The 104,706-nt window shown below is 36.9% G+C and overlaps 8 protein-coding genes across 16 annotated transcripts; 2 read left to right on the forward strand and 6 right to left on the reverse strand.

Annotated features, from left to right (window-relative positions):
• Nucleotides 1-7,426: 7,426 nt before the first annotated feature.
• LOC108665318 lies at nucleotides 7,427-9,554 on the reverse strand. The gene is made up of 3 exons (XM_018152062.2): nucleotides 9,340-9,554; nucleotides 8,419-8,988; nucleotides 7,427-7,457 (listed from the first exon to the last, which is right to left on the reverse strand). Exons 1-2 carry the CDS (start codon nucleotides 9,524-9,526, stop codon nucleotides 8,429-8,431), a joined length of 747 nt encoding a protein of 248 aa, XP_018007551.1. The 5' UTR covers nucleotides 9,527-9,554; the 3' UTR covers nucleotides 7,427-7,457; nucleotides 8,419-8,428.
• Nucleotides 9,555-19,560: 10,006 nt separating this feature from the next.
• On the reverse strand, nucleotides 19,561-25,889 carry LOC108665316. Of its 7 annotated transcripts, none has more exons than XM_018152060.2 (10): nucleotides 25,474-25,889; nucleotides 24,683-24,759; nucleotides 23,559-23,618; nucleotides 23,118-23,228; nucleotides 22,452-22,563; nucleotides 22,048-22,161; nucleotides 21,391-21,501; nucleotides 20,975-21,142; nucleotides 20,500-20,756; nucleotides 19,561-19,992 (listed from the first exon to the last, which is right to left on the reverse strand). In XM_018152060.2, exons 2-10 carry the CDS (start codon nucleotides 24,725-24,727, stop codon nucleotides 19,870-19,872), a joined length of 1,101 nt encoding a protein of 366 aa, XP_018007549.1. In that variant the 5' UTR covers nucleotides 24,728-24,759; nucleotides 25,474-25,889; the 3' UTR covers nucleotides 19,561-19,869. The 7 variants fall into 7 exon arrangements, with proteins under 7 accessions (XP_018007549.1, XP_018007548.1, XP_018007545.1 ...); XM_018152059.2 differs by having other exon boundaries at nucleotides 22,042-22,161; nucleotides 24,683-24,756; nucleotides 25,510-25,888; XM_018152056.2 differs by having other exon boundaries at nucleotides 22,042-22,161; nucleotides 25,510-25,888.
• A 3,025-nt stretch (nucleotides 25,890-28,914) lies between these two features.
• LOC108665317 lies at nucleotides 28,915-40,134 on the reverse strand. The gene is made up of 10 exons (XM_047885184.1): nucleotides 39,778-40,134; nucleotides 34,167-34,243; nucleotides 33,056-33,115; nucleotides 32,617-32,727; nucleotides 31,899-32,010; nucleotides 31,494-31,607; nucleotides 30,733-30,834; nucleotides 30,301-30,468; nucleotides 29,838-30,094; nucleotides 28,915-29,325 (listed from the first exon to the last, which is right to left on the reverse strand). Exons 2-10 carry the CDS (start codon nucleotides 34,209-34,211, stop codon nucleotides 29,203-29,205), a joined length of 1,092 nt encoding a protein of 363 aa, XP_047741140.1. The 5' UTR covers nucleotides 34,212-34,243; nucleotides 39,778-40,134; the 3' UTR covers nucleotides 28,915-29,202.
• A 1,001-nt stretch (nucleotides 40,135-41,135) lies between these two features.
• LOC108665313 (innexin inx2) lies at nucleotides 41,136-62,884 on the reverse strand. 2 transcript variants are annotated; one of them, XM_018152051.2, is made up of 3 exons: nucleotides 62,816-62,884; nucleotides 48,491-48,573; nucleotides 41,136-46,133 (listed from the first exon to the last, which is right to left on the reverse strand). In XM_018152051.2, exon 3 carries the CDS (start codon nucleotides 46,115-46,117, stop codon nucleotides 44,891-44,893), a length of 1,227 nt encoding a protein of 408 aa, XP_018007540.1. In that variant the 5' UTR covers nucleotides 46,118-46,133; nucleotides 48,491-48,573; nucleotides 62,816-62,884; the 3' UTR covers nucleotides 41,136-44,890. The 2 variants fall into 2 exon arrangements, with proteins under 2 accessions (XP_018007540.1, XP_047741144.1); XM_047885188.1 differs by lacking the exon at nucleotides 62,816-62,884 and adding an exon at nucleotides 62,592-62,742.
• LOC108665311 lies at nucleotides 46,124-53,886 on the reverse strand. Its single transcript, XM_047885161.1, has 5 exons — nucleotides 53,629-53,886; nucleotides 52,249-53,472; nucleotides 49,969-50,144; nucleotides 48,524-48,573; nucleotides 46,124-47,576 (listed from the first exon to the last, which is right to left on the reverse strand). The coding sequence occupies exons 2-5, from the start codon at nucleotides 53,462-53,464 to the stop codon at nucleotides 46,355-46,357; spliced, it is 2,664 nt and encodes an 887-aa protein (XP_047741117.1). The 5' UTR covers nucleotides 53,465-53,472; nucleotides 53,629-53,886; the 3' UTR covers nucleotides 46,124-46,354.
• LOC108665314 (innexin inx2) lies at nucleotides 54,506-59,319 on the reverse strand. Its single transcript, XM_018152052.2, has 2 exons — nucleotides 58,759-59,319; nucleotides 54,506-56,174 (listed from the first exon to the last, which is right to left on the reverse strand). The coding sequence occupies exon 2, from the start codon at nucleotides 56,164-56,166 to the stop codon at nucleotides 54,973-54,975; it is 1,194 nt and encodes a 397-aa protein (XP_018007541.1). The 5' UTR covers nucleotides 56,167-56,174; nucleotides 58,759-59,319; the 3' UTR covers nucleotides 54,506-54,972.
• Nucleotides 62,885-80,780: 17,896 nt separating the features above from the next.
• LOC108665312 lies at nucleotides 80,781-84,296 on the forward strand. Of its 2 annotated transcripts, none has more exons than XM_018152050.2 (4): nucleotides 80,781-80,873; nucleotides 81,378-81,533; nucleotides 82,077-82,256; nucleotides 82,520-84,296. In XM_018152050.2, exons 1-4 carry the CDS (start codon nucleotides 80,816-80,818, stop codon nucleotides 82,657-82,659), a joined length of 534 nt encoding a protein of 177 aa, XP_018007539.2. In that variant the 5' UTR covers nucleotides 80,781-80,815; the 3' UTR covers nucleotides 82,660-84,296. The 2 variants fall into 2 exon arrangements, 1 of the variants encoding a protein (XP_018007539.2); XR_007157253.1 differs by lacking the exon at nucleotides 80,781-80,873 and adding an exon at nucleotides 80,988-81,026.
• A 5,421-nt stretch (nucleotides 84,297-89,717) lies between these two features.
• On the forward strand, nucleotides 89,718-92,920 carry LOC125179386. The gene is made up of 4 exons (XM_047885164.1): nucleotides 89,718-89,865; nucleotides 90,124-90,279; nucleotides 90,900-91,079; nucleotides 92,084-92,920. Exons 1-4 carry the CDS (start codon nucleotides 89,718-89,720, stop codon nucleotides 92,323-92,325), a joined length of 726 nt encoding a protein of 241 aa, XP_047741120.1. The 3' UTR covers nucleotides 92,326-92,920.
• Nucleotides 92,921-104,706: the final 11,786 nt, after the last annotated feature.

Genomic DNA, 104,706 nt, shown 5'->3' on the forward strand with positions numbered 1-104,706 from the left:
TAGTGAAATTATTTATCACGCGCAGCTTTGTTATCCATCGTCAGTGCCGTGAGGCTGTCTCAACGTAAGCACTCAAATATACGCACTCTGAGCCATCAGAACTGCATGCTACAGCACATAGTTCAGGCGCCTGACAGGCTGACAGTGCTCAACTATATGTGGTCACCAACCACAGCCATCAAAACCATGCACAATGACTTGTAGTTCCAATCAAATTGTGTGGATCAAGGTATATTGAGTATAAAGAGTTTTTAGTCTGTTATTTCTTGCCAAACTGTATCTGCATGGACTGCTGCAATGCTGCATGTCATGGAATTTATGGCCATGATTTGCGGACATCTGCACAAAGGGGAAAGATTTAGATTGTTTTGCACATACTGCACAGACCAATGGCTTAAATAACTCCTTATGTGCTTGAATATTCCCCAAAAGCATACATCAGCCTGTGCATGGACTGTATGCAACATGAAGCATTGTCAGATTGTTTCATTTAAAAATTAAAATAAAACAACAAAATGTAAATGTGAAGCATAAATTTATGAACGATTGAACAATGAACATGTCAGAACATTAGCAAGGCAAAAAAATTAGTTTGCCACACCCACAATGGCCATAAATGATAGAAACTTTATGCAGTATGCACTATCCTAGAATTCCAGCCAAGGCAGAAGCCACCCATGCACTGCAGGCATGGAATATATCTTCTTGGCAAGCCAAGACTGGATTTTTTTTTTTGAGCTGTGGTTTTATGGGTTTGCCAGCCATGATGATTCCATTTCTTCGAGATGTGAAATCCACATTTCAGCCATGAAAAGCCATTTACAAGCCGCAACCTTATTTTCAGTCTAATCACTCTCATGCATGTGTTACCCCCAAATCTCTAATTTTGCCCTAAAAATAGTCATCAAACCAACACTAACATTTGTCTTCACTTAAGTGGCAACTGAACACAATCACATGATATTGCAATCTGATTGCTCTGAGTCTGACATGGCCGCAGCGCAACTCTATGCAAACTTCAAGCAAGGGAACATTTTGGATGTAGAAACAACATGTTTGCAAAGTGCAAACCGTGATTATTTCAATCAAACAAAAATACATGACATTAGAGCCTTGAGCTTTCATACCTACTGAAATTATATGATATTAGAGCTGCAATATTTCAGAAAAAAATAGGACTGTTCCAGCCCTGATGCACTGTGAATTGGACAAAGACACCCTTAAATCTGGTCAATACCAATTTCATACATTCCTACCGTCAACTGGGGCTACTCGGGACAGATTTGATCGTTTTTTTTTTTTTGGTAATAACTGTTAATAACTTCTAACGATGAAACATTTCATAAAAAAATTTAGACTCATTTTATAGCTCTTTGCAAGGGCTATCAAATGGCATTGTCAAAAAAATTCCATATGCTATTTGTAAGGTGCCAGACGCAAAATAAAGANCTACATAGATAGGAAAAATGTTGACATTTATGCCACTATTTTTAGTTTTGCAATATTCCAATTAGTTTCGCTACTACAACAGTTTTACGCAGTGTCTGAGGCCTGTCCCGAGGAGTCCCGCTTGTCCTGAGTAGCCCCGGTTGACGGTATATTATTATTATGCTATATATCCTATGGAGTATGGAGGCTATGGCCTTAAGGCCTTTACGGCTTTATATACCTGCTTTTCTAATTAATAAGGAAAATGGCACAATATCATCTTCATCTGCAATTTTTTAGAACTTCCCAAAAAATATTTTGATCCGTGATTTTAGAAAGCTTGTGCGCCATGCACGGCAGCACGGTGATGGTGCTGCGCCACCGCCGCGGTGCAGGAGGCCACGCCATGGTGTCATTCTAAATGCCCTTTTTAATGGTCATGTAGGTGTAGCTAGCTACCTATGGAATTTAGAGGAGAGTGTGCCACAGCCACAGCCCACGCCAGCCAAAATTGGAGCACATACCCTGGAAAAGGAGCAGACGTCCTGGTTGAGCTTGAGCAGGTTGACCATTGACTCATTTGACTGAAGAGTCATGACTGATGACTGCAGGACAGTGCTTTTGCACTAAAATCAATGTCACTCCACTCACCACTGACTCCAGCAAGCAAGTCCAGGCATCCAGCTGTCCAAGCAAGTCTTAGCAAGACAGTCAAGCCCCAAGGACTAAAGAGTAAAGACAGCAGTCACACTGTCACAGTAGGCCTACCACTGTTGGCACTGTACCAGTACCAGCAGTACGTACCTACTAGTCTACTACAGAGTACAGATTACAGAATACCTCAAAATATAGCACTGTTTGGCGTTTGCACTATAGCTGCAGTATAGCACATAACCTGATAACCATAAACCACTGGCTCGCCAGTCGCCAGTCGCCACTGTACCGTCAATATCTCAATCAGCCAATGTACATATTGGTTACAAACTTACCTCTCAGTAGCAAAAAATGTAACTCAGTCTCACTGCAGAGTGCAGAAGCAGTGGCCAGTGACAGACTAGTATGGAATATATCTACTTGGCGAGCCGCGACTGAATTTTTTGAGCCATGGTTTTATGGATTTGCCAGCCGTGATTCCATTTCTACAAGCCGTGATTCTATTTCACCGAGCCGTGAATTCCATATCTCGGCCATGAAAAGCCATTTACGAGGTGCGAATGCGAATTTATTTACAAAGTTTATGCACATGTTACCCCAAATCTCTAATTTTACCCTTAAACCTGTCTCTTATACACATCTAATTTGTCTCTACTGTAAGTTCAGCACGTGTTAATATACAGTCTGACCGCTTTGACATGACCGCAACTATGCGCGATCTTCAACAAACGTTTTGNCTTCTTTGTATATGAAATTAATTGCTGCCGTCTTGTGAGGTTGGCTGATGTAAGCTCAGTACAGGATTGGGTAGAAGTTTACAGGGAACATATATTAGTAAATGAAATGAGTTACTGCTAATGTAATTTAGGTAAGTAAGGGCTGCTAATTTAACAACCTTCATTAAACAAAAAACAATAATAATAACAATAATAATAGAAATATATACATAATTATAATAATATTGAAAAAAAAACTAGATGATCTACTTGCGAAATCAAAACATATATCAGCAGTAGCCATGCATTAACAATTCTATCATGCTTCCACATATACAGCTTTGCAAGGCGCTCATCTAAAGTGACTCTCTCCGATTTCAGTTTCCAAGTTCCAACTGTCACACGCTTTCCATATAACTTGCGCTGTCCGCAGTACGTTTTCGCAACCCTGAAATACTCGCACCTCTCGTCCGGATAGTCATGCCTTTTAGAGTCAGACATAATAAAGATTGCTGGCTTTGATTCACACAATCTGCCAGCTCTTCTCACAGAGCTTGCAGGAGGAATAGTCAGGAGCTAGTATACAACGCACAATTTCGATCGAGCCTCTCTAATGATTTTGGTTAATTTACCAACAATATCTAATTAATTTGTTCTATTTGTTGAAGGAGTGTATTTTCTTCTAAAAGTTGGACATGAAACTCTATTTAAAGGGCATGGCTAATTCCTAACAAAAAATTGCGCAAGATAATCAAGCCTTTTCGGCTTGCTGCAAGCTGATAACATGGACAATTTGAGGAATGAGGCCACTAAATTGATTTGGACGCAAAAAAAAATCACGAATCAAGTGTGTTTTAAAGTATTTTTATTGAAATAAAATAAAATAAAAATATTCCCATAATGCTATAGACCCTCAAGTTTGCTATGAAGGATCTTATACGCTAGTTCGTTGTGTAAGACAAACGACGGTATTTCTGTTATGAAAGTAGATCGACAAAAGATATCCTCTCATGAGGGCAAGACAAACGTTTTTAGTATTGTGTTCACAGATGAGGACTTGAACAGCACTCCTGCTATTGACGAGCGACCAGTCGGCTCGAAGTTGACAGGTTATGAAATACACGAAGTGGTTCTCAAGAGCCTGGTCGCTCTGAATCGTAACATAACAACTTAAACAAGTCATGTGGACCAGAAGGCTTCCACCCTAGATTGCTCAAAGAATTAGCAACAGTCCCAGACGGTCCTTTGACCGTATTTTTAACATTGAACGAAGGGACTTTGCCGGCCGATTGGAAAGAAGCTCAAGTGACACCATTGTTCAAAAAGGTGACTAGAATAGCCCCGGTAACTATCGCCCTGTCAGTCTGATAGAGTCAGTGTTGTTTGGAAAGTAATAAAATCTTTATGATGGATAGGATTATCGATCACTTGACTATAAATCTTCTGTCTGACTGTTATTGCCGGTAGATCCTGCACAACTAATCTCTTGTCTACGTTGAACGATTGGACTCGCTTTCTGGTCGAAAGGGAGCCAGTGGATGCAGTGTACCTCGCTTTTGCCAAAGCATTTGACAGTGTTTCACATGAGCGGCTGTTGCGTGAAGTGCAGTCTAACTGACTACACTGACTTACACTTCTTCCAGCTTCGAATCACCGACATGTGGAACAGCCTTCCTGCTTACATAGTTGACGCTCAGAGTATGAACGCGTTATACAGTACAGACTACAGTATATAAAGCTATAGATAAATATACGTTCAGACGCGAAATGCCTAGCACCAGATTGAACTTGGTGTAAGTCTAGTAGCTATTTCAAATTAACGTCAGTTTTGAGAATATCCGGTCAATGGACCTGTTTTAAGATCTCCTGTGAACAAGTCACGAAAAGTACAAGAATCGGCGACAGGCCACATCAGGCCTACTCTTCAGCGCCGACAACACCACGTTATGATATCTGATCATCGCTTGCTCCATGCCTGCGAAGCTTGAGTGACGTACCTCAACTTCAAGTTTACTAAGAATAATTCTTCGATGAATGTCGGTGCATGGCTGATCTACACCCGCACAGATGTTGCCGGGACCACAGTCTAGCCTTCTACGTTGTTGCTCCAGTATTTTAACCATTGGTGCCAGAGAAGAGCCGCGTTCATCGAGTAAACACCTATAGTGTCTTACGTCCTTGATTGTGTAAAAGCTAACTTGCAAGTAATCGTTTAGAATTAATTACAAACAGTTTGCTCACGTCCGAAATCTCGAGCATATTAGGATAGACATGCAATTAAGGATTTATTCCATAAGCTTCATGAATAAACAAGGAGCCGAACATCTTCACAGTGGCATCGCTCCATGCATTTATTCTCCTAGTGAAGAAAGATGGTGAATTGGGGTAGGGCAAGTCGCTATAGAATCAGGCAACGAACAGGCAGAAATTTTTTAAAAGGGGGGTAAAGTGAAATACCAGAGGTGAGGTTAGTCTCGCGTTAATTAAGGGTTCAACGTGTAGCTATTTCAGACGTCAACAAAGATCAAATGAGGCACAGAGCAAGTTAATAATCGAAATCTATGATCCAAAATTGATCAGATATTGAAAATTAAATCTTTGTTTTTTATTTATTTAATAATGACTTGAATACCTATAGATGGACATAAGGTTTACAGGTACGTACATCAAGGCTAGCGCCAGTCGTTCACATTGATATCAACATACGAGAAGGTGTCGAACGTCACGCTAAAGCTAATAAGAAATTGAGCATTACCCACAGGGATAACAAGAGCCCAATGAAGATGGCGAGCAAGGAATGACGGAACAAAACTTGCAAATAGTGATTTGCCGATTCTTTATGGGCATAATAAAACATTTAAGATTACCTCGGCACCACAAACACCTAGTGTAAATTGGCCAACATAATTCTCGAGCTGTTCAAGCTTCTAAAATTCATTGGAAAACTGAAATTAAAACTGAATGAAATAAACATTTATCTTTCAATAATTGATCAGCCTTACCGGCTGAAAGTCAATGAACATTAAAATCATTAATGTAAACTGCAGTATGTGATCGTCGCTAGTGTACACGAGGGAAGACCTCAACAGAAAGCAGAACCCCAGGAGAGTTCACCACTCGATAGTGCGAGCAGGTGCTACTTATCTCAGGCAAAGGTGCATCTAGCTACCTTGTGGCTGGTGACGAGCACTGCATCTAACAATGATTTGTGCTTTCTGATCATGAGGGAATGCCGACGACCTGGAGAGCTAACGCCTGCAGAGCGAATGATGAAACTGAACAAAATACGATGGAAATACATAATCATTGCAGAGTCCATGTGTTACAATCGGTCAACACGTGACTTCTTCCCCTTCAGCCTGTCACCAACCAAGCAAGTAATGTCGGGGGGCCACGCATAGCACCGAGTTGACCGCAGAGCAGCTAACGAAAAAGTGAACCGAACAATCGCAGAGCCCAGAAATGTTCACGTTGTTACCTTGATGCTTATCACGTGATCACAGTTCACATTTGAAGACTTTTTTTTTTTTTGCTTGGGTTATAAGATGTAATATCTTGACAAAAGCACGAGAGCTTGTGAAAATTTAAGTGTGTTTATTTCAGTGTGATCTTTGAGAAAGGATTAAATTCACACTACAAAATGTAGAAAGTAAAAACACCGTAGGTAATTACAAATGTTCTTAGGAAAAAAGTGACGGAATCATAAAATTAACGTGCAATACATTACTTTTTATCAAGTTCTGAAGGCTTGGATAATTGCAGTATAATGGGTCCTGCAGTGATGTGTACAAGCCAACACAACAAAAGGCTGTGGAAATAGTCTCAAAAATTCCTTTTCAGAGATAATAACTTATATACCAGTTAGTCCGCTTACTTGGAAGATCTACGTGGAGAACTACTACTACGTGGAGAACTAATCAGAGTGATTCAAATAAACTATTATAACGCAGTCTCAGAGCACATTCTTAGATAAAAAAAAATTAATTGATTGAAAATACTCTCATATTTCTTCACAGGAGCCTAAAGTAAATGCTTTAAAATGAAAAAATCCTGAGTTAGACACTGGAAATAAATGTAGTGCTCTAGTACCACTAACCTCGCCGCTCACTCATACAAAATAACTTGAAATAGAACTTAGAAAATTAATACATGAATGTTATAAAGAGGAACATGAGATTCAATCTAGCACACAATTATGAGGGTAGCTTCGTCAAAATAACATTTTACAGTAAAATGAAAATACCAATTTCATGACTAATAACAAGAGATTACATGCTAATGCATGTCAATGAATTGCCAATCCCACAAAGCAATCTATGAACTTTAGTTTTGTTCACAGGCAATCAACAGCCATCAAGACTTTCTGTGAATATTTAATTAATAGTATTAAACTGTGTAGTAAACAGGAACAATTATCCATTATATAAAGACTATTGTAGAAGTTTAGGGTATCCTTGGTATTTGTTTGGGACGTAGCAGTCCCAGGCCACGATGGATCGCCGCCTCTGATTATAGTTCATCCGCCCTCATTTGGGCCACCTGATGCACGATGCTGTTGCTTGCTTCTCGCCGCTGGTAGTGTTACAGGGGAGGTTGATCTGGGATTGTGCCCATTGATATGTATGCATATCAATATCAATTATAGTTCCGGGACATGACCTGTAAATAAAATTTTGTGGTAAAATTAGGAGACATTGAAGAAAAGCAAAGGGGAGGAAATTAGACTTTAAAAATTAAATCTGATTTCAAGTTTGCAAGGAATTAAAAGATGGGACTTTAATGGGAGTTCCAAGCTAAATGTAAGTTTTACTTGATCTTTCATCTACCAGGTGTCAATTAGGCGTCTCATTCTAATTATGTAAAATTATTAATCTAGTAAATTCACTAGGCATGAAAGAGATTGATGGAGAGCTAGACAATGAGTCAGAAAGTCTAGACAACATCACGTGAGCATTTGTGGGCGGAAGTATACCAAGTTTATAAAAGTGCAGGGTTTATAAGCTCCTCTAGTAGCCTGCACGACCGCAGCGATGTAGCACTTATTGCTAGTTACTCCGACCTGACGTACGTGGCTATTAGCTGTTTACCTGCCTGTACCTCTGTAATGACTCTCATATATAACCACCCTATATCAAGACAAGTTTAATATAGAACGAGACTTCACTTTTCCCTTATTTTTGTGACCCTTCTTTACATAGGTTTTCTTCAAAAATTAGCCAGAAATTCATTATTTGCAGTAGAGGGTTGCCACAAACACTGAAATGACAGGCAATGTTTGCTCCAACATATTCTTTTGTCAAATTGAATTCAGTGCAATTAGAATGCACGCCATGGGCTGGTCCTTTCTTACCCCATGAAGGCTGCAATCCTGTCTTATCCCATTTGACTATATACTTATTTAACGGTACCCTGTCCTCAAGTTGAGCTTATATATAAATATATATGCTGGATGTTCATCATATATTCACATATGGATACATCAATTGAAGTAATTTAGTTCAAGAATGTTAGTTTGGATGCAGGATTTCAAAATTCAGAATAGCAAGATTCTCAAAATGCAGGTACCTATCATGGATAATGCCAGGTAAACTTACTAGTTTTTAATACAAACACAACTTACTAAACAAAATTTAGAGCTGTAAATGTGCTTTGTGTGTGTCTCGCAGCGACGATGCAGCAACTTGTTCCAGCTTTGCAAGACTTAGCTGCCAATTCGCAGTGCAGTCCAAGTCTTGGGCTGTCCTTGCTGATCCAGCAGAATATATACAATCACCAAAAACCCTTAGCTTCTTCCTATAGAAGTTGTCATTCCTGTTCACCAGCTGATTGAGGAAAGTGTCATATCCTGAGCCAACTTTATTTTCATCAAAGTGATCAGTGATGGCTTTGGGATACATTGAATTGATACGTGCGGCAATGATTCTCAGTTCTTTTTTTTGAGGTCTTTTTGTCACTGTATGTATTTGTGACAACACATGGCGCACTAATGCTCGTCGTTTTCTACCAATAACTCGGTTCTGTGAATCCAAGTCATGAATGATTTCAGTGTCTAAGGACTCCATCTTCAGGTCCAGGATGAATGGCCAGGCTAGATCATTTTCCTGTACCTGCGGACACCTCAGAACTGTTTCAGCCTTGCTCACTGTTGCTGCGGTGCTCACTCTCACAGGCGGCTGGCAATCTTGTTCAGCTGGAATACAAGTTTTAAATTATTGATAATTGATAGTTAAATCAATTTGACCTATCACAAATAATATGTAAATATATTCCAAGTAATCATCAATAAGACTCAAAAATCAATCATTCATATTTCAGGAGAAAATTGAAGGTTTATATACCATCACAATAAACATTAGTTTGTGAGGAGTGATATTTAATTCAAATTAGAATTTAAATATTAACTTTAAACTTGAATTTAAAAATTAAATTTTAATTTCATTATTCCTTAGAAGACAATTTAAAATTTTCAAAGATCCAAGACAGTTAAATTTATAGCGCCTAATCTCCTGAAAGCTTCATCTATACAAGAAATGGTACTCACACCATCGTTTCAAAAGCTTTCGGATCTGTATGGGCTTAAGAACGCCAGCAAGATCTTTCTCCTGAATAAATTCAATGGCTTCACTGAGATTTTCAGCTCCAGCATCTTGGATGGTTTTAACAACTTCTGACAAAACCTCATCACTGAGGTTTAAATATTTCTGAATCACATTTCTTATTTCATCCATTGAAGAAAACAGCCATACTATTTTACCTGGAAAATACATTAAATTTGAATATTTAATTACAAATTAAATACTAAATTTTTTCAACATTGCACCACTAAATAATTATCAACAATAAAATTGTACAATGGATTACTTGGATTGACACTAAAAGAACATTAATTAAACATAATAAGTTTTAGTGCAGTTACACAATGAATGAAAATGAATGTATTTGTTTCATTTTCATGCCATGGCATAAGTTGAAAAGGTGCCATGACTGAGTAGGTAGCACATATGCACTAATGCCCATTAAGTCATTAACAATAACAAATAGCCTAATATGTCTTAATCATTTAAATCCTGCATTAAATAAGTCAGGAGGAACCATTAGGTGCCACCTGACTGATAATGATTATACATGAGAATCAGATTACAGAAACAGAAATAGATAGTAGATCATAGATGGCTACAAGTACAACTGAACTGTCAACTTGTTACTTGTCTATTCAGGTCACTCAGGTCAGACCGTCAGAATGGGAGGTTTTAAGTACGGCCTATGCTTATAATGCTTAGAGCGATTGTATTGCTATTGGTGGCTTCCTTCTCATTAACTCACTGGAGTCTGGACTCTGGGTCATTTCAATGCATAGTGGCAAAGCAGAGAGTTTTTTAGACTCTCCCTCAAGTTCATTTTTGAGTCCTATAAGTAGACCAGTAAAGTATCATGCATAGTGGCAAAGCAGAGAGTTTTTTAGACTCTCCCTCAAGTTCATTTTTGAGTCCTATAAGTAGACCAGTAAAGTATCATGAATCCCAGCATTATCTTACATAAGAAATTGGTTTAAGTCTTGAATAAATAAGGAAATTAGAAATGAACTGATTTTAAAAAATTTCTGGTTTGTCACTATGTTTCAATGCAAGGAATTTGTACCTATGGCTTTTAGCAAATAATCACTTAGGCGGGAGCGCAGCCGTGCACCACCAATTTTTTGCACCAATAAGCCCTGAATCGAATGCCTTGGATCTCTCCGGGCATCCGCCAATCAGCCGTGAACCACTCGGCTTTGTCCTCCAGCCTTGCATAATGCATAGACCCTATCAACACTATTGTGCACCGCCAGGCCGCGGATCGAATATGACTTCCTGGCAACGTTAAATTACGTAATTTTACGTTCACCGCATCTGAGTATGCAGCTGTTCTTACTTGCCTCATCTCGCCACACCAGCTTGAAACAAGCAATGCCTCAGCCCACAAGCTGATACTCCAAACAGATTACGCCCAACAGCCCCTAACAACACCAATGATTTAAGCCTATACCATCACTTCTTACAAATGCCGTAAGCCACAGGGTCTGCACTCTGCAGACCGCACCATACTACCGTAAATGGGAACTGCGCCGCACTGGACTGTCGCATCACCTTACCCACTTCGCAGGTATAAGCCCAGCCCTGACGCTCACCAGCATCTTCTTCCTCCACACTTACCCCCTTCTCTCCACCTTTCCGCGAATGGGTTAGGTTAGGTTAGGCATTGCATGGAATATTGCGAGGCAGGAAGGGTGCGACTGCAGGAGCCAGGCATGAGATGTGGTGGTAACCGTTAGGTTAGGTTTGGTTAGAATTCTCCTGCAAGCTGGTACCGAAAGGAGGGGGAGCAGGAGGTAAGCGTCACAGCGTGGAGGTTTAGCTTCCAGAAGAACGGACAGGCTGGAGAGGTAGCAGTGTACTGATAGCACTGTGGCGCAGGGCGTTCTTTATCAAAAGTGGGGAAGGGGCTAGGCTGCATGGAATAGAAATATTTTGGGGTTTAGCGTGTGGGCTACGACCATTGTTTTGGCGGCTTCAACTTGCAGGTCATTGGCTCGCTGGTTTACATCCATTAAGGGATTTAGTCCCTGTGGCTTTCNTGATAATGATTATACATGAGAATCAGATTACAGAAACAGAAATACCTAGGTAGTAGATGGCTAACAGCTACAAGTACAAGTACAACTGAACTGTCAACTTGTCTAGGTATTCAGGTCAGACCGTCAGAATGGGAGGTTTTAAGTACGGCCTATGCTTAAGTTATAATGCTTAGACGTTAGAGCGATTGTATTGGTGGCTTCCTTCTCTTTAACTCACTGGAGTTTGGACTCTGGGTCATTTCAATGCAAGGAATTTGTACCTATGGGCCATGGCTTTTAGCGAATAATCACTTAGGCGGGAGCGCAGCCGTGCACCACCAATTTTGTGCACCAATAAGCCCTGAATGGCTGAATCGAACGCCTTGGATCTCTCCGGGCATCCACCAATCAGCCGTGAACCACTCGGCTTTGTCCTCCGGCCTTGCATAATGCATAGAACCTATCAGGCTATCGACGCTATCGTGCACCACCAGGCCGCGGATCGAATGACTTCCTGGCATCGTTAAATTACGTAATTTTACGTTCACCGCATCTGCAGCATGTCATTGATAGATACGCTACGCTTGTTACCATTTTCTTGGCTGGGGTGTATAATTGTGTTTCAGATAGCATAGTTCTGTTCCAAAATTTATCGTCCTTCGACAAGTGGCCGTTCGACCGAGGGCAGGTTCGACACAGGGCCTAGATACAGACGGCTTGAAGTGTTGAAGGCTACGTTCCGGAAGGCAGGAATCATGATGGTCCATTACATCCAGGGCAGTGGTGGTCTTCGGATTATGTAAATTATTACAAAAATATTAGAATATGTAAATCAGACACATGCATTTGGAAGATTTAAAGTTCACCTCTTCGTCAGGACATATTAGGTAATTGAAAACTCTGCTACATTGTCCCAAGTTTTTCACACAGATAAGAATGCATGTCCAGATAATGGAAGAAATTGCACTTCTTTCGATGAGATACGAAACAAAATTTCCATGATTGTACGACACAGCATAACAATAAAAATTTTTAAGGGCAATTCCAGGAAATCCATCGGGACAATAAATTATAAACGACTAAAAATGAACCATATTTTTAAAATTCTGCTGTTGATATAAATAAATTTGCCAGGAACACGAGAAAAAAGGCAGATTTAATTTATCCATACTGGAGATGCAAAATAAAATACCAAATCGTTGTTTTTCGTTCAATACCATATTAATCTCAAGTCAGCGTAAGTGTACATGTTTTAGGAACAATTCTCTTTAACTTCACTTCTTGTTGTTTGTTTGTTAGTTTGTTTGTTTGTTCGCTACAAATCTTATATAATCGATATTATAAGATTACAACTTAAGATCGTGCAATAAATTTGAAATTTTTTATTTTTGCGTAAAGTTGGAGACAATGCACGTATCAATTGACAGAATAAATAATTAAAAAAAAAAAATTGAAAAACCAATTTTGCCTGCTACAAATATTATGATCGATATTTAACACACGTCTACCTGTCCAATCGATCTGAAATTTTGCACACTTGCATAAAGTCAGAGACAATGCATGAATAAATTGACAGAATAATCAATTTTGATAATTTAAATTTTTTATATAATAAAAAAAATTAAAATTTATTTGTTTTAATATGAAAATAAAATTAGAAATTCATTGCACATGTGTAACATCGACGACACAGGATTCTTTAGAAATAGGTAATGTCTTTAAAAATTTAATTTTTAAAAATTTAATTAAATTAAATTTAATTAAATTAAAATTTAATTTTTAAACGCATATATTATTTAGCTTACCGTAAGCACAGAGTGCCAGGCTAGAGGAAGCGGGATTAACTTCATCTTGACAGTCTTTTGCTGGTTGAAGACGGCTACTGAAAGAAAAAAATGGTGCTAAAAAACGGCCGGTTATTAAATGTAAGAAGATTGTTACTACTGAATGGAAAAATGGAATTTCATGCACAAGCTGTCAGTGTTTTAATCTTGACCATTGATTAAATGGAAGAAATTTTTGTTATTAATAATGGGGCTCGGGAAGACTAGTTAGCTCACAATAGCATTACGCGAATCGTGACATAAAAAATGGAAAATAACATTATTGTAAAAATAAATACACTTTATTTGTGAATAAATATTTTACTTGTAAAAATAAAAAAAGCCTAAATAATGCACCAGGAATAATTGACATACAAGCTTAAAAAATCTAATTATCCATGAAGAAAACCGAACTTTTTTAACTATTAATTAAAATTTAGTAATAATAGTTAAAACAAAACAAAATATATACATTGTTTTAACATTGAGTATTATCATGTAGTATAACTACTGACATAAAAGTGCCTTATTAATTTAAAAATTAAATTTCGGGCCGATATTTTTATATCTTTATTAATCCTCGACACCAACAACAGCGGATACTGTAAAAAAAAGTAACTGACACTACTTAAGAATATTTTTAAAATAGTAACTAAATAAGGCTTGAAAATAACTGTCCATATCGAAATGCATAACATAGAACAATATTAAAATTTCACCAAAATGACTGATAAGTTCGTTTGAATTGCAGTATGTTCACGTACAATGAGTCTCTACACCAGAGTTACTCGACACCTCGCTTCGTAATCAAGTGTGGCCGGGAATGCGCGTTGCTTTCAGTACGAGGTCTGAGGGACGAGTGAAATCCAGCTGACAGGCAACTGGCCACTCAAGCGTACTGTCAAAAATGTTTATGCCTTTTCCAGCAATCCGCCAATCACTGACGGGTTTTTCACTGACGCCAATCACTGACGCCAGCAGTTACAGACGAGTAATCAGTCGCCATGCAATCAGCCGTCACTGCCATGCGACCTATCAGTAGCGTTTTTTAGCAATACCAAGGTTTGCTATTTCTTACAAAAAACTTTTATTTATTTAACAAGAGAATTGATCAGTAATTTATCAAACATGTTGAGTTAACGAGGGAAACCTATACGACATTTTCATTTATGCTAAGCCCATGCAATTTGTCTTTTGCTGGGTTGCAGCACATTGAAAATTTATCAACCTGTCAGTATGTGGAGGCTCTTGGATTCGGAATGAGCATCCAATGAAAAAATCGTATCCCGATATTATATAGATACGATATTTTAAATTATATGGCTCAGTCACCGCCCACAACGGAACGGAATTATGATTCAAATATTTCGAAATAATTCTAAGTTTGTTCTTTATATTTTAATTTCTTTCTAATTTATTCTTATAGGAGCACTGGAAGCTAGTCCATAAAGCCCCTTGCCTAAACTGGGTTTAATTGGTACCTAACAGTCTAACAGCTCTGAAAGTTAAAATCTGAAACAAAGAGAGAACACACACGGAAAAAGAAAAAACAAGAAAAATAAAAATAAAAAAAAAATAAAAAAATAAAATAAATAAACTAAAAATAACAGAAAAAAAAAATAAATAATAATAAATAAATATAAATAATACATTTTTAATGCAAAATTAAACATAGATAAATAATAAGGATAAAGTATTGAATGAAATAAATATTAAGGAAAAACAAACAACAAAACAGCAAACAACAAAATAACAAAACAACAAAGAAAATACAAAAATTATAAATTAATAAGAAATCAATAGCTCTAAAAATTGCAACGATTTCAATCCGACTTAAAACTGCGCAGACAAATCGTTGTGAAAACTGAGCGTGTGGACCGGGCTTAAGGCGGATGCGTCAACACGAACGGTGACGGACTCGGACTGCTCCTTCAAATGCGAGTGTGCGGACGGTTACGTGATGCGAATGTGCGGACGGTTGCGTGCTAGACGTGACGGGCCGGCGCTGCTTGAGTGAGTAATCTATTATGTCGGGGCATTATAATCTTATTTCTTGATAATAACTACGATGTATTTGAGAGCATAGTTCTTTATATACCACCTAACTAATACATTGTTATGTGCTAGCCTAGTTCTTGACAAGAACTGGATGAAACTCGCGAAAAATATTTTTCTTGACATTGCCCTGTCAGTCTGACAAGTGTTGTTTGTAAGGTAATGGAATCTGTTGTGAGGGATAGGATTATCGATCACTTGACTGTTCACCATCTCCTATCAGTTTGTCAACATGGTTTTATTTCCGGTAGATCCCGATTCCTGCACCACTAACTTATTGTCTACGTTGAACTATTGGACTCGCCTGCTGGACGAAAGGAAGCCAGTGGATGCATTGTACCTCGATTTTGCCAAAGTATTTGACAGTGTTCCACATGAGCGGCTGTTGCGTAAAGTGAAGTCTTTGGGAATTGAGAGAAACGTACTCCAATGGATAAGAGATATTCTACTAGGTAGACGACAACGTGTCAGTATTAACGGAACCGTGTCTGATTGGACATCAGTGCGCAGTGACGTGCCACAAAGAAGCTTTCTTGGGCCTATTTTGTTCGTTGCTTCTGGAAACGATCTGCCAGAAGTAGTGTCCAGCGTGTGCTCTATGTATGCCGACGACACAAAAGTTTATAATGCAGTGAAGGATGCGTCAAATAAAGCGCAATTGCATGATGATCTTGACAGTTTAGTTAACTGGGCTGATACGTGGCAGATGCGGTTTAATGCTGACAAGTGTAAAGTACTCCACCTCGGAAAGAACAAAGAACAGCAAGATTACGGTATGAGAAGACATGGTTGCTACGAGAGAGTAATGATTGAAAAGTCTAGTTGAAAAAATATCTCGGAGTTTATGTCGACAAGGAGCTGAAATTTTCTAAGCATGTTGAAACGCAAGCTAACACATCCAACAAACTTCTTGGACTAATCAGACGCTCTTACGAATTCCTAGATGGAGAAGCGATGAAGCAGTTGTTTGTTGCTGTCGTGCGCCCGATAGTTTAGAAACGTTGTGTGGTCACCGAGATTTGAAAAAGACAAAAATTTAATAGTTAATGTTCAAAGACGTGCAACAAGGATAATTCCGGGCTTGGAGGGCAACTCCTATGAAGAAAGATTAAAGATTATAATATAATAATAATAATAATAATAATAATAATAATAATAATAATAATAATAATAATAATAATAATAATAATAGCGGTTTCAGCGTTTATAAGACGTTGGCCTGTCGCCGATTCTTAACATCGCAGAACATTCACAGCATTTTGCGGTCTCGAACTTGCAACTCGCTGCTACAATTCTGTTGTGCTTAATTAACCGCCCGGCCTCCTTGCCGCATATGACCAGAAACTGGCGCACAGAGCTGGGATCGAACCCGAGCCTCTCTGCGCCAATCTTGGTACTCTGAACTTTAACCGCTGTGTCACCCTGCCGTGGCCCAGCCTCTGTTATGAAGCTTCCAGCCTCTGTTCTGTTATCGACGTCTACGTGGGGACCTCATTGAAGTATACAAGTATGCTCATGGTTTATACAAGGTCATCGAAGGATTACTAGAATTTGAAACAAGAACCAACACCAGGGGCCACGGCTATAAATTAAAAAAACTGCGATGCAACTTATCCACGCGACAACATTTTTTCTCGCTTCGAATCACCGACATGTGAAACAGCCTCCCCGATTACATTGTTGGCGCTCCGAGTATGAACGCGTTTAAGAACAGACCAGATAAAGCTATGGGGAAAATATATGTTCAGACTTGAAATGTCTAGCACCATATCTAACCCGGTGGAAGTCTAGTAGCTATTTCAAACTGTCGTCAGTCGTGAAAAGATCCGGTCAAATGACACGATTTTAGATCTTCTGTGAACGAGGCACGAAAAGGAAAAGAATCGGCGACAGGCCACATCAGGCCTACTCTTCAGCGCCGACATCACTATATATTATGTTATGTTATACTTCAAAGTGAAAGTAGCAATACTAGTGATGGTTTCTAAATATAGTTCATATTTGTCTCACTCAACGAACTACAGGCTTTGATGGTTCGATCGTGTTATGTGAGATTGAATTTTGTGAGTTAGGATGTATGGATCATTAATCGGTTCTTATGGTTCAGTGATTCCAGTTTCCTCGGCTCTATCATCTTGCGTGCGTGTCGAGCGCTCGCAGTGCAGCTCCTGCTGGTTTAATCTCAAGACTGATTTTCTCATTCTTCGTTAAATGGGAAGATAAAGTGAAGAAAATTTAATTTAAGCTCCTGAAGCTCCTTCCATGATGACATTCATAACTGCCAATGAAAATATTCATTAATTGCTAAATGTTAGGGATTTGCAGGGCGAGGAATATTAAATGGACGAGATGAAAGTCGATATTTGTTCCTCTTGCTCACCATAACGTAAAGATTCTGTGCAAAAACACGAAGTTGTATAAATATAGGACTTTTTCAGGCCCTTACGTCGCTTCTTAGTAAATTTTCGTATCTTAGATTCTAAAGTTAGTTATTATAAGCGCTGGGAGGGTGGATTATTAATAAGTTCAGCAGCTATCTCAATCAATCGTCAGCTATGGAAAGATCGGGTTCCAAAGGCTGGATCCCTTGTGAATCATGTCACGAAAAGTTCAAGAATCGGCAACAGGCCATGGGCCTATTTCTTCTATTCTATCCTATAAAGATACGATAAATGGTAGCCACTATACGGGTGCATCAAATCTCACACAAGCTAAAAATTTTTTTACAATGCTTGTTGGCTCGCTGAGTGCGTTAGCAAGTTATACTACGTAGAGGGCATGGGGATAAGAGAAGTTTGTTTTTGGTATAAATATATTTGAAGGTTACGTAAGATTTTCGTTCGTTTCTGGTGTCCTCATAAGCATTCCTCGCGTTCTACTACCTTTTTTGTTGTCTCGGTTGTTATTTTATTTCGGAATGTGAAGCTACAAAAGTTTGTTTCTATGATTATTATATAAGTAGGGTTTTCGTGTTCATTTCTGAACAGAGAAACTCAGTTAGCTATATAGACGTTTTCTTCTATTGGATATCACGTTCCTGAAGGATGTTTTTAATTAAGTGTAACGCCCCCACCGCTGCATTTCTCCTTTGCCTGATTTTATTTCTTTCATAAAAGGCACCAAAAGGAGTGAAAATAACGTTTAAACTCAATGGAACGCACTGTGGATTAGTTGCACGAAGTGTTCAGGCTTCTAAAATTAGTTCGGTTTAATTTTGCAATCGTTATAGCTTATCAATCAAGATTCGCGCAAAAAGAAATTGATTAAACTGTTTCGGAAGCGCGGGACGTTCAACGCTGTTTTCTGAAGGAAGCAACTGAATGTGATTCGTGAATTGGTAGGAAATTGTTTGGGTAAGAAGAGAAGGACTTCAGATTAAATTGTAAATTCAGATTTTAGCATTGTAGTTTTTTTTACAAAATCTACAGTTTATATTGTTATTAAAATTCATCTCAGTATTAGCTACAACCGTTCTGCTTCAGGTTTAATTGTAGACTCTATAAATTTTTACATAGTATTATTTTTCACGAGTCTCATTTTTAACGGTTGGATGCAGAGCAGGAACAACTTCTCTTCAATCTTACCCATATTTTGGGTTCACGGTTGTTCACTTTAACGCGAGGAAAAAATAAGTATCCTTCAAGATTAAAGTTCGTGCAAATCTTCCATTTAATTTTTCTTAACACGTTTTAATTTTAACATCCATATTAGGTGCTCTGAGAGAAGCATTTTGTTCGGAGCATACACTGCGCTTCATTGTACATTTGCGGTGCAACTTATCCACGCGACAACATTTCTTCTCGCTTCGAGTCACCGACATGTGGAACAGCTTCCCTGAAGATATTGTTGACGCTCAGAGTATGAACGCGTTCAAGAACAGACTAGACAAGGCCATGCAAGAGCATATGTTTAGTCTTAAAATGCCTTGTACCCTACGGAACAACTGATATCTAGAATCGATTTTAAATCTACCGTCCGTTGAGAAGATCTGATCAAAAAGCCAGTCTAGTCAAGAAAAGCACAAGAATCGGCGTCAGGCCTATTCTTTAATGCCGAAGATACTATACTATACTATTATACTAACACTGCACACATAATACCTTGTAAACCAACACGCAAAAACTGTGCAATGAAACTATGTTCAGATAAATCTGGCAAACACATGACTATGGTCCTGGACCTCAAACAAACACAAAGATATTGGGCTGTAGAAGGAAAAGATTTTTCTTATCAGATCATATGAGTTCTTCTATGATTGTACCTCCATACGGTAACTGACCTATTATTTTTAGTGGGATACCTTTTTTTCAATACCTGCTGCGGTATTTCTATTCACGTTTCACATTCAAGCCTTTGATTAGTGATTACTGCAGATGGACATTGGTGCTTTTCAACAAATCAATTTACTTAATTACTTATAAATTTGCCTAAACTACTTCCGTGGAATCAACTTGTTCAAGGAAACTGGTCTTCTGGACAGTTTGCGGTGGTGAATATTCAAATTTCTATCTCATGTCATCTAGATTTATTTTAACCTTGGCTTTAGAATGATCCTGCATGATGGCACATCCGATCCTCTGATGTTGCAGTTGGAGCTTTTTTAACCACTGGTCTCGACGGTTTTTATGGCAAATCCTGTTCTCTGTCGATCTGATGTGGCCCTTCCAGAGATCCTAAGTTCTGACGGTGCAATTCGGCCGGAGTAGAAGTGTACGCTCAGTCCCTGGAATAAACGATGTCACATCTCATTCTGGTGCACATTCACTTCAGAAACGGCCATTTTAGAAAATGAATCTCTTGATGGAAAATGTATTTTTCAACTGCCGCTAGATGAAAAGTGTTGATATAATCGAGAAGAATTACACTTCGAATCTTCGTTATTCAATGTAAGTATATCGTCTTGTCAGTTCACATTTTTTGTCCTTTCCTTTTTGAAACTATCATGCAACAAATTTTCAGAGGAAAGTTTTTCAGTGGAAAGAGTCACATGGTGAGAGGGTACGAACTCTTCATCGCACTGCGGCCAATGTCGGCAGCAGCAGGCATTTAACTTATGTATATTGTACGATTTCAACTTTTCATTCCATAAGTTGAGAATTTTAGCCCTTGACAAGACAAGCGTCGAAATAAATTCAATATCCTCAGTTAAAATGGTTTTTTAAATATTAAGGCAGAAATGAATTCGTGCACCTAAGCGATATGACTAAAAGTAAAACTTTCGGTTACCCACCGTTTCAGTGCACATGCCATATGTATAATTTCCTCCATCCGTATACTGGGTGACAGTTACACTGAGGCCGCCACAATCGCCCGTCTCACTAACGAAGTCATACGGCACACCATCCAACCCAACATCGAGAGGAACCTCAAATGTCACGACGCATTCCGACGTCATTGCCGGGAACGGCGTGCATCCGAACCCTTCATGCGACAACAAGACGTCGCCCAGTGCGATGAAAACGTTGGTCATTCCGCACATGCTGTTTACTATCGTAAATTAAATCATTAACGTCAATAAAATTAGAGTTTAAATACCAAAACTAGGAAATAAAAAATATATATTAGCATCTATGTTCGTAGGCTGCTTCAATGGAATTTAGTTATAGAAGTTTTACTGTGAATCAACTTTTGGCATCATTTTCCTTGCCAGTTCTCGCTTATGGTCATTTACAATAACTAGGAAAATAACATGAACTTTAACTCACTGAAAAAGAATTTATCTTTAGTTTCATATGAACTCTGAAGCATGATAGCCTTCATCCCACGCGGGTCGTTGGACTTGCATCGCTCCAAGTCCAGATGTGAGGTCGCCCCGGTTTTAACTGTTCCGTCCGTTAAATAGAGAGCAATGTCTTCTCCAGTTGGATATAAACCTGCAATGGAGATCTAATTATCACGTGAATACATAACTGTTTCTTAGATTTTTCCAAGAAAGTCAATGTTTTGAAAAAAAAACAATTCGCAAACTATACGCATATTTCTAAAAACAATTTTCAGACTTATTGACACAAACATAATGTAAATTTGCCGTAAAATAATAGAACGAAATACCTAGCTAATATCTCATGAATTTACTGGTTTATTCTGGAGAAAAAAAAACAAACCTTGACGGCATTTTTACCTTCCAATATGGTTGTCTCGTCGTCTATCCATGCCTGATATATTGGCTTCAGATACATCACTTTGTAAGTCAAGCCGTTGGCCTCCAGCGTGATATTTTCAGGTAGCATAACTGTTGAAAGAACATTTGTCATTATATGAAGGAATTTACATATCCTTAGTGTTTTAGCCGAAACCATTTGATTGCTTAGAACTGTGGTGTATACGCAGTTTACAAATATATTTGTTCCTAATAAATCACAAAAATTACTGCTTTAAATTTGAAACGGAAAATTACTGATCGAGAGGCTATAAGATTAACGGTTTCCCATGATAACATCCTCATAATTTTTGCTATATTAGACTAGTTGTTGGCATCCGATAAACCCAAAAGACTACAAAAATGTCCCTTTCTTGAAATCTATTTATTGAGCGATAGTTTGATTTGTAAATAAATGTATTCAACTTTATGTATTGTCTTTACTGGTAGGCGATAAAATTATCATTATTTAAAAAAATTTTTCTTAATTCTTATGATACGCAGAATTTCCCAGACAACATCCCCAATAACGTCGCAACGCTGAAGAATCACTGAACTAATACCCCAGCTAATTCTGTCCCCCGTGAATATCCCCAGCTAATTCTATCCCTTATCATCCCTATGTCCCCCAACCAATACCGTCCCCGACGAAGCCCTCCCTGACGTAGACGTAGTTGTCCCCGGCGACCGTACAGCTAAGCGGCCTCAATTTGAGCAATGAACAAGTCCCGTCTGCATATTCGAACGCATCACCTGGGCGAAATAAACGGAGGGCTGAGTAAAATATCACGTCAATTCGTTATGATAGTCAAAGAAATAATATCAATAATTTAGTTGAATATGAAGAATTTGAAAACTTGCTCAGACAAACATTTATGTAAGAAAACCCATTATTCACTGATTCAAAACACATTTCGTCAATAAAAGTTTAACTGAATCGATTTCACAATTGGAAAGTTTAGTAAAAATGGAGAATGTTATATAAAGAAAATAAAATTCAAAACCTGGGCACATCACATATATAATTTAGCGTCAGTTCTCACTTGTGGCAGTCGCTGCTCGGGCGCAGTCGGCAATGCTTGAAGCCTTCACGCCTTCGCTTTTAACGACTGCCAGCGACTTTTGATCGCTGGTCAAACGATGCAGTTTAAATGCCTGCAAAATAGATCAATTGAAACCAGCATGTGAGCCCAAACTAATGCAACGAATAAATGTTTATCATTACATTCAAGAAAACAGTGAAAGAATGTAACATGGAACACGGAAACAATGGATTTCATTAAGTGTATAATAAATTCATAAATTCAGAAAATAATTATTATGGGACTGAAAATAAATTAAATTAGAATTTTTACGGAGGAATTGTCGATGAACAATGATAAAGAAAATCGGTAATTACAGACGTGATTAGCGTAGAAATTATTCACCTTCAGCGAGTGCTGAAATATCTAAATGAAAAACCGCTATGGGTACCGGTTGACATCGTGATTTTTCACTTTCTGCTTCATTCGACATTGAAAAATAATGTATAAACACACGAGCAGCTAAATGCGTTCCTATCAATACTAAGAAATATTTTATAAACACACGAGCATAAAAATGTGTTGTTATCGATATTAACGAATATTTTATAGACACGTACAAGCAGCAAGATACATTGCTAAAATACTATAAATAAATGACAACGTAAGAACACACGTCACGCGCACCACTGCTGAGCCGTTGGCTGCGCGGCTCACGATGCTATTGAAGACAACAGAGACAGGCTTCGCACGACACCCAGAGATGCTCTTGACTCCGGAAGGTATGATTTTCACTTTCTGGAAACAAATATTATTTAATACTATCATTTACTATCACAAGCGAACTATCATTTAATATAAATATATTAAATGCTTTATTTGACACTTATTCATGTACGTGACTAGCGATCAATGAAAGAATCGATTGATATCGCAATTAATGAGAACGTCTAACCCCATAAGACCGAATGACTTTCATAATCGCTATGCATTCAAGCACATGAACAATTTAGCAAGTATATCATGTAGTTTGATGTTCCTTATATCGAAATAAGCTTTAATTCGAGTTCAATGTGTTTCTTGCTCATGCGCAAGTATAACTCGATATTCAGATGTATACCTACTCACCGGGGCTGCGGCGGAGACGGTGAGAGCGAGCAGCGGTGACAGCGCCATGAACAGTACGAGCTGCACGCAGGTAATGGTTTTCAATTTAATTTTTTGATTTAAATTATTACAAAATATTAGAATATGTAAATCAGAGACATGCATTTGGAAGATTTAAAGTTCACCCCTTCGTCAGAACACATTAGGTACTTGAAAACTCTGCTACATTTTCCCAAGTTTTTCACACAGATAAGAATGCATGTCCAGAGAATGGAAAAAATTGCACTTCTTTCGATGAGGTACGAAACAAAATTTTCATGATTGTACGACACAGCATAACAATAAAAAATTTTTAAGTGTAATTCTAGGGGGTCTATCGGCACAATAAATTATAAACGACTAAAAATGAACCATATTTTAAAAATTGTGTTGTTGATATAAATAAATTTGCCAGGAACACGAGAAAAAAGGCAAATTGAATTTATCCATACTGGAGATGCAAAATAAAATACCAAATCGTTGTGTTTCGTTAAATACCATATTAATCAAAAATAAATACATGTTAATAAAAATCTCAAGTCAGCGTAGGTATACATGTTTTAGCAACACTTCTCTTTAACTTCACTTCTTGTTGTTTGTATGTTAGTTTGTTTGTTTGTTCGCTACAAATCTTATAATCGATATTTAAAACACTTTTACCTCTCCAATGAATTTGAAATTTTTATATTTGCGTAAGTTGGAGACAATGCACGTATCAATTGACAGAATAACTAATTAAAAAAATTAAAAAAAAATTGAAAAACTAATTTTGCCTGCTACAAATATTATGATCGATATTTAACACACGTCTACCTGTCCAATCGATCTGAAATTTTGCACACTTGCATAAAGTTGGAGACAATGCATGAATCAATTGACAGAATAATCAATTTTGAGAATTTAAATTTTTATATATTAAAAAAATTAAAATTTATTTTTTTTAATATGAAAATAAAATTAGAAATTCATTGCACATGTGTAACATCGGAGACACAGGATTCTTTAGAAATAGGTAATGTCTTTAAAAATTTAATTTTTAAAAATTTAATTAAATTAAATTTAATTAAATTAAAATTTAATTTTTAAACGTATATTATTTAGCTTACCGTAAGCACAGCGTGCCAGGCTAGAGGAAGCGGGATTAACTTCATCTTGACAGTCTTTTGCTGGTTGAAAACGGCTACTGAAAAAAAATGGTGCTAAAAACGGCCGGTTATTAAATGTAAGAAGATGGTTACTACTGAATGGAAAAATAGAATTTCATGAACAAGCTGTCAGTGTTTTAATCTTGACCATTGATTAAATGGAGAAAATTTTTAGTTACAAATAATGGGCTCGGGAGACTAGTTAGCTCACAATAACATTACGTGAATCACGACTTATGTGATGGAAAATGATATCATTGTGAAGTTAAATAAACGTTTCTTTGTATTTAATAAATATTTTACTTCTAAAAATAAAATAAAAGCCTAAATAATGCACCAGGAATAATTGACAGACAAACTTAAAAAATCAAATTATCCATGAAGAAAACCAAACTTTTCGAACTATTCACTAAAATTTAGTAATAATAGTCAACAAAAAATAAAATATGGACATTGTTTTAACATTGAGTATTATCATGTATAACTACTAACATAAAAGTGCTTTTTTAATTTAAAAATTAAATGTCTGGCCAATATTTTTATATATTTATTAATTTTCGAGAACAACAACTGCGGATACTGTTACAAGAAAAATAACTGCACTACTTAAGAATATTTTTAAAATAGTAACTAAATGAGGCTAGAGAATAACTGTCCATATATATATATATCGAAATGCATAACATAGAACAATATTAAAATTTCACCAAAATTACTGACAAGTTCGTTTGAATTGCAGTATTTTCACGTACAATGAGTTTCTACACCAGAGTTACTCGACACCTCACTTCGTAATCAAGTGTGGCCTGGAATGCGCGTTGCCCTCAGTACGAGGTCTGAGGGACGAATGAAATCCAGCCGATAGGCAACTGGCCACTCAAGCGTACTGTCAAAAATGTTTATACCTTTTCCAGCAATCCGCCAATCACTGACGGGTTTTTCTCTGACGCCAATCACTGACGGGAATTTCACCGAAGCCAATCACTGACGCCAGTAGTTACAGACGAGTAATCAGCCGACACGTTTACTTGTACGAGTTAATACGGCCCCATAGCACCACACTGTCGACTGCCATGCGACCAATCAGCAGCGTTTTTAGCAATAGCATGGTTCGCTATTTCTTACAAAAACTTTTATTTATTTAACAAGAGAATTGATCAGTAATTTATCAAACATGTTGAGTTAACAAGGGAAACCTATACGACATTTTCATTTATGCTAAGCCCATGCAATTTGTCTTTTGCTGGGTTGCAGCACATTGAAAATTTATCAACCTGTCAGTATGTGGAGGCTCTTGGATTCGGAATGAGTATCCAATGAAAAAATCGTATCCCGATATTATATAAATACGATATTTCAAATTATATGGCTCAGTCACCGCCCACAACGGAACGGAATTATGATTCAAATATTTCGAAATAATTTTAGGTTTGTTCTATATCTTTTAACCTATTTTATATACTGTACTCTTTTTATTTTACCCAATTTTATAAACTTTACATGTTACCTGATTTTATAAACTCGTTATATTTTACCTGATTTTAAACTCTTTATTTTTTACAAGATTTTACAAACTCTTTATTTTTTACTTGATTGTAAACTCTTTATATTTTACACGATTTTATAAACTCTTTATATTTTACTTGAGTATAAACTCTTTATATTATACACGATTTTATAAACTCTTTATATTTTACCTGATTATAAACTCTTTATATTTTACCTGATTATAAACTCTTTATATTTTACCTGATTATAAACTCTTTATATTTTACCTGATTATAAAATCTTTATATTTTACCTGATTATAAACTCTTTATATTTTACCTGATTATAAACTCTTTNGCAACTGTCTCTTATACACATCTAGATGTGTATAAGAGACAGATGTTCATGTGTCCGTAACTGCAGTGAACATGCCTGTGTTTTGTGTAGATGTTCATGTGTCCGTAGCTGCAGTGAACATGCCTGTGTTTTGTGTAGATGTTGATGTGACCGTAACTGCAGTGAACATGCCTGTGTTTTGTGTAGATGTTGATGTGTCCGTAACTGCAGTGAACATGCCTGTGCTTTGTGTAGATGTTGATGTGACCGTAGCTGCAGTGAACATGCCTGTGTTTTGTGTAGATGTTGATGTGACCGTAACTGCAGTGAACATGTCTGTGTTTTGTGTAGATGTTCATGTGACCGTAACTGCAGTGAACATGCCTGTGTTTTGTGTAGATGTTCATGTGTCCGTAACTGCAGTGAACATGCCTGTGTTTTGTGTAGATGTTCATGTGACCGTAACTGCAGTGAACAGCTTGCTGTTCTATGGTACATTATTTTTATAATGCAATTACTGAACATGTCGCGTTCATTTGGATGGCTATTCTGGCCCTATTTTTTAATTCGGAATCTTATAATCATAATTCATTGATTATACTCATTATTTTCAGCCTACACACTACTAGATTATTTATTGAATTTGCTTTCATTTATATTTTTTAATAAGCAGAAATTAAATTTTAAATAGATATGATCAATAATTTGCAAGCTTACATTGTTCACGTTGGTATTTATGTTATTAATGTATATTAAAGTGCCGGCTCAATTTGGGCTTATTGGCCCAAAAAGAATAGCAAGCAATGCGTAGATTCATTTAGCTCATGGTTAAGCATGGCCATGAATTTGGCTTAAGAAAATTCTAATTTCAGCTAAGCCCGAAAATTATTGATATCATCTCCACAGTCTTGATGCTATAATTAACAAAGATTTCAAACAGATTTTGTACTGTCGGTCAGAATTACCTGCACGTAGTATATCATGTATATGAAAATGTATGTAGTAATGTAGTAAATGAAAATGCGTTGTATCGACGAAAATATATATAATTTATGATAAATCTTTCCATCTAAGAAACGGTTAACAAATAGAGTTCAATCTTAAAAGGGGCCTACCATCAGATAATAATACTTTACTGTATTATTAACTGATAGTACGTGCATTACACAACATTACTTGCACTTAGAATAACGGGATTGTGTTATTTCAGGTATTATATCTAACACGTTCATTTTCTAATGCATTCCTCAACACGTTAAGTGCGGTACGACCCACCGGTGGGATGCATGGTCATTTTTTCTTGACAAATTCAGTTACTTAATTTTTTGTTATTGAATTGGCCGGAAAAAGTATGATGGCTCACTTCCTTATAAAATTTTAAAAAGTACCTACGAAACAATGAAAATTCAATTTTTCCACCGGACCCTACAAATTGAAATTTACTGGTGAATATTGAATAATAGGCCTTTTTTGTCCGCGGACTTGGCCGCTTTAAAGGCAATCTGGTAACCGTTTACCGTTATAGTGTACTGACTAAAACCCACTGTTTTAGCATAGACGTCATCTGTTTTTATCCTCTCGTGTCTTTTTTAGCCACTTATAACGTGTTCTCGAAGTTCGATCTGAACGAGACGCCACAATAATATCTTCGTGTAAGAAATAATAATAATAATAATTATAATAATAATTATAATAATAATAATAATTATAATAATAATAAAGAGAAGTCCAGGTTCTGAAGCGTGCTGGCGAGACTGAAACTACATGGTTTATATAGGAATTGAAACAAGATGCAGGTTGGGCAAAAGTCTTCAGTGGAATAAGCGGCATGCAAGTGTAAGTTATAACGTAGAATTCAGTCTACATTTTAAGAACGTCGGATTATTGAACTTAGTATTTTAAGTACGGTCGCTCCACATATTTCTACATGAAGGTTTAATTTCACCAACAACCATCAATACATATATTTAGTGCAGTACAACAAACACAGGAATTACTGTATGTTTACAGCAATAAAAACACATTCAGGCTGCATTATATTGAACATGTCATAATTTTTTTCAAATAAATAGAAAAAAAAACTAAAAAATAGCGCACGTATTATAAAGGGAGCTCGAAAATATTTTAGGAAAGTTTCAACCCCTCCAAAATTAGATTAGTGAAGCCTGGTCGGAACCCCACAGCACAAAACGTGAATATAAGTCTAAAGGCAAAACGATAATTATGTATAAAATATTGCACACATAATCCCTAATACCCCTGTAAACCAACACGCCAAAAAGGTGCAAGACAACTATTCGAACTGAAATGAAATTCTGAAACACTATACACATAATCCCTAATACCCCTGTAAACCAACAACNTTTTTTCAATACCTGCTGCGGTATTTCCATTCACGTTTCACATTCAAGCCTTTGATTACTGCAGATGGACATTTGTGCTTTTCAACAAATCAATTTACTTAATTACTTATAAATTCGCCTAAACTACTTCCGTGGAATCAACATGTTCAAGGAAACTGGTCTTCTGAACAGTTTGTCGTATGCGGTGGTGAATGTTTAAATTTTTACCTCATTGCAGCTGGATTTATTTTAAACTTGGCGTTAGAATGATCATGATGGCACATCCGATCCTCTGATGTTGCAGTTGGAGTCTTTTTAACCGTCGCCTTCGACGATTCTTATGGCAAATCCTGTTCGCTGTCGATCTGATGTGGCCCTTCCAGAGATCTGAAGTTCTGACAGTGCAGTAGGTGTGAAGTTGTATGGTGCGTACAGTCCCTGTAATGAACGATGTCACATCTCATTCTGGTGCACATTCACTTCAGAAACGGCCATTTTAGAAAATGGATCTCTTGATAGGAATGTATTTTTCAACGACCGCTAGATGAAAAATGGTGATAATAATCGAGAGGAATTACAGTTCAAATCTACGTTATTCAATGTCATTGATTCGTTATATGTGTTTCATCAGGTCAATTCAATATTTTTAGTCATTTCCATTTTGCCACTATAATGCAACAAATTTTCAGAGGACAATTTTTCAGTGGAAAGAGTCGTATGGTGATAGGAAACAAACTCATCATTGCACAGCCGCCGATGTCGGCAGAGCAGGCATTGAACTTAGTACGATTTAAACTTTTAATTTCATAAGTTGAGAATTTTAGCCCTTGATAAAGCAAGTGTCTAAATAAATTCAAAATTCTCAGTTAAAATGGCTTTTTAAATATTAAGGCAAAAATAAATTCGTGCGCCTAAGCGATATAACTAAATTAAAACTTTAGATTACCCACCGTTTCAGTGCACATGCTATATGTATAATTTTGTAGATAGCGATGGTGGGTGACAGTTACACTGAGGCCGCCACAATCGCCCGTCTCACTAACAAAGTCGTACGGCACTCCCTGCATTTCAACATCGTTCTGAACGTCCAATGTCACGACGCATTCCGACGTCATTGCCGGGAACGGCGTGCATCCGAGTCCTTCATGCGACAAGAAGACGTCGTCCAGTGCGACGGAAACGTTGATCATTCCGCACATGCTCTTTACTATCATAAGAAAAATGATTATCGTCAATAAAATTTGAGTTTAAATGCCAAAACTAGTAAATAATAGAAAATATATATTATCACCTACGTTATTATCAGCTATGTCCGATTTTATGAACTAATTCAACTTTTGAATAATTTTCCTTGCCAGTTCTCGTTTATGCCCATTTACAAGAACTATGAAAATAACATGAACTTTAACTCACTGAAATAGAATTTATCTTTAGTTTCATATGAACTCTGAAGCATGACAGCCATTATCCCTTTTGGGTCGTTAGATATGCATCGCTCCAAGTCCAGATGTGAGGTGGCGCCAGTTCTAACTGTTCCGTCCGGTAAATGGAGAGCAATATCTTCTTCAGTTGGATAGAAACCTGCAATTGAGATCTAATTACAACATCAATACATTACTGTTTCTTAGATTTTTCAACAAAGTCAATATTTTGAAAGAAAAGAAACAATTCGCCAACAACGCATATTTCTAAACATAACTTTCAAGCTTATTGACATAAATATAATGTAAATGTGCATGCCGTAAAATAAATAAACGAAATACCTACCTACCTAATCTTTCATTATTTGCCGGCTTATTCAGGAGAAAAACAAACATTAATTTGAAGTCTTGACGGCATTCTTACCGCTCGAAATGGTTGTCTCGTCGTCTATCCATGCCTGATATATTGGCTTAAGATACATCACTTTGTAGGTCAAGCCGTTGACCTGTAGTGTGTTATTTCCAACTGTTGAAAGAACATTTTGTCATCATTTAAAGGAACATATAACTCAAGTGTTTTAGAATAGAATAGAATAGTGATAAACTCGAAAGACAACAGACATGTCACATTCTCGAAATCTACTTATTTATCGATAGTTTGATTTATTAAAAAAGTTTGTATTAAACTTCATGTATTGTCTTTCCTTGTAGGCGAAAAAATTAGCATTAAATAAAAAATTTTCTCTTTATTCTCATGATACGCAAAATTTCCCAGACACAACATCCCCAATACCGTCACCAACGCCGAAGAATCAGTGAACTAATATCGTCCACACAATGTCTCCAGTCAATACCGTCACCAACGCTGAGGAATCTGTGAACTAATACCATCCAAACAATGTCCCCAGTCAATACCGTCACCAACGCTGAGGAATCAGTGAACTAATACCGTCCACACAATGTCCGCAGTCAATACCGTCACCAACGCTGATGAATCAGTGAACTAATACCATCCAAACAATGTCCCCAGTCAATACCGTCACCAACGCTGAGGAATCAATGAACTAATACCGTCCACACAATGTCTCCAGTCAATACCGTCACCAGCGCTGAAGAATCAGTGAACTAATATCGTCCACACAATGTCCCCAGCTAATACTGCTCCCTATGCCCCCCAACCAATACCGTCCCCGACGAAGCCCTCCCTGACGTAGACATAGTTGTCCCCGGCGACCGTACAGCTAAGCGGCCTCAATTTGAGCAATGAACAAGTCCCGTCGGCGTATTCGAACGCATCACCTGGGCGAAATAAACGGAGGGCTGAGTAAAATATCACATCAATTCGTTATGATAGTCAAAGAAATAATATCAATAATTTTGTTGAATATGAAGAATTTGAAAACTTGCTCAGGCAAACATTTGTGTGAGAAAACGCATTATTCACTGTTTCAAAGCTCATTTCATCAATATAAAAGTTAACGACATCGATTACACAATTGAAAAGTTTAGCAAAAATTGAGAATGTTATACATAGAAAATAAAATTCAAAACCTGGGTACATTACAAATATAATTTAGCGTCAGTTCTCACTTGTGGCAGCCGCTGCTCGGGCGCAGTCGCCAATGCTTGAAGCCTTCACGCCTTCGCTGCTAACGACTGCCAGCGATTTTTGATCGCTGGTCAAACGATGCAGCTTAAATGCCTGCAAAATAGATCAATTGAAACCAGCATGTGAGCCCAAACTAACGCAACTAATAAATGTTTATCATTGCATTCAAGAAAACAGTGAAAGAATGTAACATGGAACACGGAAACAATGGATTTCATCAAGTGTATAATAAATTCATAAATTCAGAAAATAATTATTATGGGACTGAAAATAAATTAAATTAGAATTTTTACGGAAGAATTGTCGATGAACAATGATGAAGAAAAAGCGGTTATCACAGACGTGATTAGCGTAGTAATTATTCGCCCTCACCGAGTGCTGAAATATCTAAATGAAAAACCGCTATGGGTACCGGATGACATCGTGATTTTTCACTTTCTGCTTCATTAAATTTTAATACATAATGTATAAACACACGAGCAGCTAAATGCGTTCCTATCAATACTAAGAAATATTTTATAAACACACGAGCAGAAAAATGTGTTGTTATTTATATTGATATTAATGGGTATTTTATACACACGAGCTGAAAAATATGTTGCTATCAATATTAACGAATATTTTATACACCTAAGCAGCAAGATGCACTGCTAAAATACGACAAATAAATGGCAACGTAAGAACACACGTCACGCGTACCACTGTTGAGCCGTTGGCTGCGCGGCTCACGATGCTATTGAAGACAACAGAGACAGGCCTCGCACGACACCCAGAGATGCTCTTGGCTCCGGAAGGTATGATTTTCACTTTCTGGAAACAAATATTATTTAATACTATCATTTACAATCACAAGCGAACTATCATTTGATATAAATATATTAAATGCTTTATTTGACACTTATTCATGTACGTGACTAGCGATCAATGAAAGAATCGATTGATATCGCAATTAAAATGAGAACGTCTAACCACATAAGACAGAATGCCTTTCATAATCGCTATGCATTCAAGCACCTGAATAATTTAGCAAGTATATCATGTAGTTTAATGTTCCTTATATCGAAATAAGCTTTAATTCGAGTTCAATGTGTTTCTTGCTCAGGCGCAAATATAACTCGATATTCAGATGTGTACTCACCGGGGCTGCGGCGGAGACGGTGAGAGCGAGCAGCGGTGACAGCGCCATGAACAGTACGAGCTGCACGCAGGTAATGGGTTTCAATTTAATTTTTTTATTTAAATTATTACAAAAAATATTAGAATATGTAAATCAGAGACATGCATTTGGAAGATTTAAAGTTCACCTCTTCGTCAGGACATATTAGGTACCTGAAAACTCTGCTACATTGTCCCAAGTTTTCCACACAGATAAGAATGCATGTCCAGAGAATGGAAGAAATTGCACTTCTTGCGATGAGGTACGAAACAAAATTTTCATGATTGTACGACACAGCATAACAATAAAAAATTTTTAAGTGTAATTATAGGAAATCTATCGGGACAATAAATTATAAACGACTAAAAATGAATCATATTTTAAAAATTCTGTTGTTGATATAAATAAATTTGCCAGGAACACGCGAAAAAAAGGCAAATTGAATTTATCCATACAGGAGATGCAAATAAAATATCAAATCGGTGTGTTTCGTTCAATACCATATTAATTAAAAATAAATACATGTCAATAATAATCTCACGTCAGCGTAAGTGTACATGTTTTAGCAACACTTCTCTTTATCTTCACTTCTTGTTGTTTGTTTGTTTGTTTGTTCGCTACAAATCTTATAATCGATATTTAACACACTTCTACCTCTCAAATAAATTTGAAATTTTTTATATATGCGTAAAGTTGGAGACAATGCGCGTATCAATTGACATAATAAACAATAAAAAAAAATTAAAAACCAATTTTGTCTGCTACAAATATTATGATCGATATTTAACACACGTCTACCTGTCCAATCGATCTGAAATTTTGCACACTTGCATAAAGTCAGAGACAATCCATGAATCAATTGACAGAATAATCAATTTTGAGAATTTAAATTTTTATATATTAAAAAAATTAAAATTTATTTGTTTTAATATGAAAATAAAATTAGAAATTCATTGCACATGTGTAACATCGACGACACAGGATTCTTTAGAAATAGGTAATGTCTTTAAAAATTTAATTTTTAAAAATTTAATTAAATTAAATTTAATTAAATTAAAATTTAATTTTTAAACGCATATATTATTTAGCTTACCGTAAGCACAGAGTGCCAGGCTAGAGGAAGCGGGATTAACTTCATCTTGACAGTCTTTTGCTGGTTGAAGACGGCTACTGAAAGAGAAAAATGGTGCTAAAAAACGGCCGGTTATTAAATGTAAGAAGATTGTTACTACTGAATGGAAAAATGGAATTTCATGCACATGCTGTCAGTGTTTTAATCTTGACCATTGATTGAATGGAGAAAATTTTTTGTTATAAATAATGGGCTCGGGAGACTAGCTAGATCACAATAGCATTGCGCGAATCGAGACATATAGAATGGAATATGGCATTATTGTAAAAATAAATACACTTTATTTGTGAATAAATATTTAACTTCTAAAAATAAAATAAGTTTAAATAATGCACCAGGAATAATTGACAGACAATCTTAAAAAATCTAATTATCCATGAAGAAAACCGAACTTTTTTAACTAATAATTAAAATTTAGTAATAATAGTTAAAACAAAACAAAATATATACAAAAAAACTTTTATTTATTTAACAAGAGAATTGATCAGTAATTTATCAAACATGTTGAGTTAACAAGGGAAACCTATACGACATTTTCATTTATGCTAAGCCCCTGCAATTTGTCTCTTGCTGGGTTGCAGCACATTGAAAATTTATCAACCTGTCAGTATGTGGAGGCTCTTGGATTCGGAATGAGTATCCAATGAAAAAATCGTATCCCGATATTATATAAATACGATATTTCAAATTATATGGCTCAGTCACCGCCCACAACGGAACGGAATTATGATTCAAATATTTCGAAATAATTTTAGGTTTGTTCTATATCTTTTAACCTATTTTATATACTGTACTCTTTTTATTTTACCCAATTTTATAAACTTTACATGTTACCTGATTTTATAAACTCGTTATATTTTACCTGATTTTAAACTCTTTATTTTTTACAAGATTTTACAAACTCTTTATTTTTTACTTGATTGTAAACTCTTTATATTTTACACGATTTTATAAACTCTTTATATTTTACTTGAGTATAAACTCTTTATATTATACACGATTTTATAAACTCTTTATATTTTACCTGATTATAAACTCTTTATATTTTACCTGATTATAAACTCTTTATATTTTACCTGATTATAAACTCTTTATATTTTACCTGATTATAAAATCTTTATATTTTACCTGATTATAAAATCTTTATATTTTACCTGATTATAAGCTCTTCATATTTTACCTGATTATTACTCTAAATTTAACCTGATTATAAATTATTTATATTTTACCCGATTACAAACTCTTTTCTTCCGTCCAAGCTTCTAGACGAAAGGTAAATGAGAATTAATTTTTAAGGGGAATTTTAGAGGTTCTATTTAATTTATTATAATCAATTTATAACAAATTATTTATAATTATATTATTTATTATAATTTAACCTGGAAAGATGTTTCTCGATCTTTGGTAATCACAGCTCATACAATTTTTTACACAGAGTGAACTTAAATAAAAAGTTAGAGTCTGTTAGATTCATAAAAAATTGTTAAACATGATTTAAATAGGATATCTTCTTAGATATGAAATTTGAGATACTTGACACGGAAGAAGCATGTCAGATTCGGCTTTAAATTTACAGTCACCGAGCACGAAATAATGCTCATCATATACGAAAAATATTCATGTCGATAATTGTGGCCAGACTGAAGGTTCGGATTGCGTTTATCTCATGCTGCACGAGTTCACTGAATTTTTATTCGATGCATTAGAATTTATGCGCAAAATAAACATAAAATATTAAAAAATTTACAGGTAAAATAATACGTAATAAGCGATAATAAATAAAGCTATACATAATCGAGTTGTACAGAATTTATACCCCTATTTTATGTAAATGCTTTGATTTTCGTTTTGCGTTAGTATAGAAATAATTTTTATTCCATGATGATGAAACAAGAATCATCATCCAACTACTATCATATTTCGTTGAAGCGATGATATCCTAATGTCGTTCACCTGCATCAGCACACATGTTATGAGCTCTAATATGCACCACTATACGAAGCTGCAATTATAAAATTGGTCGCGTTCACGGTCACTGGCAAATTCACCAGCTCAGAAAATAAAATTGTGCGCTAGTAATAAGTTCCATCAGCAATTTGGTCTGAAAAAATATAAGTATGTTTCATGTTTTGTTTATTAAAGATGAGATGCATCTAAATATTAGGAATTGAATTTCATTCGTTTAAATACATTTCCCTGCATGGAATGGAACGCACGATGAACAGATCACAAAGCGTCAGTACTCAGACACAGAACTAAAACCCATAAGTTTTCTGATATTTTAGATATATTTTAGAGACCGCTTTATTCACGTGATTTATGAGAGTATCTGGGATATGAGAACTGAGCATGAAATTTTATCTGAATATTAGTATAGTTTAGCAGAAGTTGTTATTTCAAATAAGTTTTTAGTAAAGACCAAGAAGAATTTTTCTTGGGATCAGTTTAGCTTATCGATGACTAGGAATCTCGTTATTCCGAATCCTTTTAATATGAATTATAATAATGAAGGCAAATCAAAGAACAATCTTTTCAAGCACACATTTTACATGTTACGGGGAACAAAATTTACATTCGACTCCCGTAGCGAAGTACCAAAAAATTGTAAACAGGTCTTCAAATGTTCATCAGTTAGTTTATCACCTTTCCGAGATATGAAGGTTTTGGGCAAACTTGAGTGACATAAAAGTATAAGTGACGTATAAATTTTAAAAATATTAGTGATATACACCAGTATATCGAGGAAAAGTAGAACGTGGGATTTGAATCGAATGAATTATAATGTTTTTCAAACCGGAATCATATTCTCATCTAAAGACACTCGCAGCATCATATTGCATTAAATTGTATTTAAAAATATCAATTACAAAAAAGATGTCTACTGGAAACTTCATATTCTAATTTCCAAATAAGAATAAATGTTCTATTCATACAACTAAAAAAGAACTCGCTTACTCGCTTGAAAAAAATTTCCATCATATATCACGTGAATTTATACACACAAATGTCTGTTTGGTTTCATGTTCGCTTTTTTTCAACAGGTGTGTCCCAAAAAAGAATTCCACATCTGTGCACTTACGAAATGTTCTCGAACAGTCAGACAACTTCGATCATTTGGTATTTAAGTGGTGCTTATTACTAAGACTAAAATGATGTAGGAATAGATTAATAAAAGTTTAATATACGTCATATTAAATGATGATATAATTCCTCGTACAGGTAAACAAAGAATTTCCATTGAATGAGATGATTTCTAATGATCTATTATTGCTACAATTTTAACGCATATGTAGCCTTTGAACGGATAGAAATTTTCTACCCTGGCGAATTACAGGTTTTCCACTAACTTAATTTTGCAATATTGATATTATGTTCATGGCTTCATGTGTTCGTCATTGCAGCGAACATGCCTGTGTTTTGTGTAGATGTTCATGTCTCCGTAACTGCAGTGAACATGCCTGTGTTTTGTGTAGATGTTCATGTGTCCGTAACTGCAGTGAACATGTCTGTGCTTTGTGTAGATGTTGATGTGATCGTCATTTCAGTGAGCAGCTTGCTGTTACTAGATAGATTATTTATTGAATTTGCTTCTATTTATATTTTTATTAAGCAGAAATAAAATTTCAAATAGGTATGATCAATAATTTGCAAGCTTACATTGTTCACGTTGGTATTTATGTTATTAATGTAAATTAAAGTGCCGGCTCAATTTGGGCTTATTGGCCCAAAAAGAATAGCAAGCAACGCGTAGTTCATTTGGCTCATGGTTAAACATGGCCATGAATTTGGCTGAAGAAAATTCTAATTTCAGCTAAAGTCCGAAAATTATTGATATCGTCTCCACAGTCTTGATGCTTTAATTAACAAAGATTTCAAACAGATTTTGTACTGTCGGTCAGAATTACCTGTACGTAGTATATCCTGTATATGAAAATGTATGTAGTAATGTAGTAAATGAAAATGCGTTGTATCAACGAAAATATATATAATTTATAATAAATCTTTCCATCTAAGAAACGGTTAACAAATAGAGTTCAACCTTAAAACGGGCCTACCATCAGATAATAATACTTTACTGTATTATTGACTGATAGTACGTGCATTACACAACATTACTTGCACTTAGAATAACGGGATTGTGTTATTTCAGGTATTATATCTAATACGTTCTGCCGTTCATTTTCTAATGCATTCCTCAACACGTTAAGTGCGGTACGACCCACCGTTGGGATAAATAGTAATTTTTTCTTGACAAATTCCGCTATTTAGTTTTTTTTAATTGAATTGGCCGGAAAAAATTATGATGGCTCACTTCCTTATAAAATTTTAGAAAGTACCTACGAAACAATGAAAATTTAATTTTTCCATCGGACCCTACAAATTGAAATTTACTGGCGAATATTGAATAATAAGCTTTTTTTGTCCGCGGACTTGTCCGCTCTAAGGCAATCTGGCAACCGGCAATCTGGCAACTAAAACCCAGACCCGGACTGGTCCAACAGACCCGGACCAAGTGACTAAAACCCGGACCCGGACTGGTCCGCCGGTCCGGGGCTGGATCTGGGTTTTAGTCACTTGGTCCGGGTTCGGCGGACCGGTCCGGGTTTTAGTCAGTACCTCGTTATAGCACTCTTTCAGCAGCAGAACCCGATGAGGCGCCACTATGTGAGGCGGCGGCCGCTGTCGATGTAATAGAATAGAAGTGTCGGCGCTGAAGAAATAGGCCCATGGCCTGTTGCCGATTCTTGAACTTTTCGTGACTTGATTCACAAGGGATCCGGCCGATGATCTTTCCATAGCAGCATAGCTGACGATTGATTGAGATAGCTGCTGGGCCTGGACTTATTGCCTGGTCCGTAATTTGCTAGGCATTTTAAGACTGAACATTAGGTATGCTCCTGCATAGCTTCGTGATGTGTCAATTGCTAGCTATATAACTTGCTCTGTGTGGCTTGTGCCTTGGCCTTGCTCTGTGTGTGTGTCAGTGGACAGTGTGTGAAATGTGAATTGCTCTGTGCAACTGGGGTGGGGCTTGGTTTGCTGTGACTGTTTAAGTCTGTTTTAGAATAGCTGTTGCATAGCGATAGGAATAAAACATTTTCATTCCTTGAAGTGCTTTGCCGCTTTAACAGGGTCTAGCAATAAGTTAAAATAATATTTGTAACAAATATTATAGCCAAATTTTTAGAAGATGCAGTCATTTATCTTTTGTAATAATTATGTAAATAGCCTATTTATTATCTGCTTTTTCATTAAATTTAAGATACACTCTTATGTAGTTTCTCATGAAGCATTAGAAACAACATTCATTTTGCTGTTAGCCTAATTATCACAATTCAACTTGACACTCAGTTGACAGCACAGCAAGTTGTGATCACATTTTAGAAAGCTGTACGTACTGTCTCATGAGTGAGATCCCAACTGAGCATTGGTTTTTGGTGAGGCAGCCACAGAGGTAGGTAGGTATATCAACATCAATATGGCCTTCCATTGTGGGATGAAAGCCCTCACATGTATCACCAAGTCCAATATCAAGGACTTCAATGTCATCATTAACCAAGTGGTCTCTTACCTCATTGCTTGTATTAGTACTAGGAGTAGGTGGTACAATGTCATCAAGGCTGAGTGAGAGGTGGCATTTGTGACCAGGTGGGTATTGCAGAGGGATTAGTAATGCTGACACCGGAAGCAGAATAGGTTTCTGAGCAGTCGGATGATTATTATCGATGATATTGATGCTCCATCTCCTTATTCTTTTTTCTTACGTTTAGCTTTGGGCTTGGGCATTCTGCTGGTTTTTTGTACAAACAAGGTACTCCAAATAGGTGCCCGTCTCAAAATTAAGACTCTTTTCTATTTATTCACCGATTCAAAAATGTACTCACTCTATCACATACACACGTCCGTAGTCGACCGAAGCTCGAACCGTAATCTATATTCCCTTTTATGAAGGGCCGCAAACAGCGGCCGCATTCTAAAACTCGGAAAATAATTGGTAAACAAAAGCGCGTGCCATCTGATTAGTTAGTAGCGAACTGACTATTTCAACCTGAAATGGATGTCATAACTGAACAGACACATAATATTTACCGGTTTGCCAGGTTTACATGGAATTAAAAGAAAAATAACACGTCTGGAAAAATGACATAAATGCAAATTACTTGATGTCGTCAGTGGTTACATACAGTTCTGTGGAGTACTAAGACTGGAACAGTGAGTTGTGGGTTCGATCTAAGCTACCTGCTGCAGTAAAATCGGCGAGGAGGACGGGAGGTTAAACACATCAAAATTGGAGCAGTGAGTTGCGTGTTCGAGACTGCAACACGCTTTGAATATTCGGTGACGTTAAGAATTGGCGACAGGCCGAACGGCCTAATTAACACTGACGCCGCTATACTAACGTGATCATCAAAAACCAGTATAGTGGATATTATAAATCAACACAGTTTTGAGTATGGTTTACTGTATATAAATCATTTTGGTTTGGCTACCTGTTACACTCGTTCGCTCAGCCGAGTATGACAACAAATTTAAAAACCTGTGGGCTAAGTCCTGAAGGCCCTCAGGCGTATTGAACACTTGGTTAAATTCCTGATTTACTACCGATGACAAGTCTTGAGCAGGGCTGAAATATCGAGGTAACCTGTACACGAACCTAACTGTTTTTCTATAATCATTTATCAAAGTAAAATCGTATTTCTTAGTCTTCAATGAAAGATGAGCATTCTCTTCATATGAAATTTATGAGCAGTTCCTCGATTTCCACTTATTAAATTGAAAAAAAAAATAAAGTTAGCATCTTGATGATTTTCGCAAACCTGAAAAAAGGACCCATCTAGCGTCATTTCCTCAGTTGTAGCTCCATTAACTCCATCAAAGCTTAAAGAAGCGACGTAAAAATATATTAAACAGGAAAATAAATCAGACAAATTCAACCATAATTTTATTACAAATCCGTTCGTTTATTTTAAAAAAAACTGGACGAAAGCTTGTCAAAAGTAAATCTACCTAAACGAGACTTGGTGACACCGGATCATAAAATAAGTCAACGCGCTAAAAGAAGCTTGGTTTCAACTCATGCGTGGCATCATCTTCACGAATTTAGGCTCAGATGCATGAAATAAAAGAAGGTAAACAGATCGAATGCCCAAGCGACAGAGAAAATATGGTTTTAATTAGGAAGACAGCCAAGAGTTTAGATGTTGACGGTAATAGAGAGGTGAAGTTTTATCATCAAATACGAGGCTAACAAAAATAAAACTTGCAAAAGCTTTCGAATTCTATTCTAGTGAAACACTAGTAGAAGTTACGCTAACACACCAGGACAATTGCTACAATGACGGTACAAAAGGTATAAAAATAGTCAATTAGCTCGAGTAAAACCTCTTAGGAATGTATTATTGCCGATGCCGGGTGTGCAGGGCAAGTCTCCTGCTGCTGGCTGCAAGGCATATTGGTCCCTCATGTCCAGCATTACAGCCAGCACCTCCGTCATGACGCAAGGCGCAATGCAGCAATAAATCTAGCGCTAGTTAACACTAAAAAACACTAAATCTCACTAAACTAATTATGAACCATGGGCAAATGTACTGTCACCGGAGGAGACACGACGAAGTTAGAAGAGCTAGAGTGCAATGCATAAAGTTAGAGGAGCGCGCTAGAGTGCAATGCATAAATGCGAGTCAGCCGCACACTGCCCAGCTGAGGCCATCTGTCATAGATACGAGCATCATGATGGCATATATATTGAGGCCAACTGTCATAGATACGAGCATCATGATGGCATATATATTGAGGCCAACTGTCATAGATACGAGCATCATGATGGCATATATATTCGCCACAGAAATACATCCTCATCTGGGTCGTATTTATGCGGACCAAATGCATTGCTATAAGGGATGGTTGCACTGTCTGACCTCTAACATCAGCTAGCTCACACAACTAAAGAAATAGGATTATATTTTTTTCTCCTTTGCACGCGGAAAACGAGTGTCAACATTTGTTCCCGTTTAGCGACAATTTTTTAGTGCTAAGAAAAATGGGAATGAAAGATAGACTTAGTTAATGAATATGATGTTGCAGATGAAATGACGGATGAAACATGATGGTTGTGATGACAATGGAGTAGGAGGTGATGATCAGTGCTGAATCTGAAATTTAAACGGAGCATATAGCTACAAGTAACTGTGGGAGTTGGATGTATTACTCGTAATACTGTACAGCACTAAGAATTTTACTACAACAAACTCAGTCGCAGGTGACTGCCAACATTGAGCTGCATTGCAAGTCGCGATGACAGAAAAGTATCACAAGATTCTGATAGAGATTCGAGACTGAATAAATAAAACAAAATTATCACAAAAGCATTCAACGAAATTTTCGCGATGAATAGAAAATAGTGGCAATGAGTGAAGTTTTTGAATGTTGCTAAGCGAGAAGATTACTGTTTTTCGTTTTATCTGAAATTTCATTATGAAGACCTTAAACGAAGGGATATTATCATGGGCTTTTACAGCTTGGACAAACGTCTACGAAAGTGCTAAAAAACCTGCGGTTGGAACAATAGAAGACCGTAGCCCGGACACAAAACATTGGCACAATTCGGCGTCAGGAAAAATGATCAATTCCTAGTTTTTCTGACGAACGCCATGGACATTAACTTTGAAAAATAATTAACACAACTCTTGTACTAGTTTAATCCGTTGAATAATAGAGGAACACACTGGCTCACGTCAGACGCAGGAGCAAGGAAAAAGGTGCTGTATTGTGATAAAGAAGCAGGGACTCACGAGAAGGCCCAACTGTCGAGGCAGTTGACGGACGGTAAAGTACTTAAAAAAATGAGTATTTGAAAAATGTAACGCATTCGCCTAAAATAACTCGGTCTTACTGCATCAAGATTCGAAATACCGACTGAACTATATCCTATCCAAGACATTAACTTGCGACAGTGGTATTCTGCTATCAGTTCCGATGAAGCCTTTTCACAAAAATCTCAAAACGCTCGGAGGTATTGGTTTGAAAAGGTACGGAAATCGTTCAACATTGGGAGCCCTGACTAATTAATTAGAAACATATTGACCGGTGACATATAGTTGAAATTTCTCACAAAACACTCGTCCGTTGTTAGACATACATAATAATATTATTATGTACGACTTTTATTAAATATATATAACAAACGTAAGTAGTTATAATGTCTAATAAAAGAAATTTGTTCGATGGTGACTCTAATTTGAATAGTAGCTTGAATACGTTTTTCCTTATACGAACTCCAATATAATGGAACGATAACGTTAAAAACTTCATGCAAAACCTGATGAATCAACAAATAATTTCAACGATTATCTCGAACTGAGTGCACAACTCATTTCCAAGTCACAACAAAAACAATTGTAACGTCACAAACAGTAGGTATCTTTCCGAAACAATAAATAAAATGGAAACCCATTCATGTCAGAATCGAAATCAATAAAAAATTGGACTGTAGAGTCTTCCATTGCTTTTTAGACGTGTACAGCAAAACAGAAAAATAAAATCTCAGAATATCAGTTCTCCATTATGAGTAACTTGTAAGTTATGCCATTAAAGAACGAAAGTTTCATGAATTTCTAGGCCATGTTCTAGTTGGCATATTGATTTTGACTGAAAAAGTAAAAAAAAAACAGATTGCTAAAGAAGACATCGAGTTCACGATTTCAAGAACATCATAGCGCCTCACAAAATAATATTAGTGACGTGGCATTTCGTTCTGTGAGCTGAATGTAAGAATGAATATTTAGGTATAAATTTGAACGCGGTGGCACAAGAATAACAAGTCAGAACGGGACGCGTCAAAGATCAAACATCAGGAGAGTTTATTTATCACAGACTACTTAATTACGATCAAACAAATGCCAAACAATGGTTACACATTAACATGAGATGGGAGGCTTAAATACCCTCAATTGGCGCGTAGAATTTCAAAAGACACGTGTAACCAAAGAGTCTTAGACATTAAAAAGGTAAGATAATCTTGAGAATAATTTTAAACTAGGGAAATAATAAGTTAGAAAATATCCATAAGAGTTACTTAGATTTAGCAATCAGCAAACGCACTAAATGTTATTTAATCTTTACATTGTAGCGAATTCGTAATCTTATATCATATTATAAGCTCGCTTGGAATATATTGTCAGGTTTAACTGCCTTCTGATATTTGCAAAATTTAGCAACTAGAGGCTTTAAATTTAAACATGAAATAAAATATTTCTCAACAAGGTATCATATGACATTTTTTAGCATTTTACAAACACAAGCATTAATAAACGGTAGGTTCAGCAGAAATTAGATAGTACTTCACATTCCATGTTGTTTGAATGATAGGAAATAAATTTCCATTGATTTAGTTTTAAATAAAAAATGGACTAACCTGAGCATTCCGTTCAAAAGCTCGTATCAAAATATACGAGGCTAGCTAAGCTAATGAGACAAGATATGGCAGGAGGCCAAACCACCAACGTGTGTGAAGAGCGTTGAACACTTCAAGTAATTCATGTAAGAGCTCCATGCACACAACAACAGCACTTTAAACACTGAGTTATTATTATTTTTTGTATCCTTTTTACTCTTTGTTTCCAGATAAAAAATTGACATGCAAAATCACAATTTCGGTCTCACAACTACACAATACTCATATGACTTTACTCCACTAGATAACCATTGGTTCCAGGTATGAATATTTCTGCTGGGTTTGCAAACTTCCCTTTGGGTGTGGCGGCAGTCATCTTAGGCTGCCGGTGCCGTAAGTTGTCTTGATTCTTGGCCTGCACGACTCGGTCGGCGGGATCTTCGGTCATCATTTGGACCATCTCTGGATCATCGAGTCTCGTGAGCAGCTCATAGAACCTGGCGTGGCTGAGATGCTGCTTGAGGCGATACAAGAGGTACACGTCGCCGATCTTGCAGCAGTTCAGCACGCTCATGATGGTGTTTGAGACCGTCTCCTTGGCATTTGGGGGCTTGGCGACCTTCAGTATCATCAGACGGAAATACGGCAGCCACATGAATCCGAGGAAAATGAGATACGCGCACGTTACAGTCGTTAGAATAATCAACCAAACCCAGATGATGAGGAAGACTTTTTCATAAAGTTCCATGACGGTCAAGTGGCAACCTAAAGTCTCGGTACGCCGGGCAACAAGTTTGTTGTGGGGGTCCAGCTCGCACTTAGCGAAGGGAGGGAATGTCCTTGACATGTAATCTGAGAAGTTGACAGGATCTCGTTCATACGGGTAGGCCATCCATCCGTAGTTAATAAAACGTCCTTGGAACACGAAATCCAATGCTTGAAAACAGAATATGTCGACAAGCAGAGCAATAACATTACAGCCAAGGAATTTGAAGTAGATGCCATTGTGGGTATTGTGGTTGAGGACAATGTAGCGGGCAGCTCGCTCGACGAGCTCCCTCTCGGCGTGGTCGTAGCGAGCACTGTGCAGCGCCAGATCTTCAATAAGTTTTTTCACTTTAGGATTCTCAGAGTTCTTGGAAAACTTTCTAGGGATGTAATAGAATGCAGCAAGAACTAACAAGGTCCAATGAATCCACCTATAAAAAAGAAGGTATCTCCTTTCCTGGCCCGGCTCTTCAACGAATGTATACGAAAGACAAATGTTTATATAATCCAGTCTTACTTGAGTCTCAGCATTGAAATGATTCACACATGTGATAACGTCTCTGTGATACCACGAATACCAAACAAACGAGAAGCCGGCTAGCAATAACCAGAAGGTCCACTGATAATGCATTTTAAGAACAAAACCATCACACGGAGATGTACAAGGCGCTCGTTTCTTCTTGAAGATGTTCACCACATTGCCGACCAACTGTCGAACGATATCCGTCCCTCCGTGGCCTACGATAGCCATTTTTGAATGACACGCCCTGAAAAATACATCACAGTCATTACATTCAGAGCCAAACAAAGTGAACTTCCCCCTCAGCCTGAACGGAAAAAACGGGACTCGAGTGACAGTGGTACCAGTAATTTAGAACTTCTTTCGTTATTGCCAGCCAGTTCTCGCAACATGAATACGCGTAACATAAACGACAAATGCAACGAGATAATACCTGCGAATATCCTCTCGCGTCATGTGCACCATATACTACTCCACAAGAATGCCCTTGTTGGGCTTCGTGTACAGGTCGTATTTGCCAGGACTCTTTATCATAGGAGCCTTGTTTCGGTGTCTTAGGTCTTGTTGTCCACCACCTTTGTGATCTATGCTCACGTTATCCAAGAACATTCTTAAGAAATCAGGATCTGAAAGTTTCGTCAAGAGATCATAATAGCGAGCGTGACTGAAGTGCTGCCTCAGTCTGTAGAGCAGGTAAATATCGCCAATTTTGCAGTTTTGAAGGACGCTCACTACAGTGTTTCGGACGGTGTCTTTTGCATTCACAGGTTTTGAGACTCGTAGAATGTGGAGGCGGGCCCAGGGGCTCCAGAAGAAGAAGAGATACACGATGTAGAGGGAAGTAAGGATCGTCAATAGGATGAGCCAGAGCCAGAGGGCTAAGAAAATCTTCTCGTAGAGCTCCATGACGGTCAAGTGACAACCGAGCTTTTCTGTTCGCTTGTTCACGAGCTGAGACTCCACGCCCAATTCACAGTCAGCGAATGGAGGGAAAGTCTGAGACATGTAGTCAGTGAAAGTCTTAGGGTCTCGGTTGAAGGGATAGGACTGAAAACCCAGCTTCAGAAATCTGTTCTGGAAGACATAATCGAGGAAATGAAAGGCAAATAGGTCTATAGCGAGAGCGATGACGTTGCAAGAAAGGTATTTGTAGAAAAGAGCGTTGTGAGTTTTGATATTGAAAGCCATGTAACGGGCGGCCCGGTCAACCATTTCCCTCTCGTAATTATCGTATCTGTGAACTCCCACGGCCAGGTCTTCGAAGAGCTTTTTGACTTTTGGGTTTTCCGCATTTTTCGATATTTTCCGCGGTATGTAATACAAAGCGCCTAATATAAGCAGAACCCAATGTATCCATCGATAGAAGAGTAGGTAGCGCCGATCAGATCCAACCTCTATATATGGATAGGATAAACAAATGTTGATGTAGTCTAATCTGACTTGAGTTTCTGCATTGAAGTGCGATGCACACGTGATCACGTCTCTGTGGAACCATGAGTACCAGATGGCAGAGAAACCTCCAAGCATCACCCAAAAGGTCCACTGGTAGTGCATCTTAAGTACCATGCCATCGCAAGGCGCAGTGCAAACAGTAGGGCGCTTATTGAAGATATTAACCACATTTCCAACGATTTGTCGAATAATGTCGAACGACCTGCCACCTTGTCCGGGCATACCCATGATTTTATCTCTGAAAAGAGATAGAGAAGTCTAAATTACTGGTACGCTCTATCACTCCCCCAAGTGCTGAGGTTCTCAGTTTTTGTTTCCTCGTCTTAACACAATGACAAATAAATGGCATTCTCCTCACGGATTAAATTACCGTCTTCATACGTCCCATAAAACACTGCAAAAGAGTTTATTCAATTGAATAAATTAATTACATTTCATTAAATGCATATGCAACTGTAGCTATTGTTTTAATAATGGAATACAGATTTTTTCATATTTTCTACTACTTCCATCATAACTTTAAAAGGGGGAGTCAACAATCGGGAGTAAAATGTAATAGTTTAAAGCACTTATTATAAAGGACATTTGCCTTTGGAATCAAAAATTAAATTAATTTTGTACGGTGAAAAACGTTGCCGATTAGCGTAAGATATGCAAACAATAGTAAGTTATTTACTTCCTATATCTATTTTGAATAATAGCATCCTTAGCAGAGTAATCAAGCAATAGTCTTATGACTGCGAACATCAATTTACAAGGCGATTTTGAACAGTCGAGAGAGCTTAGAACTGACTCATAACAAAGTGAATAAAGAAGAGTAAGAAATGAATTGATCTTCACAGTAATGCAGCGCCTACAATGAACCTGTCATAACAAGAATTCACCGGGATTTAGAAATAGGTAAAATAATAGCAGATCTACTATTTGCCCGAATAAGTATTTAGCGCAAGGGGAAGCTCTAATGAACATGTAGTATGTAAGGTACAGATGCCGGGTTTTCAACACATGTCTAAATTGAAATCAGTTAGCACAGAGGACAATTAAAACCTCTTAATTCGACAGCCCCAAGATAAATTTACAAGGAGATGGAGGTAGTGAGTAATTGAAATAAATTTGGATTGAATTACAGGCAACGTAGATCGACTGACTCACCTTTAGGACGACGTGTTGAGTGACGAAGTAAACCGTGGGGCTCCCGTGCCTCCTCTTCTTAGTCCTGACGAATACTCCACGTCCTGCACACAAAAATTCATCGTTAACATCGTCTAAGAAAGAAACAAATTAAAATCATTGTTCAGTTAATTATACACGAGCCCCAACGTCAATGAGTGTCAACATCGTCCAAAAATGATACCTATTGAAATGATTGTTCAAAAAATGTTAAAATTATTGTTCGGTTAATTATAGATGAGCCCTAACGCTATTGATCGTTAGCATCGTATTAGAAGGATACCAATTAAAATGTTTTCCCAGTTAATTATTGATAAGCCCTAACGCCAAAGAACCATAATATCAATAAATTTCCTCGAAAGGTTTAAAAAATACTTTCAGCTTTGATAATGAAGTAAACAGATACAAGCAAAGCCTAAATCCTGCGTAGATTAATTGCACGTCAATTCTTCCATTGAATTGTTCAATGCATATCAACTGTTGTGCCTATTTTCAACGTTATATTCTGTTTCCTTGAAAAGTGAAAACCAACTCCACTACCATTAGCTGGTAGCGATTAATTCTCAAGCAGGTGCAATGGAAGACGAAACGATTTACGAGGAAACACTGCCGACTTATCACGAATTGAATTTTTAAATTCGCGCAGCGGTAAGTGTGTCAGGCAGTGACGAGTTACAATAAACAACGATTTTTCATGAGTCGTATTCCTAGTATATTATGTTAGTCGTAACTCGAATCGCTAAGTGAAGAACATCACTTGAGCCTGCGTGAGCCGAGTACAAGACCGAGCTTAAAGGTTGACTGACCACTGTTGATTAAGAAGCCCGAAACTAATCGAGTTTACAATCTATATTCTCTTCTGAAATTAGTCTATATAGTATATACTTCGACGTAATCTATATACTGGTGGAAATTAACATGCGAGTACTCAAATAATTAAAAAATATTCGTACATCGATATTCTTGCGACTTAGTATTCTTCATATTTTTATTCAGTTGGCAGGAAAACACGAGTAGCATGGTCTTCATGTCATGCGTTCTTCGTGATTACGGTACCACAGTTCACACAAGCGACAAATTATGACGTAAAGATCAAAAACTACAATAGAAAAGTGAATAATGATAATTGTCGAGGTTTTCAGTTCAATTTTCAGAATGAATACCGAGCATTCATCAACAATTTATCATCTAGCGTTTGATGGCTATTTATTCTATCATGACCGAGAAATAGCGGAAATATGGCTCGGTGGTCGGTTGAAGCTCGCAGCGTTTGTTCATACGCCCGTCGAGGGTTCTAGAATATGATAGTGAACATCATGATCATGTTGCCCGCGCTCGTCATGGACATCATGATCATGTTGCCCGCACTCGTCATGAACATCATGCTCATGTTACCGCGCTCGTCATGAACATCATGTTCAAGTTGCCCGCACTCGTCATGAACATCATGCTCAAGTTACCGCACTCGTCATGTACATCATGATCATGTTGCCCGCACTCGTCATGAACATCATGCTCATGTTACCGCGCTCGTCATGAACATCATGCTCATGTTGCCCGCACTCGTCAACCGCACTCGTCATGAACATCATGCTCATGTTGCCCGCACTCGTCATGAACACCATGCTCATGTTGCCTGCGCCAAATGGCGTCATGATCTCAGGGCCTTAAGATTCTTATTATTACAGTGAGAAAAAGTTCGTTGACCCTTGACCCGACGTATCAGTAAGTTAATTGTATTACAAATACCAAGTCACCTGGTCTAAGATGGGGCACCATCTCCTTTAAGTCATTATTCATGAAAAAAACTCTCGAGACACGCAAGAACAAGATTTAAAAATATGGAGCCCGATTGTTTATTAAAGATCAATTGTTTTTACTTTAGTTAAAACGAAGTCGCTGAAAGCCATGATCAGATATGTTTTTACACTTTATTTTAAACGAAAACAGACCACCGCAAAATAGCTTGTTGAATACAATGGATTTTTTTTCGAAAAATGTTCGATGGGCATCAACAGAATTAGCGAAATCAAAAGAACGTAACCAATTATGTTCATTATAGTACTTTTAAGTAATTTAACAATGCCCAGAATCAAATTAAAGCAAAGCGAAAGCCATTCATTTACCAGTATTCGCACCGCAGGTAGAGTAGGTAACATGGTAGCTATAATGAGGATCGTTTACTCTCCATAATGCGGCATTTCACAGAGCAACAAGCGCGACACATGCGACAAGCTTTGTTGAATGACTTCTTCGAAACTTGCTCGATGCATGTATTTCTAGCGAGATTCTCATCCCAAGGTACGGCTCATTCCAGTCATTCGGTTTTTGGTTGTGTTTTGTAACGATTTTGGCGTTCCCTAGAGTTTTCAATGCATAGGTACCATGTAAAACGGAAAAATAATAATTTTCAGTCGCTTTTCTTAGAGGCGTGTGCGATTTGGCGATGTGGCACTCGGGTAATTAAACCAAGTATGAACAATCTATCATGAAGCCACAGCGCTCCGTGATGACAAATTACGTACTCCGAGTAAAAGAAATAAGCCGAGCCGATTCTATATATACCTCGTTACCATCATACAAATTTTTAAATTTTTCTAGTATTTATAGGTAATAAGCGAGTTTTTCTGGTCAATCGCCCTCGCACACGATGAAAATGGATCCATACGAGGAATCTCGAAAAATCGAAGCTGGTACAAAGGAACGTCGTATTTTCTACGCGATCAGAAGCAATAAGTAAAATCAATACATCCAGTCCAACATAAAATGAGAAATATTATAAAGGCATCATCTCCCTATTGTCGACGGGTTAAAAGTACCTATCCCTACATTCCGGGAACTGTTAAGATGCGACGAGACGATAACTGCTGAATCCTAGCTACTATCACTAATTAAACGGTTCCTTGGTGGTGCGGTACAAGCTGCTCACGAGCAAGTGTTAACTTCACACGAGACGCATCTAATCCGGAGGACTTTGTTACCTGGAGATCATCTTATATTACATTGAAATATCGATGATTCGGAGCCTGTTAGGACGTTTCAATGAAATAAGCCTACTTCCACGCGCGATCCAATGAAATGAGAAGCGAAGGGTAAGGAGCACAACATGAAAGTAGCTTTAAATTTATTAATAATAATATTTTACATAGATACAGCATTAGTTTCTAGAAGTTTTGAACAAGCAAGCCTACGGCAAGAAAAAATTAAATGTCACAACTGGTCTAAAAACCGCAAAATTGTCTCAGTAAAATGGCAAAGGAAAATGTCTGAATCGACATTTTAAAAATAAATATTTTAAAACTAGCACCTCGAGGAATGAAATCCAAGACAAAGGTGATTGATCGTCGTCTATAGCAGATAATGCTGAACTGCATATTTTTCAGTTTAAACATTAGCAGATTGGGATAGATTAACTAGTATCAATCGACGAAAATACGAGCGTTTTACAAAGCTAATAACATTTCAACACGAAGCAGTCGGTAGGTTATGAAAGCATTTAAAAACATATCCTCAAATTGTCAGTAAAATCATTAAAGAATAATGGCAGGACGATGTGCGAGATAACAACACGCGATCTTAGTATGTTCATGAAGCTCGCATAACATTTTATTTAGCCTAAAATTATGTACAACAATCAACAATCGAAGTGTCTGCTCTACTTTAGATACATATGACAGCAGATGTAGTAGGTTTTGTGCATAAAATGTCAAGATTTACAACGCTTCCTTGTTAATGCATGCCTTTCTGGCCTCGATTCATCATCATGTAAGCCTGCATGCCCTGATTACCCATCATCCCAGGCTTTCCTTGAGGTACGACTTGTTTAGAAGGCCGGTTGTTAATTTTTAGCGTAGTGGGATCGTGGCTGATAACATCGGCGAGGGAAGGATCGCTCAATCTGCACAGCAACATGTAGTATCTAGTATTCGAGAGGTGAGCTTTCAGTTTCTTCAACACGTAGATGTCTCCAACTTTGCACCTTTTCAGAACTTTTTCTAATCTCTTTTCAACATCTTTGTCGTCTTCGGCAAGGACAGGGCGTTGGGGTTTGAGAGCCAGCTGCTGATAATAGGGATGGAAATAGAATGCAAGGTTGATCAAATACCCAATAGTGACCAGTACTACGACAACCAAATACACCCACACGAAGAAAAATAATTTCTCGTACACTTCCATGATGCCCAAGTGACAGCCCAAGGTCTCTTCTCGTTTAGCAGTAAGCATGTGCTGCACGCCGATGGTACACTTGGCAAATGGCGGGAAGATGCGAGAAATGTAATCCGAATAATTGATAGTGTCGCGAGGAGTATTGAATGCCATCAGACCGTAATTGTAGAAACGATTTTGCAGAAGGTAATCAACGAACCAAAATGAGAGGAGGTCAACAATAAGGGCAAATATCACAGAGAGGACAGCATTGAGGAAAATAGGATTGTGTGACCTCAGATGACCAGACAAATAGAGAACTAATTTTTCCACAGGTCCTCGTTCACTACTCGGGTCATAGCTTGAAGTAGTGTGAATTACATCGGCGAGCAGCTTCCTCAGTTTCTTGTTTTCAAATGACTTGGCAAACTTGCGGATCATGAAGTAAGCAAGTGCAATGATCAACATGCACCAGTGAAGCCATCGGTAGAAGAACAAATATCTTCTTTTTTCAGGGTTATCGTCTGAGGGAACGTAGATGTAAGTCATACAGAAATTCAGGTAATCAACGCGAACTTGGCCTTCAGCGTTGAAATGACTAACGCACGTCAACGGGTCTTTAGCGTACCACGAGTGAAACGTGGCCCAAAACAGAAAACCGAAGAGGTAGAAGCCATAGTTGTAGTGCATTCGGAGGACGAAACAGTCGGATGGAGGAGGGGAGTTCTTCTTTTTTTTGACGACCCTGACGACTTGTGAAACAACTTGACTGACGATGTTGCCAGTCGTAGTAGCTCCAGCGATGGCCATTTTGGGACCTGGAAAAGTAAATTCAAGTCAGATCACTTCACTTCCAGATTGAGTTTAGTAGATATTTTCACAAACTCTCGAGGAGATTGGTATGAATTATGCGAAACAAAGTATGTTCACACACACACACACGTTATCATAAATATATATTCCACGATACTTGCCTTATTGCTGACGAGATGAAGCAGAAAAAGAGATCGGACGAAGTCCTTGCCGTACTCTCAATAAAAATAAAAAAACTAAACTGTAGAAAAAAATTGAACAAATATATTGAGTTAATTTTTCGTTATCGAAAATTATTTCCTACAAAATGGCATGTTACGCTAGTAAACATTCTATTAGACTATAACGTTCAGTAAAACAGATAATATTGAGGCTTAAAGCCGAAGCTGAATAAAACCTATCCTCAAAAAATGTTCTACTACGTGGAATGTATCAAAATTAAAATGCATATAAAGACAATATGGCACCAGTATGCACAATAAGAAAATATGTCAATGAACTATAAAGGACAAACTGAAACGCGGTGAGAGTAAAGAACACGTGACACTTTTTCGTAGGTAGAATTATTTATCAAAATTGAAAGATTTTACAGGAATTTAATAGAAAAGTTGAAAAATTATAATTGAACTGCGACGCTCCAAGTTAAAACCTATATAATGGCTCGTTTGAGTTTTAAAAAGACTAGGTATATTATAGCACTGGTGGGTTATCAATCTACAGAGTGCGTGTCTACCTCAGAAGTTCTGACTGGAAAACCGGGGGTTTGTCGAGCCCCAGCACCGATGTAATAAGGGAACTGTTACGGCATCAGGAACCATGGACAAGCAACAAAATGTGAATTTGCACATTAAATAAAAATTCAAGTTTTAAAAAATTTGTCACACAACTTAAATGAGAATGAGAACTTTGAATACTTTTTGGCTATCAGAAAGGCTAGAATTTTTCCTGATGCCGCAATAGAAGCCCTTAAACATCAATGCTTCCTGCGGTATTTTTTTCGGGGTGCTATGTCAACAAGATGAACAATGAAAGTACACAAATAAGACAATATTTACTACTAGGAAAAGAAACAACAGTATAAACTTATTTTACGCTGAGAAGAATTTCGCCAGAAACTCGAGTGCGCTTAAGTCTAAAATATGTACAAGAGAATTCCAGTGGGTTAAAGGAGCTGTGGCACAAATGTTTCTACTTTGTGAATCTAAAAAGAAGACATTTTACAAGTCTAATTAAAAGTGAAATCCGTCCGTAGACCAGTCAAAATAACCGAGCGTAAAAAATACTTCAACAACTGTCACTTAGTTTTAACAATAACATCTCTTTTTCAAATTTACACTGCAATTCTTAAAAGCACAACCGTCAGCTTAAGTTGAGCTTAGCCGGCTCCTCCAGGCATGGCATTGTTAAACATTAAATGTGACTAAGCCATGATTTTAACAAAACGTCATTTGGGTTTCTAATACTCAAGCACCAAAAAATATTCGCAGTCAAGACGTGGTTTGAGTCTAATCAACCAATATTCCTGTGTTAGTCTTCCGTGAAGGTGAGCCCATAAGAATAACGTCGTCTTCTTCCATGACGCTCGTGTACATCGGGTGTTCTTTCTTGAGGCCGATGAGCACACGATCTCGGAATTCTTCATCGCAAATGCGGCGCAGTAATTCGAAGAAATCTTTGTGTGCAAAGTGCTGTCGTAGTTTGTAGAGTATAAAATAATCACCAGCCTTGCAGTACCTTGAGAGATTGTCTATCGCTTTTCGTGATGACACCGTAGCATTCATGGGTTTGGAGAATCTCAAGATTAAATTTCGTGTTTTTGCATTGTAGAATAAACCCAGGAAAACAGTGTACACAGAAGTTAAAACCATTAGAATGATCAACCAGAACCAAAGAACGAAAAACACTTTTTCGTAGATCTCCATCGCAGTTAAATGGCAACCGTACTTCTCAACACGCTTATTGCTCAGTTCATGTGACATTCCAATGGTGCACTCGACGAATGGAGGAAAAGTTTTCGAAATGTAATCCAGTTGGTATTCTCCGTCACGATAGTAAGGATAAGATGCATATCCCAAGGCTGAGAATTTGCCTAACAGCAACCAGTCTAAGAAGTAGAACGTGAAAACATCAATGCCAAGCGAAACGACGTTCCAAATCCAATACTTCATGAACAGCGAGTCGTGAGTTTTCATATTGACTACCATGTATTTGGCTGTAGCATCAACCAATTGTTTTTCAGCTCCCTCGTATTGATGTCCATTGGCATTCAAATATTCAAACAATCGTTTGAGTTTGACGTTTTCGTGATCTTTAGAAAGTCTTCGAGGAATGTAATATAGAGCGCCTAACAGGAGCAAGACCCAGTGAACGTATCGGTAGAAGAGTAAGGTGACAACCTTGCCCGCCTCGTCAAGAATGTAAGGGTAAGAAGTGCAGATGTTGAGATAATCTAAACGAACCTGCACATCAGCATTATAATGCGACACGCAAACAATAATGTCTCTTGTAAACCAGTTATAATACACGCAAGCAAATCCTGTGAGTAAGAGCCAGAGCGTCCATTGGTAATGCATTCGCAGGATCCTGCCATCACTGGGAGACGTATGTGTAACTGGGTTGCTGGAGAAGGCACCGGTCACCAGCTGAGAAAATTGCTGCAGGAGGTTGAACGATCGAAACACGGGGTTTGGTCCGCCCATCGTTGAATCTGCGGAATGAGTATATGTTTTAAATAAGGCAACGTGCAAAACAAAGTTATCCGATAAAAGTACTTAGAACAAATATCACAAATAGGTTATGGCGCTTTCAGCTTCGATCGCTAACTAGAAAACTTGACGGTTAAATTTCTGGCAACAAAATTATATTTAATCGAGCTTTAGTGTATTCAAATGTTTGAAGGTTCGAAAGATAGATTGAAAGTGAGACAAATAAAGAATTATATTTTTCGTTATTCAGTTACTTAGTTTCCAGCCGTTTGTTAGTTATAGAGATTCCAACTGAATAATTGTATTAAAGTGAATTATTTTCAGTGTGACTTTTACGAGCATAGAAATGTTAGCATTCACTGATAAAACTGAACTGATCGAAGGAAAAAGCAAAATTAGAGGTGCAGTGAACATTCGATACCAATGCTGCATCACATATAAAGTTCCAGTAATCGTCATTGTGAGGACAAAAACATGAGGATTATACGTTACAAAATATTTTTACCCAGAAGCACATTTCAAAGAACTCAAGTTCAGCACTAAATTATGTACCTACAAATCAGTATCTCTTGAAAGCAACTAACAAACAAAGTAGGTATTTCTTTGATAAGAAAAATTTTGAAAGACTTCAGGTTCAGTGTTACAAAGTGAGCAGCATTCCTCATTTCGTGAGTTGCAGGTGTCTATAAATATATAATTTGGGTAGTCAATATGAACTGATCTATCACAACAAATAGTTCATGCTGCTTGGTAACCTTAGTCAATGAAACGTTTAGCAATCATCTTTGACAAGGTAAACAGTTTTGTCTATACTGAAAACCTTCAACTCATTACTTTAGTTCTGAATTATAAACAATTACAGGTTTAGAACAGAAATATAAATGCACAAGCATAAATATTGCAGTCATTTCACTGCACAATAGTTGATAAAAAAGTAACATTTGACGGCAAATAGAAACATCTACCCAATTCATTTCCAACTTTCCTCAATTGCACCTAAATTCTAATCATGCTACTATTTTTAAACTTATTACTCTTCAAGTTCATCGGCTGAAGGCAATGAATGGAAAAATTGTTAACTAAATAAGGTAAGGCATTAAGAAAATATTAATTATATATAAGAGTATAAATCAAAGCTCTTGATATATTAGACCATTTCAAATTAAAAAGAAAGTTAGATGCATACAGCGCTGGCCATTAAAAACATTTTTCAGTTTTTCGTCGCAAGTTTCGAAGAAATGAATGTACCTAGTCATTTTTGAGTAAAGTCATTTACTTAAAAGTAACATACCGAAAGTGTTTTACCTATTTTATAGTTACCGGATAGAGTTTGAAAATACGATAAGATTTCAATTTATATCAGTAGCCAAAATATCAACAGGCTAAAAAGTCTAAGCACTTTGCTCCCCTCATTCCAGTCACTCATTCGTGGGCGTTTTCTTAGGACTGTATCTTTGAAATGCATTTCATGAACTTTTAAGTTGAATTACACAAATTACACAAAAATTTAGGACAAAAATCTCAAATCATGACTTGGATTTGGTCATGATGGATATATCTGGTGGTTGCGTTTCAGAGATCACGAAATGACTCAAATGACTGCAATATGAATGTCTGCCAGTTGGAAGACGAAGTAATATTTATGAAACTTGAATCGGATTTTTAATGGCCTGCACTATATATGACTATTGTCCATTAAAAATTACAATTTAATTGACGTAGCCGATTACTTAGCACCGAATTTCCGTCTGCCAGTTGGAAGACGAAGTAATATTTATGAAACTTGATTCGGATTTTTAATGGCCTGCACTATATATGACTATTGTCCATTAAAAATTACAGTTTAATAGACGTAGCCGATTATTTAGCACCGAATTTCCGTCTCGAAAACTTGTGAATAAAAAATTTTGCCCACTGTATAAAAGGTATGTAATTATTTCACTCTTTACATAGTATCAACGTAACAAATTAAAGAGAAATCAGAGAAATCGAATCGAAACAAACTTGCATTAAAATATTCGGGGGGCATATTTTACCGATAACATAAAGATGTGAGTTAACCAAAAAAATAATAAATGAAATACCAAAAATGCACAAAGCTATGGAATAAATTTATAATCTTTATTAATAACCAGGGACTTTTCTTGTTAGCTTATGATAATATGTATATACATAGCCCTTTAACCCGATGATCTCGTAAACCACTGTGAATGGCAACACTCAATTAAACTGCATTCAATATTGCAATTAGACGCTGGGTTTCAGTACTATGAAGAAAATAAATAACTTTTCGCGCTACAGTAAAGATTAAGGAGTCCAAAAGATCGATAAATCTACACAAGCACGAATCTTAAATCATAGTAAGACAAATAATTAATTTTTGCAACTCGCTACAAAGAAGTTTTGACTGAAGGATAAAATTTGTATACTTATACCACTAATCTCAGTACGTTCCATTTATGAATGCTACACGAACATACGCTTATGTATTAAATAATTACTCTATTTGATTTACCATAATAAGTACAAGTTACTACAGACTACATTACACGCTCATGTACAGCATGCTTATGAGCTACAACTCACCTCAAAACAAGATCCTTCAAGAGCAAGCACTAGATGAGTTCAATTCCAGGCACTCAAATTTTATGTTCCACAAGTCAGCACAGAGCAAACACAACGCGACGCACTCGGCAGCTGCCTAACACCAAATGAGGCTGGAAGATTCTTTCCACTGAAATGAAATATCTACTAATGTTTCAGAAGATGAAAAACAAGGAGGTTTCAATTTATTTGTCGTACATACGCGGCAAAAAACACGCTTAAAACAAAGCAGGTTCGTCACGCTGGTCATAGGCTAATGCGCTTATCTGGAAGGCAGTTGGTCGCGCTACGGCCAAAAAAATTAGGGCTAAACGTCCGATTTTCATGGGTACGCCGGAAGGGAGCTATAATAGGCAGGTAGGCAGGTACAGGCCAAGTGAAGCTAATCAAACAAGTCTGCACTAACGCCAAAGCAATTTTCAAGTTATCAACGAATAATAAAAGCGATTCAGAGAAATTTGTAATACGAAATTAAATTATCATTAACGAAAAATGTGCCAGCTATAATGCTCCACGCGTATCATCAGGATAATATTTTCGCGACGGTGCGCGGCATACGGTATATAAAAAAATCCGTATGCAATATGCACGAGAAATTATCGAACATTCTAGACAAAGAAGTTGGGTTCCTCGATAATTTATGTAAAATACGAACAAATTGGCGAACATAACAAATTATACGAATCAACCCCAATATTAGTAAGAACGAAAATTAGTATATTAATTGTACGATTGTGTTAAATAAATTAGTTAACAAATTATTTACATCAAAATTACTCATAAATTTTAAACGCTTCTATACACTATTTATCACGTTGACTACAATTAATCTAAAATTGAGCTTGTGGTAAATCGTGTACATAACAAGATTTATTTTAAGATCAGATCGATTAGTTAGAACATATTGTTAAATGATTAACACTTGAGTATATGTCAGTACGAAACACAACTTAAAAGCCATGCAAAAAAATATAACTCGGCTTAGTTTTTCAGCATAAAAAATTCGATCTTGAGACAAAAGTATTAGAGACGCTGTCTTCAGATTCGAGAAATCGGTTGAAGAAATGAAGTTCTCGGATCGAATCAAGATTAAAACTATTATAACTCGACGACGGATTCATGATAGAGGCGAAATTTATTAGTAACATGCCGGAGGCGCATAAAGATTGCTCAAGATCTGTTGATGCAATAACATAAAACTTCGAATCGATTATTGAGCCTGGAAACGGTTATATATAATTGAGTAATCAACCACTGGCCTTTTTAAATTGCGGTGTTTCACTAAAAACTGAAAAATTAATCTTTATTTCAATTGTTTTGAACATGTTACTTTCGACGAGTAATAGGGAGGGATTGCAAGGCTAAATTAAACATAATACCCTTATCAAGAAATCACATTAGAGATCTTAGTAAGAGATCTGGGTAAATATGCTACTTAGACCGCTGTCACTCGTCCAACATTAGCTAAAACTCAACTCGCTCATTTGAACAGAAAAGTAGGGTTTTTCACTTATCGTCGCAACAGCGAATTTCAAGATAAACATCACTATGATGTTGAATTTACGTTACAAGAATATCACAATACCTTATCTAAGATTCATTCAAAACTATCAAATTTAAATGTAGGAATCTGTTTTGATTAGTACGAGGGTTTGCAGTAGTAGGATTTTTTTTGTGAAGGTAGCAGCGTGTGCGGTCGCTTAGGCCTAACTCGGGCACAGCCTTCTTGGTCGCTCGCCTGCGCAGCTGCCGACGCAGCTCACCTTTCTAGCCGGCCATACTGGCAACCGCTTCACAAAGAACAGCGATGAGAGAGAAGAAAAGACGAGCAACTCGTCCTATGAAGATAACACCAAGATATACATGCCTACAGAGTCGTTTACTTCAGAGATAACCATTACTTTCAGTCTCCTCTATCATAACAATTGTCTCAACATTACTGTTTTTAAATCTCGATTGCATGTCGTTTCAAGATCTCAGCAGCAGCCAAAACGTGACACTATCACACAGTAGCTTGAGAACCGTTTACGTAATAAAAATTTTGTGAATCTTATGACGGAATAAAAAATAAATTATTAGGCGATAAAAAGTTTTCTAATCCATTTGTGTTATCTTTTTTTATTATAAGCATGCATTTTGTTACATTCGAGAAAATATATACCACCGCAGGTCATCCCATGCAATAATCACTATTATTAATAAAGAAGAATTCAAGGTGCGCTCTAACTTACTGCATTAATACTTCAGGATTCGGATGGAATTTCTTGTCAACAGTTTAGTCAGTACCAAGCAAAATGTCTCAAGTCTGTCGTATTAGAAAATTGATATACGTACTCGATATGTTGATAACTGCTTCAGTACTAGATAAAACTTGTCACACTCATATCGCTTTAAAATATATGAAGAGAAAACATTTATTAGTGTAGTGAACTTGTGAAGCACCACATGACGGTTAACTGACATTGAAGGTCTCAAATCAATAGATCAAGAGCGGCATCATCAACGCTGTCAGCGATAGGAGTTACTGCTTTCTTTCATGTACGTATTGAACAATAAAGAATCCCAAGATCAATCCACGCCCACATTTTTCAGAGCTAAATTTAACGGGCGTAGGAATTTTTCGTGCTTAAATTAAATCTGTTCAGAACTGGGCTATTGAGAATAAGTAATGAGAATATAGTGGAGACACAGCTAAAATAATGTTAAGAAAAATATTATTCATGTCATGTCAAGATTGGTAAACAGCCCATGGTAAACAAGAATATTGTAAACAGCGTGAAACCGCTATTCTAAACTCACATAACTATCGGAATGTGGTTTAAATTCAATTTGTACAACGGTTGGAGAATAAATGAGACAAAAAAAAAATCGCTGCATTCTGCACGTAATCGGAAAATATGAATGAGTAATTAAATAGAAACTAGGTTTGCCATTACAATTTACACTCACATAATGATTTATATAAAATACAAGTCTTGTAGTTCGATGTCTTATTCCAATCCGCAGATTTGCAACAAAATGTGAAACACGGCGACAAATTCCGTATACTTGTTTAAAGATTTCCCTTCTTTACTCCTATAGACATATAGGTACCTATAGAAGTACGCATCAGACGTCACATTCCGCGGTCATTTAGATTGGAAATCACACGTAAAAAGTTTTGATAATTTTAGTCGACGAAGTCGAGTATTGCGTTATTTGCGTAAAATTGAAAATGATAAGTTACTACTATGCCGCCAATGTAACGATATAGACGAAGTGCCTAAAGTATAGAAGAGCACGTTCAAGTATATATTTGTTATATCGTATAGAATGCGATTGGAGACTCGTGGTCACTGTCAGTCACCATTCCTTCCCAAGTTAGGTACCAGCAACGACTTCCTAATTTTTAAACTTGAAATATTGCCACAACTTCTCTCGTGTTTTTCATTCGGTAATTTTGGTAGCAGCGTCAGAGGTGCTTGTAAAACTTTCCGTGATTCCCCGATATGTATCATATTTATCCTCGAGTCGAGTCTAAAGTAACATTTATCTCACCATCCTAGCAGTTAATACTGGATGCATACACATTAAAATACGAGAAATTTCGCCAAAATTTAGTCACAAATGAGTAGCAGAAAAATATTTTCAGGCCCGAAATCCGTATACCTAACATGCAGAAACCACAACTATACCATGAGATATTTAAGAGTATAGAAGGGCATCGAGTCATGCGAAATGCAGTTGACAATATTAATCCTAGAAACTACAGCTCCACATGCTCGACCAACTCCCGTTCATCCATCCTACAGTTCGCCTGTACAGAGCGCCCTCACCGACAGCGTTAGCACAGGGAACAAGCTTTTTGTCGCGAGTCAGCGGAGAAACCATTGACATTCACATGTAGAAATCGCGTAACTTCACTTAAAATAACCCAAGAAGAAACTTTCACCACAATTTCACAGATTACATTTGATTTTGGGTAAACACGTGGGCATCAACAATAATTTCAACGCTGGCAAGATAATAATCCAGCAGTAGAGATCACAAGAACACCCACCTTCTCACTTCGACGCCACAAAGACCACTGAGGCTAGGAGCTTGCTTGTTCACGAGCTCTGTCCGGACGCTCAGGACTCCGCCGTGGAGCTGATGAATTATTTATCTAGTGACATCTGGTACCTACATTTGACAAAGGCTGTAGCTAAATGCATATCGCATCAGTTAATAATGAGTAGCTTAGTTGTGGACTCATTAACTATGTTTACGCTTTCGTCTCACAAATTCCAATCTAAGCAACAGATTAGCATCAATAATTAATTCATTACCTTTCATACATATGAATATCCTCATAGCAAAGGGCAATTTATATTGCTTAAATAGCAAGCAAATACCCGTAACTCCATGCAAGCACATTGTTCTCTAGAGAAATATATTGGAACTTAAATCCTCTACTTTATCACGTTATAATTAATTAAAGGACATAACCCGTTTATATTTGATTTACGCCAAACAGTTGGCCTCGGAAACTTTTTGATATCTTATGAGGAACAAATCAATTTTTTTTATTTGCTATATATTTTTCATTAACAATTTTTAAATATGTACCAATTTTATATTTCATCTCATCAAGTTATATAACTGATTGCTTCGGGTCAGGAAGGAGAAAAACCTTTTGAAGATCTTATCACAAGAGATCGAAGTTATTTCCCCATTTTTCCGACGTTTAGATCTTAATCACTGATGTTCAGGTGACCGAACCTTCGGGTGTTGGGTTTTCGGTGACTCAGGTAAGAAGTTACTAATCGAAAAAGATAACCATTAATGTTTTTTTCTAATAGTACACACAGAAACCTGTTTCCTGATCATTCTTGTAACAATCCAATGCTAACGAACTTTTCTATCGTACTTAGATCCAAGCCTCCAAAAATTTAATAGGCTAACAACACAATTAGCTTCGCATTCCTCACTATTGGTTGTACATATATATATATAAATTCTCTGTAGGCACACTAAGCCGTTTATATACATGAATAACAAAAATGTTATGCAAATCATCTTATAACCGAATGAAATGCTAATGATTGACATTGCTTCTGCTAATTGTTTATGGGAGAGGAATAGTGCCATCAGAAAATAGTCGCTGAGATTAGTGTAAGGTTCATGCTCACCTTCGTAATAATTTTCACTCGACTGCACAAAAAACGCGTCTCGCTGCAAGTCGATCGCCCCTGGCATTTCACAGTTGCTTTGGGTCCTTCCGTAAATATTCTTTGTCAGTGACTGTACCGAGGTTAATACTGGATATATTATAGCTTGACTTAACGCGACGCAATACCGAGACTCCTAATATTACTAGTTTATATGATGAGTAATATATAATTTTAATGCAAATTTTACCCGAGTATTTGTAAATTAATACGATGTCTATTAATTTTTTATTTATTATGTTTTTAGTAAAATACACTCTCAGGCGTACTCGTTACGGTACTAAGAGTGCTTATAAAACAAGTTGTCAACTACAGGATCATAGAAGTACACATGTGAATTTTCGACTAATTATATTCCAGTACGTAAAAAGGTAACCTTCTGTTCTAATAGTTCTAAAAAAATACGCTGTCATTGGTTTCTGCTTTATGTGAATGGTACTTTACGATGTAAATTAGTTTGAAGCTAATGCATCTTTTGTTGGCCGGATGCTTGTGGGTTTACGAGTAGGTATAATTGACCGTGAAAATGCGAATAACTGGAATAAGAATATATTTAGAGTTTCACAGCTGAATTAAGTGGACCATTGAACTGGGCACAATTGTATATGCTAAAGATATACGATTTAGTCACAGCATCAAAATAAAAAATTATGCTCCGTTACAGAGCTCCATGTTTTTCATTGACATGTTGCTAGCATTTAGGCATTCGATTAGGAGAATCGATTATTAAATTAATTGACAATTTTTCATCATCAGAAGGAAAAATTGAAATTTTCACAAATGCTGAGAGATAAGAAGAGAATTTTAAAATAGTGCGATATTACCCACATGGAATTCTCTTCATGTCTCCTGCGAAAGCGACTATTATTTCATATTGTGAACCACTACAATCGAGCAGACGACTTAATCTTATTAATGAAAAGACGAACTTCTTGATCATTAATTAATCAATCGCATTTGCAATCGACTCATTCATTTGCAGACGAATATGATCATACTGTGATGCATACGTTCCTCGCAGACGAGGAACGTATACACAACGAAATAATGAATCAGAGTACGGGACAACATAGCGAGTTGTTCCAACAACACTTCGATCGGTCGTCATGGCTGGAATACGAATGAGAGTCGCACCCGTTGCCAAAAATATCGTCCTCCCTATGGAGTAGAGTAGGTACTTTGACTTCCGAGAGTTGTCAAGTACTGAATACATAATTCAGAATGCATCGTTGAGAAGCCAGCTGTCCAGTGTAGTCGAGTAATTATTGAGCGTCATGTATACGGTTGGCGTTTCTCCCTGAGGCAAACGTATGCCACTCGCGCCGGTCGCGTGCTATTGAATTTCTTGCAATCGATAAATTGCAACTGTATTGAAAATCTGCGCATGCGCCGCACAGCTGCCATGTCGATTTTGCAAACTTTTGGGGTGGATGACAACATATAAGCCTCTTGAACGCAATGAAAGGCAGGACAAAAACTTGAAACTGTACCTTCTTAACAATCTAATGAATACAACGCACGTGAAGCTTTCGCTGGTACAAAAACACTTTTTTTGCCGATGGGTCTCATGTGTGTTCTGTGAACATACTGTAGTGTAGACCAACAGAGTACAAATTACCGTACTCTGATAATAGATTTAACTGGATGAAAATCATAACTAAGAAATACTTCAAAAAATGCTCATGCGAATTCATGACTATAAGAAACTGAAATCGATCGATTTATTTATTCTTCACGTCGATGAAGTTCGATTAAAAGTTAATAACGGCTTTCGCCCTAACAAAAAATTAAATAAGAGCACGAAGAACGCTACTCAAAGCCAGTGTTCCGTTGAACCGGAAGCCCGCATGAGCGTTACGTTCTCGTGCGGCTCAATCGGCGAAGGGTCGCCAGTTCCGTACAGTCTGCGCCGTGATTGTAAGCTTAGGTAGAATTTGCAACGTCAACTCTGCATCTATATACTCATTTAAAAATTTTGACTGCTGGAATACGAATGAGGATAAATCTGCCTGTAACGATCATGTTAGATAGATGCATAATAATTCTAGTATCTACATATTGTTTTAAACATTACCAAAATAATTACATTTTTTCTTAGACTCATTAGATGACAATAATCAATTGGAATCCAGCTTAAATCTTACTTCATAAGGTCCAAGAACTAATAGTATTCTAAGGGCAGAATGTTAGAGCAAATTTCGTTTTCGACTCTATGCATTCGTTGGCTGTTCATAGCGTGAGAGTTTCATCGTCACGTATAAATGATACGACTGTACGAAGTTGTTGACTGCAACGGTAGATAAGGCAGGTCTGAAATCCGCCGACCCCATCGGTCGCAGCAACCACTTGACTTCCTGTCGCCATGGCTCGATACCGAAGTGAATGCAGCCGATATTATGTTGCTCATCAATTAACATTTGCTCCTGCCGAACTGAGTCTCAATTGTTTCATTTCACTCACACCCATTTATTTTCCCCATAAAATAAGGTAATTCATATATAGACGATGAGCGTCAGATAACCAATTACACAAGGATATTGTGTTTTTGAGAAGAAGTGCACAAAATCCATACCTCACGAAAAATGTCAAATTCTTGTATAGGTTCTGAACATAATTTGAAATAATATTTCTTGCGAGGTCATTGACAGAAATCACCATTGTATCAAAAACTTTCTTCCCACGATACCACGAACTAAACAAAATCAGCTTAGGATTGGTACCATTATAGCATTTGGACATTACTTATCAGTTTCTGCCAAGCCGCATACGATGAGAAAAAATGACGAGTTTGAAGAAATTATTTTTTAGTCATTATACAGGACATTGTTATGTCGGCCTCGGCCTCATTCATAATAATGGCCTCCGGCCAACTTTTGAATCCGAATTATTTATGATAAAAAAACGATAAGAATGTTCAAATAGTTTATAATAATTATCACATTAGCCTCTTACGTAGCCAGATTTATTCAATGCTATTTTTTAACACGAGTCGACTAGATTGATTAACTTGTGTTTTATCATTTAAGTTTGCTTGTACTGATTTTGGAAAGTCTCGAGAAAATTAGGTTTTATAGACAAGCTCTGACATGGCCCTGCCACACTTCTTTCTAGAACAAGCTTTCAGGCTCCATGATCCTTCCCACAGTCATCAAAAGCAGTGCTGCTCGCAAGTCGTCATTTTCGGGATTTAATCTTATGATTATTTTATTCTCATGTGGCCAGAGTTTTGAAAATTTCACATACAAATAGCATGACCGTATTATACTCGTACATGTTCTGAGATTCAATATGATATTTTCTGTAAAAAACTAATTCCTTTTTGCCGGTATGAGCGCAATATAAATAGCTAGTCTAATGTTATCCTATAGGTTCTACTTTAGTCTATTTGAATTCAATGCGAGCAAATCTTGATATTCTCGCGATGATGTTACATTTACAATATCTTGTTTGACAGCAGTCGGCCACCATCGTCATGGTGGTCACGTGGACGGGTTGCACCTTGTGGTGAAGATCCAGCCAGCTTAAATTGCGTGGTGTCAAACTCTCTTCGTGTCTAAACTCTTAACTTTCGTTGTTACTATGTTCAATAATTAATGTTGACACCTTTCATCAAAGCCATGTGCAGAATAAATTTGAGAGTATAAGTTTTTCAATGCGAGGCTATTGTTGCTTTCGGAGAAAATGTTGTCCTGTGCTTGTTTTGAATAACTGATCTATTCATGAAAAATTAAAGCTATAGTTTATTGATCAAGTAGCAAATGACAATCAAATACCAGTTCTTGTTTTACTCTATTAAGTATTTATCTATTACGCTTACAATAATGTCATATACGGCACTATAATTAAACATTAGAGGAATCTCGCCGACTTCATTGGATATTTCCGGCGTCTGGAGATGAGAATTGAAATTCGTCTCGCATATTAGAGGTTGTTAAACGGACAGGAAATAAATAGAAATAAATGCCGTTATGATTGGGAAGGCTAATAGAAGTCGGACCGGATGTCAGCTAAGTGCCTTCAAAGTCTTCCGTTTTACACGAAATCAAAACTTCTTTTCGGGAAATATAGCAAACCACACGTGTGTGCATGTAGCAAATCCTACGTGCGTGCATGTACGTTAAAACAAATCTAGTTGCACATTCCACCTTCAGGCTAGTAGTATTTCATGCCTTGTGTTGGATTATACTTTATAAATATAAAAAAGAAACGTCGTGCTTAGGAGCGATGTCTGCCATAAAAAATTGTTTAAATTGTTTGACATCAATGATTAGAGCAGTTAACAATGATTTTTAGTTATTCTAGGATTAACTATTTACGAGCTATTCAAAACTATATATGATGAGCCTGTACGCTCTATTTACGATGCCAAGAAAAGTATAATGGAAATATTACTAACAGACAATACATTATGTCATACGTCAGCTTGTTATCTTTAATTAGAAACCATACGACTAAAACCTCTACAAAATCAAGCTCACAGCCAACGACTTATTAAACGCTGCAAATATAACGGCTAACAGAATAAATCTTTAGCTATCATATTATCATGGATTAGGAAATTCCTTTTGTACGAAGTAAAAGTATAAGTCCAGTTTGTAGAACGCACGCTGTGTACCTTGACTACAGTGATAAATTTTACGCTTATAGCGGGTACGTGGAGGTCAATACGGGCCAAATGTTAATCCCTGTGTATAGCATTTTGAGAGATTTAAACTTTGTCAGAGGAATAATTTCAGGCTACGAAGCAAAAAATAACTGTTTCGTACATTAATTTTATTGGGTTGATGCACAAGTTCGTAATCCACAATTCGTTGCTTATTACAAAAATATTCCGTGCAGTAATTTACACGCTCTAGGAAGAATCGTTGATTGCAAGAATCGTGGGAAGGAAATCAATTGATGAACGGTTATCCGAAGTATTTAGTCGATAAGCCGCGTGACAGCTAATTTACATTACACAACAACACAGTTACCGAGGTACTTAAGTGTCCCGTCCCATACAAAGTATAACTATAGCTCAATTATACTACAATTATTGCGGCTCCGGTATCCATGCGATAGCGCCAGGAACTGCGACTAATTCGCGTGACAATATCACGAATCCAGAGACTTCGTCTGAAGAATATGAACTTGAGAGACAGCTATAGCAAGCGTGGAGGGTCGGAGCCGAACATTGCTATTACTTCTTCTGGAGTTTCACAGAATAAAGTTATGTAGGTGTTTTAAGTTGGCTACTGGAATACTGATATGTTTTAATCAAACATAGTAAGGGATCCAGCAATGGCTACACTTCACTAAGATCATGATTAATATAGGTTAAAGAGCATAATAAACTATTTACCAACAAATTATCCGATTGTCTAGACATTTGAGACATTACTTTTCTAAGGCTCCTATGAAATAATTTTTCAAGAAATAAAAGATCGAATATTCGAGGTTATTGTTGCATTTCTGACTCAATTAATTTAAGCTGAATTTAAATAATTTATGAAACACATGATAGCGACAAAAGATACTCGTTGCATTCAAATATATTAATGATTGCTGAAAAATCTGTACGAATGCATCAGCTCGCTTAACGAAAATGTCTGATAGCAAAACCAGATGTTTTTGCTTGCAAAATTTGTGACGTGTTGCATTCAGTTGCAGTGAAGGCACGTTGCTGTGACGTCAATGAACCTTGAGACGAGTGGTTGGAGCAGCGCGCGACCATACTAGGAACTTGACTCATTGTCTGAAGGAGCTGAATTGCTTCCACGGATAGCTGAATGGTACATGTGATAAAATCCGCTCATACCGTTACACACCATAAAGAATAGAATAGAAGTGTCGGCACTCAAGAAATAGGCCCATGGAAAAATAAAGACAGACATAGAGCTCGCGTGTCCATGAGATTTTACGGATCTAAGGTTCGGGAAACTGCTTTCGTTCTTGTCTCATTTGATGACAGTTTGCTCTTATTTTCGAGAAATTCTTCTTTTGTTTGTTGAGTTCATCCCTGGTTTCAATCAGATCATTTGTTCGGTAAAAGAATTTATTAGAACCCTTCCATATTTTTTGCAGTGAATTGCATTCTCACAATGAAATGACATTAGAGATATTAATTGCAATTTCAAGGAGGAATTTACCTGACTCGACAGAAGAACGTGTTTTAATCAACTACATAGGTTCCAATATCCGATGTTGTGCAAGAACGCTGACGATCCATGGCATGGCATTAATGTCGAGTTTGCAAATTTGGGAGATTTTGCCGGCAGTTTTGATTAATGCTGACGACACCATCGTCTGAGGCCGCAATCCCGGATTCGACACGGAACTTGGAAATAAATTAAAATAGGAAAAGAATAATAGCAACACAATGACATTAGGTTTCGGCTAATAAGAGTATGTTACCCTTGAATAGTTATCTCTGATAACAGATGGCGTCAAGCACATATAGTTAGGAAAAAAACTCTCCTAGACCATACCATGCATTTTACCCGTTTCGTCAATAGTAGGTCTTTTCGTTATTACTACGTAGATGCAGCGCATGTCTTTGATCCTTACAACGTAGAGAAGGCCGGTAGAATACAGTATTGCAAGCAGTTATATATTTTTGAGGCCATTCTTAGCAAACAAATTTTTTCGTGTATCCTAATGATATTTATTTAGCCTTTTAAAGTATGTGAGCTATGATATTCTAATAATCGCGATACTGTCAACTTTACATCTTGAAAAATTGACTTGTCGATAAGCGCTTCTTTTTATTCATGCCTGGAAGCCGCTTTAATTTCAAGGCAATTTCTCAGCTTATTTATCAGCTCTGATGACTAAATCGACTGATTTGCGTGAGACGAGTTTTATTCAAAGTTTACTAGATTGAAAGGGGGAGAATTCCAAGACCAGTGACGTCACGCAGTATCGAGAATGGCTTGAGCGACAACACATGATTGTGTGCGAACGTACATAATTCGCAGCCGCTAAGTTGCCATGAGTCGCCAAGAACGCTTGTGTTAGCACAAGCGTTACGAATGACATCAAAAGGAGCTTCTAGCACTCAACTTAAGCTAACTTTTTCTCACGCAAAATGATTTAAATTATTATTATTAAATTAAATTATTTAAATTATTTATTTATGGTCGAGATTTCTTTTGATGCCGCAGAGCATGTGTCATTAAATAGTTATTTTTTTAGCTTAACCCTACAAATAGTAATTGTTATCTGACGAAACGGACTGCTTCTCATGTTACTAGCAAAGTTACTTCCCAGTATCATGATACTAACACGGTACAACTTCTAAGTCCCATTGTACTTTCTGCAGTTCCCAACCCTCGTGGAGTATGTCAAAATCAATGGGTTGATCGCGAGGTCAGATTACACTGTTCCATCAGAGCTAATTAAGTAAATGTAACAGAATCAAGTTTGCATGTCATTTTTTGCTAATTTGTAATTGCAGCTTTCACGTTGAATGCTCGAAAACCAAATATTCGAAAAACAAAGTATAACGAGTATGGAGTACTTTGTTATGGCGCGCATGGAGTAGGAAGACACGGAAGGGATAGGCAGCACGGATTACTGAGTCGCTGGAGTATATTTTGTAAGGACACTACAAACACCTAATTTTTGATGTGAAAAATCAGTCACAATAATTTATAGACATTGTACTTGTTAGATAACTGTCGTAATTTAATGAAGTATAATACTATTCATATATTATTCCGTTTTGTGTGCCATTGATCGTTCTGTACGGCAACTCACGACATGGGAACCTGAGTAATTTGGACCGGACGCTCAGGTTAGGTTTTCTCATCCTGGGCCCACGCTGCTGTGGCGGAAATGCCTCAGGACCGCCTGCCGGTGAAGCGCCGTCCGCTCTGCCAGACGCGCCCATCTGCTTCTGACAGAAAATAAGATGAAATAGAGGATATATGTTCTGACATTTTTCCTGAAATTCAAAGAAAAAAATAACGAAACAGTAAATGCGTTAGCAATGAATGTTCATCAAAATAATTTGAAGTTGCGATTCGATGAATATTGTCATTTCCATGAAACTCTTAGCGATAGAGTAAAAAGCTGACGATGGAGCTTCAAGAAGTGGATAACATGGCAAATGAGTTGAGTGAATTGCTTGTAGTCATATGCATCCTTGAAATATCGATGCTTCCTTGTGATTTCTCCCGAGGTGTTGTAATATAATATGATTTATTTGTTTCGAATTATTAAAAACTAAATTTTCATTTATTTAATGAAATGTTTTGATTCCTGAACAATTTTTACTTCTTTGAAAACGAAAATTTTTCAATCAGCATCACCACAATGTTTGAAACTTTCTTAATCTGAGATTCTTCAATGTAAATAATATCAATGACCTTAGTTTATTCTATTGGCAAATTTAAGAGGCGATTTTACGGAAATACTTGTGGTTTGATACATTAGGGTGACCAGGTAGAGTTGTGGAGGCTATCCGGCTTCTGGGAATGTGGTGCGTCATGGCAGCAAACGCAGGTGGATCTGGAGACGGGCTCGGGCAGCTCCGACATACCTGAGGAAGACGGTTGCCCCCAGGGCCAGGAGTCGACCATTCGAGCTTACCTTCTCTCGCTCTGCTCTGAGACTTCGGTCCACAGCAACGACTCATACCAAGAAAACTCCAGATACGAAAATATGCCTTTAATTAAAATAAATTGTATGAATATTTACGATTGGTAAATGATGCTAAGTCGTTAATTTCCTCATGTTGCTGAAAAAAACTTTCTTCTTAGCTGACTCACTGCGTTACATTTTATATATAAAACAATTTGAAGAAGTAAATGCTCATGAAAGTCTTTTCATTTTTTCCATAGTGATACAATTGAAAAATAATTATCGTTACTGTAAACAAGTTATGTTTCGTTATAATAAATTATTGCTATGAGATTCTCGCTAAATGATCCATTACCCTGACCAAGAATTCAGGTCTCAAGCTGTCGCAGGTGTTGAATGCCATGACTAGGTTAGGCCTGTCAAAGCAGTTTCATTTTTACACTCCGCACAGAACGACATTCGAACAAATAATGTGTGTAAATCATACATTGAATACTCAAATCTCAGTGAAAAAAAATTTGCAGTACTGTTGAATTCTTGATCCACCTTCTGTTGTATTAGCTTACTAATTTGTCGATAGTCAATTCGATGATATGTGATTGTGATGACCAGCCTGGCTTTCAATAAATGCATTTCAATCTTTCCAGAAATGAATTCTATTAGAATTAGGACATTGATGAATGAATCACTGTTTCAATATCATTCAACACTGTGATAAGGCCACATGTAAATCAGTATCACAACATACACTCGTCAAAAGTAGTGAACAGATGCGAGTAATTATTCCGTCATGGTTGTTAGAAGTAGTGATCAGTAATAATATTTCGATTTGATTTGGACCTCAAAATAAATAAAATAATCAAATCGACTTACTAACGGTTCTGAATCGAAGCCTAGAGAATATTGTCAAAGAATATAACGAAATTTGTCTTGAGCTATCATGCACAGTCTAATGGAGGAGAAGAGGCGGGACGAGCGTTGACCCAGAGTGGTGGTGCAACCATTGCCGCCTGCCATGGACCAACACCATGACCACGTCAAGACAAGCTACAATTTCTGCAAAAAATTAGGCATTCGTTGCTGTCTTAGTCGCCATTTTTATTGGCCATTTTCTGTTTCTCTTACCACGCCATATGTTGTATCCAAATAGTTTCCGGAAACTCATAAAATTAATTGAGTTTTGTGGATGAGTACGTATTGATATTGACTGCGCCGTGTCTGCGTGAACACAGAGCATTAGTTACGTTCTCGCGAAAAGCGGAGGTTTGGGGTTGGGGTTTCGCTGGTGACTGGATGGCGACCGACATCGCGCAAATTTTCAGATAGGGAGTAATTTATAGATATTGGATTAAATTGAAATATTTTAACAATAGTTATCCAAGTGGATATCGTAAGAAGCCGTAAGATTAATATTCAGTGTTTACTTTGCAAGTTAGGTAACTTTAAATTTTAACCATGGTTAATTGTTGGGCTCGAATTGTTTTTGGCAGCTTTAAATTTCTTTACTCTGCATAGGTCTACTGGAAAAAGGTCTAATATTGAACCACTGTGTGTCTCGTAATCGTAATGAGAACTGAACTCGCTCTCAACCACGGATGGCGTCTGAAGCGTCATGTGAAGTCTCCAGATCTGTGGCGGGCGAGCAGAAGAAAGAAAGAGAGACAGAGAGGAATTTGGGGGCAGTAAGTGGGGGATGTTTGAGGGAGTGAGTGAGTGTGTGTGTACGCGTAGGAGGTGGAGGAGGCCGGCGACTGAGCCGGGATATCCTTACCGCTGCTGCCGTCTGACTGCCAAGCAGTAGAAGACAAAAAATTGGATTCTTTGGAACAGGTATCCTTTGGGCCTAGAACTATCCAAATTGTAAAACGAGACTCTTCTTCTAATCCTGACAAAAGTTGTATTAAATAATATGCAATTAGTGCATCAAAGAGACTTCTAGGATGTTAATCCCAAACTCAAGGTTTAATTAATTAGAAATAACATAACATAACATAAACTAGCATAACATAACATAACATAACATAACATAACATAACATAACATAACATAACATAACATAACATAACATAACATAACATAACATCTGTCTCTTATACACATCTAGATGTGTATAAGAGACAGAGACAAGACAACACAAGACAACACAAGACAAGACAAGACAACACAAGACAACACAAGACAAGACAAGACAAGACAACACAACACAACACAACACAAGACAACACAAGACAACACAAGACAAGACAAGACAAGACAACACAAGATAACACAACACAAGACAACACAAGACAACACAACACAAGACAAGACAAGACAAGACAATACAACACAACACAAGATAACACAACACAACACAAAACAACACAAGACAACACAAGAACACAAGACAACACAAGACAACACAACACAACATAAGACAACACAACACAACACAAGACAACACAAGACAACACAAGACAACACAAGACAACACAAGACAACACAAGACAACACAAGACAACACAACACAACACAACACCACACAACACAAGACAACACAACACAACACAAAGCAACACAACACAACACAAAGCAACACAACACAACACAACATAACATAACACAACATAGTGATGTCAGTGCTGCAGATTAGGCCCGATGTGGCCTGTCGTCGATTTTTTTACTTTTCGTGACTTGTTCACAGAAGAACTAAAATCGTGTCATTTGACCGGATTTTTTCATGACTGACGATAGTTTGAAGTAGCTACTAGACTTCCACCGGGTTCGATATGGTGCTAGGCATCTCAAGTCTAACTATACATTTTCCATAGCTTCTTCTTGAACGCGTTCATACTCGGAGCGCCAACGATGTAACAGGGGAGGCTGCTCCACATGCCGGTGATGCGAAGCGAGAAGAAATTTTGTACGAAACTAACGTTACTAATGATGAGAAATGATAACGAAGAAAACGATACTAACGATGCATAGATGCACTTGTAATGATCGGCAACTGCAATTTCAAACTGGGAAGACAATCGCAATTTGGAAAATGTGCCGTGGGTGTTTCATAAAAAGTTGGGAATTGTCTACGAGGAAATTTTTGCTACTACCGGTAGTTTTTATTAGAGAGGCCGATAACCTTGGAAGTGATCATGAAGTCATGAACCTCTTCTTCGTAGATATATAATGCTGCTCTAAGTCGCAGGCATGGAAGAAACAACAGCTAGCAGACTGAGAGGGAGTGGCGAGATCTCGAATATAAGATATGATGTTCACAATTCTCAGCATAATCATGAAACACGTTGTGTAAATATGGCAAATTCCGTGGCTGATTTTGTATAAAACATGAAGTTGCTGAATAGAGCATAATTACCGGTACATGCTCTGTAAAATGAAAAGTTTTTAGAATTCGGAATAAATATACGAATGCAATACCTCGTGAATCGACACGATTGACGAGGTATTGAAAAACGTCATGAATCGGCAATTGGTGAGCAATTTATTTTTTTAATCTTTCTTCTTTATTCATACTACTACATGAGAAGTTACTATTGGTCACTATGAGTAATTTCCTCAAGTTCAGTTCATTCCCTACCGGTCATATCCAAGGATATTTATTACCATCATAGAAGGCAAGCGCGCATCCTATCGCTGAGTTTGAGAAGTTCGAGCTGGTAATAACATTCTAAACAGAAACTATAGAAAGAAGTTCAAGCCTCAATTGAAACAATGCTGAAGTGGACTTCTTCAGCCTTCACTGGTTCTAACCTGCGAAGTTCAGACACGTACTCTAAAATGTGATCCATATTATTGTAACTTGTCGCATTAGCTTGTTTCAATTAATAAGAGTATAAAGTTAAAAGAAATTCAACCTCCCTAATGCATTTCCAAAATTTTCCAGGAGAAACTTCGTACGATTCTGAAACTGAGCACACGACTCTCCCAGTACTTAGTTTCATTCCTTGAACTTATCAGACGAACTGTTACTAATACGATGCTGCTTCTTTTAACTCGTTAGGTGATTTGTTACTGGTATGATGTTTTTTTCTTGAACTTGTTAGTTGAAATGTCAATAAGACGTTGCTGCCTCGTTGCTTGAACTTTTTAGGTGAACTGTAGCTGATATATTGCACGCGTGGGATGCTGGTATAAAGGTTACCTGCAAGCGTGTGCCCAAAGGAGGTTAAGACGAGTTGAAGGACATAACATATGTCGCGCCTTCCATGGCCACCTATCGGAAACTCTGCGGTCAAAAGAACTGCACTTTGGTCACTTGCGCTTGCAGGTGAGAAATAAAAGAACGTCACCCGTAGTGAAGTTGAATCTTCGGTGCAAGTCCATATTTTGAAATTATTTTATCATAAAATGTTGGAATTAGGAAGAAATGAGAGATTAAAGTGAAGTGATTCATGTTTCGAAGTAATCTTAGTTGAAATGCTAACTTTATTTTATTTATTTGATACTCAATATTTTGAACAGGCAATTTTTGGCTGTTAAGAAAAGTCACGTGGCTATCAAGGAAAGTGTTTAAAAAGTTACGGCCTAAGTTCTCAAGTTGCCAAAGCACCTTAAACTATGTTAAAAAATAAACCCGTGATGAAGGAGCACTATTTCTGCAACAGCGCGCCCTGCAAGGGCACAGGAAAACACGCTTGTGTTTTGTTGGTGACTGTTTCGCAAGTCGAGCAAAAAGTTCACCACTGGTTTGAAAAGATCGTCGTTCCGATATCAGTGTCAAGCAATGTCTCGTAATAAGGTGTGTTGCCAACACTTCGCTGAGGGTAGAAATCGGAGAAATCTTTTTTTGGAGTAAACTAACATCGAAAAACGTACAGACTTGAGCTAGCTACACAGCCCAGTCACACTCACTTTTAATCAAACAAAGGAATGTTGGAAGAGTCAACTCCAGCATTTATAGACACATGCACGTATGTGGACTGATAAACTTCCATAATGTGCTTCTCAAACAGAGTGTGCTTCTCAAATTCTCCATGTTTTCGTCGGTGGCTTACACGCGAAACAATTAGCAAATTTTGAGAACTAGTTTCCGCAGTCGCAATTTATTCTTTTGTTATGCTATATGTCACTATATTACTGTCAGTGTTAATTTTTTCGTTTTTGTTAGAGTTGAATGTTAAAAGAAGTCATTTGCGAGCAATATAGATGTTTTCTTAATTGTATCTCGGATCTGATTAATACATCTGGCTGTACAAGAACTGAATCGTAATCTTTCGCACTAATATAATCATTTCTAAATAATTATGTTCAAAATTTTGTAAGAAATACTCGAGAAAGTGACCTCAATAGCAACATTCGTATTTTAGCCTGGTACCCAGATCCAGAGTTCGTCACAAATTGCCATCAATGTATTCCGTTCGCTATCACGAACCGAGAGTCACATTCGTTGATTGGATACGCAGGAAAATTAGTGCTTCACTGTCTCATGAATTACTGTGCGCTTTGCTAGATCGAGTTTTCATATTGACAAAATTTGTCCAATGGTAGCGGTAAGATCTATTTTACGAAGACGTTGTTATAAGAAAGAAAATGTGAATGATGCGACTAGGCAGGAAAAATGTGCGGTAAACGAACGTAGTCCGTTCAGAGTGTGTCGTTGCTCAACCCATTATTTAGGCGTTCTTATTCAATGAATACGGGCACCAATCAGTCGAATTCTAGCTTTTAAACTCTACTTATCGCTTATTTTGGCATTCGCTTCTAACAGGATTCGTGGATGCATAATAATTTGCAAAGCGATCAAAAAGACAGACCAAAGCAATAATTAAGCATGGAGTAGACAGTCCCTTAAAATTAACTTTTTAAAACAAATATCCTATGAAGCTTGTATAAAAAAATTCATGCACAAAAATAAATGTTCCTGATTCTGAGAGCATTATTACTGTTTTGCAAGTAATCACTTGAATATTCGTTGTTTCTAACGGTATGTCCGCAAAGGGATCACACAAGCAAAAAAAAAAAAATAAAATTAATATCCCAATTTTAACCTTATGTGCGAATGAGGTTAGGTGATGTTGATGTATGCAGTGAAAAGCATGCCTGCGTGAGTGAGTGAATTCCCTATTAGATGTCATTTTTGTTTTCGCTGCATATTTTACTAATTTCGATTCCATTATTAGGAGGAGCCTGTCGCAAAATTACTGGAAAGTCATCATTTCACTTTAGTGTTGCGATGGCAATTTCATTTTTCGAGGATAAGACCCAATTCACGTAATTGTTGCGTACTTTTTAACCTTAATAAAAAATATGAACTCAAATGTTTCATTTACACAAGTCAGTGACGAAACTATAAGCAGTATCGACCGAAGACTGCTTTCATTTCTTCTTTACCAGCAGATTGGAAATGCCTGTCTGTTGTGCAACTTGAGACTTCAAACTTTACGAAAGACGATGAAGAATATTGAAATTAGTAATAAAAATAAATTAGTAATATTTAAATAAAATTAGTAATATTTTATCATCTGTTCCACTTCTGGTCATGAAAAATTAGTTTTGCCTGTGATGGTTATTCTACATTAGCTTCTTACTCCAAGTTCACAACCTGAGCGCGAAGTGATTGACTCCCAACGAACTAGTTTAATCTAAGCATGCATTACCAATTAAAGAAATATATTCATTGGAGTACAAATATTGAACTATTTATATTTCAATAGTCTGATCTTAACGCTTAGAGTAAAATATTGTGCTTCAGTAATTTGGAGTTAACGCTTATGGGCCTCATTCAGTCATGCGCCTACCAGTGATCGATTGATTTTTTAATTTTAAGCGTCACCTCCAGGGCATGTGGCTTAAGAATTGATATTATGCATATATTTATATACATTTTTTCAAATAAAGCCTATCTGTAATCAAAAACAGCCTGTAACGCCTACAACATATTTTCGCTTCAAATCGTGCTGGATAGATTTGTAAACAGTTTTTTATTCATCATTCAATGTTTTTTTTTGTGCAATTAGGGTTCCACTCTCTACCCGTGAATTGCTTCGCAATCGTTAATTCATTGGTTTATGCCACTGAGTTCGCGCTGTTGCTCGTGCTCGCTGGTTACCGGCTGGTGTTCCTTGAAATGTACTGAATACAATTCTTTTTGGGTTGAAATTTCAAGTTGATTGAAATGACTTGAGCTTTAAATGAATTTTGATAAATGACCTAATTTTATCTTCGTGTCGAGCATTTTTGGTGATGCAGTAAAAACTAGAATATAAACGTCCATATGATTTTGTTCGCATATAATCGGGTTGGATAGTCAAATAAGTAATACTTGAGTGCTTGTCAACTTTCAGTGCATTTATTACGCATGGAATCACGAAAAAGTTTGCTAATTTCGTCTGAAAATTAACTCGTCAGGAAAAAACAGTAATAATCTGCATTAATTTATGAAGGATCCTCCAATGAAAAGAGAGTTTATAAAGAGTGATATTAAATTCTTATACTTATTATTTATTTCAGTTTATTATTATTATATTAAATTATGATTTTATTAAATTATCATCACATTACTTTCAAACTCTATACGAATAAATTTGAGTGTCATCTGATATTCAGCCTGATATCAAAATCGAAGAAGTTCTATTCGCGAACCTAAATGCGAAGTTCGTGCTGTTAACGGTGACACATCAATCAACTATTCTATAAATGTTCAGAAAGATGGTCCATATCGAAGACCAACTTAATTACATTCCAGCATGCAAGGGCATAGCGGCTTGCGTTGATTTACTGAACCTTGTCAGTGCGCTTCACCTTCTCTTTGGCAGAGCGGGTGAAAATCTCATATGTGTATCCAATAAAACGGTGTTGCAATAATAATTAAGTTTTTACTTAGAGTTTAAAATTAATAAAATAAATTTCCAAAAAATGTAATGTGTTTAATATGTTAGGAAAAAAACATTATTTCTCGAACGAAAATGAGTTTAGTTGACAGCCCGATTTCATAGTATATTGATGTCAAACTCCCAATATTAGAGGAGCTTGTTGATAAATTCGTCTTCAGTTTTAACAATTACTCGACTGTTTGCTCTTTATGTGAAACAGATAATTTTTACGAAAAGAAATATTATGACAATACTTTATGAGCCAGATCTCGGTTAACCAAGCTCTGATCTTTTCGATGATTTTTGCCGAATCTATTGAGGCATACAATAGAATCTGAATTACATCTTTATTTATCAGTAATTGTTGACTGGTAAATTCAGCCCAGCAAGATGGACTTGCGGCTGCTAGCGGCGCTCGGGGCGCTGCTGTGCGTCTGTTGCAGCATCGAGGAGGGCTCAGCTTATACGTTCAGGACTTTCATGGGCGCGGAAATTGCCGCAACTGCGATCTCGAGCAGCGCGGTCGTGCAGCGTCCATGTGAGCCTAATCAGACGGTAGCCGCCGTTTTCCAGGTTCACTGGGACTTTCAGCAATAGAATCAGCCTACCAGACGTAGTTAATTTCAAGTGCGCCGTAGCATTCAGTGTTTGACCCTAGATGCCTGCTGTACCCGAGTAACCAAGCTATTAGGTTAGTTAGATTTATCGTTTGATTATTTATTATTTCTTTTCATTGTTATCGATTTGTCGTAGTTTCTATATTGCCGTTTCATGCTTTATTCATTGTATATTTTTCTTGTGATTTTCTTTCTAGAAACCGTACGTCGTGGAATGTTGGTTGTAATCCTGCCATGAAGGCGCGTCCTGGGAAAGCTTAGTCTACGTTCGAAATGACTAGCCTACAAGAAAGTCCTTTACACAGACGACACTATCGTTTTATTTATGAATGGTCGTGGTAAAAATCAAGCGCGTAAATGTTTCTGTAACGAATAAATGGAAAAAGTTCAAATAACGATTTTTACGAATCTGTAAACTCTTTCAGGCGAGTGTCGCGCGCTGTGCCGGCAAGCATGCGTCGCGGTAGCCATCAGGCGTCAGCCACCACGCCACTTCCACTGCTCCTTCACTGAAAAAAACGTCGCAGAAAACCTCACGGTCCTTACGGTCCCAGCTCTTGACAGCAGGATTTTCTACAAACGTGAATACAATTCCTAGAAATTACATTCAATCCTCACACTCTGAAGCTTAAGAATATTAGCGTCGCGTTATTTCAGCCCGCGCATGTGTTCAAGGTTCAATTATTTTATAGCCTCAATCTAGTTAGTGTTATTATTCATTTTTTTCATTATATTAGATATGGAAATGCTCTGTGTCCCACCGGCAAAATTCTTATTGGCGATGCATTCATTCATTTAATAAGTTACCAGCAATTGGAAATAAATGAAAGTTGACTCCAGATTTATTGAAATCATCCTCATTATACGATGACGATGATTATGCAGGATAATTATGTATAATATGCATAATCTATATAATGCATATAATACATTATAAGCAGGATGATTATGTATAATCATCCTGCGGTTCATTCAAATCAAGATTTCGGGGATTTACAAGCATTTAAAATAAGTCTCCATGAATTAATTTTGTGTTCATTAGTCATAAACGCATTAATAATTGAAATGGTATTGAGGTTTTACTTCCAAATGACGCTGAATGAACTAATGAACATTTTTACCAGGCCAGGGATGCCGGGTCAACTTCACGCTCGTGAACAACGTGGGCTGCATTTACGTCTCCACCGTCGCACTGAACTTCACCGCCGCCGCCGCGTCCTGTCCCTTCGACTCCCAACTCTTCACCGCCAACTTCCTCATCGACTTCGACGCTATGCGGGAATACCTCCTGAAGAATCCCCCATGTAAGTCATGAAAGCATTGTGAATATGCAAGTAGTCATTTTCTTATTTTTTTCCGAGTGTAAAATTTAAGACACTGGTCACTCTGTCGAAATATTTGGACAATAACTCCATACGATGTCAATAACTCCATTTATTGGACCGTCCTAGATCAAGTCTGTTTATTTGATCTACTTAATGACACATTTCTCTCGTGAAACTTGTGTCACAACTTCTTTTGTTTGAACAAACGTGTAATATGACTGAGCAAGTGTTATTTTTCACAGCATCCCTCAAATTTCTGTGGATTGGCCTGCAACGTACATCAGATCACGCCACTTGGAAATGGCTTGGAAGCGGAACCATCGCAGCAGTTCACCCATCGCCCTACTGGGGTCCAGTAGATCCGAATCAGAATTCGGATTGAGCGGGACTGTTTCTAGATCGAACCAATTACTTCTACCACGTGACCGATTCCGCGTGCAAAAATAAGGCCGCGTATCTGTGTAAGCAAAATTGAGTGCAGTAGTTTGATTTTTCTCGCCTATGGGAAATCTTTAGTTGCTCATCTTTCTTTGCAAATTTGATTTATCGATGAATAAAATCATACAAGTTACGCTGTAAATGATACTTATGTTACGAAGCCAGCGAAGCGAAAAACAGAACTGAAGTGTTCTGTGTAATTTTCCGTATTCCTGGAATTTATCGATTGGAAATTTATTCAAATTTTAACGACAACAAATTCTGGTTGCCTCTAAGGAATTAGTTGTTTCGTCGCACAAGCAAAGTTTTTAATCACGGTGACAGTTTAGGAAGTTCTTGATAAATTCCTTATCTTTCCAGAAGTTCAGTTACACTTTGAAGAATTTAACTAGCGAAATCTCGGCCGCTAAAATAAGTGCAAGAGAGATTTGTGCTGCCACTGCTTGTTTTTTCATAAAACATTTTTACTTCGCCGCACGTTTTCATCTTCACCGCCTTTCAATTACTTTATCCTCCGGTTGTTAACCGCGATTTCACTTCAATTGACAAGGAATTTCCTAAAATTTAGGCCGTTGAATAATCTTCAGAACCGTGTTATTAATTAACTCGTTCACATGAACTGAATGAAAATTGGTTGTGCTATCGTTATCCACTTTGAATCTGTAGGGGTTTACTTATATAACAGTGATTTGTGGTATATTGAAAGTGGAATAATTGGTAGATCTTTAAGTAATCTAATTTATTGTTAACACATATGATCCCTCAAGGTTTCGTACGATCATTCGTTAGATCAGTGGTTTTCATGCTGGCGTTAAATTTTCCCCTGGGGAAAAATTTTGAAATTTTCCGTATGTTATTCAGGGTTGACATTCCATAAATCATTCTATATCAATATTGACAGCTATTGAAAAAATTGGTTACGTACCTATTGTGGCATAATAAATTTGGTAACTCGAGGAAAAAATTAGGGAAACAATGCACTGGAAAAAAGTTCAAAATTCTTGAAGGAGTTGCTCAAGAAGCGGCTGGACCAACCTCACAATCGTCATTATTCACGATAAGTATTATGTAACATATTAGAAGTCAGCTTCGATATTTGCGCGAATATTATTTAAATTTAATGCAATTTTACCTTGTAAAAGTTTGATTACTATTCATTTCACTTTTGTGTTCATTGTACATGAATATGTATGCTGAATTGACTATTGTCATTATAAACAAATAGTCTGTAATGCCAGATAATATATGAATTTCAATCGCTTTATATTTATCAAACTTCCACTCAAACTTCGAATGATAAAAATTAAATCACACTTTTGAATTATTTTTCTCAGTCCCAGTTTTGATCGCTGAATTATATTAGAAGCCAAATGTTAGCATTTAAACCATGTCCCATCATTGAGCTTCTAAATAAAATGGTTAAAAATCTTTGTGCGTAAAGGGGCCAATCGTGATATTACGGAGATAATTCATCTCAAATTTGATTGCAGATCATAAATTAGTAGTTTAATCTTTAGATTTCGGTCTTTCACGCTCTTCGCTGAATGATTCTGAATCAAAGCTACAGCGCACTCGTTTTAATTGTAAACAAGAGCATTTCATTATAATAAAAATGCAAACAATTTGAAATCCTAATGTTTGATTAACAATTTTCTGAGCGATGCTAATGATTAAAGATTTCCGCAATAAATTATAAATCTTTAGAAATAATAAAAAAATAAACGGTATAAAATCCAACCATGATCTCAAAATACTTGATGAGCTTAATTGCAATCCAACATTTTCTACTTATAGTTTTCTAAATTATACATAGTTATTCATTAAAGAAGCAGTACTTTTTGTAATTGGATAAAGCGGCTATTTAGAAAATTCAATAAAGCTTTTTGATCAGATAACATTCAAAGGTTTCCACTAAATTTTACTATATAGCGATCTGTGTAGCTTCAACCTTACTTATGTCTTCATGAACAACAAATGTCATATTGAAACATTGTAAGTGGTAACTATACTTACCATCAATGATTCTTCTTATCATTGAACGGATCCTCCAATCTATCGTTCATTACAACATTGGGAACGAACTTAATATCAAAATTAAACTGTTGATTTATTATAAAAACATTAAAATACAGAATCTTGTTATGAAAAAATTACCTCTGCAAAAAAGGAGTTCTCCAGGTAACTAATGTACAGTACTTTAAAAGTTTTCCTGTGATTCTGGAGTCTAGTTGGAGGACCGAGGAACCACCTAAGGGAGGTTTACAACGAGACCATCACTCGCACCATGGAGGAAAAGTTCACCAGCATCGACGCCAATCGTTAAACGATAGCTGAATTTTATGGATAGGACTCCAGCCATCAATTTCAAACCACCGGATTTCTATTAAAACTTTGGGACCATTTTCGTAGTAATTTTTGGGAGATTCAATTTTTTAGAATCTTCCTCTTTTCGTAAGATAAGCAAAATACCGCTTATTATTCACCGGGAGGGATTATTTATTTTTTTGTCAAGTATTGGAATGTTTTAGTAAGAAATGATACTCGTTAATAAAAGGACTGGTTATGATCAAACATTCCCGTGTCGTGTATTGACGGTTGGTTTTTGTGGTATTTATTCATAAATGACATGATGGTTTTACATCCGTTGGATATATATTTGACAAAAACAATTTAAAATTGCGCGAGGAGATGATACCTACCTCATACTTTCTAGAAATTGGCATATCGACAGTTTTTCTGTTTCACGTTGGTCTTTTCTTCAGTCTGTGAAGTCAGGTTCTAAATGTTACTATTAATTTCTCTACGTAGTTACGTAAGGTCGAGCTGATTTACAAGAACCGATGATTTCGCTGCTCTATCAAAGTCTTTTGTAAAATGAGCGAATTTGCATGGTATTATTTCTCTTAAATTTGCAGTCAATTTACGATATGAGCAATCAACTAATATCACCGCTCGTACCCAAGTTTAGAATTATCTTCGGAATGTCGAACTCCTGATATCAAGTGCAAAAGAATCAGGTAGGCTTCGTGTCATCGATTGGTTATTGAATATTCAATAAGTGAGAGGCCCTGACTGAAAAGACACAGCTACACAACCTGATTTTCTGGATAATTTTGAAGATAACCTGTCAAAAACCCAACAATTACTAACCAATTCTAATTAAGAATAACTACATTATTTAGTAGTGATCTATTAATGTAACTAACTAATTTATTTAATAAAACATGAGAGAGCTGGTAAGATAGTTCAGTCCAGTAAAGCTATAGAGAAATGTGCTGCCAGCTTTACATAGTCTCTCCTTAATGACATCAATAAAGGCTAGGTGATTGTCTCGAAGCCGTAGCAATTCTACCATCATCGAGTTCATATCAAACAATCACAGTACTGATCGGTTGCCATTCTTTTGAATTAACTCGACGCGGAAGGCTGTTAATTTTGCATTATATAGTGAATCAAAAATTTGCAATGTAAGGAGTCTAAGGACATTCGAAGACATTACATGCCTAGAAATTCTATTACTGTTATTTAGTCTCCAAGCCATGATCACTTTTTAGGTTAATTAATTATTTTGCACCTTTACCACTATCTCTTTCTCTTTCGGATTTTTAAGCATTTGCTGTATCGTATGAGGCCAAAAAAGCTATAACACTTTATTACTATTCAATGCCATCATTTCGAATATTTATAGTTTCACAGTATCTGAAATATTGTACTTCGATGGGCTTCGAAATACGAAAACAAAAAAAGCTGTATTGTGAAGAATTTGGATATTTATTCGCATTAATGTTCAGGATGCAAACTCGTCCACTGCTTGTAACGGCTTCTGAAAATAAAGAATGAACAATTAAACACTAAGTTGTGGGCAGTCTAATATAAATTATAAACAATGCAAAAGAATATAATGAAAAGGCGAATAAAATAAATAGATAACAACGTTTCAAATTGTTTAACAATCTTGAGCGAGTTATAGTTATTGAATGAATTCTGTCAAAGTTCATCGGCTCCAGGCCTAACTAAAATGTCCAAGTCTTCCGTAGACATGAGACGTATGTATGCTACATAAGTAAAAATATTTACATCTAGTTTGAACGAGCTTTTTCATGTCTTAAAGGATCATGAACTGCAGCCGACGGCTTATGATACATTTTCTATTTAAACAATATCCCTTCACATCCATCTTCGCGTCACACTAATTCACCCTTCCATTGTTAGATTATGAAGACCAGATTTTCATCGCACATCAGTAGGTGATCAAATTATTTGTTAATAATCGGGCAACAGTATTAATGACTTCATGTTAACCGTAGTAAATAATGACTCATTATGCATCATTTGGTAGACCCAACCAACTCTTAATACTGTGTTTGACTTACAAAAGAATTTCCAAATTAAAGTTGTTTAAAAATAAGGTGCTGTGAGAATTATCACCTATATTTATAATTTTCAAGTCGTTTATGTTATTTATAATATTAATAATAGCGGTTTCAGCGTTTAGTAGGTCGTAGGTCTGTCGCCGATTCTTAACATCGCAGAGCATTCACAGCATTGTGCGTTCTGGAACTCACAACTCACTCTGGCACACATGCAGTGCTGGGATCGAACCCGCGCCTCACTGCTCCAATCTTGGTACTAACAAATTTAACCAATGGGCCACCCTGCTATGAATTTACATTTGTGCTATAGCTATGAATTTACAACTAAAGAAGTTAAAAAAATAATAACATTTTGTCAATATGTTTTTTGCCTCTTGTTGGAGATTCTGTGTCAATGGGTAGTTGATTATGTACGAAACTTGTTTAGTTCGGGGTTCTCGTTTGATTTATGCAAAATCTGTTGTGTGCCAAGTCATGAAAGTTTCTGAGAGTATTGTATATTTGTATATTGAAGCAAATGTAGTTATGGGGACTTGAATTTTTTGCATACAATACAGAATCTACAAATATTTTTATCTTTTAATATTAAAAGTAATACAAATTATTCATCAAAATGAAGAACAAGGGATATATTTGAGGTAGCACTAGTACTATCGACAGTTCAACTATCGCGTGATACAGTTTATTTAGAAAGTTCGAAGAACATTCAGTTCTTATGTGCGATGAATATTTTGAACCTTTCATCTAAGTATTGAAAACCTCTTAGGCGAACCGACATATGTAATCAGTTTTAATGACTAAATGCCATAAAACACTAACTGCTAAATTATGAAATTACACCATTGGGTGCAATGTAAGTGTATGCAGGAAACTGATAAAATGTTTTGATTTGGTCTGGTAGTGTCGATGACACGAAACCAGCCGCCAGCAAAGAAAATTTTTCGGTAGGCTTGAAGTAAAAGTGATTGACCCCATCCATATAACCCATTGGCAAGGTCTTTTATTCAGTGCTGTTGCCAAAATTGCTCAGCAAACGCCAAACATGAACGAAATAAATAATCGTCGATCATGACGATGATTAAAGGCTGATGCAAACTAGACTTACCTGATAACGAGTAAACAATTGAGCCAAATTTGATTTCGATTAACAATTTTTCATCATCATCATAGGCATATATTCCCAAGAACAAGAAAAAATAAGGAAAGAATGCGAGTGTTTGCCTAAGCATTCTCAAGAGCTCTATATTTACATGATTCGTTCATCATAATTTACGTACAACCCCTAAAAGCCAAGACACTCAAAGCTAATGCGTTTGATCATTGATTTGGCCTTAGGCTCACATTCGTGCAGGTGCACGCATAATCGGCTTCAAATATTGAATACTGGAGAAAATCGGGAAGAAGCATGATGAGGTGACGGATTTTACAAAGTCAATGACAGAGGAAGGTCTCTGTCTTTCGCCAGTTTTTTGCATTTGAATTTTTACTTTGCTTGCTGTATGCTTTGATATCAAGTGATTTAAATTGATGCTAAATATTTTATATAATTCAAAATTCAAATTCTTCGACTGCCCATTTAATTCTGTTGACAATCCCGCACTGCAATATCTAGAAAAAGTTTATGTATTATCGGTGAACGTTTTTCGCGCTTTTATCTAAATGGATCTTGGGCCTGTTTCTTAAATCTGAAAAAAATATCACAGGTCGAGGATCGAGACTTGACAAGTTGATGATATTATATTTAGCACTCTATATCATATATTTCATTATTATAATTAATTATTAACTTTTCGTATAGAACAATACTGAAAAAGTTTTAATCCAACATAAGTAGGAGATCAGGTATTCAGCCAATCGTCGATATGTCAAATTTTATGCAGCATGCGACAAAATAATTACAGTCATAGACGAAGCAGCTTCTCAAGAAAGCACTTAAGAATGTTGCACCATATCGAGTGAAGAATTGGAAGCTATCACGCAAGGGCTGGCTGCTTGCTTGAACTTACTGCAGCTCATTAGTAAGCTGCTCCACTTTTCATGATCGAGGTGTGCGCATGGAAAACATATTCTTGACCTAACGAATAAAGTTTCTCTAGGGATGATGGATTTCTACTTCCAGATTTATACTGGAAGTAATCTAATTGTACTGGAAATTAATTAGAAAAAATTAATCTAATACGGTTGAAGCGGACTTTGTTTCGGTTTTTAACTTTCGTTGAAGGTAAAGAGTTTGTTAATACAAAATGAATGAAGATGAAATCTACTTATGTATAGTCTCGAACATTTCTGTAGGTATACAATTTTTGTTGTTGCAATTTTGGTGCACAACAGTCCTGAACATGATTTAAATTTGCTCGCATTCCAAACTCAATTTGACAATTTTCAATGGTATCTATGCTAAACTCAAAAATATCCCAATATGAGTGCAAATAAAATGAATTATCTTACTTTTATGCAAATAATAAGATTTTTTGGAATTTAATTTCATGAAAATTATTTTGTGGCTTTGAAAGGCTTATAACAGATCTGAGCTCTCCAGCTGATCGAACTGATAGCCTAAATGCCAAATATTCTTGATGACAATTTTTTCTTTCAATACTTCCGGGCAAGGTGAATTCAGCCCCGCAAGATGGACTTGCGGCTGCTTGGGGCGCTCGGGGCGCTGCTGTGCGTCTGCTGCAGCATCGAGGAGGGCTCAGCTTATACGTTCAGGACTTTCATGGGCGCGGAAATTGCCACAACTGCGATCTCGAGCAGCGCGGTCGTGCAGCGTCCGTGTGAGTTAATTAGATGATACATATATATAGCATGGAAAAGTATTCGTTTTGTTTTATAGGGTGAAGCATCGACCTTTGATTAATTGTGAGATTAGGAAAGTATATAATTGCCCTGTTAAAACACACAGTGGAATATGAAATAGCAGTTAATTGTCATAGAAAACGCACTGAAATCATACTTAATTATGTTACATATGGCAATTTATCATGCACAAAACACTGGAAAGAAGAATTGTGTAAAAGTAATCACGTTTTCAGGCGAGTGTCGCGCGCTGTGCCGGGACGGATGCGTCGCGGTAGCCATCAGGCGTCAGCCACCACGCAACTTCCACTGCTCCTTCACTGAAAAAACCATCGCTGATGCCACCACCAATCTTATGGTCCCTGCTTCCGACAGCAGAGTTTTCTACAAACGTAAATGTAGTTCCATTAAAATATCTTAAAAAATTATAAGCTCGAGCATGTTAATTGTAACTGCAAAAAATATATTAGCTTCATTTCATTCAATTCGGGCAAGAACATAAATTAAGGTTAAAATTTGACAATCCAACAATTCACTCAATCGCCGCTTAACTACATTGTTTCGTGATGTTTGTAAAGCACTGAAAAGCGCACTGCACTTAAGTTTTAGATTAAATCAATCTTTACATAGACTTGAATATTAAATAGTAAATCACAAATTTGGTAGAATTGTTTTATTATTATTTTACGCATCCACTCTTTTTCTGAACTAATTAACTAAGCTTCACACAACCTAGAGCCTTCAGCATTACAATATTTAATTCTCTTTATTTATTCTATGTTTGAGTTCAAATCGTCAGGTATTTTAGTTCAAGCAATACAAGATTCGGCATTTATTTGCTGTAAACTCACTATTATTTACAGATTCTTACATATGTATATTTTCAGATTTAAATTTGCCCATTAATGACTTTCAACTCAATCCATATAGTCATTATAGTGGCTTATAGCACATACGCATAAGAAATGAAAACTTGTAGTAATTTTCTACATAATTTATGTTTTGGAACTAGGCCTTGTTTGCCGGGCCAACTTCACGCTCGTGGACAACGTGGGCTGCATTTACGTCTCCACCGTCGCACTGAACTTCACCGCCGCCGCCGCGTCCTGTCCCTTCGACTCCCAACTCTTCGCCGCCAACTTCCTCATCGACTTCGATGCCATGCGGGAATATCTTTTGACGAACTTCACTAGTAAGTTGTAGAGTATAAATTAGTTGATAATTTACTAATTTATTACAATAGTAAATGAGCACTCCCCTCAATTCGAGTACTTCTTGTTTTTGTTTCTAATTTAAAATCCGACCCAGATTCCGTATCCAGAAATCAGTCAACTCCATACTATAAAAAATGGCATGTCTTGGACTTGATAAAACAGATCTGTACAGTCGATGAGCCTTATTTTATTTGAACTGCTAGTGTCATGATGAGGATTGTTCCTAGAACCGTGATATATGAGTGAACGGGTGCCTTCGACTTTTACCTCTTTGCCACTCATTTCCTATCGAATTCTCTGTCATGCACGATTACCTCTTGTAAGTTCTGTACGGACGGACAGTGATCGTAAGTCCGGAATATGGACAGTGAGATTGTCGGTAAATTTTACCCATTTCCGTTAATAGCCCGATTTTCGGAAATAATTGCAGTGTCGAAAATTCATCGGCAGCTGACAATACGTTTTAAATCAGTAGTTAACATAATAATGTATATATATATTAACATGTATATGTATATAAACTTCTCAAATGAGTCAAGCATATGACTCACGATACGCCCGTAATATCTGTGATGCGTCCCAAAACTATATTACGATGCGTATTATTTTTTAGTTTTAAATATTACGTTTAAGAAGGCTCGAACATAATTGTCATCAGTGCGCTTGCATTTTTCAAAAAAATGTTAAAAAAAATGTTTTAATGTAATTAAATTATGAAAGCCTCTTTTCTATCTATCAAATCCTTAAACTCGTAATTTACTGAACGCAGATGGTTTAAAATGATGATGTGGATGCATATATAATATAAATGATTTATATACACAAATCATTATAACCCTATTAAGCCAGTCGAACGAAAAAACTGTCAGGGAATTCAATGTATATGAAATACTTGTTAATTGTCCAACTCGTATGAAGACATATATCACTACTGTTTTTTTATTAATAACTAGAATCTGAGTAATCAAGTGCTATTTCTCAGCCTCGGGCACGTTCTTTTGGATTGGCCTGATCCATGCTCCGGACTCCACTTGGCAATGGCTCGGAGGCGGAACCATCGCAGCCACTCACCCATCACCATACTGGGGTCAATACGACCCAAATGAGCCAGCTACAGTGCCCAGCTGTGGGGCAATGTTACTCAATCCTGGACTGAGTTACTTGTATCATCTGGCCGATGCATCTTGTACCAAAGCCTACAAGTTTCTGTGTAAGCAGATTTGAATTCAATGGCTTAAAAATACATTACTTCGCCTCTTTTGACATCAAATGACCAATAAATATGCTTATTCTGGCGCAAATCCTTTAAATTATCAGAGTTTATTGCATACCTGCTCTTCTTAGTAAACAGTAAAAAGCAAAAATTAGACCGCTGATACGACATCAAGACCTCCAGCATTAAATATTGAATGAATTTATGTGTAACACTTGCAACAGGTTTATCGCTGTTTCTCCTATATCAGTGAATAAATAGGCTTTATTTATAGTAAATCATCGCTGCAGTGGAATCGGAATTCCTGACACGCATTCACAATCTCCGTTTCGTACCCTGAATTTCCGGTCAAGGCGACATTTCCCTGATCCCGTTAATTACTTCGCATTACCACAGAATGTGGGGCATGACTGTATTTACGAGGTGATGCATTGGCGGCTTGAGTTAGAGACTCAAGCTGCTGAATTTCGTTTACTTATTAATCATAAGTCATTAGGACGCACGCATTGGCCTGCGATGCGTTACAATCCTACCATCTTCAAGTTAATCCCTACAAATGTCTCCATATTTCAGTTGACATTAGATTGAATTTCGATCTTGTAGAAGTTTGACTCGCAATTATCAAGTGACACGGAGTATCAAATTCTCAGTTCTACGCCTGACTTTACTTTTGTCTTTCCACTCGTGTTATTTTTAGCTCGTATTTATGACCGTGTGTATAACTCATAAAATACTTCTTTATATTATCATAAGCAATTGAGATATACAGCCAGTTTAATCGTGTTTATGACACTCTTTGATTTTGACATCAATTAAAATTTTGCTAATATGTGGTATAACATATATAACTTTGTAATTGTTTGTAACGTTCCAATTTTCAATCTTCAAAGTTATAGTCGTAAGGAATGATTGAACAATGGTCACTCATTGGCTCGTAACTGCAACATAGAGAATTCGTGGTTCATTAATGATCTTTATTGAGCTTTAGGAGGCATGACAGCCAATCAATATCCTTACTGTCAGTCATAAATGACTTATCTTACTTCCGCAGTCCAGTCTTTCGCTCTCTTGATTCCACTGTAATAAGAATATTAGAGTAAATTAGACGCTATATTAGCCTCATATTGGATGACAGTCTTAACAACTACCAATAAATGAATAAATATAGTTAAAACAATAATCGCCCTCCACATATACTACAAAATAACGTAATAGATCCAGCCAACCTCTCCGTCTCTTGGAAGTTATGTAGCTACAAACATTATTCTTAGCAAAGTTGTATGGTCAACATTTGGAATTATAGTGCAAAGACGACCTTATTTTGCTTAGACGAATAACTGGATATATTCATGAAAGATAATGAAATTGAGAACGAACTTTATGTGTTATAATAATTACATTGAATTTCCAGTAACATGTTTGTGTTAGAAATAAAAATGTTTCTAGTTTTTTTACAGTTTGACATTAAGTCGTATTTTTGCACGCTATATCCGAAGTAATACTTAACCTTTTTCTTTACAATACTACAAGTGCTCTGCATGCATCCGTCAAAGAGATGAACTAGCAAATATATGAGGTAGCCAATAACTGGCATCATCCAATTAACCAGGGCATTAAAAGTTGAAGTTCTCAATGTCTATGGATATGCTTGCAGGAAATGATTGATGATGTTATAGTTAACCTATTATTTGGAATTTTCCTTTTCCGATTTTATCAAAAATGGAATTGAGTTGAAGCAACTGAGAATTTTCATGCACCAATAATTTAGGAGTGGATTAAAATAATATGAAATGTAGCGGCAAGTGTATATGAAATGTTTTATTACTACCTGATTTACGTATATATGGCTTAACTCTGTCTCTTCCTGCCGGAATTATAAATCACAAACAAATTCTCTACAAGCCTTCAAAAATTAACGAAATTGATGATCAGCTTCGATTCACTAAGATATTGAACAGTTCCGGAGTGGGAGTGAGGGTAGTGGAAGTGAGGGTAGTGGGAGTGAGGGTAGTGGGAGTGAGGGTAGTGGGAGTGAGGGTAGTGGGAGTGAGGGTAGTGGGAGTGAGGGTAGTGGGAGTGAGGGTAGTGGCAGTGAGGGTAGTGGGAGTGAGGGTAGAGGGAGTGAGGGTAGTGGGATTGAGGGTAGTGGGTCTCAATTGTGACGTGCCAAGTCTCAATTGTGACGCTCGGCTCAGGCGCCTGCAGCGGCTGGTCTCCAAGACGACGCCTTCGACCCTGTCCATGAAACTGTATTCATCACACGCACCCTCAGGCGCCCTTTATTCATCACACGTACCCTCAGGCGCCCTGTATGCATCACACGAACCCTCAGGTGTTCAGTATCCATCGCAAGTACCCTTGTTATTCAGACATTCATCTGCTAATGATCACGCAGCCATGATCCCAATATCGCGTTACAGACTGTACCGTAGCTTAAGGCAAAGTAATATTCTAAGAGGGATAAGCAGATAATGAACTAAGTAGCAATTAGGACTACAGTACAGTAGTGAAAGCTCAACTGAAGGAAATCGATGGTTAAAATAGTTTACAAGCGGGATCATTACTTGATTTGCAATTGTTATTATAATGCTAATTAGACGTCTGTGCACGTCAACAACTGAACTATTTCTTCGCGCATCTTCCTCATTCCTTTGTTTTCAGCACTGAGTAACGCGTCATTGATGAACGAATTTTATTTTAGCTTCGTATCAATTCTTTGCACTAAAACCTGCAGCGAGTCTCAAGGTAAGCCCAGGCACCATCAAATGGCTAATATACTGGTTTCCCGGGAGTTTCCATAAAATTCACTAAATTTTCACTTAATTCAACTAATTAACGTGTTTTCACTTGTTTATTTTACCGAAACGATAATGAACCTGACAACCGAAGCGTTTTGATTATCATAAGCAAAATTTCTGAGAATTTTCTTCTCCTAATATATTTAATTCTTTAATTTTCCTTATGAATACTAAAATTCGGATTGGCTTCCCAGTATAAACTTTTATATTCGATCAGGAATGCTTGCTTAGTTCCATTTCATGAGGTTCATTAACTCGTATTTACAACTCACAGCGGTGTTCAAAAAAGTTTCTGCTAAAGTTTGCCAATTCTTAACACACTTAATATTTGAAGCAACTGTCGTCACGCATAGACTTGCTGAACCTCGTCGCGTGTTGGCTGTGGGCTTCTGATATGTGGGCTTTTTCCTCCAGTGGGCTTCAAATATAATGTTTTTTATTGTATTTTCTGACATATGAAAAAAAATCGGATGGATATGGTTGACATTTGATTTCGAAATTGTTCCCTTTAACGGCATCACGAATGAAGAAATGAAGATGTATTTATTTAAATTCTCATGCTCGGTTCCGCGCTAATCGATTCAAGGGTGACCAGGTATTCGGCGGGCGGCTGTCGATGAAAATTTGTGAGTTGAACTTCACTACTCAATTCTAGTCACAAAGAAATGCAAAGAAATTATTCTTAAAAGTTTGTGCGTAGCGAATACAGATTTCGTCGGCATCACGCAGAGGTCAGTGTTTTGGTTAAATTTGTGCAGGTCGTCAGTGAGCTGCTTGGTCTGTTTGCAGTGGGGGGTAAAATGCTGAGTTTTGATGTTTAAATAAAATCGTGCACTCGTGATTGAGTCTTTACTTAATTTGCTTGCAACTTTTGAATTAACTGAAATTATAAACGGAAAATAATGGAGTTATATTGCTGAAGTTTTAGTTTTATCGTTATGAATGCTTTATCTTGAGTTATTATAGTAAATGTGAAACCTTCATTACACAAGCAAAATTTTGAAAAATTTGATGGCTTAAAAAATTGTCGGCTATTCCGACACCGGCATCTTCTCCAGAAGACTGTTTTTTTTAGAATACAGCATCCTCACGATAATAGAGGCGACAGGTCTGGGTTTACTAATTCCACATAGATTTCTTGATATTTTTTCAAGTAGTATTATGACACTAGTGGAATCTTTAGCAATTTAACGCTTTCAATACTTTTGAAAAGATAATTTTAGCCCGACAAGATGGACTTGCGGCTGCTTGCGGCGCTCGGGGCTCTGCTGTGCGTCTGCTGCAGCATCGAGGAGGGCTCAGCTTATACGTTCAGGACTTTCATGGGCGCGGAAATTGTCGCAACTGCGATCTCGAGCAGCGCGGTCGTGCAGCGTCCTTGTGAGATTAATTATATGACACATGCAAATGTATTTTGGATTGATCACTGGAGAAATAAAATGTTCATGATAATGTGATAATTATTTGAAAAACATTTCAAATAATGATTGTGATGAAAATAATAACTTTTCAGGCGAGTGTCGCGCGCTATGCACGGACGCATGCGTCGCGGTGGCCATCAGGCGTCAGCCACCACGCCACTTCCACTGCTCCTTCACCGAAACAATAATTGATGAAAGCACCTCTGGCCTTTTGGACACTGCATATGAATCACGAGTTTTCTACAAGCGTAAATCATGTTCCATGTAACATACTGCTGAAGCGATAGTAACGATTCAAAAATTTAAATTCTTCGCTTTAAATGTAATGGTTTTTATATAGCGATCTCTTTAGACAAGTCTGATTAAGGTATAAATGTCATGGTCGTTCTTTTACATTTGTTACAATCACATTCTTCCCAGGCGAGGGATGCCGGGCCAACTTCACGCTCGTGGACAACGTGGGCTGCATTTACGTCTCCACCGTCGCACTGAACTTCACCGCCGCCGCCGCGTCCTGTCCCTTCGACTCCCAACTCTTCACCGCCAACTTCCTCATCGACTTCGACGCCATGCGGGAATACCTCTTGAAGAATTTCGAAGGTTAGTCACGAGTGCATAGTGAGACGGAAAATCAATATTTCATCTTCTTTCTGTAGTTTAAAATTTGCCAATCATTACAATATCGAAATTGGTTAACAACATCACAACAACAATCGGATTGTTTGACAGTGCAGGAGGAGTCTACGCAATTTACATTCCTTATAAAATTTATTTTTGCAATTTCTTGGGCACGATATAAAATAAAATTAAAATATGAGTGTCACGTTAGTGGCGTGTCAAGTAATTTTCTCCGCTAAACTTCCGATCGACTTCAATGCCATGAGGTTGACCTCGTGACCAATATCGATCTGAGGTCCTCACTGTTTGGTGGGCATATCGATATATTTTTCACTATGGAGGCTATAGTTAGTTTTTTCGAATATAGTTGCCCTCCTGGATTATTTTCATTAAACAACAACCCGTTTTAAACTTAATCTAGGAAATCGCAAGAAAATGCAAATTCCAATTTGACTCAGTCCTTTGACTCATGATACGCTACGAAATCCTTGTCAAAATGACCAAGAGCAGAGACTATTTTTCAAATGTTTTATTTTTTCTACTTTGAACATTCCACTGAATAGTGTTGAGCATATTTATTATACTGAGAGCGTGACACTTATATTGTAAAAATGAAATTATTTACGGTGGCCTTTATTTCAACCACACACCTATGCGAAATCCCTCCTTAATTGCTGCTCTAAGAATTCACACAATATCACCTCTGACTCAACTTTATACCCGATTCTATCATAACAGATGAACACTGAAAACTTAATGATGGCCACCGTATATACGTGAATTTTTATTAGTGCTGTTGGGTCAACACCTCGATGAATTATGTATTCCGACCCCAGCACATTACAAGATAACTATATCATTAGAAATCAAGCAGGGACTCTACCTGGACATAAATAAATTTGGAGCAGTATTTCTAATTAAAAATTTGGCATTTTATCCCCCATTGGTGGTAAAATTTGTCGAAATAATAATTTTTTCTTCACTTGGGACATAAAACGGACATGAAGAAATGTAATTTTTGCAGCCTTTCCCAAGATTATTTGGATTGGCCTGGACCGTATGCCGAATGTAACAACTTGGAAATGGTTTGGTGGTGGAACCATCCCGGCTAGCCACCCATCGCCCTACTGGGGCAAATTCGACCCAAGTGCTGTGGCTACTGACTGTGCGGCAATGTTCTTCAGTCCCACATTAGGGTACTTCTACCACCTGGCCGATTGGCCCTGTGTGCGGAGCAACTCGTTTATGTGTAAGCAGAATTGAATCTAGTAGCACGAAATGGCATAAATTAATTTCCTTTGCTTCAGCATACCTGCGTGTTTTGACAAGTAACTCCATAATTTTTTGAGCTGTGCTTGCGTATCTGTAATTCATGGCCAACAATAAATAAACAGTTAAAACTGCTTCTATGAAACCGACTTTAGACGAAAAAATGTAATGAATTACTGTATAAGGCTTTCAAATGGCGGTTGTTTTTGATATGTGGCAGTTAATGAATTGGTTTTATTTGTAATAGAACTTTATTTCACTGCTTTCATCTATAGAATTATTCGGCATTTTTTGTCGCGTAAGATGAATTTCGAGTCTTTGTGAAAATTTCTGAATTACTCAGAGTAATTAACTTTACCACAATACGTCTGGCTTAACTTGAATTATTGACTAAGCAATACCTTGGCAGCTATTAATATACGTGTAAGGGAAAAGCGAAATTTAATCTGCCAGACTTCACTTTCTTAATAATGTTGATAATATTAACACGTTTTTCCTTAATTTGCGGCGTAATTCTATACCTTCTCAAATATTAGCTTCGTAAATTTCAGTTTGAACAGTTCAGAATACAATATGTTGTAGTCCGACCTCCAAGAAGTTTAATGCGAAATTATGCTAATTCTAAATACTATGTTTTGCATTAATTCCTATTTATAATTCTTTATTATATACATTTCCAATTTACGTCAGTGTGTAATCTTTATTTGAATATGACTATTATTAACGACTATCTTATTATTATTAATAAGACTATTAATAATATTGTTATTATTTCTTTAGACTATTATTAACGTACGCGCTAGATTGAAGTTGTAATTAATACGACTCATTCATGACTCTGGCATTCATTTTAACCTTCACTTGAACGTGGTATAACATATTCAACATTTTATTTGTTTCTCAGCGTTTAAATTTTATATCTTCAAAATTATATGGTTTAGTAAATCATAAAATATTGGCAATTCATCTGATATAAATGCGACATGTATATTTTGTTTATATTATTGAGATCTAGGAAGCATAATATATGCAATGCAACAATTTAATTTCAACATGTGCGTCATAATCAGTCAGCTGATCATCTATGTACTTGATCGTGGCTTATTAATTTAGTCGTTAAAGGTATTTCCAAAAGCAAACGAAATATTTCAAGAACATGTCTTCTTTAATGTGGTGTAAATACTTTAGACGTGTCTACCAAAAGAAGGACACGTGAAATACATAAAACGGCCAACTATTTCTTTAACTATCGTCCTTTTTTCGAACTGGGAAAAAGTTCTCAACTTTAATGGATACTGTTGTAGATAATTTTTAAAGATAATTCAAGATTTATATTTATTTATTTATTAATTTATTTATTAATGCATTTATATGTATTTTTAAAATGTTCGTAACAATTAGTATCTATACGCATAGTTGAATTGAAGAAACAGAAATTTTTCTGACACTCATAATATAAATTGGGATTTAAATGTTATTGCGCAACAACAAATATAAATATATCAGTCATGTTTTTTCTTACTTCACGACCTAATAAATAGGTACGGGTGTTTACTTCTGCTATCGTAGCTAGACATGAATTCCCCGGAAGATCTAACGAAAGATCATAAAACGAGATCATCATTGAGAATGTCCAACAACTCATCAGACCTGCTGCCAACTCTGGACCAGAAACGAAAAGCCGGAGTTTGACACTGAACCTCTAACGCAAGCAAGACTTTGTAACGAGGTTCTCAAAATGAATGAGTTTAACAAACGTCCATAATATATAATTATGTCGAACTATCGATTGATATAATAAACTCTATTTATATCAAATAAACTTACCACAGTGATAACACAAGAAACAATATAATTTTTTCATGTAGCCGCAATATATATAGGATCAACCGTTAGTGCACCGATTCTCAACGTGTCTCTCAACAAGATATGATGTTGAACAGGTCCTATGCAAACTTGTGTTGGCTGAACAACCGCAAGCGATGATCAGCATGTCATCAAGTGATGGGGTTGTTGAAAGTGTCAGGTGAAAAATTTGCTGAGGAAGGTGAAGGTGATAGTACTTTGCATTGTCAAAGTATAATGTGCGGTGCTTTTCATTGCCAAGGCTGACTGAGACGCAACGGAAACCTGCGATCACAATTCTATATATTAATCTTTACTTCAGTGCCATCCCCCTAAACGAAGAAATAGTTTCGAATTCGAATATCAAGAACAGTATATGAATATCAAGACACAGATTCTTAAAACTGTTACCATTTTTTATATGTATCTTAATTTTAACCTTCAAAATCAGTCTTGCTGTTTAATAATATATTATTAAACAGGATGGATATATTAATATAAGGCAGGGGGATATATATACATATATATATATATATGGAGGTTCATAATCATAAATAAAAAGCTACTAACGTAAGAGGTGCCTCAAGTTCTTCGACGATGATTTTTGCAACAAGAGTCCAGGAAATAATCGAAAGTGGCGTCAATTATTTTAGAAATAATAATTTATCAAGCAACTTCGTAACATTTATTAACTATCTATTCAACAATGTATTATCAAGTTTAGTAAATTATCATCAAATTTCAACTTGTATTATCCAATTTACGTATCAGCTCACGACTTTTTACAGCCGAAAACAGCAAGTGAATTGATACCTTGAAACAACTGCAGTAACTGCAACTTTGTGTGGAATTCGCACCCAAAGTTATTAATGATCACGCAGCTAATTGTTTCTACCCGCCACGGTCCTGATGTCTAAATCAAACGACTGTTCATCCCAAGTGCAAATTATCTTGAGCGTGAGTTTGTTTGGCAACGCAATCTAGAGGTAGGAGGCTGGGTCTGGCTAAAGAATGCCACAATTAGCAGTTAAAACATAAGAACGGCTGCTGAAGAAAACTGCATCCATCAGTTATTCCATGGCTGTTTTACATCCAAAGTGTAATCTTGTCTTATAATCCCTGGTATAGGGTGGGACTTTTAAATAAAAACACTGCCCAATAATGCATCGGACTCACTTGACTCTAGGCCAGCACGCCGAGCAGCGCAATAGGTAAAGTAATAATTAAATTTTAGTTTCCACTTCTGCTGCATGCGACGTGAGGCTCTGTCTTCCATTATGAGCCATGCCTGTCTTATTAGCGCATTTTATCATTTATGGAAAAAGGCGATATTGTGCTCGTCATGTCCGTTCATCCGTGACTTCACGGACGGACGCACGAGAAAATGCGCTCTCTGTCACTCACTGCAGTGAGTACTGGTCTAATTTTTTAATGTCTCAAGAGTCAGAGCCAACCCGCATCTTGGGGCCATATACCACTACATTGTCGAAAGATTGGTTCGTCGGCAGATTTCATAATTTCGCCGCATTATTTTTGAGCATTAACCGAGTACTCCCAGCCACATTCAAAGCTTCCCTCAGAAAAGTTTTGGAAAAATTTATTAATTTCAAACTCTTTGGATGAGATTAAGCGGTACATTTTTCCCTCGCCAATGGAGATATTGCGTTGGGATTCTCATAATTTTACACTCATCACATTCGCACCATGTAGAGCCGACCCTTATTTCGCACAGCCGTATAATTATTATCAATTGATGCTAACTAAATTCCTTATTACTCGTTGGTGTTCAGTAAGAAATATACTACTTTCTCATTTCTACTGAAACATATTTTTTGTATGATTTGAAGAGTTCATTGTTGTTTGACATACGTGTATTTTGAGTAACATTATCGGGTTCAGAAAAAAACATTTTTCCAGGTTTGCAATAAAAAATAAAGTTTACTTTTAGTTCATCTCTATTATTGTGCTCTTATTGCAGCAGAATTAAAGTGAGCGTGGAGCGCTTTTTCGTAATCGAGTAAAGATCCCTCAATAATTGTTAGTTAACGAAATTAGCATAAAGCATTGTATTGATATGTTGCGTTTGGCTTTTGCAATAATCATCAATTCAAGTCAACCGATTACATAACTATCGGGAATTCAGCAGCCGTTGATAATATTAAAGTCTCTGATAAATTAAATATTGAGAGTTTAATCCAACTTTCCAAGCAATAACTACTTTATTGAATTTCCGTAAAAGTCGGTGTATAAATAGTTACGGCTTGCATTGCAATTAGTCGGATGAGTCTCACACTGCGGTGTGTTCCTATAACCGATGTGAAAGAAAAACACTAAGATCGTGACGGAGGGTGCGAAAGTTATTAACGGATTACAGCTTTTCAAATAAAACATTGAAACGAGAGGACTTCCTGGATATAGTATTATATAATGTAATTTCATACCGCTGAAACCACATATCTCGGAAATTGACATAGTGTGAATGTTGACTCCATGCAGTAGGACATCAAATTACACGGGTGAACATCACAGCGTTGAGGTCGTCCTTTCAATTCTTGGCGAAATGATTTTTTTTTTCTCTAAATAAGAAGATGTTTTTATTATAAAGCTTATACTCCACTGATTTCTTTGACGTGAAATAAGAGAGAGTTTTATGAGTTTATTTTTCAATTCACACCGGAAGTTCTCATCACTCTGGCATGTAAATGGCTTACACGAAACGAGCGTTAAATTCAGTGAACGTTTCAGTAAACCCGGTCGCTGACAGCGCTACACGCACGCGCCACTTGATCGATCAGTGTGCAGACATGACATGTCGATCAGTGTGCAGACATGACATGTCGATCAGCGTGCAGGCATGACATGTCGATCAGTGTACAGACATGACATGTGGATCAGTATGCAGACATGACATGTCGATCAGTATGCAGACATGACATGTCGATCAGTGCGCAGACATGACATGTCGATCAGTGTACAGACATGACATGTCGATCAGTGTACAGACATGACATGTGTTATTTAGGTTTCTTTAAGTTCTAGTCCAGATTTGCCAATGGTAGTTTTGTGTACGACACCTTCGCTATTTTAATGCATGTAAATATGCTGTAGTCTAAACATCAGTTAAATCCTCATTCTTCCTCCCTCACTTCAGCGTTACCGGGAAAAAAACATTCAGAATCGGTTAATTGCATGGAGAAATTTGTTTTTTTTTTTCGCCTTGAGATCCCCAAAAAATAAAAATTTAAGTAAAACTCGATTAAAAAATGATTGTCAAGAGTATTCACTAGAGCAAAATAATTGATCCCTTAGGTTATAAACTATAATGCGTAATTTATTCATAGTATTGACTAATTTCTTTTTATTGGATTTTGAACAGATGGGCGTTGGTCTCCAAAACGTTTGCAGTGAAAATTTTTAATTTAATTTTATTAATTTTCTCCACTTTTAAATTGTTGTCTAACACTCTCGAATTGTGGGCCCCGCACAAAAAGCTACTCGATTTTCGGGTTTAATCGTCTTGGAATTATAGAAAGAATAGCGTGTTGTATGAAGAGTTGCTCGTGTTAATAGTTTGTGTTAACAGCGTGGGGAGCTTAAGACGGAAAACAAGCGAATATCTGGTTGCTTATTCAGGCAAAAATAAAAAAAACAAAGCACACATTACTGTAATTAAACTACGTAGAAACGATGCATAAAGTAATTTATGAGTAGTAGGAATAAAATTTGGTTCGCAAAATTTCCTTGTTTAGGATTCTTTTCAAAATAATATAAGTCATTTGAAGAAGTTTGGCCTATGTGATTTACGTCACTCCTCATTTCTGAACCAATCGATTGGATGTGATCGAGTATTCCAAGTGTCTTTATTGGAACGAGTTCTCGTATAAAATGGACCCCTGAACGTACAATCAGAGACACAAGACAATTATCTCTTTTAGAAAGCTTTCGCACAATCTGAGGCGAATCTATCACAACGAAACATGCACCACCTGAATTGTAATCACGCAAAGGTCGACTTGCTCGACAGCGTCATGATCAGTGAGCCGTGCATTCTTTTGGGGGAAAGAGTTAAGAATGTTTTTAACTGTAAACACATTTTTCTCTGATTGAATATAATTATTGTGCAATTGTGATTGATTATAATTATTTATTTCAAGATATAATTTGTCAAAAATTTCAATAATGCAAGAACAAATTTTCTTTTTATAACAAAATTTTCACTTTGTTTTTGAACATGCATTTATGAGAATGATCCTAGTTTCTTAAGTAGGCCAAAACCAAATTTTGATTTTAGAATGCTGATGCAAACCCTTATAGGTAAATGTCTTATTAACACCCCATGTCATCCAAAGTCAATAAATATTGTAGAAATTTTCTTCTGGTTCATTACAAATATGAAGTTTTCTTCAAAGTTTCTGGAATACCTGCTGTGAACATCAAACGC

This window comes from Hyalella azteca, unplaced genomic scaffold (assembly GCF_000764305.2).
Source record: "Hyalella azteca isolate HAZT.00-mixed unplaced genomic scaffold, Hazt_2.0.2 contig2102, whole genome shotgun sequence".
Taxonomy (NCBI): Eukaryota; Metazoa; Arthropoda; class Malacostraca; order Amphipoda; family Hyalellidae; genus Hyalella; species Hyalella azteca.

Excerpts from the sequence above, each read along its gene's own strand:
- LOC108665312 (XM_018152050.2), top strand. The coding sequence starts at position 80,816 with ATGGGCGCGGAAATTGCCGCAACTGCGATCTCGAGCAGCGCGGTCGTG. Across the intron at positions 81,534-82,076 it reads CAGCAGGATTTTCTACAAAC|GCCAGGGATGCCGGGTCAAC; the intron begins GTGAATACAATT and ends CATTTTTACCAG. Across the intron at positions 82,257-82,519 it reads CCTCCTGAAGAATCCCCCAT|CATCCCTCAAATTTCTGTGG; the intron begins GTAAGTCATGAA and ends TATTTTTCACAG.
- LOC108665314 (XM_018152052.2), bottom strand. The coding sequence starts at position 56,166 with ATGGGCGGACCAAACCCCGTGTTTCGATCGTTCAACCTCCTGCAGCAA.
- LOC108665318 (XM_018152062.2), bottom strand. The coding sequence starts at position 9,526 with ATGGATGAAATAAGAAATGTGATTCAGAAATATTTAAACCTCAGTGAT. Across the intron at positions 8,989-9,339 it reads AAAGCTTTTGAAACGATGGT|CTGAACAAGATTGCCAGCCG; the intron begins GTGAGTACCATT and ends CTTGTATTCCAG.
- LOC108665317 (XM_047885184.1), bottom strand. The coding sequence starts at position 34,211 with ATGAAGTTAATCCCGCTTCCTCTAGCCTGGCACTCTGTGCTTACG. Across the intron at positions 33,116-34,166 it reads CCTGGCACTCTGTGCTTACG|CTCGTACTGTTCATGGCGCT; the intron begins GTAAGCTAAATA and ends ACCTGCGTGCAG. Across the intron at positions 30,095-30,300 it reads TAAAGATAAATTCTATTTCA|TAAAGAGCATGTGCGGAATG; the intron begins GTGAGTTAAAGT and ends TTCTTATGATAG.
- LOC108665313 (XM_018152051.2), bottom strand. The coding sequence starts at position 46,117 with ATGGCTATCGTAGGCCACGGAGGGACGGATATCGTTCGACAGTTGGTC.
- LOC125179386 (XM_047885164.1), top strand. The coding sequence starts at position 89,718 with ATGGACTTGCGGCTGCTTGGGGCGCTCGGGGCGCTGCTGTGCGTCTGC. Across the intron at positions 89,866-90,123 it reads CGCGGTCGTGCAGCGTCCGT|GCGAGTGTCGCGCGCTGTGC; the intron begins GTGAGTTAATTA and ends TCACGTTTTCAG. Across the intron at positions 90,280-90,899 it reads CAGCAGAGTTTTCTACAAAC|GCCTTGTTTGCCGGGCCAAC; the intron begins GTAAATGTAGTT and ends TTTTGGAACTAG.
- LOC108665311 (XM_047885161.1), bottom strand. The coding sequence starts at position 53,464 with ATGGCCATCGCTGGAGCTACTACGACTGGCAACATCGTCAGTCAAGTT. Across the intron at positions 48,574-49,968 it reads TGATGTACATGACGAGTGCG|GACGTGGAGTATTCGTCAGG; the intron begins GTAACTTGAGCA and ends TTTTGTGTGCAG. Across the intron at positions 47,577-48,523 it reads GGAGGCACGGGAGCCCCACG|AGATAAAATCATGGGTATGC; the intron begins GTTTACTTCGTC and ends ATCTCTTTTCAG.
- LOC108665316 (XM_018152059.2), bottom strand. The coding sequence starts at position 24,727 with ATGAAGTTAATCCCGCTTCCTCTAGCCTGGCACGCTGTGCTTACG. Across the intron at positions 22,162-22,451 it reads CCGAGCAGCGACTGCCACAA|GTGATGCGTTCGAATATGCA; the intron begins GTGAGAACTGAC and ends TATTTCGCCCAG. Across the intron at positions 21,143-21,390 it reads CGAGACAACCATATTGGAAG|GTTTATATCCAACTGGAGAA; the intron begins GTAAAAATGCCG and ends TCTCCATTGCAG.